This window comes from Nannobrachium achirus, assembly GCF_963921795.1.
Source record: "Nannobrachium achirus genome assembly, chromosome: 5".
Taxonomy (NCBI): Eukaryota; Metazoa; Chordata; class Actinopteri; order Myctophiformes; family Myctophidae; genus Nannobrachium; species Nannobrachium achirus.
In genome coordinates, this window is record NC_137814.1 from 38,374,486 (window position 1) to 38,518,664 (window position 144,179).

The window sequence follows — 144,179 nt, forward strand, 5'->3', positions numbered from 1 at the left end:
CACCATGAGGCCAAATGACACTATTATTTTTTATTTAATCCTTGAAATCATTATGAACCTCCTCTCCAAGTGTTGAAACTGTAGGCCCTATGGTTTGCGAGAGAAAATTAATTGAATGTGAGTTTTTGCCATTCCCATTATAAGTCAATGGGGAGAAATTAATGCACTAATAAATTAATATCAATTAAACTATAGAACCTTTCTCTTAGCAACTTAATAGCACACCATTCCCGAGTAAGCCGGTCGATTTGACATATGGCGCGAGTGTGTGTTGCAAAAACTGTGGGAGGAGTAGCGTGCCAAACTTTGGGGAATCGTATGGACAGACATAAATAAATAAATAAATATGAGCGAGAACAATAAGTGTCCCATGCTATGCATAGGCACACTTAACTAGAATTGACATGGTCAATTTTGACAAGTGTGCCTGCAGTGCAGCTCGCTAAATGCGCGACCTTGTGCGGCGGTTGGGACCGTGAGACCGTCCGCCGAGTCGTCTGCGTTTCCTTGTGAGAGGGTCGGTCCCCGTGAAAAACGCGCTTTGGCACGAAACGGTTATGTTTCGCGCGTTTGTGACGCCCCCTAGGGGTCGCAGTGGAAATGCTTTTGGGGATTCGTTGAGTATGCCACCCCTGACCTGTGGTTGAAATTCAGTGTTGACTGGACCTATTGTTTGTGATTTATGGCTATCGTTAGCGAAACGGGCCCCTCCCGCTAACTTTGGAAGCGCGTTACGAACGTATGGTATGGACTATCGAAATATCCTTTGACTATGTTTATCGCGTGGCTTCATAGATCATGTGTACCGGTTTTTAAGACATTTGAAGAAAATATGTAGGAAAAGGAGCAAAAAGTGTGTTTTGGAGAAAATCCAAGATGGCGGAAAATCTATCCCTACGCAAATGGGCGGGGCGTATATCGAGAGATGCGTCTTGACCCAAGGAATCCAGGGAAAAAAGAATTTTAATTTTCCGACCTACGGTTCAACAGTTACAGGCCAAAACGTAAACTGGGCTGTTATAGCGCCACCATGAGGCCAAGTGACACTATTATTTTTTATTTAATCCTTGAAATCATTATGAACCTCCTCTCCAAGTCTTGAAACTGTAGCCTCTATGGTTTGCGAGAGGAAAATAATTGAATGTGAGTTTTTGCCATTCCCATTATAAGTCAATGGGGAAAATTAATTCACTAATAAATTCATATCAATTAAACTATAGAACCTTTCTCTTAGCAAGTTACTAGCACACGATTCCCGAGTAAGCCGGTCGATTTGACATATGGCGCGAGTGTGTGGTGCAAAAACTGTGGGAGGAGTAGCGTGCCAAACTTTGGGAAAGTGTGCTTGTAGATTCAACACTAGAATTGACAGAGTCAATTTTGACAAGTGTGCCTGCAGCGCGCTACTACCATACAGTACAGTACAGAAGACACAGTACACTACAATACAGTATGGTACAGCACACTACAGTACGGTAAGGTACAGTACACTACAGCACAGTAAGCTACAGCACAGACAGTACAGAAGATACAGTACACTACAATACAGTAAGGTACAGTACACTACAGCAGAGTAAGGTACAGTACAGTACAGTACAGTACAGTACAGTACAGTACAGTACAGTACAGAAGAGAGAGTACAATACAGTACGGTACGGTACAGTACAATACAGTGCAGTAAAGTACAGCACAGCTCAATCGCAATGCCTGTGTCTGAAACGCGTTCTGCCACGAAACGGTTACGTTTCGCGCGTTTGTGACGCCCCCTAGGGGTCGAAGTGGAAATGCTTTTGGGGATTCGTTGAGTATGCCACCCCCGACCTGTGGTTGAAATTCGGTGGTGACTCGACTTATTGTTTGTGATTTATGGCTATCGTTTGTGAAACGGGCCCCTCCCGCTAACTTTGGAAGCGCGTTACGAACAAACGGTATGGACTATCGAAATATCCTTTGACTATGTTTATCGCGTGGCTTCATAGATCATGTGTACCGGTTTTTAAGACATTTGAAGAAAATATGTAGGAAAAGGAGCAAAAAGTGTGTTTTGGACAAAATTCAAGATGGCGGAAAATCTATCCATACGCAAATGGGCGTGGCCTATATGGGGAGATGCGTCATGACCCAAGGAATCCAGGGAAAAAATAATTTTCATTTTCCGACCTACGGTTCAAGAGTTACGGGGCAAAACGTAAAGTTGGCCGTTATAGCGCCACCATGAGGCCGAGTGATGTCATTATTTTTTGATTAATTCTTACAATCATTATGAACCTCCTCTCCAAGTCTTGAAACTGTAGCCCCTATGGTTTGCGAGAGAAAAATAATTGAATGCGATTCCCATTATAAGTCAATGGGGAAAATTAATTCACTAATAAATTTATATCAATTAAACTATAGAACCTTTCTCTTAGCAACTTGATAGCACACCATTCCCGAGTAAGCCAGTCGATTTGACATATGGCGCGAGTGTGTGGTGCAAAAACTGTGGGAGGAGTAGCGTGCCAAACTTTGGGGAAAAGTATGGACAGACTTAAGTAAGTAAATATGAGCGATAACAATAAGTCTGCCCATGCTATGCATAGGCACACTTAACTAGAATTGACAGAGTCAATTTTGACAAGTGTGCCTGCAGCGCGCTGAATGCGCGACCTTGTGCGGCGGTTCGGACCGTGAGACCGTCCGCCGAGTCGCCTGCGTTTCGTTGTGAGAGGGTCGGTCCCCGTGAAAAACGCGTTTTGGCACGAAACGGTTACGTTTCGCGCGTTTGTGACGCCCCCTAGGGGTCGAAGTGGAAATGCTTTTGGGGATTCGTTGAGTATGCCACCCTCGACCTGTGGTTGAAATTCAGTGTTGACTCGACCTATTGTTTGTGATTTATGGCTATCGTTTGCGAAACGGGCCCCTCCCGCTAACCTTGGAAGCGCGTTACGAACGAACGGTACGGACTATCAAAATATCCTTTGACTATGTTTATCGCGTGGCTGCATAGATCATGTGTACCGGTTTTTAAGACATTTGAAGAAAATTTGTAGCAAAAGGAGTAAAAAGTGTGTTTAGGAGAAAATTCAAGATGGCGGAAAATCTTCCCATGTGCAAATTGGCGTATCCTATATGGAGAGATGCGTCGTGACCCAAGGAATCCAGGGAAAAAAGAATTGTAATTCTGTGACCTACGGTTCAAGAGTTACGAGGCAAGCGGTCCGTTATAGCGCCACCATGTGGCCAAGTGGAAATGCTTTTTGGGATTCGTTGAGGATGCCACCCCCGAACTGTGGTTGAAATTCAGTGTTGAATGGACCTTTTGTTTGTGATTTATGGCTATTGTTTGCAAAACGGGCCCCTCCCGCTAACTTTGGAAGCACGTTACGAATGAACGGTATAGACTATCGAAATATCCTTTGACTATGTTTATCGCGTGGCTTCATAGATCACGTGTACCGGTTTTTAAGACATTTGAAGAAAATATGTAGGAAAAGGAGCAAAAAGTGTGTTTCGGAGAAAATTCAAGATGGCGGAAAATCTATCCTGGCGCAAATGGGCGTGGCCTATATGGGGAGATGCGTCTTGGCCCAAGGAATCCGGGGAAAAAATAAGTTTAATTTTCCGACCTACGGTTCAACAGTTACAGGCCAAAACGTACACTGGGCTGTTATAGCGCCACCATGAGGCCAAATGACGCTATTATTTTTAATTTATTCCTTGTAATCATTATGAACCTCCTCTCTGAGTCTTGAAACTGTAGCCCCTATGGTTTGCGAGAGAAAAATTATTGAATGCGATTCCCATTATAAGTCAATGGGGACAGGTAAGGGTTAATTAATTTCTTAATAAATTCATATCAATTAAACTATAGAACCTTTCTCTTAGCAAGTTACTAGCACACCATTCCCGCGTAAGCCGGTCGATTTGACATATGGCGCAAGTGTGTGGTGCAAAAACTGTGGGAGGAGTAGCGTGCCAAACTTTGGGGAAATACATGTGTGTGTCCATGTCTGGCTTAAGTATGAGTGATAACAATAAGTCTGCCCATGCTATGCATAGGCACACTTAACTAGAATTGACGGAGTCAATTTTGACAAGTGTGCCTGCAATGCACGACCTTGTGTAGCGGTTTGGACGGTGAGACCATCCGCCAAGTTGTCTGTGTTTCGTTGTGAGAGGGTCCGTCCCCGTGAAAAACGTGTTCCGGCACGAAACGGTTACGTTTTACGCGTTTGTGACGCCCCCTAGGGGTCGAAGTGGAAATGCTTTTGGGGATTGGTTGAGTATGCCACCCCCGACCTGTGGCTGAAATTCAGTGTTGACTCGACCTATTGTTTGTGAGTTAGGGCAATTTTTTGCCATACGGGCCCCTCCCGCTAACTTTGGAAGCGCGTTATGAACGAACGGTACGAACTATCGAAATATCCTTTGACTATGTTTATCGCGTGGCTTCATAGATCATGTGTACCGGTTTTTAAGACATTTGAAGAAAATATGTAGGAAAAGGTGCAAAAAGTGTGTTTTGGACAAAATTCAAGATGGCGGAAAATCTATCCTGGCGCAAATGGGCGTGGCCTATATGGGGAGATGCGTCATGACCCAAGGAATCCAGGGAAAAAATAATTTTCATTTTCCGACTTACGGTTCAAGAGTTACGGGGCAAAACGTAAAGTTGGCCGTTATAGCGCCACCATGAGGCCGAGTGATGTCATTATTTTTTGATTAATTCTTACAATCATTATGAACCTCCTCTCCAAGTCTTGAAACTGTAGCCCCTATGGTTTGCGAGAAAAAAATAATTGAATGCGATTCCCATTATAAGCCAATGGGGAAAATTAATTAACTAATAAATTAATATCAATTAAACTATAGAACCTTTCTCTTAGCAACTTGATAGCACACCATTCCCGAGTAAGCCGGTCGATTTGACATATGGCGCGAGTGTGTGGTGCAAAAACTGTGGGAGGAGTAGCGTGCCAAACTTTGGGGAAAAGTATGGACAGACTTAAGTAAGTAAATAAATAAATATGAGCGATAACAATAAGTCTGCCCATGCTATGCATAGGCACACTTAACTAGAATTGACAGAGTCAATTTTGACAAGTGTGCCTGCAGCGCGCTAAATGCGCGACCTCGTGCGGCGGTTCGGACCGTGAGACCGTCCGCCGAGTCGTCCGCGTTTCGTCGTGAGAGGGTCGGTCCCCGTGAAAAACGCGTTCTGGCACGAAACGGTTACGTTTCGCGCGTTTGTGACGCCCCCTAGGGGTCGAAGTGGAAATGCTTTTGGGGAATCGTTGAGTATGCCGCCCGCGACCTGTGGTTGAAATTCAGTGTTGACTCGACCTATTGTTTGTGATTTATGGCTATCGTTTGCGAAACGGGCCCCTCCCGCTAACTTTGGAAGCGCGTTACGAACGAACGGTACGGACTATCGAAATATCCTTTGACTATGTTTATCGCGTGGCTTCATAGATCATGTGTACCGGTTTTTAAGACATTTGAAGAAAATATGTAGGAAAAGGAGCAAAAAGTGTGTTTTGGAGAAAATTTGAAATGGTGAAAAATCTTCCCATGTGCAAATTGGCGTGTCCTATATGGAGAGATGCGTCGTGACCCAAGGAATCCAGGGAAAAAAGAATTTTAATTCTCCGACCTATGGTTCAAGAGTTACGAGGCAAGTGGTCCGTTATAGCGCCACCATGTGGCCAATTGGAAATGCTTTTGGGGATCGTTGAGTATGCCACCCCCGACCTGTGGTTGAAATTCAGTGTTGACTGGACCTTTTGTTTGTGATTTATGGCTATTGTTTGCAAAACGGGCCCCTTTCGCTAACTTTGGAAGCACGTTACGAACAAACGTAATGGACTATCGCAATATCCCTTGAGTATGTTCATTGCATGGGTTCATAGATCATGTGTACCGTTTTTTGTGCAATTTGAAGAAAATATGTCGGAAAAGGAACAAAAAGTGCGTTTTGGAGAAAATTCAAGATGGCGGAAAATCTATCCTGGCGCAAATGGGCGTGGCCTATATCGGGAGATGCGTCTTGACCCAAGGAATCCAGGGAAAAAATAATTTTAATTTTCCGACCTACGGTTCAACAGTTACAGGCCAAAACGTAAAGTGGCCTGTTATAGCGCCACCATGAGGCCGAGTGATGTAATTATTTTTTGATTAATTCTTACAATCATTATGAACCTCCTCTCCAAGTCTTGAAACTGTAGCCCCTATGGTTTGCGAGAGAAAAATAATTGAATGTGAATTTTTGCTTTCTCCCATTATAAGTCAATGGGGACAATTTAATTCACTAATAAATTAATATAAATTAAACTATAGAACCTTTCTCTTAGCAAGTTACTAGCACACCATTCCCGAGTAAGCCGGTCGATTTGACATATGGCGCGAGTGTGTGGCGCAAAAACTGTGGGAGGAGTAGCGTGCCAAACTTTGGGGAAAAGCATGGACATACATACATAAATATGAGCGATTGCAATAAGTTGCCAATGCTATGCATAGGCACACTTAACTAGAATTGACAGAGTCAATTTTGACAAGTGTGCCTGCTGTGCGCGACCTTGTGCAGCGGTTTGGACGGTGAGACAATCCGCCAAGTCGCCCGTGTTTCGTTGTGAGAGGGTCGGTCCCCGTGAAAAACGCGTTCTGGCACGAAACGGTTACGTTTGGGTCGAAGTGGAAATGCTTTTGGGGATTTGTTGAGTATGCCACCCGCGACCTGTGGTTGAAATTCTGTGTTGACTCGACCTATTGTGTGTGATTTAAAATCTCAAAGTCCAGATATGTTCTCTAAGTAATGTGTTTTTGGATTGACTTTAAAGCTATCTTACTCCACTTTTGTACAGTAAAATGTTACAAAGATGTTATCAGAGGTACAGTAGGACGTTCTTAGGGGATTGCCGTTGTAATAGTGAACAGAACTATTATGGTGTTTTTTCAGTTAAATCTCAAAGTCCAAAGATTTTGACTAAGTAACATGTTTTTGTAGTGACTTTAAAGCTATATTACTCCACCTTTGTATAGTCAAATCTTACCAAAATGTTATCATAGGCATAGTAAGACATTCTTATGTGATTCCCATTGGAATAGTGGACAGAACTATTATGTTGTTTTTTCAGTTAAAGCTCAAAGTACAGAGATTTTCTCTAAATAATGTGTTTTTGTAGTGACTTTAAAGCTATATTACTCCACTTTTGTACAGTAAAATCTTACAAAGATGTTATCAGAGGTAGAGTAAGACATTCTTAATGGATTCCCATTGTAATATTGAACAGAACTATTATGGTGTTTTTTGAGTTAAAGCTCAAAGTCCAGAGATTTTGTCTAAGTAATATGTTTACGTTTGGCGCGTTTGTGACGCCCCCTAGGGGTCGAAGTGGAAATGCTTTTGGGGATCCGTTGAGTATGCCACCCCCGACCTGTGGTTGAAATTCGGTGGTGACTCGACCTATTGTTTGTGAGTTAGGGCAATTTTTTGCCAAACGGGCCCCTCCCGCTAACTTTGGAAGCGCGTTACGAACGAACGGTACGAACTATCGAAATATCCTTTGACTATGTATATCGCATGGCTTTAAAGATCATGTGTACCGGTTTTTAAGACATTTGAAGAAAATTTGTAGCAAAAGGAGTAAAAAGTGTGTTTAGGAGAAAATTCAAGATGGCGGAAAATCTTCCCATGTGCAAATTGGCGTATCCTATATGGAGAGATGCGTCGTGACCCAAGGAATCCAGGGAAAAAAGAATTGTAATTCTGTGACCTACGGTTCAAGAGTTACGAGGCAAGCGGTCCGTTATAGCGCCACCATGTGGCCAAGTGGAAATGCTTTTTGGGATTCGTTGAGTATGCCACCCCCGAACTGTGGTTGAAATTCAGTGTTGAATGGACCTTTTGTTTGTGATTTATGGCTATTGTTTGCAAAACGGGCCCCTCCCGCTAACTTTGGAAGCACGTTACGAATGAACGGTATAGACTATCGAAATATCCTTTGACTATGTTTATCGCGTGGCTTCATAGATCACGTGTACCGGTTTTTAAGACATTTGAAGAAAATATGTAGGAAAAGGAGCAAAAAGTGTGTTTCGGAGAAAATTCAAGATGGCGGAAAATCTATCCTGGCGCAAATGGGCGTGGCCTATATGGGGAGATGCGTCTTGGCCCAAGGAATCCGGGGAAAAAATAAGTTTAATTTTCCGACCTACGGTTCAACAGTTACAGGCCAAAACGTACACTGGGCTGTTATAGCGCCACCATGAGGCCAAATGACGCTATTATTTTTTATTTATTCCTTGTAATCATTATGAACCTCCTCTCTGAGTCTTGAAACTGTAGCCCCTATGGTTTGCGAGAGAAAAATTATTGAATGCGATTCCCATTATAAGTCAATGGGGACAGGTAAGGGTTAATTAATTTCTTAATAAATTCATATCAATTAAACTATAGAACCTTTCTCTTAGCAAGTTGATAGCACACGATTCCCGCGTAAGCCGGTCGATTTGACATATGGCGCAAGTGTGTGGTGCAAAAACTGTGGGAGGAGTAGCGTGCCAAACTTTGGGGAAATACATGTGTGTCTCCATGTCTGGCTTAAAGGGGAGCTCCGGTCGTTTTCAAGGGCTTTTGTAACCCCATATTATCATATTCTAACATGGAAACCAAAAGGAATTTTATTTTGGAGGTATATTGCCATTTTTTTGGAAACGCGAAGCTATGACCTCACTTCCTAGGGCGCGTCCTGTAAATACACTACACTACCCACGGTGCTTAGCGCAACTCGCCCAACCCCTTCCTCCCGCTCGAAACAACAGCGCGCCTTGTAGGGGCTTGTTGGTGGAAAGCATCGGTCGTGTATTTGGAAGCAGTTGTTTTTGGAAGTAGTATTAGTTATAGTAGTAGTAGTAATAATAGTTGTAGCCTAGTAGTAGTAGTGGTAGTAGTAGCAGCAGTCATTTTAATAGTAGCAGTAGTAGTTGTTGTTTTTTTGTTGTTGTTGTTTGCAGTAGTTGTTTCGTGTGTGTCCGTGTATGTGTCGGTGAAACGATGCCGCAAACTTGTTTTGTACCTGGGTGTTATCGGGCCAGAAAGAGGCAGAAAGGACCCGTGTCTTATCACCGTCTCCCAAACGTGGATACTAGATGGGACCTTTGCAGACAATGGCTGAGGGCAATCAAACACCCTCGTTACGACGAAAACACAGACCCAGCTATACTCGGAGGTCTGCGAGTGTGTGGTGAACATTTTACCGCAGATGATTTTGGGAGAAATCTGATGGCAGAAATGATGGACCAGGGAAAGACCAGGAAAGCGCGGTCTCTACTGAGGGAGAACGCGGTTCCATCTATATTCCCCCAAGACGAGACTGTTGACATTGAGCCTGAGGTGTCCTCGACTACTGTTCAACCCCTGTCGGCCAAAAGAAGCAGACCAGAGGTATGTTTGGAGTTAAAATGCCGTAAGCAACTTGTGAAACATGTAATTATAGCAAACGCTAGTACGCTAGACACTTGACTAGCTATATTTATGTTGTCACTTTTCTTTAGAACCTGCCATCTGCAGAGGCTTCAGATGAAGTTGCAGTCGTTGAAGGGGTAAGCATCTTTTATTTGGAAGAAGTCAATTATTTAGCCTCGTTGTTTGAGACACGTTTAGTGCTAGGATAGGTTTCTTGATCCCCGAGGGCAAGGTGGGGGGCAGACCTCCATTCAGAAACACCCCACGTAGAAACATTCAGAAATGCCCCCACTGAGGTTGGGTTTAGGTGACACCTCAGTTTAGAATAATGGAAGTCAATCTTATGAATGTATGTGTTGTCATTGTGCTGGGCTGGCCTCTATTGTCATTGCTATGCTAATCTTTAGGCAGCCTGTCATAATTTGCCTTGTGGTGCATAATCATTAAAGCAGTGTAGTGTATTGTGTTGGAGAATGATTAGGCCATGTAGTCCCAACTGTTAAAAATATAAGTACTATTTACAATTTAAAAACATTTCGGAAACACATTATTTACTGCATGCTTGTTTATGGTTGCAGATTATTTGGCACAAGCTCAGACACTTTATTTTGAAGAACCTAACGGGAAGTTGCTTTTCTGTCTGACTGTGAGTGATGTCACAGAAAATGTCACTAGATGTCGCGATTGTGTTACTAGTGACAGAAAAGAGACCCACCACGTTAATATTGTGAACCTTCAAGCCATATTCTGTATACTTTTTCTTTGTTGGTATTTTTCTCCACTTGCAAGAAGTTTCAGTAAACTTTGTTAAAAACGTTTCTTTGGACTCATCATTTATCATTACTTTTAAATATCACTACAATCACAGAGCAGAGCAGAACAGAACATAGCATCAGTGACAGAACACAGTGCTTCTAACACTGTCATGTAAATGCATATACAACACATACTCCATTTGAGAGAGACTGGTGAAATAAGTCATCAGAGTGGAATATTTTATGTGGATTGATTGATTCTTATACCAGGGGTTTTCAAAGTGGGTGACGGGGCACCCTGGGGTGCCGCGAGATCATTTGATAATATTTGGAATTTATTTGGACACTTGAAAAAATATTTTGTATCATTTTAAACTTGAAGTACAAAGTCAGTTCTAACCAAAATGGCTGTTATCTCAACGTTATCCTCGCAACATAATCACTAAGATATCTTAATCACTAAAATATCTTCACTGTCAGGCAGAAACCTCATATCTCCAAAACCTCATATCTCCAAGTTTCAAATGTGTACATCTTTTGGTAAAGCAAAGCCCTGCTTCATCATACAAGACTGTCGCACAAAACTAGTGAAAACAGCCGATCTACCTGTGTGCTTGTAGATCTGCTGTTTTCACTAGTTTTGTACATTTTATAGATGATAAATACAAAACGAACGGTTTTGGACATACAAGGTTTCCACCCAATAACGACGATATGCTATAAATATAAGGTGCTGGGAGTGAAAATTATAATTTAGGGGTGCCTCGGATTAAAACAAATATTTATGGGGTGCCCTGAGACAAAAAAGTTTGGGAACCCCTGTTACACATTCTGTCTTGGATTATCTTGTAGCTTGTAAAATAATAGTGATTACATTCTCCCTCATTTCTGCTGGGATCCTCAGGCGTCCATGGAGAGGGGAGTTCCAAACCCTACTTTGAGACCCACAGCATCAACCATGGCCAAAAGAAGAAAAAAAGAGGTATGGTTAGGGTTCAAATGCCATACTTGGCAACACATGCACCTACATAGAGACAGGCTTCACATAAAGGTGTCCTCTTTCAAGATGTAAGAACATTTGTTGAGACTCACTGCCCTAAGGAGTAGAAGGAACAAGTAACAGACACTGACAAATGGCGATTGCATTACAGAGATGTTATTGTGGTGTTCGTAAATGTTGCAAATTAATTGGCCTACTGAGAGTCTATGATGCTTACAATGAGGATGCTGAGACCTTTTTGTTGTTGTTTAGTTTGTAGCTGGACCCTTGTCATCTACGCCACACACTGCAAGCCCACTTGGGCTACGTCGTCTGCGTTCATCAGTAAGTATTCACCATGGTTACGAATGAAACATCTTGAAAGTGTGAGAACTACTGATTTAGAAGGCATTTGTGGAATACTATGCACTGAATGCTGCGCTGTGTGCTTGTATATGGACAAGTCTTTGAATATTTTGACCCAATTCTATGAATGTCTTCTAAATCAGTGGTTCTCAAACTTTTTGATGTCAAGGACCCCCAAAATTTGTATTTTGTGTTTGGCCGCTGATCCCCATCTCAAAATGTTGTTCCAGGGACCCCCAGAAGCAGAGATTTGAGTTACAGAAGTTTGCTTTGAAAAATATATATACAAAGATTGACAAATATTTTCAGAACAACAAATAGCAGATCTACAAGTGGTCAGCAGTGCTGTGAGCTTGTATATTTGCTATTTTTCAATAGCTAAAGTATAAAATAATTCCAGGTCTTAATGACAGACATTATCAACTGCCAATGTTGGTGTGGTCAGCATGTTAGTTTATTTCTCCATTTTCATTTAAAATTAGGCTCTCATGGACACAAGTAGCAGCAGTTGGGAAGTATTTGACCCCAAGGATTCAGACTATTGTCCCGAGGATGATTCATCCACCACCACCACCCCAGCTTCATCCCAGGAGAAGCGTGTGAAGGATGATGATGAGGAGGAGGAGGATCCTACTCGTCATCGTTGGAAGGAGCCTAAGGTCATCGTGTATGAGTCCAGTATCCTAGAACTCTTCAGGAAGTGTCAGTGCTGTGGAAAGCCCATAAACGAAACACACGTGTTCTATGTCGGGGCACAGATGAAGGTTAGGTGGGACTGCCTTGAAGGACACTCTGGTACCTGGTCTTCATCTCCTGAAGTCAGAGGGATGCCTGAGGTGAACTTGCTTAGTGCTGCCTCTGTGCTGTTCACGGGGAGCACCATCACAGAGTTGCAGGATTGGTCCGCATTAATGAACTTGAGGATGATCAAACACACCACCTTCTATGACATGCAGAAGTCATACCTGGGTCCTGTCGTTGAGAGTGTGTACTCAAAACAGAGGGAGCACATCCTGATCAGACTCTGCATTGAAGAGGCGGAAAAGAAGGAGAGGGGAGAACCGTATACGCCAGTCCACCTGTCTGGGGATGGAAGGTGTGTATGAAGAATGTAAAAGAAACAGCAGAAGAAGAAGTAGTAGTAGTAGTAGTATATACATTGAAATCGGTATTAATCATTTGTTGTGGATTTATTGCATTGATTGAAATGCTTAGTTTAATATATACCTGTATATATTTTTATTTTTTACTTCCATCAACTCAGATGTGACTCACCAGGGTTTTCAGCAAAATACTGCCATTACACCATGATGCTGGATGCCACTGGGGAGATAGTGCAGACTAACCTAGTGCAGGTAATTTGGGTTGTGTTATTGCATAACATTGTGGCATAACGGCTGGTTACTCTATGTATCTTTTACTACCCTTCATCCCTCTAACCTCTTGTAGGTCACAGAAGCATCAAGTTCATCTGCCATGGAAGCAGAAGGCTTCAAACGGGCCCTCGACACGCTGCTTGATGTGGGACTACAGGTGGAGGTGGTGGCAACGGACCGCTCACGATCAGTGAGAAAGAAGATGAGGGAAGAGTATCCTGAAATCGATCATCAGTTTGACATTTGGCACACTGTCAAAGGCAAGTGCAAGATGGATTGTGTTCCATAATCTCTAATTTTACATTTTCTATGTTGTCTGCAATGTTTTTTTGTTGTTTTTTTTTACCGGAGGTGACACCCAAATAGTTCATAGATTGTTTTAATATTTAAATGACTATTTCAGGTTTCAATAGCAAGCTGATGGCTAAAGCCAAGAAGAAGGGTCGGGGAGATTTAGCAGACTGGTCAATGTAAGGAAAGACACCTACAACCACACAAATACTCACGTTGAGTAAGTTGAGCGTTACATAAGAGTGTAACTTATTTATTGTATTTCACCAATTAGGTCTCTGAGGAATCATTTGTGGTTCTGTTCTGCTTCCTGCGGAGGCAACACAGAGGTATGTGATCATCATATTTTACATTACTGTCTGCCCTCCTTGTTATGTCTAGCCTATTCATCTGACTGTAAAACCTTTGCTTTGGCCTGTTTAACAAGAGATTTCGTTTTCCTTATCTTTGTTGTTGCCTGATTGTTTACCATATTCTTTATTATCTATTTATTTATTTCAGGAGCTGAAGCGTCGTTGGCTGTCCATCCTGTACCACGTCCGAGACATCCATAGCTGGACTGAGGGAGGTCGGAGGTACAGGTGTTTTCATCTTCCCCTGGACCAAGAGATGAGGAAGAAGAAGAAGTGGCTTTCCAGGGACTCACAGGTACCGTATTATTTAGATAGAATTTAGTCTTTGTATGTTACTGTTGGGGCTATAAAGAAACTACACACAATCTCAATTCATACATCAATGTGATCTCATTTTAAAATATTGAACATGCACTCATGTAACTATAGTGTTGCGTTGCCTTCACTGCTATATATACACTTAGTGTTGACTGACAGTCATTCGATGACCGGAGGGCGTTATGAGCTTGTTATTGAAATAAGTTCCCCATCATCATTTACACGCATTTGATGTCTTATCTTGTGTTTACCTTGCTTACTGTAAATCGCTCTGGATAAAGCGGGTCTGCTAAATGCCTACATTGGAATTGCAGGTATACCAAGATCTGGAGAAGCTGGTCTGTGACAAGCTGCTGTTGGGAGACCTTGAATACTTGGGGCTCTTCAAACACACAGGTAAACTGAAATTGTCATCACGTTTATGGTCCTGCTGGTCCGCAGGGGTCTTCAACGTTTTCAGGCCGGGGACCCCCAAACTAATGGGGAGATGGAGCAGGGACCCCCTACCACCTCGTAGGGTGGGGGGGTCGGGGCTACGACATATTTTTTATTTTAAACATGTACAAGTTACAGCGAACAGGGTGGGCCGTACCACTACCATTTTCTAAACATACTACTTATTAACTGAGAACCAATGTCAATAATATCAACAATCTGTCAATTGCATAGTAATCATGTATTCAAGCTATTCAAAATGGATAGAATCATGATTTATTTTTTAACATAAATGTAAAAAAAAAAAAAAAAAAAACATTTTTTGAAATCTTTTTTTTTTTTTTATAATTTTGTTCTTGTGTTCCTATAGGTGGCCTCGAAATATTTCACAGTAATCTCTTAAAATATCTCCCCAAGCGTTTACACTTTTCATACACTGGTATGAAGGAACGAGGAATGCTGGCAGTTTTGGAGCACAATGAAAACATTGTGAAGCGGAAACAAGCCACAAGTGCCACAGGTTATTAAAATTAATTTACTGGAATGTTTTTTGTTTGTTTTTTGCATGTGACCTGTAAAGATTAATTTCTGCCTGTCCTCTGTAGATAAATTACAGCACTAGCTGTATTTCTAAATGTGAAAGTGCCTGGGGTGCCTAGCAAATATAAGAATTTCACAATGACAAGAAAAAATAATTACATTTCAGGTGAACTCCGCACGAAACAGGAGAACTGCAAGCGGACAGGGAGGTGGGCTGTGAAGAAGCAGTACGTGCCCCACACACACCTCTTCCGAGAGACACTGGTCGATCTCGCCATCAAGCGAAGAAAGGATACGACGGTGCCCTACCAAGTGCCAACGTCTACCCTTGATCGGCCATCTCTACCACCCAACATTGCCAAAACACCCAAGCCCCCAAAGGAGCAGGCAAATCTTGACCACCGGTCCAGATTTCACCAGGACTAGACACCCGGTTTTCAAGACACTGTGTGTCAAATGTATGACTCTGATTTACTATGACACTGCGGCACATTAGAGTCCACCAGGACAGTGGTTCTCAAACATTCAGGGGTTGATACTAAGGTCTCAGAGGCAAGTACAGGTCATGTTCTACTTGCCCATAAAGTAAATCGTCCGTTATAAGATGATAGGTTTTGATTACCACTCAATGTAACACTTATTTCTATAATTTCTGGGTCTGTGCGATACGATGTCATACCTCAATACATCCAAATAAAAATACCTACATAGCTATGATTGAATATGTCTATGGTTACTCACTTGTTATTTTATATTTTTAAGTGCACAAAAATGATAGGTTAACAGTGCTCTTATTTTACATTCCATAGACCAGAGGACAGTGCGTTGGCCACGTTCAGGTGATTACAGATATCTTGTGTTGTGTTTACAGACATTTGCGTCTCATCAAATGACCAATTGCTTGGTTGGGCAACCTGAAAGTGAACTTCACCTGCCCAAACGTTATTTACCTGCCGAGGGTATGTGGGCAAGCATTAGACAAGGACCGCCCCATAGCTCTGAAAGTGTACAAATGGAACCATATGGCATAAATGTTCTTAGCCTCCTGTGAAAACCCCTTTAGAGGGGCAGGAGGGGTTCACGTTTCTCAGGCCAAGCACCCTTTAGCTAGAGATGAAGCAGCACTACACATTGTAGTCTATAAAATTGTGTAGCAGGTGAAATTTTTCCACACTTATCCTTGATAGCGTCATGGACTTGTTTGACCGCATCAGTATTGTATAAATCAATGTGTTTAGTTCTATTGTCCTTTCTCTTTCTTTGTTGGATTCATGGATTCACATTTAACCACTCAAACCCTCAATACTTCCTAGTAAACTTTACCTTTGCCGCTCTGTATTTGGTTTGCTCCCTTTTTCCCTCTGCACCATCGAAAATAGGAAATCTTTGCCAGTTCCAGGCTGTGTGTGGGACCCCTTTCTTTGATCTATCACTGATATCAAAGATCCCCTTTGTGTACATTGATTTGGACCTTTGAGGCGTGCTTTCAGTCGCCTTTTCAATTGTATATTATATGATATGATAAATGGTCCTTGGTTTTACATAAACAGACATAACAAAGCACACACATTGATTCCTAAGCCCACTCTAAAAACTACACAACTCTGACTTATACAAAAATGAACGTCATGAATGCCCTACTATGCTATACTAGTACCATACAAAAGTAGAAGATCCACAAGCTCAAAGGATGTTGCATTTTTAGCTTGTAGATCTTCTACTTTTGATTTTGAATCCTGAAAAGTTGCCATTTCGGACATGAGGTGTCCACCTGATGCTATGAATGAAACCCACTTTTGAAGAATATATCGATAATATAACATTTCAAAGAAAAAGGAGTGAAAGACTTGAAATTACAGCATCGAAACACAGTTACTCTAAATGGTGTTCATTTTTCACTTTCATGTGCCCCCGTAGTACCTCTATGTACCCCTAGGTGTACACGTAACCCCATTTGAGAACAACTGCTGTAGGCAACAATTTATTATTTCACTTTGTTGGGTACAACTGTGTACATCACACTTGGTACAAGTAAATAAAAAGTCCAATGTCTTAAATTAATGTATCTTTATTATCAGCTCACAAATTTGCACACCATCACAGCTCATCAAAAATATCTTCAGCTTCACAAAAGCCCTTGTACACCCCACTAGGTTCCGGGAATCGCTGCCTGACCTGAAGAAGGAAGAAGATTTTCAATTTAGGTATTTAACAGCTCTCAGCTTAAAGCTCTCAAAATGACTTTTTTTCTATTGATTTGTCAGCCCATGGAGACTTGAGTTCAATAATATCTGTTTGTATTAGTTGCATTCCTAAAACGAAATTATGAGTATAGTAAATTTGGTAAATCTATAGTAATCAAAGTATTGTCTTAGGAATGCAACAAAAATAAAATTAATATTATTCAACTCGTGTCTCCATGGGGTGACTAATCAATAGCAAAAATGTCATTTAGGGGGTTAACTATCCTTTCTAGGTTGAGTGGAAAAAGGCAAAATGGTCTGAAGTAATATATGATTGTTTTACCTGGTGAATTATGCAAGCTGGCAGGACAATACGATTCCCTATCCCGAGTTTTGCCCCCTGAAGGATCCACTCCAAAACGTGCCGGTATCCCGCCAGGCGATATTGCCTGCAGTCAGAAGAAAGAAGAAAAGTTGCAGACTGTATACAGTAGTATTGTAGCATGCATGCATGCTGTGTAGTCTCTCTCATACTGTTCTTTCATAAATCCTGATTCATTGTTGGGTGGGTGTGACACGTTGTCATTGATGTGTCTATGGCTTTACTATTCACATGTAATTCAGTGGCGTTCCCATTGTCATTAAAAGTCAGTCATTGTAATTATTTTGCCTGAAGAGAACAATGTGTAATGATGATGGCTCATTGGTCAGTGATTGGTATATATCTTTTACATTCATGTGTAATTCAGTAGTGCAATAAGTGCATAATGAGGGTGGATAATTCAATGTCACTGTGTTGACACTGTAACTAAGGAGTTTTGACCATCATTAGCCTATAGCTGTGGTTCCTCTTTTTAAAAGGTAATCAGAGGAACCATCATACATTGTACACTACAGTGCTGTCCTTCCTTTGCCCAGCTATGTGTGTACATCAGCTATGTGATGTTATACTGAACTACATTTACATGACATTTATTCCTCTATAGAGACATTTTCATATATGGTAAAGGAATGTGTGAAACGAGATAAAACGATGGGGTGGAGGTTAGCACTGAGATGGCCCTGTCTGCATCTCAGTGCACCAGGCGTTAAATTGTACTACTATAATATACTAGAATCAATTCACGTTGCACTTTATAGCTAAATATATCAAATTGAGGGAGAGTTGTGGAAGGCTCGGTCACACACACACACACACACACACACACACACACACACACACACACACACACACACACACACACACACACACACACACACACACACAGAGAGAGAGAGAGAGAAAGAGAGAGTGAGTAAATAAATTGATCGCTTACTTCAAACTCATCGTCCCTCTTGGTCCATTGGGTTTCGGCTGCTTTTTCCAATTCAGCTTGGGTATTCTGAAGTACGTTTGAAGTACACCACTGTCAAGGTGGGGAGAGAAACTAGGGTGCTCCGTCACACACACTGTCTCTGTGTCTGGAAGCTCTTGTAACAAGAACTGGACACGGGGCCATCTTCTGCAACATAGAGATTCCCTTTCTGAAGGCATGGCCTGACAGTGTCCACACTCACACCAGTCCGTGTTGTTGGCTCTGGGTGGTCCCTCTGGCTCCGGTGGGGCTGCAGCTCTGGAAGCGTCTCTCTGTCTCTCTTGTTCTTCTCTTTCCCTCAATTCTTCCTGCGTGTACTCAGGCTCAAACATGTATGGCTGAACAGCCGATTCAGCTAACATGTGTAAAAAGTCCTCCTCCTCGTCAAAATGCTCAAAATCTGACTCTGAAGCCATGTTTTTTACTACTACTACTACTGCTGCTACTGCTATCTTTGTTTTGGTTTGGGGTTCTGCTAGTCTACTACGGTAGCCGTTCCGGGTCAAACCTACTGTAGTTTCTGCAGCTACAACGGCCTCCCACCCTGCTCCCACCACGTACGTCATAGCCAGGCGTTTCATTGGCCGAATCAGTCTATGACGTACGTGGTGGGAAGGCCCCCTACTGTCCACAGAACAGTAATGTAAGGAAATAGACGCGTTTTAGCATGAACGTAGTTGACTAAAAGAACACAGACTTGGTTGAAAACCGGCGAACCACTCCTTTAAGTATGAGTGATAACAATAAGTCTGCCCATGCTATGCATAGGCACACTTAACTAGAATTGACAGAGTCAATTTTGACAAGTGTGCCTGCAGTGCAGCTCGCTAAATGCGCGACCTCGTGCAGCGGTTCGGACCGTGAGACCATCCGCCGAGTCGTCTGCGTTTCATTGTGAGAGGGTCGTTCCCCGTGAAAAACGCGTTTTGGCCCGAAAGGGTTACGTTTAGCGCGCTTGTGACGCCCCCTACGGGTCGAAGTGGAAATGCTTTACGGGATACGTAGAGTATGCCACCCCCGACCTTTAAGTGAAATTCGGTGTTGACCCGACCTTTTGTTTGTTATTTATGGCTATTGTTTGCGAAACGGGCCCCTCCCGCTAACTTTGGAATCGCGTTACGGACGAACGGTAAGGACTATCGAAATATCCCTTGAATAGGTTCATCGGGTGGGTTCATAGATCATGTGTACCGCTTTTTGTGACATTTGAAGAAAATATGTGGGAAAAGGAGCAAAAAGTGTGTTTTGGAGAAAATTCAAAATGGCGGAAAATCTAGCCCTACGCAAATGGGCGGGGCCTATATGGGGAGATGCGTCTTGACCCAAGGAATCCAGGGAAAAAATAATTTTCATTTTCCGATCTACGGTTCAAGAGTTACGAGGCAAGTGGTCCGTTATAGCGCCACCATGTGGCCGAGTGGAAATGCTTTTGGGGATTCGTTGAGTATGCCACCCCTGACCTTTGGTTGAAATTCAGTGTTGACTCGACGTTTTGTTTGTGATTTATGGCTATTGTTTGCGAAACGGGCTCCTCCCACTAACTTTAGAAGCGCGTTACGAACGAACGATATGGACTATCAAAATATCCCTTGAGTATGTTCATTGTAAGGGTTCATAGATCATGTGTACCGCTTTTTGTGCCATTTGAAGAAAATATGTTGTAAAAGGAGCAAAAAGTGTGTTTTGGAGAAAATGCAAGATGGCGGAAAATCTATCCTGGCGCAAATGGGCGTGGCCTATATGGGGAGATGCGTCATGACCCAAGGAATCCAGGGAAAAAAGATTTTTAATTTTCCGACCTATGGTTCAAGAGTTACAGGCCAAAAGGTAAAGTGGGCTGTTATAGCGCCACCATGAGGCCAAAAGACACTATTATTTTTTATTTAATCCTTGACATCATTATGAACCTCCTCTCCAAGTCTTGAAACTGTAGCCCCTATGGTTTGCGAGAGAAAAATAATTGAATGCGATTCCCATTATAAGTCAATGGGGAAAATGAATTCACTAATAAATTCATATCAATTAAACTATAGTACCTTTCTCTTAGCAAGTTGATAGCACACGATTCCCGCGTAAGCCGGTCGATTTGACATATGGCGCGAGTGTGTGGTGCAAAAACTGTGGGAGGAGTAGCGTGCCAAACTTTGGGGAAAAGTATGGACAGACTTAAATATGAGCGATAACAATAAGTCTGCCCATGCTATGCATAGGCACACTTAACTAGAATTGACGGAGTCAATTTTGACAAGTGTGCCTGCAGCGCGCTAAATGCGCGACCTCGTGCGGCGGTTCGGACCGCGAGACCGTCCGCCGAGTCGTCCGCGTTTCGTCGTGAGAGGGTCGGTCCCCTCGAAAAACGCGTTCTGGCACGAAACGGTTTCGTTTGGCGCGTTTGTGACGCCCCCTAGGGGTCGAAGTGGAAATGCTTTTGGGGATCCGTTGAGTATGCCACCCCCGACTTGTGGTTGAAATTCAGTGGTGACTCGACCTATTGTTTGTGAGTTAGGGCAATTTTTTGCCAAACGGGCCCCTCCCGCTAACTTTGGAAGCGCGTTACGAACGAACGGTATGGACTATCAAAATATCCTTTGACTATGTTTATTGCGTGGCTTCATACATCATGTGTACCGGTTTTTAAGACATTTGAAGAAAATATGTAGGAAAAGGAGCAAAAAGTGTGTTTTGGAGAAAATTCAAGATGGCGGAAAATCTATCCCTACGCAAATGGGCGTGGCCTATATGGGGAGATGCGTCTTGACCCAAGGAAGCCAGGGAAAAAATAATTTTCATTTTCCGATCTACGGTTCAAGAGTTACGGGGCAAAACGTAAAGTGAGCCGTTATAGCGCCACCATGAGGATGAGTGGTGTAATTATTTTTCAATTCATTCTTAAAATCATTATGAATCTCCTCTCCGAGGTTTGAAACTGTAGCCCCTATGGTTTGCGAGAGAAAAATACTTGAATGTGACTTTTTGCATTGTCCCATTATAAGTCGATGGGGGAAAATTAATTCACTAATAAATTAATATCAATTAAACTATAGAACCTTTCTCTTAGCAAGTTACTAGCACACCATTCCCGAGTAAGCCGGTCGTTTTGACATATGGCGTGAGTGTGTGGTGCAAAAACTGTGGGAGGAGTAGCGTGCCGAAGTTTAGAGAGTGCGCTTGTAAAGTCAATACTAGAATTGACAGAGTCAATTTTGACAAGTGTGCCTGCAATGCACGACCTTGTGTAGCGGTTTGGACGGTGAGACCATCCGCCAAGTTGTCTGTGTTTCGTTGTGAGAGGGTCCGTCCCCGTGAAAAACGTGTTCCGGCACGAAACGGTTACGTTTTACGCGTTTGTGACGCCCCCTAGGGGTCGAAGTGGAAATGCTTTTGGGGATTGGTTGAGTATGCCACCCCCGACCTGTGGCTGAAATTCAGTGTTGACTCGACCTATTGTTTGTGAGTTAGGGCAATTTTTTGCCATACGGGCCCCTCCCGCTAACTTTGGAAGCGCGTTACGAACGAACGGTACGAACTATCGAAATATCCTTTGACTATGTTTATCGCGTGGCTTCATAGATCATGTGTACCGGTTTTTAAGACATTTGAAGAAAATATGTAGGAAAAGGAGCAAAAAGTGTGTTTTGGACAAAATTCAAGATGGCGGAAAATCTATCCTGGCGCAAATGGGCGTGGCCTATATGGGGAGATGCGTCATGACCCAAGGAATCCAGGGAAAAAATAATTTTCATTTTCCGACTTACGGTTCAAGAGTTACGGGGCAAAACGTAAAGTTGGCCGTTATAGCGCCACCATGAGGCCGAGTGATGTCATTATTTTTTGATTAATTCTTACAATCATTATGAACCTCCTCTCCAAGTCTTGAAACTGTAGCCCCTATGGTTTGCGAGAGAAAAATAATTGAATGTGCAGCAGCAGCAGTTCCTGGTGTGTCAGGTGACTGGGGGGGAGAATTTCTTGGATAGAGCGACATCTATGGACGGGGACCTACAGATAGGTTCTAGAGGCTTCCAGCCTGCCGCACTTCCAGGGGGTGGGAGGGGGCAGCGGCCTTCGGCCGCTGCCTGAGCACGCAAGTCCGGCTTGGTGCCGTCCCCTCACCTCGGCGCCTGACTCTGGCTGGAGCTTTACAAAAAAAAAAAAAAAAAAAGTTGAGCTGACCTGCGCAGCCTGCGTGCGTGCGTGCGTGCGTGCGTGCGTGCGTGCGTTCAGTGCAATGTGAATGCATCTGACTTGGGAAGATAGATAGATACGTAATACACATGATATTTCCACAGGGAAGTCATTCACAAATGAACTAATTATTGATATAGGACTGTCATAGGTATACAGTGTCATTGACAGTACAGTCACTGGTACAAGCTCAACTAAAAGGTGATCCTAGAAAAGACTAAGTCAGGGGGAAACAATTTAAAAAATAAAACAATAAAAACAGCCGATCTACAAGGCTGCATGTGGGCTTGTGGATCAGGGACCCCCAGATGTAAAAAATGAGCACATGTGCTCACACGTCACACTTGTCCCCTGCTCATATCTCCCCAACCGTTGCCCCCATCCATGCCAGATTTTACACACACTCCACTTGCCTAACATACTACAACCTCCAAGGACCCCCGGAGCCCCAGGGACCCCCAGGTCCCTGGGGGACCCCCAGATGTAACACATGACCAAATGTGCAAAAATGACCAAATGAACACCCCAACGGGGCTGCTCACGGCCATTTCCTTGGGACCACCCACTCCTGGTGCTCCAGAACGGATGCAAAAGTGGTGGCGCCCCCAGTGGAGGACCCCCTGCCACTGCAGCACACATAAAATGCCGTAACTCGGCCTAGCAGCGTCCGGGAGAGCCGGGGCCGGTACCTATTCGTCCGCCACGGCAACGCGGACACCCCACCCCTCATTTCTCACATGCCCCTATTCTAGCGCCACCTTCAGGCCGCTTTTTATAACACCTTTTCCGACACTGCTACTTCTCTAAGTAATGTGTTTTTGTAGTGACTTTAAAGCTATATTACTCCACTTTTGTACAGTAAAATGTTACCAAAATGTTATCAGAGGTACAGTAGGACGTTCTTAGGGGATTGCCGTTGTAATAGTGAACAGAACTATTATGGTGTTTTTTCAGTTAAATCTCAAAGTCCAGAGATTTTGACTAAGTCACATGTTTTTGTAGTGACTTTAAAGCTATATTACTCCACCTTCTAAATAATGTGTTTTTGTAGTGACTTTAAAGCTATATTACTCCACTTTTGTACAGTAAAATCTTACAAAGATGTTATCAGAGGTAGAGTAAGACATTCTTAATGGATTCCCATTGTAATATTGAACAGAACTATTATGGTGTTTTTTGAGTTAAAGCTCAAAGTCCAGAGATTTTGTCTAAGTAATATGTTTACGTTTCGCGCGTTTGTGACGCCCCCTAGGGGTCGAAGTGGAAATGCTTTTGGGGATCCGTTGAGTATGCCACCCCCGACCTGTGGTTGAAATTCAGTGTTGACTCGACCTATTGTTTGTGATTTATGGCTATTGTTAGCGAACGGGCCCCTCCCGCTAACTTTGGAAGCGTGTTACGAACGAACGGTACGGATTATCGAGATATCCTTTGACTATGTTTATCGCGTGGCTTCATAGATCACGTGTACCGGTTTTTAAGACATTTGAAGAAAATATGTAGGAAAAGGAGCAAAAAGTGTGTTTCGGAGAAAATTCAAGATGGCGGAAAATCTATCCTGGCGCAAATGGGCGTGGCCTATATGGGGAGATGCGTCTTGGCCCAAGGAATCCGGGGAAAAAATAAGTTTAATTTTCCGACCTACGGTTCAACAGTTACAGGCCAAAACGTACACTGGGCTGTTATAGCGCCACCATGAGGCCAAATGACGCTATTATTTTTTATTTATTCCTTGTAATCATTATGAACCTCCTCTCTGAGTCTTGAAACTGTAGCCCCTATGGTTTGCGAGAGAAAAATTATTGAATGCGATTCCCATTATAAGTCAATGGGGACAGGTAAGGGTTAATTAATTTCTTAATAAATTCATATCAATTAAACTATAGAACCTTTCTCTTAGCAAGTTGATAGCACACGATTCCCGCGTAAGCCGGTCGATTTGACATATGGCGCAAGTGTGTGGTGCAAAAACTGTGGGAGGAGTAGCGTGCCAAACTTTGGGGAAATACATGTGTGTGTCCATGTCTGGCTTAAGTATGAGTGATAACAATAAGTCTGCCCATGCTATGCATAGGCACACTTAACTAGAATTGACAGGGTCAATTTTGACAAGTGTGCCTGCAGTGCAGCTCGCTAAATGCGCGACCTCGTGCGGCGGTTCGGACCTTGAGACCGTCCGCCGAGTCGTCCGCGTTTCGTCGTGTGAGGATCGGTCCCCGTGAAAAACGCGTTCCGGCACGAAACGGTTACGTTTCGCGCGTTTGTGACGCCCCCTAGGGGTCGAAGTGGAAATGCTTTTGGGGATCCGTTGAGTATGCCGCCCCCGACCTGAAGTTGAAATTCAGTGTTGACGCGACCTATTGTTTGTGATTTATGGCTATCGTTTGCGAAACGGGCCCCTCCCGCTAACTTTGGAAGCGCGTTACGAACGAACGGTATGGACTATCGAAATATCCTTTGACTATGTTTATCGCGTGGCTTCATAGATCATGTGTACCCGTTTTTAAGACATTTAAAGAAAATATGTAGGGAAAAGGAGCAAAAAGTGTGTTTTGGAGAAAATTCAAGATGGCGGAAAATCTATCCTGGCGCAAATGGGCCTGGCCTATATTGGGAGATGCGTCTTGACCCAAGGAATCCAGGGGGAAAATAATTTTCAGTTTCCGACCTACGGTTCAACAGTTACAGGCCAAAACGTAAACTGGGCTGTTATAGCGCCACCATGAGGCCAAATGACACTATTATTTTTTATTTAATCCTTGGAATCATTATGAACCTCCTCTCCAAGCCTTGAAACTGTAGCCCCTATGGTTTGTGAGAGAAAAATAATTGAATGTGAGTTTTTGCCATTCCCATTATAAGTCAATGGGGAAAATTAATTCACTAATAAATTCATATCAATTAAACTATAGAACCTTTCTCTTAGCAAGTTACTAGCACACGATTCCCGAGTAAGGTGGTCTTTTTGACATATGGCGCGAGTGTGTGGTGCAAAAGCTGTGGGAGGAGTAGCGTGCCAAACTTTGGGAAAGTGTGCTTGTAGATTCAACACTAGAATTGACAGAGTCAATTTTGACAAGTGTGCCTGCAGCGCGCTAAACGCGTGACCTCGTGCGGCGGTTCGGACGGTGAGACCGTCCGCCGAGTCGTCTGCGTTTCGTTGCGAGAGGGTCGGTCCCCGTGAAAAACGCGTTCTGGCACGAAACGGTTACGTTTCGCGCGTTTGTGACGCCCCCTATGAGTCGAAGTGGAAATGCTTTTGGGGATCTGTTGAGTATGCCACCCGCAACCTGTGGTTGAAATTTAGTGTCGACGCGACCTTTTGTTTGTGAGTTAGGGCAATTTTTTGCCAAACGGGCCCCTCCCGCTAACTTTGGAAGCGCGTTACGAACGAACGGTATGGACTATCAAAATATCCTTTGACTATGTTTATTGCGTGGCTTCATAGATCATGTGTACCGGTTTTTAAGACATTTGAAGAAAATATGTAGGAAAAGGAGCAAAAAGTGTGTTTTGGAGAAAATTCAAGATGGCGGAAAATCTATCCCTACGCAAATGGGCGTGGCCTATATGGGGAGATGCGTCTTGACCCAAGGAAGCCAGGGAAAAAATAATTTTCATTTTCCGATCTACGGTTCAAGAGTTACGGGGCAAAACGTAAAGTGAGCCGTTATAGCGCCACCATGAGGATGAGTGGTGTAATTATTTTTCAATTTATTCTTAAAATCATTATGAATCTCCTCTCCGAGGTTTGAAACTGTAGCCCCTATGGTTTGCGAGAGAAAAATACTTGAATGTGACTTTTTGCATTGTCCCATTATAAGTCAATGGGGAAAAATTAATTCACTAATAAATTAATATAAATTAAACTATAGAACCTTTCTCTTAGCAAGTTACTAGCACACGATTCCCGAGTAAGCCGGTCGTTTTGACATATGGCGCGAGTGTGTGGTGCAAAAACTGTGGGAGGAGTAGCGTGCCGAAGTTTAGAGAGTGCGCTTGTAAAGTCAATACTAGAATTGACAGAGTCAATTTTGACAAGTGTGCCTGCAGCGCGCTGAATGCGCGACCTTGTGCGGCGGTTCGGACCGTGAGACCGTGTGCCGAGTCGCCTGCGTTTCGTTGTGAGAGGGTCGGTCCCCGTGAAAAACGCGTTTTGGCACGAAACGGTTACGTTTCGCGCGTTTGTGACGCCCCCTAGGGGTCGAAGTGGAAATGCTTTTGGGGAATCGTTGAGTATGCCACCCCCGACCTGTGGTTGAAATTCAGTGTTGACTCGACCTATTGTTTGTGATTTATGGCTATTGTTAGCGAACGGGCCCCTCCCGCTAACTTTGGAAGCGTGTTACGAACGAACGGTACGGATTATCGAGATATCCTTTGACTATGTTTATCGCATGGCTTTAAAGATCATGTGTACCGGTTTTTAAGACATTTGAAGAAAATTTGTAGCAAAAGGAGTAAAAAGTGTGTTTAGGAGAAAATTCAAGATGGCGGAAAATCTTCCCATGTGCAAATTGGCGTATCCTATATGGAGAGATGCGTCGTGACCCAAGGAATCCAGGGAAAAAAGAATTGTAATTCTGTGACCTACGGTTCAAGAGTTACGAGGCAAGCGGTCCGTTATAGCGCCACCATGTGGCCAAGTGGAAATGCTTTTTGGGATTCGTTGAGTATGCCACCCCCGAACTGTGGTTGAAATTCAGTGTTGAATGGACCTTTTGTTTGTGATTTATGGCTATTGTTTGCAAAACGGGCCCCTCCCGCTAACTTTGGAAGCACGTTACGAATGAACGGTATAGACTATCGAAATATCCTTTGACTATGTTTATCGCGTGGCTTCATAGATCACGTGTACCGGTTTTTAAGACATTTGAAGAAAATATGTAGGAAAAGGAGCAAAAAGTGTGTTTCGGAGAAAATTCAAGATGGCGGAAAATCTATCCTGGCGCAAATGGGCGTGGCCTATATGGGGAGATGCGTCTTGGCCCAAGGAATCCGGGGGAAAAAAAAGTTTAATTTTCCGACCTACGGTTCAACAGTTACAGGCCAAAACGTACACTGGGCTGTTATAGCGCCACCATGAGGCCAAATGACGCTATTATTTTTTATTTATTCCTTGTAATCATTATGAACCTCCTCTCTGAGTCTTGAAACTGTAGCCCCTATGGTTTGCGAGAGAAAAATTATTGAATGCGATTCCCATTATAAGTCAATGGGGACAGGTAAGGGTTAATTAATTTCTTAATAAATTCATATCGATTAAACTATAGAACCTTTCTCTTAGCAAGTTGATAGCACACGATTCCCGCGTAAGCCGGTCGATTTGACATATGGCGCAAGTGTGTGGTGCAAAAACTGTGGGAGGAGTAGCGTGCCAAACTTTGGGGAAATACATGTGTGTGTCCATGTCTGGCTTAAGTATGAGTGATAACAATAAGTCTGCCCATGCTATGCATAGGCACACTTAACTAGAATTGACAGAGTCAATTTTGACAAGTGTGCCTGCAGCGCGCTACTACCATACAGTACAGTACAGAAGACACAGTACACTACAATACAGTAAGGTACAGCACACTACAGTACGGTAAGGTACAGTACACTACAGCACAGTAAGCTACAGCACAGACAGTACAGAAGATACAGTACACTACAATACAGTAAGGTACAGTACACTACAGCAGAGTAAGGTACAGTACAGTACAGTACAGTACAGTACAGTACAGTACAGTACAGAAGAGAGAGTACAATACAGTACGGTACGGTACAGTACAATACAGTGCAGTAAAGTACAGCACAGCTCAATCGCAATGCCTGTGTCTGAAACGCGTTCTGCCACGAAACGGTTACGTTTGGCGCGTTTGTGACGCCCCCTAGGGGTCAAAGTGGAAATGCTTTTGGGGATTCGTTGAGTATGCCACCCCCGACCTGTGGTTGAAATTCGGTGGTGACTCGACTTATTGTTTGTGTTTTATGGCTATCGTTTGTGAAACGGGCCCCTCCCGCTAACTTTGGAAGCGCGTTACGAACAAACGGTATGGACTATCGAAATATCCTTTGACTATGTTTATCGCGTGGCTTCATAGATCATGTGTACCGGTTTTTAAGACATTTGAAGAAAATATGTAGGAAAAGGAGCAAAAAGTGTGTTTTGGACAAAATTCAAGATGGCGGAAAATCTATCCCTACGCAAATGGGCGTGGCCTATATGGGGAGATGCGTCTTGACCCAAGGAAGCCAGGGAAAAAAAAAATTTCATTTTCCGATCTACGGTTCAAGAGTTACGGGGCAAAACGTAAAGTTGGCCGTTATAGCGCCACCATGAGGCCGAGTGATGTAATTATTTTTTGATGAATTCTTACAATCATTATGAACCTCCTCTCCAAGTCTTGAAACTGTAGCCCCTATGGTTTGCGAGAGAAAAATAATTGAATGCGATTCCCATTATAAGTCAATGGGGAAAATTAATTCACTAATAAATTAATATCAATTAAACTATAGAACCTTTCTCTTAGCAACTTGATAGCACACCATTCCCGAGTAAGCCGGTCGATTTGACATATGGCGCGAGTGTGTGGTGCAAAAACTGTGGGAGGAGTAGCGTGCCAAACTTTGGGGAAAAGTATGGACAGACTTAAGTAAGTAAATATGAGCGATAACAATAAGTCTGCCCATGCTATGCATAGGCACACTTAACTAGAATTGACAGAGTCAATTTTGACAAGTGTGCCTGCAGCGCGCTAAACGCGTGACCTCGTGCGGCGGTTCGGACGGTGAGACCGTCCGCCGAGTCGTCTGCGTTTCGTTGCGAGAGGGTCGGTCCCCGTGAAAAACGCGTTCTGGCACGAAACGGTTACGTTTCGCGCGTTTGTGACGCCCCCTATGAGTCGAAGTGGAAATGCTTTTGGGGATCTGTTGAGTATGCCACCCGCAACCTGTGGTTGAAATTTAGTGTCGACGCGACCTTTTGTTTGTGAGTTAGGGCAATTTTTTGCCAAACGGGCCCCTCCCGCTAACTTTGGAAGCGCGTTACGAACGAACGGTATGGACTATCAAAATATCCTTTGACTATGTTTATTGCGTGGCTTCATAGATCATGTGTACCGGTTTTTAAGACATTTGAAGAAAATATGTAGGAAAAGGAGCAAAAAGTGTGTTTTGGAGAAAATTCAAGATGGCGGAAAATCTATCCCTACGCAAATGGGCGTGGCCTATATGGGGAGATGCGTCTTGACCCAAGGAAGCCAGGGAAAAAATAATTTTCATTTTCCGATCTACGGTTCAAGAGTTACGGGGCAAAACGTAAAGTGAGCCGTTATAGCGCCACCATGAGGATGAGTGGTGTAATTATTTTTCAATTTATTCTTAAAATCATTATGAATCTCCTCTCCGAGGTTTGAAACTGTAGCCCCTATGGTTTGCGAGAGAAAAATACTTGAATGTGACTTTTTGCATTGTCCCATTATAAGTCAATGGGGAAAAATTAATTCACTAATAAATTAATATAAATTAAACTATAGAACCTTTCTCTTAGCAAGTTACTAGCACACGATTCCCGAGTAAGCCGGTCGTTTTGACATATGGCGCGAGTGTGTGGTGCAAAAACTGTGGGAGGAGTAGCGTGCCGAAGTTTAGAGAGTGCGCTTGTAAAGTCAATACTAGAATTGACAGAGTCAATTTTGACAAGTGTGCCTGCAGTGCAGCTCGCTAAATGCGCGACCTCGTGCAGCGGTTCGGACCGTGAGACCATCCGCCGAGTCGTCTGCGTTTCATTGTGAGAGGGTCGTTCCCCGTGAAAAACGCGTTTTGGCCCGAAAGGGTTACGTTTAGCGCGCTTGTGACGCCCCCTACGGGTCGAAGTGGAAATGCTTTACGGGATACGTAGAGTATGCCACCCCCGACCTTTAAGTGAAATTCGGTGTTGACCCGACCTTTTGTTTGTTATTTATGGCTATTGTTTGCGAAACGGGCCCCTCCCGCTAACTTTGGAATCGCGTTACGGACGAACGGTAAGGACTATCGAAATATCCCTTGAATAGGTTCATCGGGTGGGTCCATAGATCATGTGTACCGCTTTTTGTGACATTTGAAGAAAATATGTGGGAAAAGGAGCAAAAAGTGTGTTTTGGAGAAAATTCAAAATGGCGGAAAATCTAGCCCTACGCAAATGGGCGGGGCCTGTATGGGGAGATGCGTCTTGACCCAAGGAATCCAGGGAAAAAATAATTTTCATTTTCCGATCTACGGTTCAAGAGTTACGAGGCAAGTGGTCCGTTATAGCGCCACCATGTGGCCGAGTGGAAATGCTTTTGGGGATTCGTTGAGTATGCCACCCCTGACCTTTGCTTGAAATTCAGTGTTGACTCGACGTTTTGTTTGTGATTTATGGCTATTGTTTGCGAAACGGGCTCCTCCCACTAACTTTAGAAGCGCGTTACGAACGAACGATATGGACTATCAAAATATCCCTTGAGTATGTTCATTGTAAGGGTTCATAGATCATGTGTACCGCTTTTTGTGCCATTTGAAGAAAATATGTTGTAAAAGGAGCAAAAAGTGTGTTTTGGAGAAAATGCAAGATGGCGGAAAATCTATCCTGGCGCAAATGGGCGTGGCCTATATGGGGAGATGCGTCATGACCCAAGGAATCCAGGGAAAAAAGATTTTTAATTTTCCGACCTATGGTTCAAGAGTTACAGGCCAAAAGGTAAAGTGGGCTGTTATAGCGCCACCATGAGGCCAAAAGACACTATTATTTTTTATTTAATCCTTGACATCATTATGAACCTCCTCTCCAAGTCTTGAAACTGTAGCCCCTATGGTTTGCGAGAGAAAAATAATTGAATGCGATTCCCATTATAAGTCAATGGGGAAAATTAATTCACTAATAAATTCATATCAATTAAACTATAGTACCTTTCTCTTAGCAAGTTGATAGCACACGATTCCCGCGTAAGCCGGTCGATTTGACATATGGCGCGAGTGTGTGGTGCAAAAACTGTGGGAGGAGTAGCGTGCCAAACTTTGGGGAAAAGTATGGACAGACTTAAGTAAATATGAGCGATAACAATAAGTCTGCCCATGCTATGCATAGGCACACTTAACTAGAATTGACAGAGTCAATTTTGACAAGTGTGCCTGCAGCGCGCTACTACCATACAGTACAGTACAGAAGACACAGTACACTACAATACAGTAAGGTACAGCACACTACAGTACGGTAAGGTACAGTACACTACAGCACAGTAAGCTACAGCACAGACAGTACAGAAGATACAGTACACTACAATACAGTAAGGTACAGTACACTACAGCAGAGTAAGGTACAGTACAGTACAGTACAGTACAGTACAGTACAGTACAGTACAGAAGAGAGAGTACAATACAGTACGGTACGGTACAGTACAATACAGTGCAGTAAAGTACAGCACAGCTCAATCGCAATGCCTGTGTCTGAAACGCGTTCTGCCACGAAACGGTTACGTTTGGCGCGTTTGTGACGCCCCCTAGGGGTCAAAGTGGAAATGCTTTTGGGGATTCGTTGAGTATGCCACCCCCGACCTGTGGTTGAAATTCGGTGGTGACTCGACTTATTGTTTGTGTTTTATGGCTATCGTTTGTGAAACGGGCCCCTCCCGCTAACTTTGGAAGCGCGTTACGAACAAACGGTATGGACTATCGAAATATCCTTTGACTATGTTTATCGCGTGGCTTCATAGATCATGTGTACCGGTTTTTAAGACATTTGAAGAAAATATGTAGGAAAAGGAGCAAAAAGTGTGTTTTGGACAAAATTCAAGATGGCGGAAAATCTATCCCTACGCAAATGGGCGTGGCCTATATGGGGAGATGCGTCTTGACCCAAGGAAGCCAGGGAAAAAAAAAATTTCATTTTCCGATCTACGGTTCAAGAGTTACGGGGCAAAACGTAAAGTTGGCCGTTATAGCGCCACCATGAGGCCGAGTGATGTAATTATTTTTTGATGAATTCTTACAATCATTATGAACCTCCTCTCCAAGTCTTGAAACTGTAGCCCCTATGGTTTGCGAGAGAAAAATAATTGAATGCGATTCCCATTATAAGTCAATGGGGAAAATTAATTCACTAATAAATTAATATCAATTAAACTATAGAACCTTTCTCTTAGCAACTTGATAGCACACCATTCCCGAGTAAGCCGGTCGATTTGACATATGGCGCGAGTGTGTGGTGCAAAAACTGTGGGAGGAGTAGCGTGCCAAACTTTGGGGAAAAGTATGGACAGACTTAAGTAAGTAAATATGAGCGATAACAATAAGTCTGCCCATGCTATGCATAGGCACACTTAACTAGAATTGACAGAGTCAATTTTGACAAGTGTGCCTGCAATGCACGACCTTGTGTAGCGGTTTGGACGGTGAGACCATCCGCCAAGTTGTCTGTGTTTCGTTGTGAGAGGGTCCGTCCCCGTGAAAAACGCGTTCCGGCACGAAACGGTTACGTTTTACGCGTTTGTGACGCCCCCTAGGGGTCGAAGTGGAAATGCTTTTGGGGATTGGTTGAGTATGCCACCCCCGACCTGTGGTTGAAATTCAGTGTTGACTCGACCTATTGTTTGTGATTTATGGCTATCGTTTGCGAAACGTGCCCCTCCCGCTAACTTTGGAAGCGCGTTACGAACGAACGGTACGGACTATCGAAATATTCTTTTACTATGTTTATCGCGTGGCTTCATAGATCATGTGTACCGGTTTTTAAGACATTTGAAGAAAATATGTAGGAAAAGGAGCAAAAAGTGTGTTTCGGAGAAATTTCAAGATGGCGGAAAATCTATCCTGGCGCAAATGGGCGTGGCCTATATGGGGAGATGCGTCTCGACCCAAGGAATCCGGGGAAAAAATAATTTTAAGTTTCCGACCTACGGTTCAACAGTTACAGGCCAAAACGTACACTGGGCTGTTATAGCGCCACCATGAGGCCAAATGACGCTATTATTTTTTATTTATTCCTTGTAATCATTATGAACCTCCTCTCCGAGTCTTGAAACTGTAGCCCCTATGGTTTGCGAGAGAAAAATTATTGAATGCGATTCCCATTATAAGTCAATGGGGACAGGTAAGGGTTAATTAATTTCTTAATAAATTCATATCAATTAAACTATAGAACCTTTCTCTTAGCAAGTTGATAGCACACGATTCCCGCGTAAGCCGGTCGATTTGACATATGGCGCAAGTGTGTGGTGCAAAAACTGTGGGAGGAGTAGCGTGCCAAACTTTGGGGAAATACATGTGTGTGTCCATGTCTGGCTTAAGTATGAGTGATAACAATAAGTCTGCCCATGCTATGCATAGGCACACTTAACTAGAATTGACAGAGTCAATTTTTACAAGTGTGCCTGCAGCGCGCTAAACGCGCGACCTCGTGCGGCGGTTCGGACCGCGAGACCGTCCGCCGAGTCGTCCGCGTTTCGTCGCGAGAGGTTCGGTCCCCGTGAAAAACGCGTTCTGGCACGAAACGGTTACGTTTCGCGCGTTTGTGACGCCCCCTAGGGGTCGAAGTGGAAATGCTTTTGGGGATCCGTTGAGTATGCCACCCCCGACCTGTGGTTGAAATTCACTGTCGACTCGACCTATTGTTTGTGATTTATGGCTATTGTTAGCGAACGGGCCCCTCCCGCTAACTTTGGAAGCGTGTTACGAACGAACGGTACGGATTATCGAGATATCCTTTGACTATGTTTATTGCATGGCTTTAAAGATCATGTGTACCGGTTTTTAAGACATTTGAAGAAAATTTGTAGCAAAAGGAGTAAAAAGTGTGTTTAGGAGAAAATTCAAGATGGCGGAAAATCTTCCCATGTGCAAATTGGCGTATCCTATATGGAGAGATGCGTCGTGACCCAAGGAATCCAGGGAAAAAAGAATTGTAATTCTGTGACCTACGGTTCAAGAGTTACGAGGCAAGCGGTCCGTTATAGCGCCACCATGTGGCCAAGTGGAAATGCTTTTTGGGATTCGTTGAGTATGCCACCCCCGAACTGTGGTTGAAATTCAGTGTTGAATGGACCTTTTGTTTGTGATTTATGGCTATTGTTTGCAAAACGGGCCCCTCCCGCTAACTTTGGAAGCACGTTACGAATGAACGGTATAGACTATCGAAATATCCTTTGACTATGTTTATCGCGTGGCTTCATAGATCACGTGTACCGGTTTTTAAGACATTTGAAGAAAATATGTAGGAAAAGGAGCAAAAAGTGTGTTTCGGAGAAAATTCAAGATGGCGGAAAATCTATCCTGGCGCAAATGGGCGTGGCCTATATGGGGAGATGCGTCTTGGCCCAAGGAATCCGGGGAAAAAATAAGTTTAATTTTCCGACCTACGGTTCAACAGTTACAGGCCAAAACGTACACTGGGCTGTTATAGCGCCACCATGAGGCCAAATGACGCTATTATTTTTTATTTATTCCTTGTAATCATTATGAACCTCCTCTCTGAGTCTTGAAACTGTAGCCCCTATGGTTTGCGAGAGAAAAATTATTGAATGCGATTCCCATTATAAGTCAATGGGGACAGGTAAGGGTTAATTAATTTCTTAATAAATTCATATCAATTAAACTATAGAACCTTTCTCTTAGCAACTTACTAGCACACGATTCCCGCGTAAGCCGGTCGATTTGACATATGGCGCGAGTGTGTGGTGCAAAAACTGTGGGAGGAGTAGCGTGCCAAACTTTGGGGAAATACATGTGTGTGTGTCTGGCTTAAGTATGAGTGATAACAATAAGTCTGCCCATGCTATGCATAGGCACACTTAACTAGAATTGACAGAGTCAATTTTGACAAGTGTGCCTGCAGTGCAGCTCGCTAAATGCGCGACCTCGTGCAGCAGTTTGGACTGTGAGACCATCCAGCAAGTCGTCTGTGTTTCGTTGTGAGAGGGTCGTTCCCCGTGAAAAATGCGTTTTGGCACGAAACGGTTACGTTTTGCGCGTTTGTGACGCCCCCTACGGGTCGAATTGGGAATGCTTTTGGGGCTTCGTTGAGTAAGCCACCCGCAACCTGTGGTAGAAATTCAGTGTTGACTCAACGTTTTGTTTGTGATTTATGGCTATCGTTTGCAAAACGGGCCCCTCCCGCTAACTTTGGAAGCCCGTTACGAACAAACGGTATGGACTATCAAAATATCCCTTGACTATGTTCATTGCATGGGTTCATAGATCATGTGTACCCATTTTCGTGACATGTGAAGAAAATATGTAGGAAAAGGAGCAAAAAGTGTGTTTTGGAGAAAATTCAAAATGGTGAAAAATCTCGCAGTGTTCGAATTTGCGTGGCCTATATGGAGAGATGCGTCGTGATCCAAGGAATCCAGGGAAAAAATAATTTTAATTCTCCGACCTACGGTTCAAGAGTTACGAGGCAAGTGGTCCGTTATAGCGCCACCATGTGGCCAAGTGAAATGCTTTTGGGGATTCGTTGAGTTTGCCACCCCCGACCTGTGGTTGAAATTCAGTGTTGACTGGACCTTTTGTTTGTGATTTATGGCTATTGTTTGCCAAACAAGCCCATCCCGCTAACTTTAGAAGCGCGTTACGAACGAACGGTACGGACGATCAAAATATCCCTTGAGTATGTTCATTGCATGGCTTCATAGGTCAGGTATACCGCTTTTCGTGACATTTGAAGAAAAAATTTAGGAAAATGAGCAAAAAGTGTGTTTTGGAGAAAATTCAAGATGGCGGAAAATCTATCCTGGCGCAAATGGGCGTGGCCTATATGGCGAGATGCGTCATGACCCAAGGAATCCAGGGAAAAAAGAATTTTAATTTTCCGATCTACGGTTCAAGAGTTACAGGCCAAAACGTAAAGTGGGCTGTTACAGCGCCACCATGAGGCCAAATGACACTATTATTTTTTATTTAATCCTTGAAATCATTATGAACCTCCTCTCCAAGTCTTGAAACTCTAGCCCCTATGGTTTGCGAGAGACAAATAATTGAATTTGAGTTTTTGCCATTCCCATTATAAGTCAATGGGGGGAAATTAATTCACTAATAAATTCATATCAATTAAACTATAGAACCTTTCTCTTAGCAAGTTACTAGCACACGATTCCCGAGTAAGCCGGTCGATTTCACATATGGCGCGAGTGTGTGGCGCGAAAACTGTGGGAGGAGTAGCGTGTCAAACTTTGGGGAAAAGCATGGACATAAGTAAACTAGAATTGACAGAGTCAATTTTGACAAGTGTGCCTGCAGCGCGCTAAATGCGCGACCTCGTGCGGCGGTTCGGACCGTGAGACCGTCCGCCGAGTCGTCCGCGTTTCGTTCTGAGAGGGTCGGTCCCCGTGAAAAACGCGTTCTGGCACGAAACGGTTACGTTTCGCGCGTTTGTGACGCCCCCTAGGGGTCGAAGTGGAAATGCTTTTGGGGAATCGTTGAGTATGCCGCCCGCGACCTGTGGTTGAAATTCAGTGTTGACTCGACCTATTGTTTGTGATTTATGGCTATCGTTTGCGAAACGGGCCCCTCCCGCTAACTTTGGAAGCGCGTTACGAACGAACGGTACGGACTATCGAAATATCCTTTGACTATGTTTATCGCGTGGCTTCATAGATCATGTGTACCGGTTTTTAAGACATTTGAAGAAAATATGTAGGAAAAGGAGCAAAAAGTGTGTTTTGGAGAAAATTTGAAATGGTGAAAAATCTTCCCATGTGCAAATTGGCGTGTCCTATATGGAGAGATGCGTCGTGACCCAAGGAATCCAGGGAAAAAAGAATTTTAATTCTCCGACCTATGGTTCAAGAGTTACGAGGCAAGTGGTCCGTTATAGCGCCACCATGTGGCCAATTGGAAATGCTTTTGGGGATCGTTGAGTATGCCACCCCCGACCTGTGGTTGAAATTCAGTGTTGACTGGACCTTTTGTTTGTGATTTATGGCTATTGTTTGCAAAACGGGCCCCTTTCGCTAACTTTGGAAGCACGTTACGAACAAACGTAATGGACTATCGCAATATCCCTTGAGTATGTTCATTGCATGGGTTCATAGATCATGTGTACCGTTTTTTGTGCAATTTGAAGAAAATATGTCGGAAAAGGAACAAAAAGTGTGTTTTGGAGAAAATTCAAGATGGCGGAAAATCTATCCTGGCGCAAATGGGCGTGGCCTATATCGGGAGATGCGTCTTGACCCAAGGAATCCAGGGAAAAAATAATTTTAATTTTCCGACCTACGGTTCAACCGTTACAGGCCAAAACGTAAAGTGGCCTGTTATAGCGCCACCATGAGGCCGAGTGATGTAATTATTTTTTGATTAATTCTTACAATCATTATGAACCTCCTCTCCAAGTCTTGAAACTGTAGCCCCTATGGTTTGCGAGAGAAAAATAATTGAATGTGAATTTTTGCTTTCTCCCATTATAAGTCAATGGGGACAATTTAATTCACTAATAAATTAATATAAATTAAACTATAGAACCTTTCTCTTAGCAAGTTACTAGCACACCATTCCCGAGTAAGCCGGTCGTTTTGACATATGGCGCGAGTGTGTGGTGCAAAAACTGTGGGAGGAGTAGCGTGCCAAACTTTGGGGAAAAGCATGGACATACATACATAAATATGAGCGATTGCAATAAGTTGCCAATGCTATGCATAGGCACACTTAACTAGAATTGACAGAGTCAATTTTGACAAGTGTGCCTGCAGCTCGCTAAATGCGCGACCTTGTACGGCGGTTCGGACCGTGAGACCGTCCGCCGAGTCGTCCGTGTTTCGTTTTGAGAGGGTCGGTCCCCCTGAAAAACGCGTTCTGGCACGAAACGGTTACCTTTCGCGCGTTTGTGACGCCCCCTATGGGTCGAAGTGGAAATGCTTTTGGGGATTAGTTGAGTATGCCGCCCCCGACCTGTGGTTGAAATTCGGTGGTGACTCGACTTATTGTTTGTGATTTATGGCTATCGTTTGTGAAACGGGCCCCTCCCGCTAACTTTGGAAGCGTGTTACGAACGAACGGTATGGACTATCGAAATATCCTTTGACTATGTTTATCGCGTGGCTTCATAGATCATGTGTACCGGTTTTTAAGACATTTGAAGAAAATATGTAGGAAAAGGAGCAAAAAGTGTGTTTTGGAGAAAATTCAAGATGGCGGAAAATCTACCCATACGCAAATGGGCGTGGCCTATATGCGGAGATGCGTCTTGACCCAAGGAATCCGGGGAAAAAATAATTTAAATTTTCCGACCTACGGTTCATGAGTTACAAGGCAAAACGTAAAGTTGGCCGTTATAGCGCCACCATGAGGCCGAGTGATGTAATTATTTTTTGATTAATTCTTACAATCATTATGAACCTCCTCTCCAAGTCTTGAAACTGTAGCCCCTATGGTTTGCGAGAAAAAAATAATTGAATGCGATTCCCATTATAAGTCAATGGGGGAAATTAATTCACTAATAAATTAATATCAATTAAACTATAGAACCTTTCTCTTAGCAACTTGATAGCACACCATTCCCGAGCAAGCCGATCAATTTGACATATGGCGGGAGTGTGTGGTGCAAAAACTGTGGGAGGAGTAGCGTGCCAAACTTTTGGGGAATTGCATGGACAGACTTAAATAAATAAATATGAGCAAGAACAATAAGTGTCCCCATGCTATGCATAGGCACACTTAACTAGAATTGACAGAGTCAATTTTGACAAGTGTGCCTGCAGCGCGCTAAATGCGCGAGCTCGTGCGGCGGTTCGGACCGTGAGACCGTCTGCCGAGTCGTCCGCGTTTCGTCGTGAGAGGGTCGGTCCCCGTGAAAAACGCGTTCTGGCACGAAACGGTTACGTTTCGCGCGTTTGTGACGCCCCCTAGGGGTCGAAGTGGAAATGCTTTTGGGGATTCGTTGAGTATGCCACCCCCGACCTGTGGTTGAAATTCAGTGTTGACTCGACCTATTGTTTGTGATTTATGGCTATCGTTTGCGAAACGTGCCCCTCCCGCTAAGTTTGGAAGCGCGTTACGAACGAACGGTATGGACTATCGAAATATCCTTTGACTATGTTTATCGCGTGGCTTCATAGATCAAGTGTACCGGTTTTTAAGACATTTGAAGAAAATATGTAGGAAAAGGAGCAAAAAGTGTGTTTTGTAGAAAATTCAAGATGGCGGAAAATCTATCCCTACGCAAATGGGCGTGGCCTATATCGAGAGATGCGTCTTGACCCAAGGAATCCAGGGAAAAAATACTTTTAATTTTCCGATCTACGGTTCAAGAGTTACGGGGCAAAACGTAAAGTGGGCCGTTATAGCGCCACCATGAGGATGAGTGATGTAATTATTTTTTGATTTATTCTTAAAATCATTATGAATCTCCTCTGCAAGGTTTGAAACTGTAGCCCCTATGCTTTGCGAAAGAAAAATACTTGAATGTGAATTTCTGCTTTCTCCCATTATAAGTCAATGGGGACAATTACGTTTTGCGCGTTTGTGACGCCCCCTACGGGTTGAATTGGAAACGCTTTTGGGGATTCCTTGAGTAAGCCACCCGCAGCCTGTGGTTGAAATTCAGTGCTGACTCAACGTTTTGTTTGTGATTTATGGCTATTATTTGCAAAACGGGCCCCTCCCGCTAACTCTGGAAGCCCGTTACGAACGAATGGTATGGACTATAGACATATCCCTTGACTATGTTCATTGCATGGGTTAGTAGATCATGTGTACCCATTTTTGTGACATTTGAAGAAAATATGTAGGAAAAAATGCAAAAAGTGTGTTTTGGAGAAAATTTGAAATGGTGAAAAATCTTCCCATGTGCAAATTGGCGTGTCCTATATGGAGAGATGCGTCGTGACCCAAGGAATCCAGGGAAAAAAGAATTTTAATTATCCGACCTATGGTTCAAGAGTTACGAGGCAAGTGGTCCGTTATAGCGCCACCATGTGGCCAATTGGAAATGCTTTTGGGGATCGTTGAGTATGCCACCCCCGATCTGTGGTTGAAATTCAGTGTTGACTGGACCTTTTGTTTGTGATTTATGGCTATTGTTTGCAAAACGGGCCCCTCCCGCTAACTTTGGAAGCGCGTTACGAACGAATGTAATGGACTATCGCAATATCCCTTGAGTATGTTCATTGCATGGGTTCATAGATCATGTGTACCGTTTTTTGTGCAATTTGAAGAAAATATGTCGGAAAAGGAACAAAAAGTGTGTTTTGGAGAAAATTCAAGATGGCGGAAAATCTATCCAGGCGCAAATGGGCGTGGCCTATATCGGGAGATGCGTCTTGACCCAAGGAATCCAGGGAAAAAAAAATTTCATTTTCCGACCTACGGTTCAACAGTTACAGGCCAAAACGTAAAGTGGGCTGTTATAGCGCCACCATGAGGCCAAATGACACTATTATTTTTTATTTAATCCTTGAAATCATTATGAACCTCCTCTCCAAGTGTTGAAACTGTAGGCCCTATGGTTTGCGAGAGAAAATTAATTGAATGTGAGTTTTTGCCATTCCCATTATAAGTCAATGGGGAGAAATTAATGCACTAATAAATTAATATCAATTAAACTATAGAACCTTTCTCTTAGCAAGTTACTAGCACACGATTCCCGAGTAAGCCGGTCGTTTTGACATATGGCGCGAGTGTGTGTTGCAAAAACTGTGGGAGGAGTAGCGTGCCAAACTTTGGGGAATCGTATGGACAGACATAAATAAATAAATAAATATGAGCGAGAACAATAAGTGTCCCATGCTATGCATAGGCACACTTAACTAGAATTGACAGAGTCAATTTTGACAAGTGTGCCTGCAGCGCGCTAAATGCGCGACCTCGTGCGGCGGTTCGGACCGTGAGACCATCCGCCGAGTCGTCCGCGTTTCGTTGTGAGAGGGTCGGTCCCCTCGAAAAACGCGTTCTGGCACGAAACGGTTTCGTTTGGCGCGTTTGTGACGCCCCCTAGGGGTCGAAGTGGAAATGCTTTTGGGGATCCGTTGAGTATGCCACCCCTGACCTGTGGTTGAAATTCAGTGTCGACTCGACCTATTGTTTGTGATTTATGGCTATCGTTTGCGAAACGTGCCCCTCCCGCTAACTTTGGAAGCGCGTTACGAACAAACGGTACGGACTATCGAAATATCCTTTGACTATGTTTCTCGCATGGCTTCATAGATCACCTGTACCGCTTTTTAAGACATTTGAAGAAAATATGTAGGAAAAGGAGCAAAAAGTGTGTTTTGGACAAAATTCAAGATGGCGGAAAATCTATCCATACGCAAATGGGCGGGGCCTATATGGGGAGATGCGTCATGACCCAAGGAATCCAGGGAAAAAATAATTTTCATTTTCCGACCTACGGTTCAAGAGTTACGGGGCAAAACGTAAAGTTGGCCGTTATAGCGCCACCATGAGGCCGAGTGATGTCATTATTTTTTGATTAATTCTTACAATCATTATGAACCTCCTCTCCAAGTCTTGAAACTGTAGCCCCTATGGTTTGCGAGAGAAAAATAATTGAATGCGATTCCCATTATAAGTCAATGGGGAAAATTAATTCACTAATAAATTAATATCAATTAAACTATAGAACCTTTCTCTTAGCAACTTGATAGCACACCATTCCCGAGTAAGCCGGTCGTTTTGACATATGGCGCGAGTGTGTGGTGCAAAAACTGTGGGAGGAGTAGCGTGCCGAAGTTTAGAGAGTGCGCTTGTAAAGTCAATACTAGAATTGACAGAGTCAATTTTGACAAGTGTGCCTGCAGCGCGCTAAATGCGCGACCCCGTGCGGCGGTTCGGACCGTGCGTGAGACCGTCCGCCGAGTCGTCAAGGTACAGTACACTACAGCACAGTAAGCTACAGCACAGACAGTACAGAAGATACAGTACACTACAATACAGTAAGGTACAGTACACTACAGCAGAGTAAGGTACAGTACAGTACAGTACAGTACAGTACAGTACAGTACAGTACAGAAGACAGAGTACAATACAGTACGGTACGGTACAGTACAATACAGTGCAGTAAAGTACAGCACAGCTCAATCGCAATGCCTGTGTCTGAAACGCGTTCTGCCACGAAACGGTTACGTTTGGCGCGTTTGTGACGCCCCCTAGGGGTCGAAGTGGAAATGCTTTTGGGGATTCGTTGAGTATGCCACCCCCGACCTGTGGTTGAAATTCGGTGGTGACTCGACTTATTGTTTGTGATTTATGGCTATCGTTTGTGAAACGGGCCCCTCCCGCTAACTTTGGAAGCGCGTTACGAACAAACGGTATGGACTATCGAAATATCCTTTGACTATGTTTATCGCGTGGCTTCATAGATCATGTGTACCGGTTTTTAAGACATTTGAAGAAAATATGTAGGAAAAGGAGCAAAAAGTGTGTTTTGGACAAAATTCAAGATGGCGGAAAATCTATCCATACGCAAATGGGCGTGGCCTATATGGGGAGATGCGTCATGACCCAAGGAATCCAGGGAAAAAATAATTTTCATTTTCCGACCTACGGTTCAAGAGTTACGGGGCAAAACGTAAAGTTGGCCGTTATAGCGCCACCATGAGGCCGAGTGATGTCATTATTTTTTGATTAATTCTTACAATCATTATGAACCTCCTCTCCAAGTCTTGAAACTGTAGCCCCTATGGTTTGCGAGAGAAAAATAATTGAATGCGATTCCCATTATAAGTCAATGGGGAAAATTAATTCACTAATAAATTAATATCAATTAAACTATAGAACCTTTCTCTTAGCAACTTGATAGCACACCATTCCCGAGTAAGCCGGTCGATTTGACATATGGCGCGAGTGTGTGGTGCAAAAACTGTGGGAGGAGTAGCGTGCCAAACTTTGGGGAAAAGTATGGACAGACTTAAGTAAGTAAATATGAGCGATAACAATAAGTCTGCCCATGCTATGCATAGGCACACTTAACTAGAATTGACAGAGTCAATTTTGACAAGTGTGCCTGCAGCGCGCTAAACGCGCGACCTTGTGCAGCGGTTTGGACCGTGAGACCGTCCGCCGAGTCGTCCGCGTTTCGTCGTGAGAGGGTCGGTCCCCGTGAAAAACGCGTTCTGGCATGAAACGGTTACGTTTCGCGCGTTTGTGACGCCCCCTAGGGGTCGAAGTGGAAATGCTTTTGGAGATCCGTTGAGTATGCCACCCCCGACCTGTGGTTGAAATTCAGTGTCGACTCGACCTATTGTTTGTGATTTATGGCTATCGTTTGCGAAACGTGCCCCTCCCGCTAACTTTGGAAGCGTGTTACGAACGAACGGTACGGACTATCGGCATATGCTTTGACTATGTTTATTGCGTGGCGTCATAGATCATGTGTACCGGTTTTTAAGACATTTGAAGAAAATATGTAGGAAAAGGAGCAAAAAGTGTGTTTTGGAGAAAATTCAAGATGGCGGAAAATCTACCCATACGCAAATGGGCGTGGCCTATATGGGGAGATGCGTCATGACCCAAGGAATCCAGGGAAAAAATAATTTTCATTTTCCGACCTACGGTTCAAGAGTTACGGGGCAAAACGTAAAGTTGGCCGTTATAGCGCCACCATGAGGCCGAGTGATGTCATTATTTTTTGATTAATTCTTACAATCATTATGAACCTCCTCTCCAAGTCTTGAAACTGTAGCCCCTATGGTTTGCGAGAGAAAAATAATTGAATGCGATTCCCATTATAAGTCAATGGGGAAAATTAATTCACTAATAAATTAATATCAATTAAACTATAGAACCTTTCTCTTAGCAACTTGATAGCACACCATTCCCGAGTAAGCCGGTCGATTTGACATATGGCGCGAGTGTGTGGTGCAAAAACTGTGGGAGGAGTAGCGTGCCAAACTTTGGGGAAAAGTATGGACAGACTTAAGTAAATAAATATGAGCGATAACAATAAGTCTGCCCATGCTATGCATAGGCACACTTAACTAGAATTGACAGAGTCAATTTTGACAAGTGTGCCTGCAATGCGCGACCTTGTGTAGCGGTTTGGACGGTGACACCATCCGCCAAGTCGTCTGTGTTTCGTTGTGAGAGGGTCGGTCCCCGTGATAAATGCGTTCCAGCACGAAACGGTTACGTTTCGTGCGTTTGTGACGCCCCCTAGGGGTCGAAGTGGAAATGCTTTTGGGGATCCGTTGAGTATGCCACCCCCGACCTGTGGTTGAAATTCAGTGTTGACGCGACCTATTGTTTGTGATTTATGGCTATCGTTTGAAAAACGGGCCCCTCCCGCTAACTTTGGAAGCGCGTTATGAACGAACGGTATGGACTATCGAAATATCCTTTGACTATGTTTATCGCGTGGCTTCAGAGATCATGTGTACCCGTTTTTAAGACATTTAAAGAAAATATGTAGGAAAAGGAGCCAAAAGTGTGTTTTGGAGAAAATTCAAGATGGCGGAAAATCTTTCCCTACGCAAATGGGCGTGGCCTATATGAGGAGATGCGTCATGACCCAAGGAATCCAGGGAAAAAAGAATTTTAATTTTCCGATCTACGGTTCAAGAGTTACAGGCCAAAACGTAAAGTGGGCCGTTATAGCGCCACCATGAGGATGAGTGATGTAATTATTTTTCTATTTATTCTTTAAATCATTATGAATCTCCTCTCCGAGGTTTGAAACTGTAGCCCCTATGGTTTGCGAGAGAAAAATACTTGAATGTGACTTTTTGCATTGTCCCATTATAAGTCAATGGGTAAAATTAAGCGTAGTTTTTTGCCAATTACGTCGCCATGGTAACGCGGATCGGAAAGAAAGTTACTAGCACACCATTCCCGGCCGAGCCGCACGTTTTGATGTATATATTGCGCGGGTGGCGTAAATGGTGCGGCACTAGTAGCGTGCCGAAGTTTTGAGAGTGCGGTTGTAAAGTCAACACTAGAATTGACAGAGTCAATTTTGACAAGTGTGCCTGCAGTGCAGCTCGCTGAATGCGCGACCTCGTGCAGCGGTTTGGACTGTGAGACCATCCGCCAAGTTGTCTGTGTTTCGTTGTGAGAGGGTCGTTCCCCGTGAAAAATGCGTTTTGGGACTAAAGGGTTACGTTTCGCGCGCTTGTGATGCCCCCTACGGGTCGAAGTGGAAATGCTTTTGTGGATACGTAGAGTATGCCACCCGCGACCTGTGGTTAAAATTCAGTGTTGACCCGAGGTTTTGTTTGTGATTTATGGCTATCGTTTGCGAAAGGGGCCCCTCCCGCTAAATTTGGAAGCCTGTTTCGAACGAACGGTACGGACTATCGAAATATCCCTTGACCATGTTGATTGCATGGCTTCTTAGATCACGTGTACCGGTTTTTGTGAGATTTGAAGAAAATATGTAGGAAAAGGAGCAAAAAGTGTGTTTTGGAGAAAATTCAAGATGGCGGAAAATCTATCCCTACGCAAATGGGCGTGGCCTATATCGGGAGATGCGTCTGGACCCAAGGAATCCAGGGAAAAAAGAATTTCAATTTTCCGACCTACGGTTCAAGAGTTACGGGGCAAGTGGTCCGTTATAGCGCCACCATGTGGCCAAGTGAAATGCTTTTGGGGATTCGTTGAGTTTGCCACCCCCGACCTGTGGTTGAAATTCAGTGTTGACTGGACCTTTTGTTTGTGATTTATGGCTATTGTTTGCCAAACAAGCCCATCCCGCTAACTTTAGAAGCGCGTTACGAACGAACGGTACGGACGATCAAAATATCCCTTGAGTATGTTCATTGCATGGCTTCATAGGTCAGGTATACCGCTTTTCGTGACATTTGAAGAAAAAATTTAGGAAAATGAGCAAAAAGTGTGTTTTGGAGAAAATTCAAGATGGCGGAAAATCTATCCTGGCGCAAATGGGCGTGGCCTATATGGCGAGATGCGTCATGACCCAAGGAATCCAGGGAAAAAAGAATTTTAATTTTCCGATCTACGGTTCAAGAGTTACAGGCCAAAACGTAAAGTGGGCTGTTACAGCGCCACCATGAGGCCAAATGACACTATTATTTTTTATTTAATCCTTGAAATCATTATGAACCTCCTCTCCAAGTCTTGAAACTCTAGCCCCTATGGTTTGCGAGAGACAAATAATTGAATTTGAGTTTTTTCCATTCCCATTATAAGTCAATGGGGGGATATTAATTCACTAATAAATTAATATCAATTAAACTATAGAACCTTTCTCTTAGCAAGTTACTAGCACACGATTCCCGAGTAAGCCGGTCGATTTCACATATGGCGCGAGTGTGTGGTGCGAAAACTGTGGGAGGAGTAGCGTGTCAAACTTTGGGGAAAACCATGGACATAAATAAATAAATAAATATGAGCGATTGCAATAAGTCTGCCAATGCTATGCATAGGCACACTTAACTAGAATTGACAGAGTCAATTTTGACAAGTGTGCCTGCAGTGCGCGACCTTGTGCAGCGGTTTGGACGGTGAGACAATCCGCCGAGTCGCCCGTGTTTCGTTGTGAGAGGGTCGGTCCCCGTGAAAAACGCGTTCTGGCACGAAGCGGTTACGTTTCGCGCGTTTGTGACGCCCCCTATGGGTCGAAGTGGAAATGCTTTTGGGGAAACGTTGAGTATGCCACCCGCGACCTGTGGTTAAAATTCAGTGTTGACTCGACCTTTTGTTTGTGATTTATGGCTCTCGTTTGCGAAACGGGCCCCTCCCGCTAACTTTGGAAGGCCGTTACGAACGAACGGTATAGACTATCGAAATATCCTTTGACTATGTTTATCGCATGGCTTCATAGATCATGTGTACCGGTTTTTAAGACATTTGAAGAAAATATGTAGGAAAAGGAGCAAAAAGTGTGTTTTGGAGAAAATTCAAGATGGCGGAAAATCTATCCCTACGCAAATGGGCGTGGCCTATATGGGGAGATGCGTCATGACCCAAGGAATCCAGGGAAAAAATAATTTTCATTTTCCGATCTACGGTTCAAGAGTTACGGGGCAAAACGTAACGTGAGCCGTTATAGCGCCACCATGAGGATGAGTGGTGTAGTTATTTTTCGATTTATTCTTAAAATCATTATGAATCTCCTCTCCGAGGTTTGAAACTGTAGCCCCTATGGTTTGCGAGAGAAAAATACTTGAATGTGACTTTTTGCATTGTCCCATTATAAGTCAATGGGGAAAAATTAATTCACTAATAAATTAATATCAATTAAACTATAGAACCTTTCTCTTAGCAAGTTACTAGCACACGATTCCCGAGTAAGCCGGTCGTTTTGACATATGGCGCGAGTGTGTGGTGCAAAAACTGTGGGAGGAGTAGCGTGCCGAAGTTTAGAGAGTGCGCTTGTAAAGTCAATACTAGAATTGACAGAGTCAATTTTGACAAGTGTGCCTGCAGTGCAGCTCCATAAATGCGCGACCTCGTGCGGCGGTTCGGACCGCGAGACCGTCCGGCGAGTCGTCCGCGTTTCGTTGTGAGAGGGTCGGTCCCCGTGAAAAACGCGTTCCGGCACGAAACGGTTACGTTTCGCGCGTTTGTGACGCCCCCTAGGGGTCGAAGTGGAAATGCTTTTGGGGATTCGTTGAGTATGCCACCCCCCACCTGTGGTTGAAATTCAGTGTTGACTCGACTTATCGTTTGTGATTTATGGCTATCGTTTGCGAAACGTGCCCCTCCCGCAAACTTTGGAAGCGCGTTACGAACGAACGGTAGGGACTATCGAAATATCCTTTGACTGTGTTTATCGCGTGGCTTCATAGATCATGTGTACCGGTTTTTAAGACATTTGAAGAAAATATGTAGGAAAAGGAGCAAAAAGTGTGTTTTGGAGAAAATTCAAGATGGCGGAAAATCTATCCCTACGCAAATGGGCGGGGCCTATATCGAGAGATGCGTCTTGACCCAAGGAATCCAGGGAAAAAAGAATTTTAATTTTCCGACCTACGGTTCAACAGTTACAGGCCAAAACGTAAACTGGGCTGTTATAGCGCCACCATGAGGCCAAGTGACACTATTATTTTTTATTTAATCCTTGAAATCATTATGAACCTCCTCTCCAAGTCTTGAAACTGTAGCCTCTATGGTTTGCGAGAGGAAAATAATTGAATGTGAGTTTTTGCCATTCCCATTATAAGTCAATGGGGAAAATTAATTCACTAATAAATTCATATCAATTAAACTATAGAACCTTTCTCTTAGCAAGTTACTAGCACACGATTCCCGAGTAAGCCGGTCGATTTGACATATGGCGCGAGTGTGTGGTGCAAAAACTGTGGGAGGAGTAGCGTGCCAAACTTTGGGAAAGTGTGCTTGTAGATTCAACACTAGAATTGACAGAGTCAATTTTGACAAGTGTGCCTGCAGCGCGCTAAATGCGCGACCTCGTGCGGCGGTTCGGACCGTGAGACCGTCCGCCGAGTCGTCCGCGTTTCGTCGTGAGAGGGTCGGTCCCCGTGAAAAACGCGTTCTGGCACGAAACGGTTACGTTTCGCGCGTTTGTGACGCCCCCTAGGGGTCGAAGTGGAAATGCTTTTGGGGAATCGTTGAGTATGCCGCCCGCGACCTGTGGTTGAAATTCAGTGTTGACTCGACCTATTGTTTTAGATTTATGGCTATCGTTTGCGAAACGGGCCCCTCCCGCTAACTTTGGAAGCGCGTTACGAACGAACGGTACGGACTATCGAAATATCCTTTGACTATGTTTATCGCGTGGCTTCATAGATCATGTGTACCGGTTTTTAAGACATTTGAAGAAAATATGTAGGAAAAGGAGCAAAAAGTGTGTTTTGGAGAAAATTTGAAATGGTGAAAAATCTTCCCATGTGCAAATTGGCGTGTCCTATATGGAGAGATGCGTCGTGACCCAAGGAATCCAGGGAAAAAAGAATTTTAATTCTCCGACCTATGGTTCAAGAGTTACGAGGCAAGTGGTCCGTTATAGCGCCACCATGTGGCCAATTGGAAATGCTTTTGGGGATCGTTGAGTATGCCACCCCCGACCTGTGGTTGAAATTCAGTGTTGACTGGACCTTTTGTTTGTGATTTATGGCTATTGTTTGCAAAACGGGCCCCTCCCGCTAACTTTGGAAGCACGTTACGAACAAACGTAATGGACTATTGCAATATCCCTTGAGTATGTTCATTGCATGGGTTCATAGATCATGTGTACCGTTTTTTGTGCAATTTGAAGAAAATATGTCGGAAAAGGAACAAAAAGTGTGTTTTGGAGAAAATTCAAGATGGCGGAAAATCTATCCTGGCGCAAATGGGCGTGGCCTATATCGGGAGATGCGTCTTGACCCAAGGAATCCAGGGAAAAAATAATTTTAATTTTCCGACCTACGGTTCAACAGTTACAGGCCAAAACGTAAAGTGGCCTGTTATAGCGCCACCATGAGGCCGAGTGATGTAATTATTTTTTGATTAATTCTTACAATCATTATGAACCTCCTCTCCAAGTCTTGAAACTGTAGCCCCTATGGTTTGCGAGAGAAAAATAATTGAATGTGAATTTTTGCTTTCTCCCATTATAAGTCAATGGGGACAATTTAATTCACTAATAAATTAATATAAATTAAACTATAGAACCTTTCTCTTAGCAAGTTACTAGCACACCATTCCCGAGTAAGCCGGTCGATTTGACATATGGCGCGAGTGTGTGGTGCAAAAACTGTGGGAGGAGTAGCGTGCCAAACTTTGGGGAAAAGCATGGACATACATACATACATACATAAATATGAGCGATTGCAATAAGTTGCCAATGCTATGCATAGGCACACTTAACTAGAATTGACAGAGTCAATTTTGACAAGTGTGCCTGCAGCGCGCTAAATGCGCGACCTCGTGCGGCGGTTCGGACCGTGAGACCGTCCGCCGAGTCGCCCGTGTTTCGTTGTGAGAGGGTCGGTCCCCGTGAAAAACGCGTTCTGGCACGAAACGGTTACGTTTGGCGCGTTTGTGACGCCCCCTAGGGGTCGAAGTGGAAATGCTTTTGGGGATTCGTTGAGTATGCCACCCCCGACCTGTGGTTGAAATTCGGTGGTGACTCGACTTATTGTTTGTGATTTATGGCTATCGTTTGTGAAACGGGCCCCTCCCGCTAACTTTGGAAGCGCGTTACGAACAAACGGTATGGACTATCGAAATATCCTTTGACTATGTTTATCGCGTGGCTTCATAGATCATGTGTACCGGTTTTTAAGACATTTGAAGAAAATATGTAGGAAAAGGAGCAAAAAGTGTGTTTTGGACAAAATTCAAGATGGCGGAAAATCTATCCATACGCAAATGGGCGTGGCCTATATGGGGAGATGCGTCATGACCCAAGGAATCCAGGGAAAAAATAATTTTCATTTTCCGACCTACGGTTCAAGAGTTACGGGGCAAAACGTAAAGTTGGCCGTTATAGCGCCACCATGAGGCCGAGTGATGTAATTATTTTTTGATTAATTCTTACAATCATTATGAACCTCCTCTCCAAGTCTTGAAACTGTAGCCCCTATGGTTTGCGAGAGAAAAATAATTGAATGCGATTCCCATTATAAGTCAATGGGGAAAATTAATTCACTAATAAATTAATATAAATTAAACTATAAAACCTTTCTCTTAGCAACTTGATAGCACACCATTCCCGAGTAAGCCGGTCGATTTGACATATGGCGCGAGTGTGTGGTGCGAAAACTGTGGGAGGAGTAGCGTGCCAAACTTTGGGGAAAAGTATGGACAGACTTAAGTAAGTAAATATGAGCGATAACAATAAGTCTGCCCATGCTATGCATAGGCACACTTAACTAGAATTGACAGAGTCAATTTTGACAAGTGTGCCTGCAGCTCGCTAAACGCGCGACCTCGTGCGGCGGTTCGGACCGTGAGACCGTCCGCCGAGTCGTCCGCGTTTCGTCGTGAGAGGGTCGGTCCCCGTGAAAAACGCGTTCTGGCACGAAACGGTTACCTTTTGCGCGTTTGTGACGCCCCCTAGGGGTCGAAGTGGAAATGCTTTTGGTGTTGACTCGACCTATTGTTTGTGATTTATGGCTATCGTTTGCGAAACATGGCCCTCCCGCTAACTTTGGAAGCGTGTTACGAACGAACGGTATGGACTATCAAAATATCCTTTGACTATGTTTATCGCGTGGCTTCATAGATCATGTGTACCGGTTTTTAAGACATTTAAAGAAAATATGTAGGAAAAGGAGCAAAAAGTGTGTTTTGGAGACAATTCAAGATGGCGGAAAATCTATCCTGGTGCAAATGGGCGTGGCCTATATCGGGAGATGTGTCTTGACCCAAGGTATCCAGGGAAAAAATAATTTTAAGTTTCCGACCTACGGTTCAACAGTTACAGGCCAAAACGTAAACTGGGCTGTTATAGCGCCACCATGAGGCCAAATGACACTATTATTTTTTATTTAATCCTTGAAATCATTATGAACCTCCTCTCCGAGTCTTGAAACTGTAGCCCCTATGGTTTGCGAGAGAAAAATAATTGAATGTGAGTTTTTGCGATTCCCATTATAAGTCAATGGGGAAAATTAATTCACTAATAAATTAATATCAATTAAACTATATTATGACGCCCCCTATGGGTCGAAGTGGAAATGCTTTTGGGGATCTGTTGAGTATGCCACCCGCAACCTGTGGTTGAAATTTAGTGTCGACTCAACCTTTTGTTTGTGAGTTAGGGCAATTTTTTGCCAAACGGGCCCCTCCCGCTAACTTTGGAAGCGCGTTACGAACGAACGGTATGGACTATCAAAATATCCTTTGACTATGTTTATCGCGTGGCTTCATAGATCATGTGTACCGGTTTTTTAGACATTTGAAGAAAATATGTAGGAAAAGGAGCAAAAAGTGTGTTTTGGAGAAAATTCAAGATGGCGGAAAATCTACCCATACGCAAATGGGCGTGGCCTATATGGGGAGATGCGTCTTGACCCAAGGAATCCAGGGAAAAAGGAATTTTCATTTTCTGACCTCCGAGTCGTCCGCGTTTCGTTGTGAGAGGGTCGGTCCCTGTGAAAAACGCGTTCTGGCACGAAACGGTTACCTTTTGCGCGTTTGTGACGCCCCCTAGGGGTCGAAGTGGAAATGCTTTTGGGGATCTGTTGATTATGCCACCCCCGACCTGTGGTTGAAATTCAGTGTTGACTCGACCTATTGTTTGTGAGTTAGGGCAATTTTTTGCCAAACGGGCCCCTCTCGCTAACTTTGGAAGCGCGTTACGAACGAACGGTACGAACTATCGAAATATCCTTTGACTATGTTTATCGCGTGGCTTCATAGATCATGTGTACCAGTTTTTAAGACATTTGAAGAAAATATGTAGGAAAAGGAGCAAAAAGTGTGTTTTGGAGAAAATTCAAGAAGGCGGAAAATCTACCCATACGCAAATGGGCGTGGCCTATATCGGGAGATGCGTCTTGACCCAAGGAATCCAGGGAAAAAATAATTTTAATTTTCCGACCTACGGTTCAAGAGTTACGGGGCAAAACGTAAAGTTGGCCGTTATAGCGCCACCATGAGGCCGAGTGATGTAATTATTTTTTGATTAATTCTTACAATCATTATGAACCTCCTCTCCAAGTCTTGAAACTGTAGCCCCTATGGTTTGCGAGAGAAAAATAATTGAATGCGATTCCCATTATAAGTCAATGGGGAAAATTAATTCACTAATAAATTAATATCAATTAAACTATAGTACCTTTCTCTTAGCAAGTTGATAGCACACGATTCCCGCGTAAGCCGGTCGATTTGACATATGGCGCGAGTGTGTGGTGCAAAAACTGTGGGAGGAGTAGCGTGCCAAACTTTTGGGGAATTGCATGGACAGACTTAAATAAATAAATATGAGCGAGAACAATAAGTGTCCCCATGCTATGCATAGGCACACTTAACTAGAATTGACAGAGTCAATTTTGACAAGTGTGCCTGCAGCTCGCTAAATGCGCGACCTTGTGCGGCGGTTCGGACCGTGAGACCGTCCGCCGAGTCGTCCGTGTTTCGTTTTGAGAGGGTCGGTCCCCCTGAAAAACGCGTTCTGGCACGAAACGGTTACGTTTCACGCGTTTGTGACGCCCCCTATGGGTCGAAGTGGAAATGCTTTTGGGGATTCGTTGAGTATGCCACCCCCGACCTGTGGTTGAAATTCGGTGAAGACTCGACTTATTGTTTGTGATTTATGGCTATCGTTTGTGAAACGGGCCCCTCCCGCTAACTTTGGAAGCGTGTTACGAACAAACGGTATGGACTATCAAAATATCCTTTGACTATGTTTATCGCGTGGCTTCATAGATCATGTGTACCGGTTTTTAAGACATTTGAAGAAAATATGTAGGAAAAGGAGCAAAAAGTGTGTTTTGGAGAAAATTCAAGATGGCGGAAAATCTACCCATACGCAAATGGGCGTGGCCTATATGGGGAGATGCGTCTTGACCCAAGGAATCCAGGGAAAAAATAATTTTAATATTCCGACCTACGGTTCAAGAGTTACGGGGCAAAACGTAAAGTTGGCCGTTATAGCGCCACCATGAGGCCGAGTGATGTAATTATTTTTTGATTAATTCTTACAATCATTATGAACCTCCTCTCCAAGTCTTGAAACTGTAGCCCCTATGGTTTGCGAGAGAAAAATAATTGTATGCGATTCCCATTATAAGTCAATGGGGAAAATTAATTCACTAATAAATTAATATCAATTAAACTATAGAACCTTTCTCTTAGCAACTTGATAGCACACCATTCCCGAGTAACCCGGTCGGTTTGACATATGGCGCGAGTGTGTGGTGCAAAAACTGTGGGAGGAGTAGCGTGCCAAACTTTTGGGGAATTGCATGGACAGACTTAAATAAATAAATATGAGCGAGAACAATAAGTGTCCCCATGCTATGCATAGGCACACTTAACTAGAATTGACAGAGTCAATTTTGACAAGTGTGCCTGCAGCGCGCTAAATGCGCGACCTTGTGTGGCGGTTTGGACCGTGAGACCGTCCGCCGAGTCGTCTGCGTTTCGTTGCGAGAGGGTCGGTCCCCGTGAAAAACGCGTTCTGGCACGAAACGGTTACGTTTCGCGCGTTTGTGACGCCCCCTAGGGGTCGAAGTGGAAATGCTTTTGGGGATCCGTTGAGTATGCCACCCCCGACCTTTGGTTGAAATTCGGTGTTGACTCGACCTATTGTTTGTGATTTATGGCTATTGTTTGCGAAACGTGCCCCTCCCGCTAAGTTTGGAAGCGCATTACGAACGAACGGTATGGACTATCGAAATATCCTTTGACTATGTTTATCGCGTGGCTTCATAGATCAAGTGTACCGGTTTTTAAGACATTTGAAGAAAATATGTAGGAAAAGGAGCAAAAAGTGTGTTTTGGAGAAAATTCAAGATGGCGGAAAATCTATCCCTACGCAAATGGGCGGGGCCTATATCGAGAGATGCGTCTTGACCCAAGGAATCCAGGGAAAAAAGAATTTTAATTTTCCGACCTACGGTTCAACAGTTACAGGCCAAAACGTAAACTGGGCTGTTATAGCGCCACCATGAGGCCAAGTGACACTATTATTTTTTATTTAATCCTTGAAATCATTATGAACCTCCTCTCCAAGTCTTGAAACTGTAGCCTCTATGGTTTGCGAGAGGAAAATAATTGAATGTGACTTTTTGCATTGTCCCATTATAAGTCAATGGGGAAAATTAAGCATAGTTTTTTGCCAATTACGTCGCCATGGTAACGCGGATCGGAAAGATAGTTACTAGCACACCATTCCCGGCCGAGCCGCACGTTTTGATGTATATATTGCGCGGGTGGCGTAAATGGTGCGGCACTAGTAGCGTGCCGAAGTTTAGAGAGTGCGCTTGTAAATGTCAACTAGAATTGACAGAGTCAATTTTGACAAGTGTGCCTGCAGCGCGCTAAATGCGCGACCTCGTGCGGCGGTTCGGACCGTGAGACCGTCTGCCAAGTCGTCTGCGTTTCGTCGTGAGAGGGTCGGTCCCCGTGAAAAACGCGTTCCGGCACGAAACGGTAACGTTTCGCGCGTTTGTGACGCCCCCTAGGGGTCGAAGTGGAAATGCTTTTGGGGATCCGTTGAGTATGCCACCCCTGACCTGTGGTTGAAATTCAGTGTTGACTCGACCTATTGTTTGTGATTTATGGCTATTATTTGCAAAACGGGCCCCTCCCGCTAACTCTGGAAGCCCGTTACGAACGAATGGTATGGACTATAGACATATCCCTTGACTATGTTCATTGCATGGGTTGGTAGATCATGTGTACCCATTTTTGTGACATTTGAAGAAAATATGTAGGAAAAAATGCAAAAAGTGTGTTTTGGAGAAAATTTGAAATGGTGAAAAATCTTCCCATGTGCAAATTGGCGTGTCCTATATGGAGAGATGCGTCGTGACCCAAGGAATCCAGGGAAAAAAGAATTTTAATTCTCCGACCTACGGTTCAAGAGTTACGAGGCAAGTGGTCCGTTATAGCGCCACCATGTGGCCAAGTGAAATGCTTTTGGGGATTCGTTGAGTTTGCCACCCCCAACCTGTGGTTGAAATTCAGTGTTGACTGGACCTTTTGTTTGTGATTTATGGCTATTGTTTGCCAAACAAGCCCATCCCGCTAACTTTAGAAGCGTGTTACGAACGAACGGTACGGACGATCAAAATATCCCTTGAGTATGTTCATTGCATGGCTTCATAGGTCAGGTATACCGCTTTTCGTGACATTTGAAGAAAAAATTTAGGAAAATGAGCAAAAAGTGTGTTTTGGAGAAAATTCAAGATGGCGGAAAATCTATCCTGGCGCAAATGGGCGTGGCCTATATGGCGAGATGCGTCATGACCCAAGGAATCCAGGGAAAAAAGAATTTTAATTTTCCGATCTACGGTTCAAGAGTTACAGGCCAAAACGTAAAGTGGGCTGTTACAGCGCCACCATGAGGCCAAATGACACTATTATTTTTTATTTAATCCTTGAAATCATTATGAACCTCCTCTCCAAGTCTTGAAACTCTAGCCCCTATGGTTTGCGAGAGACAAATAATTGAATTTGAGTTTTTGCCATTCCCATTATAAGTCAATGGGGGGAAATTAATTCACTAATAAATTAATATCAATTAAACTATAGAACCTTTCTCTTAGCAAGTTACTAGCACACGATTCCCGAGTAAGCCGGTCAATTTCACATATGGCGCGAGTGTGTGGTGCGAAAACTGTGGGAGGAGTAGCGTGTCAAACTTTGAGGAAAACCATGGACATAAGTAAATAAATATGAGCGATTGCAATAAGTCTGCCAATGCTATGCATAGGCACACTTAACTAGAATTGACAGAGTCAATTTTGACAAGTGTGCCTGCAGTGCAGTTCGCTAAATGCGCGACCTCGTGCAGCGGTTCGGACCGTGAGACCATCCGCCGAGTCGTCTGGGTTTCGTTGTGAGAGGGTCGTTCCCCGTGAAAAACGCGTTTTGGCCCAAGAGGGTTACGTTTCGCGCGCTTGTGACGCCCCCTACGGGTTTAAGTGGAAATGCTTTACGGGATACGTAGAGTATGCCACCCCCGACCTTTAAGTGAAATTCGGTGTTGACCCGACCTTTTGTTTGTTAGTTATGGCTATTGTTTGCGAAACGGGCCCCTCCCGCTAACTTTGGAAGCGCGTTACGAACGAACGGTAAGAACTATCGAAATATCCTTTGACTATGTTTATCGCTTGGCTTCATAGATCATGTGTACCGGTTTTTAAGACATTTGAAGAAAATATGTAGGAAAAGGAGCAAAAAGTGTGTTTTGGAGAAAATTCAAGATGGCGGAAAATCTACCCATACGCAAATGGGCGTGGCCTATATCGGGAGATGCGTCTTGACCCAAGGAATCCAGGGAAAAAATAATTTTAATTTTCCGACCTACGGTTCAAGAGTTACAGGGCAAAACGTAAAGTTGGCCGTTATAGCGCCACCATGAGGCCGAGTGATGTAATTATTTTTTGATTAATTCTTACAATCATTATGAACCTCCTCTCCAAGTCTTGAAACTGTGGCCCCTATGGTTTGCGAGAGAAAAATAATTGAATGCGATTCCCATTATAAGTCAATGGGGGAAATTAATTCACTAATAAATTAATATCAATTAAACTATAGAACCTTTCTCTTAGCAACTTGATAGCACACCATTCCCGAGCAAGCCGATCAATTTGACATATGGCGGGAGTGTGTGGTGCCAAAACTGTGGGAGGAGTAGCGTGCCAAACTTTGGGGAAAAGTATGGACAGAAAGACTTAAATATATAAATAAATATGAGCGATAACAATAAGTCTGCCCATGCTATGCATAGGCACACTTAACTAGAATTGACAGAGTCAATTTTGACAAGTGTGCCTGCAGCGCGCTAAATGCGCGACCCCGTGCGGCGGTTCGGTCTGTGAGACCGTCCGCCGAGTCGTCCGCGTTTCGTTGTGAGAGTGTCGGTCCCCGTGAAAAACGCGTTCTGGCACGAAACGGTTACCTTTTGCGCGTTTGTGACGCCCCCTAGGGGTCGAAGTGGAAATGCTTTTGGGGATCTGTTGATTATGCCACCCCCGACCTGTGGTTGAAATTCAGTGTTGACTCGACCTATTGTTTGTGAGTTAGGGCAATTTTTTGCCAAACGGGCCCCTCCCGCTAACTTTGGAAGCGCGTTACGAACGAACGGTTCATTACTATATCAGAACCGCCAACCAACACATTAATATTATCCACTCACTCACACCATCGCCTCACACAACAGGTAAAAAAGCATGGTCCATTAATTAGGCTAGACACTGTACCAATTGAAACTTGAAAGGCATAGGCTACAGATTACATAACTGCACGGACCATCAGAAAAAGTCACTGACGTGGGCAGAACTGCTGCTGTTGAGCCGACTATAGTCCAAATGTTTTATACTTCCACCACGGACAATTCCACAACTGACAAACAACTGTCTGCTTAGGGGCCAGGGCCTAGACTTGCTATTTCTGTATACATAGACGGATACATAATATAAAGATTGGAATCTTGGGGTATACATAGACAGATACATAATAATATCTGGAATTTCCATAACACTTTTACAGTTCACTACAGTAAGGCACAGAACGGTACCATAAAAGTACAGTACACTACCATACAGTACAGTACAGAAGACACAGTACACTACAATACAGTAACGTACAGCACACTACAGTACGGTAAGGTACAGTACACTACAGCACAGTAAGCTACAGCACAGACAGTACAGAAGATACAGTACACTACAATACGGTAAGGTACAGTACACTACAGCAAAGTAAGGTACAGTACAGTACAGTACAGTACAGAAGACAGAGTACAATACAGTACGGTACGGTACAGTACAATACAGTGCAGTAAAGTACAGCACAGCTCAATCGCAATGCCTGTGTCTGAAACGCGTTCTGCCACGAAACGGTTACGTTTGGCGCGTTTGTGACGCCCCCTAGGGGTCGAAGTGGAAATGCTTTTGGGGATTCGTTGAGTATGCCACCCCCGACCTGTGGTTGAAATTCCGTGGTGACTCGACTTATTGTTTGTGATTTATGGTTATCGTTTGTGAAACGGGCCCCTCCCGCTAACTTTGGAAGCGCGTTACGAACAAACGGTATTGACAATCAAAATATCCTTTGACTATGTTTATCGCCTGGCTTCATAGATCATGTGTACCGGTTTTTAAGACATTTGAAGAAAATATGTAGGAAAAGGAGCAAAAAGTGTGTTTTGGAGAAAATTCAAGATGGCGGAAAATCTACCCATACGCAAATGGGCGTGGCCTATATCGGGAGATCCGTCTTGACCCAAGGAATCCAGGGAAAAAATAATTTTAATTTTCCGACCTACGGTTCAAGAGTTACGGGGCAAAACATAAAGTTGGCCGTTATAGCGCCACCATGAGGCCGAGTGATGTAATTATTTTTTGATTAATTCTTACAATCATTATGAACCTCCTCTCCAAGTCTTGAAACTGTAGCCCCTATGGTTTGCGAGAGAAAAATAATTGAATGCGATTCCCATTATAAGTCAATGGGGAAAATTAATTCACTAATAAATTAATATCAATTAAACTATAGTACCTTTCTCTTAGCAAGTTGATAGCACACGATTCCCGCGTACGCCGGTCGATTTGACATATGGCGCGAGTGTGTGGTGCAAAAACTGTGGGAGGAGTAGCGTGCCAAACTTTTGGGGAATTGCATGGACAGACTTAAATAAATATGAGCGAGAACAATAAGTGTCCCCATGCTATGCATAGGCACACTTAACTAGAATTGACAGAGTCAATTTTGACAAGTGTGCCTGCAGTGCAGCTCGCTAAATGCGCGACCTCGTGCAGCGGTTCGGACCGTGAGACCATCCGCCGAGTCGTCTGCGTTTCATTGTGAGAGGGTCGTTCCCCGTGAAAAACGCGTTTTGGCCCGAAAGGGTTACGTTTAGCGCGCTTGTGACGCCCCCTACGGGTCGAAGTGGAAATGCTTTACGGGATACGTAGAGTATGCCACCCCCGACCTTTAAGTGAAATTCGGTGTTGACCCGACCTTTTGTTTGTTATTTATGGCTATTGTTTGCGAAACGGGCCCCTCCCGCTAACTTTGGAATCGCGTTACGGACGAACGGTAAGGACTATCGAAATATCCCTTGAATAGGTTCATCGGGTGGGTTCATAGATCATGTGTACCGCTTTTTGTGACATTTGAAGAAAATATGTGGGAAAAGGAGCAAAAAGTGTGTTTTGGAGAAAATTCAAAATGGCGGAAAATCTAGCCCTACGCAAATGGGCGGGGCCTATATGGGGAGATGCGTCTTGACCCAAGGAATCCAGGGAAAAAATAATTTTCATTTTCCGATCTACGGTTCAAGAGTTACGAGGCAAGTGGTCCGTTATAGCGCCACCATGTGGCCGAGTGGAAATGCTTTTGGGGATTCGTTGAGTATGCCACCCCTGACCTTTGGTTGAAATTCAGTGTTGACTCGACGTTTTGTTTGTGATTTATGGCTATTGTTTGCGAAACGGGCTCCTCCCACTAACTTTAGAAGCGCGTTACGAACGAACGATATGGACTATCAAAATATCCCTTGAGTATGTTCATTGTAAGGGTTCATAGATCATGTGTACCGCTTTTTGTGCCATTTGAAGAAAATATGTTGTAAAAGGAGCAAAAAGTGTGTTTTGGAGAAAATGCAAGATGGCGGAAAATCTATCCTGGCGCAAATGGGCGTGGCCTATATGGGGAGATGCGTCATGACCCAAGGAATCCAGGGAAAAAAGATTTTTAATTTTCCGACCTATGGTTCAAGAGTTACAGGCCAAAAGGTAAAGTGGGCTGTTATAGCGCCACCATGAGGCCAAAAGACACTATTATTTTTTATTTAATCCTTGACATCATTATGAACCTCCTCTCCAAGTCTTGAAACTGTAGCCCCTATGGTTTGCGAGAGAAAAATAATTGAATGCGATTCCCATTATAAGTCAATGGGGAAAATTAATTCACTAATAAATTCATATCAATTAAACTATAGTACCTTTCTCTTAGCAAGTTGATAGCACACGATTCCCGCGTAAGCCGGTCGATTTGACATATGGCGCGAGTGTGTGGTGCAAAAACTGTGGGAGGAGTAGCGTGCCAAACTTTGGGGAAAAGTATGGACAGACTTAAGTAAATATGAGCGATAACAATAAGTCTGCCCATGCTATGCATAGGCACACTTAATAAATATGAGCGAGAACAATAAGTGTCCCCATGCAAAAGTGGTGGCGCCCCCAGTGGAGGACCCCCTGCCACTGCAGCGCACATAAAATGCTGTAACTCAACCTAGCAGCGTCCGGGAGAGCAGGGGCCAATTTTGTACAGTAAAATGTTACAAAGATGTTATCAGAGGTACAGTAGGACGTTCTGAGGGGATTGTCGTTGTAATAGTGAACAGAACTATTATGGTGTTTTTTCAGTTAAATCTCAAAGTCCAGAGATTTTGACTAAGTCCCATGTTTTTGTAGTGACTTTAAAACTATATTACTCCACCTTCTAAATAATGTGTTTTTGTTGTGACTTTAAAGCTATATTACTCCACTTTTGTACAGTAAAATCTTACAAAGATGTTATCAGAGGTAGAGTAAGACATTCTTAATGGATTCCCATTGTAATATTGAACAGAACTATTATGGTGTTTTTTGAGTTAAAGCTCAAAGTCCAGAGATTTTGTCTAAGTAATATGTTTACGTTTCGCATGTTTGTGACGCCCCCTAGGGGTCGAAGTGGAAATGCTTTTGGGGATCTGTTGAGTATGCCACCCGCAACCTGTGGTTGAAATTTAGTGTCGACTCAACCTTTTGTTTGTGAGTTAGGGCAATTTTTTGCCAAACGGGCCCCTCCCGCTAACTTTGGAAGCGCGTTACGAACGAACGGTATGGACTATCAAAATATCCTTTGACTATGTTTATCGCGTGGCTTCATAGATCATGTGTACCGGTTTTTGAGACATTTGAAGAAAATATGTAGGAAAAGGAGCAAAAAGTGTGTTTTGGAGAAAATTCAAGATGGCGGAAAATCTACCCATACGCAAATGGGCGTGGCCTATATCGGGAGATCCGTCTTGACCCAAGGAATCCAGGGAAAAAATAATTTTAATTTTCCGACCTACGGTTCAAGAGTTACGGGGCAAAACATAAAGTTGGCCGTTATAGCGCCACCATGAGGCCGAGTGATGTAATTATTTTTTGATTAATTCTTACAATCATTATGAACCTCCTCTCCAAGTCTTGAAACTGTAGCCCCTATGGTTTGCGAGAGAAAAATAATTGAATGCGATTCCCATTATAAGTCAATGGGGAAAATTAATTCACTAATAAATTAATATCAATTAAACTATAGTACCTTTCTCTTAGCAAGTTGATAGCACACGATTCCCGCGTAAGCCGGTCGATTTGACATATGGCGCGAGTGTGTGGTGCAAAAACTGTGGGAGGAGTAGCGTGCCAAACTTTTGGGGAATTGCATGGACAGACTTAAATAAATATGAGCGAGAACAATAAGTGTCCCCATGCTATGCATAGGCACACTTAATAAATATGAGCGATTGCAATAAGTCTGCCAATGCTATGCATAGGCACACTTAACTAGAATTGACGGAGTCAATTTTGACAAGTGTGCCTGCAGCGCGCTAAATGCGCGACCTTGTGCGGCGGTTCGGACTGTGAGACCGTCTGCCGAGTCGTCCGTGTGTCGTTGTGAGAGGGTCGGTCCCCTCGAAAAACGCGTTCTGGCACGAAACGGTTACGTTTCGCGCGTTTGTGACGCCCCCTAGGGGTCGAAGTGGAAATGCTTTTGGGGATTCGTTGAGTATGCCACCCCCGACCTGTGGTTGAAATTCAGTGTTGACTCGACCTATTGTTTGTGATTTATGGCTATCGTTTGCGAAACTTGCCCCTCCCGCTAACTTTGGAAGCACGTTACGAACGAACGGTACGAACTATCGAAATATCCTTTGACTATGTTTATCGCGTGGCTTCATAGATCATGTGTACCGGTTTTTAAGACATTTGAAGAAAATATGTAGGAAAAGGAGCAAAAAGTGTGTTTTGGACAAAATTCAAGATGGCGGAAAATCTATCCATACGCAAATGGGCGTGGCCTATATGGAGAGATGCGTCTTGACCCAAGGAATCCAGGGAAAAAATAATTTTCATTTTCCGATCTACGGTTCAAGAGTTACGGGGCAAAACGTAAAGTGAGCCGTTATAGCGCCACCATGAGGATGAATGGTGTAATTATTTTTCGATTTATTCTTAAAATCATTATGAATCTGCTCTACGAGGTTTGAAACTGTAGGCCCTATGGTTTGCGATAGAAAAATACTTGAATGTGACTTTTTTCATTGTCCCATTATAAGTCAATGGGGAAAAATTAATTCACTAATAAATTAATATAAATTAAACTATAGAACCTTTCTCTTAGCAAGTTACTAGCACACGATTCCAGAGTAAGCCGGTCGTTTTGACATATGGCGCGAGTGTGTGGTGCAAAAACTGTGGGAGGAGTAGCGTGCCGAAGTTTAGAGAGTGCGCTTGTAAAGTCAATACTAGAATTGACAGAGTCAATTTTGACAAGTGTGCCTGCAATGCACGACCTTGTGTAGCGGTTTGGACGGTGAGACCATCCGCCAAGTTGTCTGTGTTTCGTTGTGAGAGGGTCCGTCCCCGTGAAAAACGCGTTCCGGCACGAAACGGTTACGTTTTACGCGTTTGTGACGCCCCCTAGGGGTCGAAGTGGAAATGCTTTTGGGGATTGGTTGAGTATGCCACCCCCGACCTGTGGTTGAAATTCAGTGTTGACTCGACCTATTGTTTGTGATTTATGGCTATCGTTTGCGAAACGTGCCCCTCCCGCTAACTTTGGAAGCGCGTTACGAACGAACGGTACGGACTATCGAAATATTCTTTGACTATGTTTATCGCGTGGCTTCATAGATCATGTGTACCGGTTTTTAAGACATTTGAAGAAAATATGTAGGAAAAGGAGCAAAAAGTGTGTTTCGGAGAAATTTCAAGATGGCGGAAAATCTATCCTGGCGCAAATGGGCGTGGCCTATATGGGGAGATGCGTCTCGACCCAAGGAATCCGGGGAAAAAATAATTTTAAGTTTCCGACCTACGGTTCAACAGTTACAGGCCAAAACGTACACTGGGCTGTTATAGCGCCACCATGAGGCCAAATGACGCTATTATTTTTTTTTTATTCCTTGTAATCATTATGAACCTCCTCTCCGAGTCTTGAAACTGTAGCCCCTATGGTTTGCGAGAGAAAAATACTTGAATGTGACTTTTTGCATTGTCCCATTATAAGTCGATGGGGAAAAATTAATTCACTAATAAATTAATATCAATTAAACTATAGAACCTTTCTCTTAGCAAGTTACTAGCACACCATTCCCGAGTAACCCGGTCGGTTTGACATATGGCGCGAGTGTGTGGCGCAAAAACTGTGGTCTGTGAAACGTGTCAAACTTTGGGGAAAAGCATGGACATACATACATAAATATGAGCGATTGCAATAAGTTGCCAATGCTATGCATAGGCACACTTAACTAGAATTGACGGAGTCAATTTTGACAAGTGTGCCTGCAGTGCAGCTCGCTAAATGCGCGACCTCGTGCAGCGGTTCGGACCGTGAGACCATCCGCCGAGTCGTCTGCGTTTCATTGTGAGAGGGTCGTTCCCCGTGAAAAACGCGTTTTGGCCCGAAAGGGTTACGTTTCGCGCGCTTGTGACGCCCCCTACGGGTCGAAGTGGAAATGCTTTACGGGATACGTAGAGTTTGCCACCCCCGACCTTTAAGTGAAATTCGGTGTTGACCCGACCTTTTGTTTGTTATTTATGGCTATTGTTTGCGAAACGGGCCCCTCCCGCTAACTTTGGAATCGCGTTACGGACGAACGGTAAGGACTATCGAAATATCCCTTGAATAGGTTCATCGGGTGGGTTCATAGATCATGTGTACCGCTTTTTGTGACATTTGAAGAAAATATGTGGGAAAAGGAGCAAAAAGTGTGTTTTGGAGAAAATTCAAAATGGCGGAAAATCTAGCCCTACGCAAATGGGCGGGGCCTATATGGGGAGATGCGTCTTGACCCAAGGAATCCAGGGAAAAAATAATTTTCATTTTCCGATCTACGGTTCAAGAGTTACGAGGCAAGTGGTCCGTTATAGCGCCACCATGTGGCCGAGTGGAAATGCTTTTGGGGATTCGTTGAGTATGCCACCCCTGACCTTTGGTTGAAATTCAGTGTTGACTCGACGTTTTGTTTGTGATTTATGGCTATTGTTTGCGAAACGGGCTCCTCCCACTAACTTTAGAAGCGCGTTACGAACGAACGATATGGACTATCAAAATATCCCTTGAGTATGTTCATTGTAAGGGTTCATAGATCATGTGTACCGCTTTTTGTGCCATTTGAAGAAAATATGTTGTAAAAGGAGCAAAAAGTGTGTTTTGGAGAAAATGCAAGATGGCGGAAAATCTATCCTGGCGCAAATGGGCGTGGCCTATATGGGGAGATGCGTCATGACCCAAGGAATCCAGGGAAAAAAGATTTTAAATTTTCCGACCTATGGTTCAAGAGTTACAGGCCAAAAGGTAAAGTGGGCTGTTATAGCGCCACCATGAGGCCAAAAGACACTATTATTTTTTATTTAATCCTTGACATCATTATGAACCTCCTCTCCAAGTCTTGAAACTGTAGCCCCTATGGTTTGCGAGAGAAAAACAATTGAATGCGATTCCCATTATAAGTCAATGGGGAAAATTAATTCACTAATAAATTCATATCAATTAAACTATAGAACCTTTCTCTTAGCAACTTGATAGCACACCATTCCCGAGTAAGCCGGTCGATTTGACATATGGCGCGAGTGTGTGGTGGAAAAACTGTGGGAGGAGTAGCGTGCCAAACTTTGGGGAAAAGTATGGACAGACTTAAATATGAGCGATAACAATAAGTCTGCCCATGCTATGCATAGGCACACTTAACTAGAATTGACAGAGTCAATTTTTACAAGTGTGCCTGCAGCTCGCTAAATGCGCGACCTTGTGTAGCGGTTTGGACTGTGAGACCATCCACCAAGTCGTCTGCGTTTCGTTTTGAGAGGGTCGGTCCCCCTGAAAAACGCCTTCTGGCACGAAACGGTTACGTTTTGCGTGTTTGCGACGCCCCCCTACGGGTCGAAGTGGAAATGCTTTTGGGGATTCGTTGAATATGCCAGCCACGACCTGTGGTTGAAATTCAGTGTTGACTGGACCTTTTGTTTGTGATTTATGGCTATTGTTTGCAAAACGGGCCCCTCCCGCTAACTTTGGAAGCACGTTACGAACAAACGTAATGGACTATCGCAATATCCCTTGAGTATGTTCATTGCATGGGTTCATAGATCATGTGTACCGTTTTTTGTGCAATTTGAAGAAAATATGTCGGAAAAGGAACAAAAAGTGTGTTTTGGAGAAAATTCAAGATGGCGGAAAATCTATCCTGGCGCAAATGGGCGTGGCCTATATCGGGAGATGCGTCTTGACCCAAGGAATCCAGGGAAAAAATAATTTTAATTTTCCGACCTACGGTTCAACAGTTACAGGCCAAAACGTAAAGTGGCCTGTTATAGCGCCACCATGAGGCCAAACGACACTATTATTTTTTATTTAATCCTTGAAATCATTATGAACCTCCTCTCCAAGTCTTGAAACTGTAGCCCCTATGGTTTGCGAGAGAAAAATAATTGAATGTGCAGCAGCAGCAGTTCCTGGTGTGTCAGGTGACTCACTGACGGAGAATTTCTTGGATAGAGCGACATCTATGGACGGGGACCTACAGATAGGTTCTAGAGGCTTGCAGCCTACCGCACTTCCAGGGGGTGAGAGGGGGCAGCGGCCTTCGGCCGCTGCCTGAGCACGCAAGTCCGGCTTGGTGCCGTCCCGCCACCTCGGCGCCTGACTCTGGCTGGAGCTTTACAAAAAAAACAAACAAAAAAAAAGCCAGCTGCTGAGCTGACCTGCGCAGCGTGCGTGCGTGCGTGCGTTCGTTCGTTCAGTGCAATGTGAATGCATGTGACTTAGGAAGATAGATAGATAGATACGTAATAAACATGATTTGGTACAAGCTCAACTAAAAGGAGATCCTAGTAATGTTTTTGGCTTATTTCCACAGGGAAGTCATTCACGAATGAACTAATTATTGATATATGACTGTCATAGGTATACAGTGTCATTGACAGTACAGTCACTGGTACAAGCTCAACTAAAAGGTGATCCTAGAAAAGACTAAGTCAGGGGGAAACAATTTAAAAAATAAAACAATAAAAACAGCCGATCTACAAGGCTGCATGTGGGCTTGTGGATCAGATGATGAATACATTTTAATACTAACAATACTTTTACTCTTTGGCATTTTTACTTATACTCTTTGGTATTTTGAGTACATTTACTCAAATATACTTTTACTTCACAATGATTACTTTTGATACTTTAACAATACTTTTACTCTTTGGTATTTTTGAGTACTTTTACTCAAATATGTTTTACTTCATAATGAGTACTTTTATATTCTTAATGAGTACATTTACTTTTAATACTTCATTGATACTTTGTGCCCTTGAGAGGGTCGTTCCCCCTGAAAAACGCGTTCTGGCACGTAACGGTTACGTTTCGCGCGTTTGTGACGCCCCCTATGAGTCAAAGTGGAAATGCTTTTGGGGATCTGTTGAGTATGCCACCCGCAACCTGTGGTTGAGATTTAGTGTCGACGCGACCTTTTGTTTGTGAGTTAGGGCAATTTTTTGCCAAACGGGCCCCTCCCGCTAACTTTGGAAGCGCGTTACAAACGAACGGTATGGACTATCAAAATATCCTTTGACTATGTTTATTGCGTGGCTTCATAGATCATGTGTACCGGTTTTTAAGACATTTGAAGAAAATATGTAGGAAAAGGAGCAAAAAGTGTGTTTTGGAGAAAATTCAAGATGGCGGAAAATCTATCCCTACGCAAATGGGCGTGGCCTATATGGGGAGATGCGTCTTGACCCAAGGAAGCCAGGGAAAAAATAATTTTCATTTTCCGATCTACGGTTCAAGAGTTACGGGGCAAAACGTAAAGTGAGCCGTTATAGCGCCACCATGAGGATGAGTGGTGTAATTATTTTTTAATTTATTCTTAAAATCATTATGAATCTCCTCTCCGAGGTTTGAAACTGTAGCCCCTATGGTTTGCGAGAGAAAAATACTTGAATGTGACTTTTTGCATTGTCCCATTATAAGTCAAAGGGGAAAAAATAATTCACTAATAAATTAATATCAATTAAACTATAGAACCTTTCTCTTAGCAAGTTACTAGCACACCATTCCCGAGTAAGCCGGTCGTTTTGACATATGGCGCGAGTGTGTGGTGCAAAAACTGTGGGAGGAGTAGCGTGCCGAAGTTTAGAGAGTGCGCTTGTAAAGTCAATACTAGAATTGACAGAGTCAATTTTGACAAGTGTGCCTGCTGTGCGCGACCTTGTGCAGCGGTTTGGACGGTGAGACAATCCGCCAAGTCGCCCGTGTTTCGTTGTGAGAGGGTCGGTCCCCGTGAAAAACGCGTTCTGGCACGAAACGGTTACGTTTGGGTCGAAGTGGAAATGCTTTTGGGGATTTGTTGAGTATGCCACCCGCGACCTGTGGTTGAAATTCTGTGTTGACTCGACCTATTGTGTGTGATTTAAAATCTCAAAGTCCAGATATGTTCTCTAAGTAATGTGTTTTTGGATTGACTTTAAAGCTATCTTACTCCACTTTTGTACAGTAAAATGTTACAAAGATGTTATCAGAGGTACAGTAGGACGTTCTTAGGGGATTGCCGTTGTAATAGTGAACAGAACTATTATGGTGTTTTTTCAGTTAAATCTCAAAGTCCAAAGATTTTGACTAAGTAACATGTTTTTGTAGTGACTTTAAAGCTATATTACTCCACCTTTGTATAGTCAAATCTTACCAAAATGTTATCATAGGCATAGTAAGACATTCTTATGGGATTCCCATTGGAATAGTGGACAGAACTATTATGTTGTTTTTTCAGTTAAAGCTCAAAGTACAGAGATTTTCTCTAAATAATGTGTTTTTGTAGTGACTTTAAAGCTATATTACTCCACTTTTGTACAGTAAAATCTTACAAAGATGTTATCAGAGGTAGAGTAAGACATTCTTAATGGATTCCCATTGTAATATTGAACAGAACTATTATGGTGTTTTTTGAGTTAAAGCTCAAAGTCCAGAGATTTTGTCTAAGTAATATGTTTACGTTTGGCGCGTTTGTGACGCCCCCTAGGGGTCGAAGTGGAAATGCTTTTGGGGATCCGTTGAGTATGCCACCCCCGACCTGTGGTTGAAATTCGGTGGTGACTCGACCTATTGTTTGTGAGTTAGGGCAATTTTTTGCCAAACGGGCCCCTCCCGCTAACTTTGGAAGCGCGTTACCAACGAACGGTACGAACTATCGAAATATCCTTTGACTATGTATATCGCATGGCTTCATAGATCATGTGTACCGGTTTTTAAGACATTTGAAGAAAATATGTAGGAAAAGGAGCAAAAAGTGTGTTTTGGAGAAAATTCAAAATGGCGGAAAATCTACCCATACGCAAATGGGCGGGGCCTGTATGGGGAGATGCGTCCTGACCCAAGGAATCCAGGGAAAAAATAATTTTAATTTTCCGAGCTACGGTTCAACAGTTACAGGCCAAAACGTAAACTGGGCTGTTATAGCGCCACCATGAGGCCAAATGACGCTATTATTTTTTATTTAATCCTTGAAATCATTATGAACCTCCACTCCAAGTCTTGAAACTGTAGCCCCTATGGTTTGCGAGAGAAAAATAATTGAATGTGCAGCAGCAGCAGTTCCTGGTGTGTCAGGTGACTGGGGGGGAGAATTTCTTGGATAGAGCGACATCTATGGACGGGGACCTACAGATAGGTTCTAGAGGCTTCCAGCCTGCCGCACTTCCAGGGGGTGGGAGGGGGCAGCGGCCTTCGGCCGCTGCCTGAGCACGCAAGTCCGGCTTGGTGCCGTCCCCTCACCTCGGCGCCTGACTCTGGCTGGAGCTTTACAAAAAAAAAAAAAAAAAAAAAGTTGAGCTGACCTGCAGCCTGCGTGCGTGCGTGCGTGCGTGCGTGCGTTCAGTGCAATGTGAATGCATCTGACTTGGGAAGATAGATAGATACGTAATACACATGATATTTCCACAGGGAAGTCATTCACAAATGAACTAATTATTGATATAGGACTGTCATAGGTATACAGTGTCATTGACAGTACAGTCACTGGTACAAGCTCAACTAAAAGGTGATCCTAGAAAAGACTAAGTCAGGGGGAAACAATTTAAAAAATAAAACAATAAAAACAGCCGATCTACAAGGCTGCATGTGGGCTTGTGGATCAGGGACCCCCAGATGTAAAAAATGAGCACATGTGCTCACACGTCACACTTGTCCCCTGCTCATATCTCCCCAACCGTTGCCCCCATCCATGCCAGATTTTACACACACTCCACTTGCCTAACATACTACAACCTCCAAGGACCCCCGGAGCCCCAGGGACCCCCAGGTCCCTGGGGGACCCCCAGATGTAACACATGACCAAATGTGCAAAAATGACCAAATGAACACCCCAACGGGGCTGCTCACGGCCATTTCCTTGGGACCACCCACTCCTGGTGCTCCAGAACGGATGCAAAAGTGGTGGCGCCCCCAGTGGAGGACCCCCTGCCACTGCAGCACACATAAAATGCCGTAACTCGGCCTAGCAGCGTCCGGGAGAGCCGGGGCCGGTACCTATTCGTCCGCCACGGCAACGCGGACACCCCACCCCTCATTTCTCACATGCCCCTATTCTAGCGCCACCTTCAGGCCGCTTTTTATAACACCTTTTCCGACACTGCTACTTCTCTAAGTAATGTGTTTTTGTAGTGACTTTAAAGCTATATTACTCCACTTTTGTACAGTAAAATGTTACCAAAATGTTATCAGAGGTACAGTAGGACGTTCTTAGGGGATTGCCGTTGTAATAGTGAACAGAACTATTATGGTGTTTTTTCAGTTAAATCTCAAAGTCCAGAGATTTTGACTAAGTCACATGTTTTTGTAGTGACTTTAAAGCTATATTACTCCACCTTCTAAATAATGTGTTTTTGTAGTGACTTTAAAGCTATATTACTCCACTTTTGTACAGTAAAATCTTACAAAGATGTTATCAGAGGTAGAGTAAGACATTCTTAATGGATTCCCATTGTAATATTGAACAGAACTATTATGGTGTTTTTTGAGTTAAAGCTCAAAGTCCAGAGATTTTGTCTAAGTAATATGTTTACGTTTCGCGCGTTTGTGACGCCCCCTAGGGGTCGAAGTGGAAATGCTTTTGGGGAAACGTTGAGTATGCCACCCGCGACCCGTGGTTAAAATTCAGTGTTGACTCGACCTTTTGTTTGTGATTTATGGCTCTCGTTTGCAAAACGGGCCCCTCCCGCTAACTTTGGAAGGCCGTTACGAACGAATGGTAAGGACTATCGAACTATCCTTTGACTATGTTTATCGCGTGGCTTCATAGATCACGTGTACCGGTTTTTAAGACATTTGAAGAAAATATGTAGGAAAAGGAGCAAAAAGTGTGTTTCGGAGAAAATTCAAGATGGCGGAAAATCTATCCTGGCGCAAATGGGCGTGGCCTATATGGGGAGATGCGTCTTGGCCCAAGGAATCCGGGGAAAAAATAAGTTTAATTTTCCGACCTACGGTTCAACAGTTACAGGCCAAAACGTACACTGGGCTGTTATAGCGCCACCATGAGGCCAAATGACGCTATTATTTTTTATTTATTCCTTGTAATCATTATGAACCTCCTCTCTGAGTCTTGAAACTGTAGCCCCTATGGTTTGCGAGAGAAAAATTATTGAATGCGATTCCCATTATAAGTCAATGGGGACAGGTAAGGGTTAATTAATTTCTTAATAAATTCATATCAATTAAACTATAGAACCTTTCTCTTAGCAAGTTGATAGCACACGATTCCCGCGTAAGCCGGTCGATTTGACATATGGCGCAAGTGTGTGGTGCAAAAACTGTGGGAGGAGTAGCGTGCCAAACTTTGGGGAAATACATGTGTGTGTCCATGTCTGGCTTAAGTATGAGTGATAACAATAAGTCTGCCCATGCTATGCATAGGCACACTTAACTAGAATTGACAGAGTCAATTTTTACAAGTGTGCCTGCAGCGCGCTAAATGCGCGACCTCGTGCGGCGGTTCGGACCGTGAGACCGTCCGCGTTTCGTTGTGAGAGGGTCGGTCCCTGTGAAAAACGCGTTCTGGCACGAAACGGTTACCTTTCGCGCGTTTGTGACGCCCCCTAGGGGTCGAAGTGGAAATGCTTTTGGGGATTCCTTGAGTATGCCACCCCCGACCTGTGGTTGAAATTCAGTGTTGCCGCGACCTATTGTTTGTGATTTATGGCTGTTGTTTGCGAAACGTGCCCCTCCCGCTAACTTTGGAAGCACGTTACGAATGAACGGTATAGACTATCGAAATATCCTTTGACTATGTTTATCGCGTGGCTTCATAGATCACGTGTACCGGTTTTTAAGACATTTGAAGAAAATATGTAGGAAAAGGAGCAAAAAGTGTGTTTCGGAGAAAATTCAAGATGGCGGAAAATCTATCCTGGCGCAAATGGGCGTGGCCTATATGGGGAGATGCGTCTTGGCCCAAGGAATCCGGGGAAAAAATAAGTTTAATTTTCCGACCTACGGTTCAACAGTTACAGGCCAAAACGTACACTGGGCTGTTATAGCGCCACCATGAGGCCAAATGACGCTATTATTTTTTATTTATTCCTTGTAATCATTATGAACCTCCTCTCTGAGTCTTGAAACTGTAGCCCCTATGGTTTGCGAGAGAAAAATTATTGAATGCGATTCCCATTATAAGTCAATGGGGACAGGTAAGGGTTAATTCATTTCTTAATAAATTCATATCAATTAAACTATAGAACCTTTCTCTTAGCAAGTTGATAGCACACGATTCCCGCGTAAGCCGGTCGATTTGACATATGGCGCAAGTGTGTGGTGCAAAAACTGTGGGAGGAGTAGCGTGCCAAACTTTGGGGAAATACATGTGTGTCTCCATGTCTGGCTTAAGTATGAGTGATAACAATAAGTCTGCCCATGCTATGCATAGGCACACTTAACTAGAATTGACAGAGTCAATTTTGACAAGTGTGCCTGCAGCGCGCTGAATGCGCGACCTCGTGCGGCGGTTCGGACCGTGAGACTGTCCGCCGAGTCGCCTGCGTTTCGTTGTGAGAGGGTCGGTCCCCGTGAAAAACGCGTTCTGGCACGAAACGGTTACATTTCGCGCGTTTGTGACGCCCCCTAGGGGTCGAAGTGGAAATGCTTTTGGGGATCCGTTGAGTATGCCACCCCCGACCTGTGGTTGAAATTCAGTGTTGACTCGACCTGTTGTTTGTGATTTATGGCTATCGTTAGCGAAACGTGCCCCTCCCGCTAACTTTGGAAGCGCGTTACGAACGAACGGTATGGACTATCGAAATATCCTTTGACTATGTTTATCGCGTGGCTTCATAGATCACGTGTACCGGTTTTTGTGACATTTGACAAAAATATGTAGGAAAAGGAGCAAAAAGTGTGTTTTGGAGAAAATTCAAGATGGCGGAAAATCTATCCTGGCGCAAATGGGCGTGGCCTATATGGGGAGATGCGTCATGACCCAAGGAATCCAGGGAAAAAATAATTTTCATTTTCCGACCTACGGTTCAAGAGTTACGGGGCAAAACGTAAAGTTGGCCGTTATAGCGCCACCATGAGGCCGAGTGATGTCATTATTTTTTGATTAATTCTTACAATCATTATGAACCTCCTCTCCAAGTCTTGAAACTGTAGCCCCTATGGTTTGCGAGAGAAAAATAATTGAATGCGATTCCCATTATAAGTCAATGGGGAAAATTAATTCACTAATAAATTAATATCAATTAAACTATAGAACCTTTCTCTTAGCAACTTGATAGCACACCATTCCCGAGTAAGCCGGTCGATTTGACATATGGCGCGAGTGTGTGGTGCAAAAACTGTGGGAGGAGTAGCGTGCCAAACTTTGGGGAAAAGTATGGACAGACTTAAGTAAGTAAATAAATAAATATGAGCGATAACAATAAGTCTGCCCATGCTATGCATAGGCACACTTAACTAGAATTGACAGGGTCAATTTTGACAAGTGTGCCTGCAGCGCGCTAAATGCGCGACCTTGTGTGGCGGTTCGGACCGTGAGACCGTCCGCCGAGTCGTCTGCGTTGCGTTGTGAGAGGGTCGGTCCCCGTGAAAAACGCGTTCTGGCACGAAACGGTTACGTTTTGCGCGTTTGTGACGCCCCCTAGGGGTCGAAGTGGAAATGCTTTTGGGGATTCGTTGAGTATGCCACCCCCGACCTGTGGTTGAAATTCAGTGTTGACTCGACCTATTGTTTGTGATTTATGGCTATCGTTTGCGAAACGGGCCCCTCCCGCTAACTTTGGAAGCGCGTTACGAACGAACGGTACGGACTATCGAAATATCCTTTGACTATGTTTATCGCATGGCTTCATAGATCATGTGTACCGGTTTTTAAGACATTTGAAGAAAATATGTAGGAAAAGGAGCAAAAAGTGTGTTTTGGAGAAAATTCAAGATGGCGGAAAATCTATCCTGGCGCAAATGGGCGTGGCCTATATGGGGAGATGCGTCTTGGCCCAAGGAATCCGGGGAAAAAATAAGTTTAATTTTCCGACCTACGGTTCAACAGTTACAGGCCAAAACGTACACTGGGCTGTTATAGCGCCACCATGAGGCCAAATGACGCTATTATTTTTTATTTATTCCTTGTAATCATTATGAACCTCCTCTCTGAGTCTTGAAACTGTAGCCCCTATGGTTTGCGAGAGAAAAATTGTTGAATGCGATTCCCATTATAAGTCAATGGGGACAGGTAAGGGTTAATTAATTTCTTAATAAATTCATATCAATTAAACTATAGAACCTTTCTCTTAGCAAGTTGATAGCACACGATTCCCGCGTAAGCCGGTCGATTTGACATATGGCGCAAGTGTGTGGTGCAAAAACTGTGGGAGGAGTAGCGTGCCAAACTTTGGGGAAATACATGTGTGTGTCCATGTCTGGCTTAAGTATGAGTGATAACAATAAGTCTGCCCATGCTATGCATAGGCACACTTAACTAGAATTGACAGAGTCAATTTTGACAAGTGTGCCTGCAGTGCAGCTCCATAAATGCGCGACCTCGTGCGGCGGTTTGGACCGCGAGACCGTCCGCCGAGTCGCCCGCGTTTCGTTGTGAGAGGGTTGGTCCCCGTGAAAAACGCGTTCCGGCACGAAACGGTTACGTTTCGCGCGTTTGTGACGCCCCCTAGGGGTCGAAGTGGAAATGCTTTTGGGGATTCGTTGAGTATGCCACCCCCCACCTGTGGTTGAAATTCAGTGTTGACTCGACTTATCGTTTGTGATTTATGGCTATCGTTTGCGAAACGTGCCCCTCCCGCTAACTTTGGAAGCGCGTTACGAACGAACGGTAGGGACTATCGAAATATCCTTTGACTGTGTTTATCGCGTGGCTTCATAGATCATGTGTACCGGTTTTTAAGACATTTGAAGAAAATATGTAGGAAAAGGAGTAAAAAGTGTGTTTAGGAGAAAATTCAAGATGGCGGAAAATCTTCCCATGTGCAAATTGGCGTATCCTATATGGAGAGATGCGTCGTGACCCAAGGAATCCAGGGGAAAAAGAATTGTAATTCTGTGACCTACGGTTCAAGAGTTACGAGGCAAGCGGTCCGTTATAGCGCCACCATGTGGCCAAGTGGAAATGCTTTTTGGGATTCGTTGAGTATGCCACCCCCGAACTGTGGTTGAAATTCAGTGTTGAATGGACCTTTTGTTTGTGATTTATGGCTATTGTTTGCAAAACGGGCCCCTCCCGCTAACTTTGGAAGCACGTTACGAATGAACGGTATAGACTATCGAAATATCCTTTGACTATGTTTATCGCGTGGCTTCATAGATCACGTGTACCGGTTTTTAAGACATTTGAAGAAAATATGTAGGAAAAGGAGCAAAAAGTGTGTTTCGGAGAAAATTCAAGATGGCGGAAAATCTATCCTGGCGCAAATGGGCGTGGCCTATATGGGGAGATGCGTCTTGGCCCAAGGAATCCGGGGAAAAAATAAGTTTAATTTTCCGACCTACGGTTCAACAGTTACAGGCCAAAACGTACACTGGGCTGTTATAGCGCCACCATGAGGCCAAATGACGCTATTATTTTTTATTTATTCCTTGTAATCATTATGAACCTCCTCTCTGAGTCTTGAAACTGTAGCCCCTATGGTTTGCGAGAGAAAAATTATTGAATGCGATTCCCATTATAAGTCAATGGGGACAGGTAAGGGTTAATTAATTTCTTAATAAATTCATATCAATTAAACTATAGAACCTTTCTCTTAGCAAGTTGATAGCACACGATTCCCGCGTAAGCCGGTCGATTTGACATATGGCGCAAGTGTGTGGTGCAAAAACTGTGGGAGGAGTAGCGTGCCAAACTTTGGGGAAATACATGTGTGTGTCCATGTCTGGCTTAAGTATGAGTGATAACAATAAGTCTGCCCATGCTATGCATAGGCACACTTAACTAGAATTGACAGAGTCAATTTTGACAAGTGTGCCTGCAGCGCGCTACTACCATACAGTACAGTACAGAAGACACAGTACACTACAATACAGTAAGGTACAGCACACTACAGTACGGTAAGGTACAGTACACTACAGCACAGTAAGCTACAGCACAGACAGTACAGAAGATACAGTACACTACAATACAGTAAGGTACAGTACACTACAGCAGAGTAAGGTACAGTACAGTACAGTACAGTACAGTACAGTACAGTACAGAAGAGAGAGTACAATACAGTACGGTACGGTACAGTACAATACAGTGCAGTAAAGTACAGCACAGCTCAATCGCAATGCCTGTGTCTGAAACGCGTTCTGCCACGAAACGGTTACGTTTGGCGCGTTTGTGACGCCCCCTAGGGGTCAAAGTGGAAATGCTTTTGGGGATTCGTTGAGTATGCCACCCCCGACCTGTGGTTGAAATTCGGTGGTGACTCGACTTATTGTTTGTGATTTATGGCTATCGTTTGTGAAACGGGCCCCTCCCGCTAACTTTGGAAGCGCGTTACGAACAAACGGTATGGACTATCGAAATATCCTTTGACTATGTTTATCGCGTGGCTTCATAGATCATGTGTACCGGTTTTTAAGACATTTGAAGAAAATATGTAGGAAAAGGAGCAAAAAGTGTGTTTTGGACAAAATTCAAGATGGCGGAAAATCTATCCCTACGCAAATGGGCGTGGCCTATATGGGGAGATGCGTCTTGACCCAAGGAAGCCAGGGAAAAAATAATTTTCATTTTCCGATCTACGGTTCAAGAGTTACGGGGCAAAACGTAAAGTTGGCCGTTATAGCGCCACCATGAGGCCGAGTGATGTAATTATTTTTTGATTAATTCTTACAATCATTATGAACCTCCTCTCCAAGTCTTGAAACTGTAGCCCCTATGGTTTGCGAGAGAAAAATAATTGAATGCGATTCCCATTATAAGTCAATGGGGAAAATTAATTCACTAATAAATTAATATCAATTAAACTATAGAACCTTTCTCTTAGCAACTTGATAGCACACCATTCCCGAGTAAGCCGGTCGATTTGACATATGGCGCGAGTGTGTGGTGCAAAAACTGTGGGAGGAGTAGCGTGCCAAACTTTGGGGAAAAGTATGGACAGACTTAAGTAAGTAAATATGAGCGATAACAATAAGTCTGCCCATGCTATGCATAGGCACACTTAATAAGTAAATAAATATGAGCGATTGCAATAAGTCTGCCAATGCTATGCATAGGCACACTTAACTAGAATTGACAGAGTCAATTTTGACAAGTGTGCCTGCAGCGCGCTAAACGTGCGACCTTGTGCGGCGGTTTGGACCGTGAGACCGTCCGCCGAGTCGTCCGCGTTTCGTCGTGAGAGGGTCGGTCCCCTCGAAAAACGCGTTCTGGCATGAAACGGTTTCGTTTCGCGCGTTTGTCACGCCCCCTAGGGGTCGAAGTGGAAATGCTTTTGGGGATCCGTTGAGTATGCCACCCCCGACCTGTGGTTGAAATTCAGTGTCGACTCGACCTATTGTTTGTGATTTATGGCTATCGTTTGCGAAACGTGCCCCTCCCGCTAAGTTTGGAAGCGTGTTACGAACGAACGGTACGGACTATCGACATATGCTTTGACTATGTTTATTGCGTGGCGTCATAGATCATGTGTACCGGTTTTTGAGACATTTGAAGAAAATTTGTAGGAAAAGGAGCAAAAAGTGTGTTTTGGAGAAAATTCAAGATGGCGGAAAATCTACCCATACGCAAATGGGCGGGGCCTATATGGGGAGATGCGTCATGACCCAAGGAATCCAGGGAAAAAAGAATTTTCATTTTCCGACCTACGGTTCAACAGTTACAGGCCAAAACGTAAACTGGGCTGTTATAGCGCCACCATGTGGCCAAATGACACTATTATTTTTCATTTTAATCCTTGAAATCATTTTGAACCTCCTCTCCAAGTCTTGAAACTGTAGCCCCTATGGTTTGCGAGAGAAAAATAATTGAATGTGAGTTTTTGCGATTCCCATTATAAGTCAATGGGGAAGCGTTACGTTTTGCGCGTTTGTGACGTTTGTGACGCCCCCTAGGGGTCGAAGTGGAAATGCTTTTGGGGATTCGTTGAGTATGCCACCCCCGACCTCTGGTTGAAATTCGGTGTTGACTCGACCTATTGTTTGTGATTTATGGCTGTTGTTTGTGAAACGTGCCCCTCCCGCTAACTTTGGAAGCGCGTTACGAACTAACGGTACGGACTATCGAAATATCCTTTGACTATGTGTCTCGCATGGCTTCAAAGATCATGTGTACCGGTTTTTAAGACATTTGAAGAAAGTATGTAGGAAAAGGAGCAAAAAGTGTGTTTTGGAGAAAATCCAAGATGGCGGAAAATCTACCCATACGCAAATGGGCGGGGCCTATATGGAGAGATGCGTCATGACCCAAGGAATCCAGGGAAAAAATAATTTTAATTTTCCGAGCTACGGTTCAACAGTTACAGGCCAAAACGTAAACTGGGCTGTTATAGCGCCACCATGAGGCCAAATGACGCTATTATTTTTTATTTAATCCTTGAAATCATTATGAACCTCCTCTCCAAGTCTTGAAACTGTAGCCCCTATGGTTTGCGAGAGAAAATTATTGAATGCGATTCCCATTCTAAGTCAATGGGGAAAATTAATTCACTAATAAATTAGTATCAATTAAACTATCGAACCTTTCTCTTAGCAACTTACTAGCACACCATTCCCGCGTAAGCCGGTCGATTTGACATATGGCGCGAGTGTGTGGTGCAAAAACTGTGGGAGGAGTAGCGTGCCAAACTTTGGGGAAAAGTATGGACAGAAAGAAAGACCTAAATAAATATGAGCGAGAACAATAAGTGTCCCATGCTATGCATAGGCACACTTAACTAGAATTGACAGAGTCAATTTTGACAAGTGTGCCTGCAGCGCGCTAAATGCGCGACCTCGTGCGGCGGTTCGGACCGCGAGACCGTCCGCCGAGTCGTCCGCGTTTCGTCGTGAGAGGGTCGGTCCCCTCGAAAAACGCGTTCTGGCACGAAACGGTTTCGTTTGGCGCGTTTGTGACGCCCCCTAGGGGTCGAAGTGGAAATGCTTTTGGGGATCCGTTGAGTATGCCACCCCCGACCTGTGGTTGAAATTCAGTGGTGACTCGACCTATTGTTTGTGAGTTAGGGCAATTTTTTGCCAAACGGGCCCCTCCCGCTAACTTTGGAAGCGCGTTACGAACGAACGGTATGGACTATCAAAATATCCTTTGACTATGTTTATTGCGTGGCTTCATAGATCATGTGTACCGGTTTTTAAGACATTTGAAGAAAATATGTAGGAAAAGGAGCAAAAAGTGTGTTTTGGAGAAAATTCAAGATGGCGGAAAATCTATCCCTACGCAAATGGGCGTGGCCTATATGGGGAGATGCGTCTTGACCCAAGGAAGCCAGGGAAAAAATAATTTTCATTTTCCGATCTACGGTTCAAGAGTTACGGGGCAAAACGTAAAGTGAGCCGTTATAGCGCCACCATGAGGATGAGTGGTGTAATTATTTTTCAATTTATTCTTAAAATCATTATGAATCTCCTCTCCGAGGTTTGAAACTGTAGCCCCTATGGTTTGCGAGAGAAAAATACTTGAATGTGACTTTTTGCATTGTCCCATTATAAGTCGATGGGGAAAAATTAATTCACTAATAAATTAATATCAATTAAACTATAGAACCTTTCTCTTAGCAAGTTACTAGCACACCATTCCCGAGTAAGCCGGTCGTTTTGACATATGGCGCGAGTGTGTGGTGCAAAAACTGTGGGAGGAGTAGCGTGCCGAAGTTTAGAGAGTGCGCTTGTAAAGTCAATACTAGAATTGACAGAGTCAATTTTGACAAGTGTGCCTGCAGTGCGCGACCTTGTGCAGCGGTTTGGACGGTGAGACAATCCGCCAAGCCCGTGTTCCGTTGTGAGAGGGTCGGTCCCCGTGAAAAACGCGTTCTGGCACGAAACGGTTACGTTTCGCGCGTTTGTGACGCCCCCTATGGGTCGAAGTGGAAATGCTTTTGGGGAAACGTTGAGTATGCCACCCGCGACCCGTGGTTAAAATTCAGTGTTGACTTGACCTTTTGTTTGTGATTTATGGCTATTGTTAGCGAACGGGCCCCTCCCGCTAACTTTGGAAGCGTGTTACGAACGAACGGTACGGATTATCGAGATATCCTTTGACTATGTTTATCGCATGGCTTTAAAGATCATGTGTACCGGTTTTTAAGACATTTGAAGAAAATTTGTAGCAAAAGGAGTAAAAAGTGTGTTTAGGAGAAAATTCAAGATGGCGGAAAATCTTCCCATGTGCAAATTGGCGTATCCTATATGGAGAGATGCGTCGTGACCCAAGGAATCCAGGGAAAAAATAATTTTAATTCTCCGACCTACGGTTCAAGAGTTACGAGGCAAGTGGTCCGTTATAGCGCCACCATGTGGCCAAGTGAAATGCTTTTGGGGATTCGTTGAGTTTGCCACCCCCGACCTGTGGTTGAAATTCAGTGTTGACTGGACCTTTTGTTTGTGATTTATGGCTATTGTTTGCCAAACAAGCCCATCCCGCTAACTTTAGAAGCGCGTTACGAACGAACGGTACGGACGATCAAAATATCCCTTGAGTATGTTCATTGCATGGCTTCATAGGTCAGGTATACCGCTTTTCGTGACATTTGAAGAAAAAATTTAGGAAAATGAGCAAAAAGTGTGTTTTGGAGAAAATTCAAAATGGCGGAAAATCTATCCTGGCGCAAATGGGCGTGGCCTATATGGCGAGATGCGTCATGACCCAAGGAATCCAGGGAAAAAAGAATTTTAATTTTCCGATCTACGGTTCAAGAGTTACAGGCCAAAACGTAAAGTGGGCTGTTACAGCGCCACCATGAGGCCAAATGACACTATTATTTTTTATTTAATCCTTGAAATCATTATGAACCTCCTCTCCAAGTCTTGAAACTCTAGCCCCTATGGTTTGCGAGAGACAAATAATTGAATTTGAGTTTTTGCCATTCCCATTATAAGTCAATGGGGGGAAATTAATTCACTAATAAATTAATATCAATTAAACTATAGAACCTTTCTCTTAGCAAGTTACTAGCACACGATTCCCGAGTAAGCCGGTCGATTTCACATATGGCGCGAGTGTGTGGTGCGAAAACTGTGGGAGGAGTAGCGTGTCAAACTTTGGGGAAAAGCATGGACATAAGTAAATAAATATGAGCGATTGCAATAAGTCTGCCAATGCTATGCATAGGCACACTTAACTAGAATTGACATGGTCAATTTTGACAAGTGTGCCTGCAATGCACGACCTTGTGTAGCGGTTTGGACGGTGAGACCATCCGGCAAGTTGTCTGGGTTTGGTTGTGAGAGGGTCGGTCCCCGTGAAAAACGCGTTCCGGCACGAAACGGTTACGTTTCGCGCGTTTGTGACGCCCCCTAGGGGTCGAAGTGGAAATGCTTTTGGGGATCCGTTGAGTATGCCACCCCCGATCTGTGGTTGAAATTCGGTGTTGACTCGACCTATTGTTTGTGATTTATGGCTATTGTTTGCGAAACGTGCCCCTCCCGCTAAGTTTGGAAGCGCATTACGAACGAACGGTATGGACTATCGAAATATCCTTTGACTATGTTTATCGCGTGGCTTCATAGATCAAGTGTACCGGTTTTTAAGACATTTGAAGAAAATATGTAGGAAAAGGAGCAAAAAGTGTGTTTTGGAGAAAATTCAAGATGGCGGAAAATCTATCCCTACGCAAATGGGCGTGGCCTATATCGAGAGATGCGTCTTGACCCAAGGAATCCAGGGAAAAAATAATTTTAATTTTCCGATCTACGGTTCAAGAGTTACGGGGCAAAACGTAAAGTGGGCCGTTATAGCGCCACCATGAGGATGAGTGATGTAATTATTTTTTGATTTATTCTTAAAATCATTATGAATCTCCTCTGCAAGGTTTAAAACTGTAGCCCCTATGCTTTGCGCAAGAAAAATACTTGAATGTGAATTTCTGCTTTCTCCCATTATAAGTCAATGGGGACAATTACGTTTTGCGCGTTTGTGACGCCCCCTACGGGTCGAATTGGAAACGCTTTTGGGGATTCCTTGAGTAAGCCACCCGCAGCCTGTGGTTGAAATTCATTGCTGACTCAACGTTTTGTTTGTGATTTATGGCTATTATTTGCAAAACGGGCCCCTCCCGCTAACTCTGGAAGCCCGTTACGAACGAATGGTATGGACTATAGACATATCCCTTGACTATGTTCATTGCATGGGTTAGTAGATCATGTGTACCCATTTTTGTGACATTTGAAGAAAATATGTAGGAAAAAATGCAAAAAGTGTGTTTTGGAGAAAATTTGAAATGGTGAAAAATCTTCCCATGTGCAAATTGGCGTGTCCTATATGGAGAGATGCGTCGTGACCCAAGGAATCCAGGGAAAAAAGAATTTTAATTCTCCGACCTATGGTTCAAGAGTTACGAGGCAAGTGGTCCGTTATAGCGCCACCATGTGGCCAATTGGAAATGCTTTTGGGGATCGTTGAGTATGCCACCCCCGACCTGTGGTTGAAATTCAGTGTTGACTGGACCTTTTGTTTGTGATTTATGGCTATTGTTTGCAAAACGGGCCCCTCCCGCTAACTTTGGAAGCGCGTTACGAACGAACGTAATGGACTATCGCAATATCCCTTGAGTATGTTCATTGCATGGGTTCATAGATCATGTGTACCGTTTTTTGTGCAATTTGAAGAAAATATGTAGGAAAAGGAGCAAAAAGTGTGTTTTGGAGAAAATTCAAGATGGCGGAAAATCTATCCTGGCGCAAATGGGCGTGGCCTATATGGGGAGATGCGTCTTGACCCAAGGAATCCAGGGAAAAAAGAATTTTAATTTTCCGACCTACGGTTCAACAGTTACAGGCCAAAAGGTAAAGTGGGCTGTTATAGCGCCACCATGAGGCCAAACGACACTATTATTTTTTATTTAATCCTTGAAATCATTATGAACCTCCTCTCCAAGTCTTGAAACTGTAGCCCCTATGGTTTGCGAGCGAAAAATAATTGAATGTGAGTTTTGGCAATTCCCATTATAAGTCAATGGGGGAAATTAATTCACTAATAAATTCATATCAATTAAACTATAGAACCTTTCTCTTAGCAAGTTACTAGCACACCATTCCCGAGTAAGCCGGTCGATTTGACATATGGCGCGAGTGTGTGGTGCGAAAACTGTGGGAGGAGTAGCGTGCCAAACTTTGGGGAAAAGCATGGACATACATACATACATACATAAATATGAGCGATTGCAATAAGTTGCCAATGCTATGCATAGGCACACTTAACTAGAATTGACAGAGTCAATTTTGACAAGTGTGCCTGCAGCGCGCTGAATGCGCGACCTTGTGCGGCGGTTCGGACCGTGAGACCGTCCGCCGAGTCGCCTGCGTTTCGTTGTGAGAGGGTCGGTCCCCGTGAAAAACGCGTTTTGGCACGAAACGGTTACGTTTCGCGCGTTTGTGACGCCCCCTAGGGGTCGAAGTGGAAATGCTTTTGGGGATTCGTTGAGTATGCCACCTCCGACCTGTGGTTGAAATTCAGTGTTGACTCGACCTATTGTTTGTGATTTATGGCTATCGTTTGCGAAACGGGCCCCTCCCGCTAACTTTGGAAGCGCGTTACGAACGAACGGTACGGACTATCGAAATATCCTTTGACTATGTTTATCGCGTGGCTGCATAGATCATGTGTACCGGTTTTTAAGACATTTGAAGAAAATATGTGGGAAAAGGAGCAAAAAGTGTGTTTTGGAGAAAATTCAAGATGGCGGAAAATCTACCCATACGCAAATGGGCGTGGCCTATATGGGGAGATGCGTCTTGACCCAAGGAATCCAGGGAAAAAACAATTTTCATTTTCCGATCTACGGTTCAAGAGTTACGGGGCAAAACGTAAAGTGAGCCGTTATAGCGCCACCATGAGGATGAGTGGTGTAATTATTTTTCGATTTATTCTTAAAATCATTATGAATCTCCTCTCCGAGGTTTGAAACTGTAGCCCCTATGGTTTGCGAGAGAAAAATACTTGAATGTGACTTTTTGCATTGTCCCATTATAAGTCAATGGGGAAAAATTAATTCACTAATAAATTAATATCAATTAAACTATAGAACCTTTCTCTTAGCAAGTTACTAGCACACGATTCCCGAGTAAGCCGGTCGTTTTGACATATGGCGCGAGTGTGTGGTGCAAAAACTGTGGGAGGAGTAGCGTGCCGAAGTTTAGAGAGTGCGGTTGTAAAGTCAATACTAGAATTGACAGAGTCAATTTTGACAAGTGTGCCTGCAGTGCAGCTCGCTGAATGCGCGACCTCGTGCAGCGGTTTGGACTGTGAGACCATCCGCCAAGTTGTCTGTGTTTCGTTGTGAGAGGGTCGTTCCCCGTGAAAAACGCGCTTTGGCACGAAACGGTTATGTTTTGCGCGTTTGTGACGCCCCCTATGGGTCGAATTGGAAATGCTTTTGGGGATTCGTTGAGTAAGCCACCCGCAACCTGTGGTAGAAATTCAGTGTTGACTCGACGTTTTGTTTGTGATTTATGGCTATTGTTTGCAAAACGGGCCCCTCCCGCTAAATTTGGAAGCCCGTTATGAACAAACGGTATGGACTATCGAAATATCCCTTGACTATGTTCATTGCATGGGTTCATAGATCATGTGTACCCATTTTCGTGACATTTGAAGAAAATATGTAGGAAAAGGAGCAAAAAGTGTGTTTTGGAGAAAAGTCAAAATGGTGAAAAATCTGGCAGTGTTCAAATTCGCGTGGCCTATATGGAGAGATGCGTCGTGACCCAAGGAATCCAGGGAAAAAATAATTTAAATTCTCTGACCTACGGTTCAAGAGTTACGAGGCAAGTGGTCCGTTATAGCGCCACCATGTGGCCAAGTGAAATGCTTTTGGGGATTCGTTGAGTTTGCCACCCCCGACCTGTGGTTGAAATTCAGTGTTGACTGGACCTTTTGTTTGTGATTTATGGCTATTGTTTGCCAAACGGGCCCCTCCCGCTAACTTTAGAAGCGCGTTACAAGCGAACGGTATGGACAATCAAAATATCCCTTGAGTATGTTCATTGCATGGCTTCATAGATCAGGTGTACCGCTTTTTGTGGCATTTGAAGAAAATATGTAGGAAAATGTGCAAAAAGTGTGTTTTGGAGAAAATTCAAGATGGCGGAAAATCTATCCTGGCGCAAATAGGCGTGGCCTATATGGGGAGATGCGTCATGACCCAAGGAATCCAGGGAAAAAAGAATTTTAATTTTCCGATCTACGGTTCAAGAGTTACAGGCCAAAACGTAAAGTGGGCTGTTACAGCGCCACCATGAGGCCAAATGACACTATTATTTTTTATTTAATCCTTGAAATCATTATGAACCTCCTCTCCAAGTCTTGAAACTCTAGCCCCTATGGTTTGCGAGAGACAAATAATTGAATTTGAGTTTTTGCCATTCCCATTATAAGTCAATGGGGGGAAATTAATTCACTAATAAATTAATATCAATTAAACTATAGAACCTTTCTCTTAGCAAGTTACTAGCACACGATTCCCGAGTAAGCCGGTCGATTTCACATATGGCGCGAGTGTGTGGTGCGAAAACTGTGGGAGGAGTAGCGTGTCAAACTTTGGGGAAAAGCATGGACATAAATAAATAAATATGAGCGATTGCAATAAGTCTGCCAATGCTATGCATAGGCACACTTAACTAGAATTGACAGAGTCAATTTTTACAAGTGTGCCTGCAGCGCGCTAAATGCGCGACCTTGTGTAGCGGTTTGGACCGTGAGACCGTCCGCCGAGTTGTCTGCGTTGCGTTGTGAGAGGGTCGGTCCCCGTGAAAAACGCGTTCTGGCACGAAACGGTTACGTTTCGCGCGTTTGTGACGCCCCCTAGGGGTCGAAGTGGAAATGCTTTTGGGGATTTGTTGAGTATGCCACCCGCAACCTGTGGTTAAAAATCTGTGTTGACTCGACCTTTTGTTTGTGATTTATGGCTATCGTTTGCGAAACGGGCCCCTCCCGCTAACTTTGGAAGCGCGTTACGAACGAACGGTATGGACTATCGAAATATCCTTTGACTATGTTTATCGCATGGCTTCATAGATCATGTGTACCGGTTTTTAAGACATTTGAAGAAAATATGTAGGAAAAGGAGCAAAAAGTGTGTTTAGGAGAAAATTCAAGATGGCGGAAAATCTTCCCATGTGCAAATTGGCGTATCCTATATGGAGAGATGCGTCGTGACCCAAGGAATCCAGGGAAAAAAGAATTGTAATTCTGTGACCTACGGTTCAAGAGTTACGAGGCAAGCGGTCCGTTATAGCGCCACCATGTGGCCAAGTGGAAATGCTTTTTGGGATTCGTTGAGTATGCCACCCCCGAACTGTGGTTGAAATTCAGTGTTGAATGGACCTTTTGTTTGTGATTTATGGCTATTGTTTGCAAAACGGGCCCCTCCCGCTAACTTTGGAAGCACGTTACGAATGAACGGTATAGACTATCGAAATATCCTTTGACTATGTTTATCGCGTGGCTTCATAGATCACGTGTACCGGTTTTTAAGACATTTGAAGAAAATATGTAGGAAAAGGAGCAAAAAGTGTGTTTCGGAGAAAATTCAAGATGGCGGAAAATCTATCCTGGCGCAAATGGGCGTGGCCTATATGGGGAGATGCGTCTTGGCCCAAGGAATCCGGGGAAAAAATAAGTTTAATTTTCCGACCTACGGTTCAACAGTTACAGGCCAAAACGTACACTGGGCTGTTATAGCGCCACCATGAGGCCAAATGACGCTATTATTTTTTATTTATTCCTTGTAATCATTATGAACCTCCTCTCTGAGTCTTGAAACTGTAGCCCCTATGGTTTGCGAGAGAAAAATTATTGAATGCGATTCCCATTATAAGTCAATGGGGACAGGTAAGGGTTAATTAATTTCTTAATAAATTCATATCAATTAAACTATAGAACCTTTCTCTTAGCAAGTTGATAGCACACGATTCCCGCGTAAGCCGGTCGATTTGACATATGGCGCAAGTGTGTGGTGCAAAAACTGTGGGAGGAGTAGCGTGCCAAACTTTGGGGAAATACATGTGTGTGTCCATGTCTGGCTTAAGTATGAGTGATAACAATAAGTCTGCCCATGCTATGCATAGGCACACTTAACTAGAATTGACAGAGTCAATTTTGACAAGTGTGCCTGCAGCTCGCTAAATGCGCGACCTCGTGCGGCGGTTTGGACCGCGAGACCGTCCGCCGAGTCGTCTGCGTTTCGTCGTGAGAGGGTCGGTCCCCGTGAAAAACGCGTTCTGGCACGAAACGGTTACGTTTCGCGCGTTTGTGACGCCCCCTAGGGGTCGAAGTGGAAATGCTTTTGGGGATCCGTTGAGTATGCCACCCCCGACCTGTGGTTGAAATTCAGTGTCGACTCGACCTATTGTTTGTGATTTATGGCTATCGTTTGCAAAACGTGCCCCTCCCGCTAACTTTGGAAGCGCGTTACGAACGAACGGTACGGACTATCGACATATCCTTTGACTATGTTTATCGCATGGCTTCATAGATCATGTGTACCGGTTTTTAAGACATTTGAAGAAAATATGTAGGAAAAAATGCAAAAAGTGTGTTTTGGAGAAAATTCGAAATGGTGAAAAATCTTCCCATGTGCAAATTGGCGTGTCCTATATGGAGAGATGCGTCGTGACCCAAGGAATCCAGGGAAAAAAGAATTTTAATTCTCCGACCTATGGTTCAAGAGTTATGAGGCAAGTGGTCCGTTATAGCGCCACCATGTGGCCAATTGGAAATGCTTTTGGGGATCATTGAGTATGCCACCCCCGACCTGTGGTTGAAATTCAGTGTTGACTGGACCTTTTGTTTGTGATTTATGGCTATTGTTTGCAAAACGGGCCCCTTCGCTAACTTTGGAAGCGCGTTACGAACGAACGTAATGGACTATCGCAATATCCCTTGAGTATGTTCATTGCATGGGTTCATAGATCATGTGTACCGTTTTTTGTGCAATTTGAAGAAAATATGTCGGAAAAGGAACAAAAAGTGTGTTTTGGAGAAAATTCAAGATGGCGGAAAATCTATCCTGGCGCAAATGGGCGTGGCCTATATCGGGAGATGCGTCTTGACCCAAGGAATCGAGGGAAAAAATAATTTAAATTTTCTGACCTACGGTTCAACAGTTACAGGCCAAAACGTAAAGTGGGCTGTTATAGCGCCACCATGAGGCCAAATGACACTATTATTTTTTATTCAATCCTTGAAATCATTATGAACCTCCTCTCCAAGTGTTGAAACTGTAGGCCCTATGGTTTGCGAGAGAAAATTAATTGAATGTGAGTTTTTGCCATTCCCATTATAAGTCAATGGGGAGAAATTAATGCACTAATAAATTAATATCAATTAAACTATAGAACCTTTCTCTTAGCAACTTACTAGCACACGATTCCCGCGTAAGCCGGTCGATTTGACATATGGCGCGAGTGTGTGGCGCAAAAACTGTGGTCTGTGAAACGTGTCAAACTTTGGGGAAAAGCATGGACATACATACATACATACATAAATATGAGCGATTGCAATAAGTTGCCCATGCTATGCATAGGCACACTTAACTAGAATTGACAGAGTCAATTTTGACAAGTGTGCCTGCAGCTCGCTAAATGCGCGACCTTGTGCGAAGGTTCGGACTGTGAGACCGTCCGCCGAGTCGTCTGCGTTTCGTCGTGAGAGGGTCGGTCCCCGTGAAAAACGCGTTCTGGCACGAAACGGTTACGTTTCGCGCGTTTGTGACGCCCCCTAGGGGTCGAAGTGGAAATGCTTTTGGGGATCCGTTGAGTATGCCACCCCCGACCTGTGGTTGAAATTCAGTGTCAACTCGACCTATTGTTTGTGATTTATGGCTATCGTTTGCGAAACGTGCCACTCCCGCTAACTTTGGAAGCGCGTTACGAACGAACGGTACGGACTATCGACATATCCTTTGACTATGTTCATCGCGTGGCTTCATAGATCATGTGTACCGGTTTTTGAGACATTTGAAGAAAATATGTAGGAAAAGGAGCAAAAAGTGTGTTTTGGAGAAAATTCAAGATGGCGGAAAATCTACCCATACGCAAATGGGCGTGGCCTATATCGGGAGATGCGTCTGGACCCAAGGAATCCAGGGAAAAACTAATTTTAATATTCCGACCTACGGTTCAAGAGTTACGGGGCAAAACGTAAAGTTGGCCGTTATAGCGCCACCATGAGGCCGAGTGATGTCATTATTTTTTGATTAATTCTTACAATCATTATGAACCTCCTCTCCAAGTCTTGAAACTGTAGCCCCTATGGTTTGCGAGAGAAAAATAATTGAATGCGATTCCCATTATAAGTCAATGGGGAAAATTAATTCACTAATAAATTAATATCAATTAAACTATAGAACCTTTCTCTTAGCAACTTGATAGCACACCATTCCCGAGTAAGCCGGTCGATTTGACATATGGCGCGAGTGTGTGGTGCAAAAACTGTGGGAGGAGTAGCGTGCCAAACTTTGGGGAAAAGTATGGACAGACTTAAGTAAGTAAATATGAGCGATAACAATAAGTCTGCCCATGCTATGCATAGGCACACTTAACTAGACACTGTACCAATTGAAACTTGAAAGGCATAGGCTACAGATTACATAACTGCACGGACCATCAGAAAAAGTCACTGACGCAGTACACTACCATCCAGTTCATTACTATATCAGAACCGCCAACCAACACATTAATATTATCCACTCACTCACACCATCGCCTCACACAACAGGTAAAAAAGCATGGTCCATTAATTAGGCTAGACACTGTACCAATTGAAACTTGAAAGGCATAGGCTACAGATTACATAACTGCACGGACCATCAGAAAAAGTCACTGACGTGGGCAGAACTGCTGCTGTTGAGCCGACTATAGTCCAAATGTTTTATACTTCCACCACAGACAATTCCACAACTGACAAACAACTGTCTGCTTAGGGGCCAGGGCCTAGACTTGCTAATTCTGTAAACATAGACGGATACATAATATAAAGATTGGAATCTTGGGGTATACATAGACAGATACATAATAATATCTGGAATTTCCATAACACTTTTACAGTTCACTACAGTAAGGCACAGAACGGTACCATAAAAGTACAGTACACTACCATACAGTACAGTACAGAAGACACAGTACACTACAATACAGTAAGGTACAGCACACTACAGTACGGTAAGGTACAGTACACTACAGCACAGTAAGCTACAGCACAGACAGTACAGAAGATACAGTACACTACAATACAGTAAGGTACAGTACACTACAGCAGAGTAAGGTACAGTACAGTACAGTACAGTACAGTACAGTACAGTACAGAAGACAGAGTACAATACAGTACGGTACGGTACAGTACAGTACAATACAGTGCAGTAAAGTACAGCAGAGCTCAATCGCATTGCCTGTGTCTGAAACGCGTTCTGCGACGAAACGGTTACGTTTGGCGCGTTTGTGACGCCCCCTAGGGGTCGAAGTGGAAATGCTTTTGGGGATTCGTTGAGTATGCCACCCCCGACCTGTGGTTGAAATTCGGTGGTGACTCGACTTATTGTTTGTGATTTATGGCTATCGTTTGTGAAACGGGCCCCTCCCGCTAACTTTGGAAGCGCGTTACGAACAAACGCTATGGACTATCAAAATATCCTTTGACTATGTTTATCGCGTGGCTTCATAGATCATGTGTACCGGTTTTTAAGACATTTGAAGAAAATATGTAGGAAAAGGAGCAAAAAGTGTGTTTTGGACAAAATTCAAGATGGCGGAAAATCTATCCATACGCAAATGGGCGTGGCCTATATGGGGAGATGCGTCATGACCCAAGGAATCCAGGGAAAAAATAATTTTCATTTTCCGACCTACGGTTCAAGAGTTACGGGGCAAAACGTAAAGTTGGCCGTTATAGCGCCACCATGAGGCCGAGTGATGTAATTATTTTTTGATTAATTCTTACAATCATTATGAACCTCCTCTCCAAGTCTTGAAACTGTAGCCCCTATGGTTTGCGAGAGAAAAATAATTGAATGCGATTCCCATTATAAGTCAATGGGGAAAATTAATTCACTAATAAATTAATATCAATTAAACTATAGAACCTTTCTCTTAGCAACTTACTAGCACACCATTCCCGAGTAAGCCGGTCGATTTGACATATGGCGCGAGTGTGTGGTGCGAAAACTGTGGGAGGAGTAGCGTGCCAAACTTTGGGGAAAAGTATGGACAGACTTAAGTAAATAAATATGAGCGATAACAATAAGTCTGCCCATGCTATGCATAGGCACACTTAACTAGAATTGACAGAGTCAATTTTGACAAGTGTGCCTGCAGTGCGCGACCTTGTGCAGCGGTTTGGACGGTGAGAATATCCGCCGAGTCGCCCGTGTTTCGTTGTGAGAGGGTCGGTCCCCGTGAAAAACGCGTTCTGGCACGAAACGGTTACGTTTCGCGCGTTTTTGACGCCCCCTAGGGGTCGAAGTGGAAATGCTTTTGGGGATTCGTTGAGTATGCCACCCCCGACATTTGGTTGAAATTCGGTGTTGACTCGACCTATCGTTTGTGATTTATGGCTATCGTTTGCGAAACGTGCCCCTCCCGCTAAGTTTAGAAGCGCGTTACGAACGAACGGTATGGACTATCAAAATATCCCTTGACTATGTTCATTGCATGGGTTCATAGATCATGTGTACCCATTTTCGTGACATTTGAAGAAAATATGTAGGAAAAGGAGCAAAAAGTGTGTTTTGGAGAAAATTCAAAATGGTGAAAAATCTCGCAGTGTTCGAATTTGCGTGGCCTATATGGAGAGATGCGTCGTGATCCAAGGAATCCAGGGAAAAAATAATTTTAATTCTCCGACCTACGGTTCAAGAGTTACGAGGCAAGTGGTCCGTTATAGCGCCACCATGTGGCCAAGTGAAATGCTTTTGGGGATTCGTTGAGTTTGCCACCCCCGACCTGTGGTTGAAATTCAGTGTTGACTGGACCTTTTGTTTGTGATTTATGGCTATTGTTTGCCAAACAAGCCCATCCCGCTAACTTTAGAAGCGCGTTACGAACGAACGGTACGGACGATCAAAATATCCCTTGAGTATGTTCATTGCATGGCTTCATAGGTCAGGTATACCGCTTTTCGTGACATTTGAAGAAAAAATTTAGGAAAATGAGCAAAAAGTGTGTTTTGGAGAAAATTCAAGATGGCGGAAAATCTATCCTGGCGCAAATGGGCGTGGCCTATATGGCGAGATGCGTCATGACCCAAGGAATCCAGGGAAAAAAGAATTTTAATTTTCCGATCTACGGTTCAAGAGTTACAGGCCAAAACGTAAAGTGGGCTGTTACAGCGCCACCATGAGGCCAAATGACACTATTATTTTTTATTTAATCCTTGAAATCATTATGAACCTCCTCTCCAAGTCTTGAAACTCTAGCCCCTATGGTTTGCGAGAGACAAATAATTGAATTTGAGTTTTTGCCATTCCCATTATAAGTCAATGGGGGGAAATTAATTCACTAATAAATTAATATCAATTAAACTATAGAACCTTTCTCTTAGCAAGTTACTAGCACACGATTCCCGAGTAAGCCGGTCGATTTCACATATGGCGCGAGTGTGTGGTGCGAAAACTGTGGGAGGAGTAGCGTGTCAAACTTTGAGGAAAACCATGGACATAAGTAAACTAGAATTGACAGAGTCAATTTTGACAAGTGTGCCTGCAGCGCGCTGAATGCGCGACCTTGTGCGGCGGTTCGGACCGTGAGACCGTCCGCCGAGTCGCCTGCGTTTCATTGTGAGAGGGTCGGTCCCCGTGAAAAACGCGTTTTGGCACGAAACGGTTACGTTTTGCGCGTTTGTGACGCCCCCTAGGGGTCGAAGTGGAAATGCTTTTGGGGATTCGTTGAGTATGCCACCCCCGACCTGTGGTTGAAATTCAGTGTTGACTCGACCTATTGTTTGTGATTTATGGCTATCGTTTGCGATACGGGCCCCTCCCGCTAACTTTGGAAGCGCGTTACGAACGAACGGTACGGACTATCAAAATATCCTTTGACTATGTTTATCGCGTGGCTGCATAGATCATGTGTACCGGTTTTTAAGACATTTGAAGAAAATATGTGGGAAAAGGAGCAAAAAGTGTGTTTTGGAGAAAATTCAAGATGGCGGAAAATCTACCCATACGCAAATGGGCGTGGCCTATATGGGGAGATGCGTCTTGACCCAAGGAATCCAGGGAAAAAACAATTTTCATTTTCCGATCTACGGTTCAAGAGTTACGGGGCAAAACGTAAAGTGAGCCGTTATAGCGCCACCATGAGGATGAGTGGTGTAATTATTTTTTGATTTATTCTTAAAATCATTATGAATCTCCTCTCCGAGGTTTGAAACTGTAGCCCCTATGGTTTGCGAGAGAAAAATACTTGAATGTGACTTTTTGCATTGTCCCATTATAAGTGAATGGGGAAAAATTAATTCACTAATAAATTAATATCAATTAAACTATAGAACCTTTCTCTTAGCAAGTTACTAGCACACCATTCCCGAGTAAGCCGGTCGATTTGACATATGGCGCGAGTGTGTGGTGCGAAAACTGTGGGAGGAGTAGCGTGCCAAACTTTGGGGAAAAGCATGGACATACATACACTAGAATTGACAGAGTCAATTTTGACAAGTGTGCCTGCAGCGCGCTAAATGCGCGACCCCGTGCGGCGGTTCGGACCGCGAGACCGTCCGCCGAGTCGTCCGCGTTTCGTCGTGAGAGGGTCGGTCCCCGTGAAAAACGCGTTCTGGCACGAAACGGTTACCTTTTGCGCGTTTGTGACGCCCCCTAGGGGTCGAAGTGGAAATGCTTTTGGGGATCTGTTGAGTATGCCACCCCCGACCTGTGGTTGAAATTCAGTGTTGACTCGACCTATTGTTTGTGAGTTAGGGCAATTTTTTGCCAAACGGGCCCTTCCCGCTAACTTTGGAAGCGCGTTACGAACGAACGGTACGAACTATCGAAATATCCTTTGACTATGTTTATCGCGTGGCTTCATAGATCATGTGTACCGGTTTTTAAGACATTTGAAGAAAATATGTAGGAAAAGGAGCAAAAAGTGTGTTTTGGAGAAAATTCAAGATGGCGGAAAATCTATCCCTACGCAAATGGGCAGGGCCTATATGGGGAGATGCGTCTTGACCCAAGGAATCCAGGGAAAAAATAATTTTCATTTTCCGATCTACGGTTCAAGAGTTACAGGCCAAAACGTAAAGTGTGCTGTTATAGCGCCACCATGAGGCCAAATGACACTATTATTTTTTATTTATTCCTTGAAATCATTATGAACCTCCTCTCCAAGTCTTGAAACTGTAGCCCCTATGGTTTGCGAGAGGAAAATAATTGAATGTGCAGCAGCAGCAGTTCCTGGTGTGTCAGGTGACTGGGGGGGAGAATTTCTTGGATAGAGCGACATCTATGGACGGGGACCTACAGATAGGTTCTAGAGGCTTCCAGCCTGCCGCACTTCCAGGGGGTGGGAGGGGGCAGCGGCCTTCGGCCGCTGCCTGAGCACGCAAGTCCGGCTTGGTGCCGTCCCCTCACCTCGGCGCCTGACTCTGGCTGGAGCTTTACAAAAAAAAAAAAAAAAAAAAGTTGAGCTGACCTGCGCAGCCTGCGTGCGTGCGTGCGTGCGTGCGTGCGTTCAGTGCAATGTGAATGCATCTGACTTGGGAAGATAGATAGATACGTAATACACATGATATTTCCACAGGGAAGTCATTCACAAATGAACTAATTATTGATATAGGACTGTCATAGGTATACAGTGTCATTGACAGTACAGTCACTGGTACAAGCTCAACTAAAAGGTGATCCTAGAAAAGACTAAGTCAGGGGGAAACAATTTAAAAAATAAAACAATAAAAACAGCCGATCTACAAGGCTGCATGTGGGCTTGTGGATCAGGGACCCCCAGATGTAAAAAATGAGCACATGTGCTCACACGTCACACTTGTCCCCTGCTCATATCTCCCCAACCGTTGCCCCCATCCATGCCAGATTTTACACACACTCCACTTGCCTAACATACTACAACCTCCAAGGACCCCCGGAGCCCCAGGGACCCCCAGGTCCCTGGGGGACCCCCAGATGTAACACATGACCAAATGTGCAAAAATGACCAAATGAACACCCCAACGGGGCTGCTCACGGCCATTTCCTTGGGACCACCCACTCCTGGTGCTCCAGAACGGATGCAAAAGTGGTGGCGCCCCCAGTGGAGGACCCCCTGCCACTGCAGCACACATAAAATGCCGTAACTCGGCCTAGCAGCGTCCGGGAGAGCCGGGGCCGGTACCTATTCGTCCGCCACGGCAACGCGGACACCCCACCCCTCATTTCTCACATGCCCCTATTCTAGCGCCACCTTCAGGCCGCTTTTTATAACACCTTTTCCGACACTGCTACTTCTCTAAGTAATGTGTTTTTGTAGTGACTTTAAAGCTATATTACTCCACTTTTGTACAGTAAAATGTTACCAAAATGTTATCAGAGGTACAGTAGGACGTTCTTAGGGGATTGCCGTTGTAATAGTGAACAGAACTATTATGGTGTTTTTTCAGTTAAATCTCAAAGTCCAGAGATTTTGACTAAGTCACATGTTTTTGTAGTGACTTTAAAGCTATATTACTCCACCTTCTAAATAATGTGTTTTTGTAGTGACTTTAAAGCTATATTACTCCACTTTTGTACAGTAAAATCTTACAAAGATGTTATCAGAGGTAGAGTAAGACATTCTTAATGGATTCCCATTGTAATATTGAACAGAACTATTATGGTGTTTTTTGAGTTAAAGCTCAAAGTCCAGAGATTTTGTCTAAGTAATATGTTTACGTTTCGCGCGTTTGTGACGCCCCCTAGGGGTCGAAGTGGAAATGCTTTTGGGGAAACGTTGAGTATGCCACCCGCGACCCGTGGTTAAAATTCAGTGTTGACTCGACCTTTTGTTTGTGATTTATGGCTCTCGTTTGCGAAACGGGCCCCTCCCGCTAACTTTGGAAGGCCGTTACGAACGAATGGTAAGGACTATCGAACTATCCTTTGACTATGTTTATCGCATGGCTTCATAGATCACGTGTACCGGTTTTTAAGACATTTGAAGAAAATATGTAGGAAAAGGAGCAAAAAGTGTGTTTTGGAGAAAATTCAAGATGGCGGAAAATCTATCCTGGCGCAAATGGGCGTGGCCTATATCGGGAGATGCGTCTTGACCCAAGGAATCCAGGGAAAAAATAATTTTAATTTTCCAACCTACGGTTCAACAGTTACAGGCCAAAACGTAAACTGGGCTGTTATAGCGCCACCATGAGGCCAAATGACACTATTATTTTTTATTTAATCCTTGAAATCATTATGAACCTCCTCTCCAAGTCTTGAAACTGTAGCCCCTATGGTTTGCGTTAGAAAAATAATTGAATGTGAGTTTTTGCGATTCCCATTATAAGTCAATGGGGAAAGGAAAGGGTTAATTAATTCACTAATAAATTAATATCAATTAAACTATAGAACCTTTCTCTTAGCAAGTTACTAGCACACGATTCCCGAGTAAGCCGGTCGATTTGACATATGGCGCGAGTGTGTGGTGCAAAAACTGTGGGAGGAGTAGCGTGCCAAACTTAAACGCGTTCTGGCACGAAACGGTTACCTTTTGCGCGTTTGTGACGCCCCCTAGGGGTCGAAGTGGAAATGCTTTTGGGGATCTGTTGAGTATGCCACCCGCGACCTGTGGTTGAAATTTAGTGTCGACTCGACCTTTTGTTTGTGAGTTAGGGCAATTTTTTGCCAAACGGGCCCCTCCCGCTAACTTTGGAAGCGCGTTACGAACGAACGGTATTGACTATCGAAATATCCTTTGACTATGTTTATCGCGTGGCTTCATAGATCATGTGTACCGGTTTTTAAGACATTTGAAGAAAATATGTAGGAAAAGGAGCAAAAAGTGTGTTTTGGAGAAAATTCAAGATGGCGGAAAATCTATCCTGGCGCAAATGGGCGTGGCCTATATGGGGAGATGCGTCTTGACCCAAGGAATCCAGGGAAAAAAGAATTTTCATTTTCCGACCTACGGTTCAACAGTTACAGGCCAAAACGTAAAGTGGGCTGTTATAGCGCCACCATGAGGCCAAACGACACTATTATTTTTTATTTAATCCTTGAAATCATTATGAACCTCCTCTCCAAGTCTTGAAACTGTAGCCCCTATGGTTTGCGAGCGAAAAATAATTGAATGTGAGTTTTGGCAATTCCCATTATAAGTCAATGGGGGAAATTAATTCACTAATAAATTCATATCAATTAAACTATAGAACCTTTCTCTTAGCAAGTTACTAGCACACCATTCCCGAGTAAGCCGGTCGATTTGACATATGGCGCGAGTGTGTGGTGCAAAAACTGTGGGAGGAGTAGCGTGCCAAACTTTGGGGAAAAGTATGGACAGACTTAAGTAAGTAAATATGAGCGATAACAATAAGTCTGCCCATGCTATGCATAGGCACACTTAATAAATATGAGCGATTGCAATAAGTCTGCCAATGCTATGCATAGGCACACTTAACTAGAATTGACAGAGTCAATTTTGACAAGTGTGCCTGCAGCTCGCTAAATGCGCGACCTCGTGCGGCGGTTCGGACCGTGGGACCGTCCGCCGAGTCGCCTGCGTTTCGTCGTGAGAGGGTCGGTCCCCGTGGAAAACGCGTTTTGGCACGAAACGGTTACGTTTCGCGCGTTTGTGACGCCCCCTATGGGTCGAAGTGGAAATGCTTTTGGGGATCGGTTGAGTATGCCACCCGCAACCTGTGGTTGAAATTTAGTGTCGACTCGACCTTTTGTTTGTGAGTTAGGGCAATTTTTTGCCAAATGGGCCCCTCCCGCTAACTTTGGAAGCGCGTTACGAACGAACGGTATGGACTATCAAAATATCCTTTGACTATGTTTATCGCGTGGCTTTATAGATCATGTGTACCGGTTTTTAAGACATTTGAAGAAAATATGTAGGAAAAGGAGCAAAAAGTGTGTTTTGGACAAAATTCAAGATGGCGGAAAATCTATCCATACGCAAATGGGCGTGGCCTATATGGGGAGATGCGTCATGACCCAAGGAATCCAGGGAAAAAATAATTTTCATTTTCCGACCTACGGTTCAAGAGTTACGGGGCAAAACGTAAAGTTGGCCGTTATAGCGCCACCATGAGGCCGAGTGATGTAATTATTTTTTGATTAATTCTTACAATCATTATGAACCTCCTCTCCAAGTCTTGAAACTGTAGCCCCTATGGTTTGCGAGAGAAAAATAATTGAATGCGATTCCCATTATAAGTCAATGGGGAAAATTAATTCACTAATAAATTAATATCAATTAAACTATAGTACCTTTCTCTTAGCAAGTTGATAGCACACGATTCCCGCGTAAGCCGGTCGATTTGACATATGGCGCGAGTGTGTGGTGCAAAAACTGTGGGAGGAGTAGCGTGCCAAACTTTTGGGGAATTGCATGGACAGACTTAAATAAATATGAGCGAGAACAATAAGTGTCCCCATGCTATGCATAGGCACACTTAACTAGAATTGACGGAGTCAATTTTGACAAGTGTGCCTGCAGCTCGCTAAATGCGCGACCTCGTGCGGCGGTTTGGACCGTGGGACCGTCCGCCGAGTCGCCTGCGTTTCGTCGTGAGAGGGTCGGTCCCCGTGGAAAACGCGTTTTGGCACGAAACGGTTACGTTTCGCGCGTTTGTGACGCCCCCTATGGGTCGAAGTGGAAATGCTTTTGGGGATCGGTTGAGTATGCCACCCGCAACCTGTGGTTGAAATTTAGTGTCGACTCGACCTTTTGTTTGTGAGTTAGGGCAATTTTTTGCCAAATGGGCCCCTCCCGCTAACTTTGGAAGCGCGTTACGAACGAACGGTATGGACTATCAAAATATCCTTTGACTATGTTTATCGCGTGGCTTTATAGATCATGTGTACCGGTTTTTAAGACATTTGAAGAAAATATGTAGGAAAAGGAGCAAAAAGTGTGTTTTGGACAAAATTCAAGATGGCGGAAAATCTATCCATACGCAAATGGGCGTGGCCTATATGGGGAGATGCGTCATGACCCAAGGAATCCAGGGAAAAAATAATTTTCATTTTCCGACCTACGGTTCAAGAGTTACGGGGCAAAACGTAAAGTTGGCCGTTATAGCGCCACCATGAGGCCGAGTGATGTCATTATTTTTTGATTAATTCTTACAATCATTATGAACCTCCTCTCCAAGTCTTGAAACTGTAGCCCCTATGGTTTGCGAGAGAAAAATAATTGAATGCGATTCCCATTATAAGTCAATGGGGAAAATTAATTCACTAATAAATTAATATCAATTAAACTATAAAACCTTTCTCTTAGCAACTTGATAGCACACCATTCCCGAGTAAGCCGGTCGATTTGACATATGGCGCGAGTGTGTGGTGCAAAAACTGTGGGAGGAGTAGCGTGCCAAACTTTTGGGGAATTGCATGGACAGACTTAAATAAATATGAGCGAGAACAATAAGTGTCCCCATGCTATGCATAGGCACACTTAACTAGAATTGACAGAGTCAATTTTGACAAGTGTGCCTGCAGCGCGCTAAATGCGCGACCCCGTGCGGCGGTTCGGACCGTGAGACCGTCCGCCGAGTCGTCCGCGTTTCGTCGCGAGAGGGTCGGTCCCCGTGAAAAACGCGTTCTGGCACGAAACGGTTACCTTTTGCGCGTTTGTGACGCCCCCTAGGGGTCGAAGTGGAAATGCTTTTGGGGATTCGTTGAGTATGCCACCCCCGACCTGTGGTTGAAATTCGGTGGTGACTCGACTTATTGTTTGTGATTTATGGCTATCGTTTGTGAAACGGGCCCCTCCCGCTAACTTTGGAAGCGCGTTACGAACAAACGGTATGGACTATCGAAATATCCTTTGACTATGTTTATCGCGTGGCTTCATAGATCATGTGTACCGGTTTTTAAGACATTTGAAGAAAATATGTAGGAAAAGGAGCAAAAAGTGTGTTTTGGACAAAATTCAAGATGGCGGAAAATCTATCCATACGCAAATGGGCGTGGCCTATATGGGGAGATGCGTCATGACCCAAGGAATCCAGGGAAAAAATAATTTTCATTTTCCGACCTACGGTTCAAGAGTTACGGGGCAAAACGTAAAGTTGGCCGTTATAGCGCCACCATGAGGCCGAGTGATGTCATTATTTTTTGATTAATTCTTACAATCATTATGAACCTCCTCTCCAAGTCTTGAAACTGTAGCCCCTATGGTTTGCGAGAGAAAAATAATTGAATGCGATTCCCATTATAAGTCAATGGGGAAAATTAATTCACTAATAAATTAATATCAATTAAACTATAGAACCTTTCTCTTAGCAACTTGATAGCACACCATTCCCGAGTAAGCCGGTCGATTTGACATATGGCGCGAGTGTGTGGTGCAAAAACTGTGGGAGGAGTAGCGTGCCAAACTTTGGGGAAAAGTATGGACAGACTTAAGTAAGTAAACTAGAATTGACAGAGTCAATTTTGACAAGTGTGCCTGCAGCTCGCTAAACGCGCGACCTCGTGCGGGCGTGGACTCTAGACTTGAGCAGCCCGAAGGGCCGCAAACTTCTAGTATATCAGAACCGCCAACAAACACATTAATGTTATCCACTCTCTCACACCATCGCCTCACACAACAGGTAAAAAAGCATGGTCCATTAATTAGGCTAGACACTGTACCAATTGAAACTTGAAAGGCATAGCCTACAGATTACATAACTGCACAAACCATTAGAAAAAGTCACTGACGTGGGCGGAACTGCTGCTGTTGAGCCAAATATAGTCCAAATGTTTTATACTTCCACCACAAACAGTTCCACAACTGACAAACAACTGTCTGCTTATGGGCCAGGGCCTAGACTTGCTCTTTCTGGATACATAGACAAATACATAATATAAAGATTGGAAACTTTGAATAATAATAATAATACGGGTAAAAATAATAATATCTGGAATTTACATAACACTTTTACAGTTCACTACAGTAAGGCACAGAACAGTACCATAAAGTACAGTACACTACCATCCAGTTCATTACTATATCAGAATTGCCAACAAACACATTAATATTATCCACTCACTCACACCATCACCTCACACAACAGGTAAAAAAGCATGGTCGATTAATTAGGCTAGACACTGTACCAATTGAAACTTGAAAGGCATAGGCTACAGATTATATAACTGCACGGACCATCAGAAAAAGTCACTGACGTGGGCGGAACTGCTGCTGTTGAGCCGAATATAGTCCAAATGTTTTATACTTCCATCACAGACGGTTCCACAACTGACAAACAACTGTCTGCTTAGGGGCCAGGGCCTAGACTTGCTATTTCTGGATACATAGACGGATACATAATATAAAGATTGGAATCTTGGAATAATAATAATAATAAGGGTAAAAATAATAATATCTGGAATTTACATAACAATTTTACAGTTCACTACAGTAAGGCACAGAACAGTACCATAAAGTACAGTACACTACCATCCAGTTCATTACAGAAGATACAGTACACTACGGTACAGTAAGGTACAGCACAATACAGTACAATAAGGTACAGTACACTACAGCACAGTAAGGTACAGCACAGAACAGTACAGAAGATACAGTACACTACAGCACAGTAAGGTACAGTACAGTACAGTACAGTACAGTACAGTACAGTACAGTACAGTACAGTACAGAAGATACAGTACAATACAGTATGGTACGGTACAGTACAATACAGTGCAGGTACGGTACAGTACAATACAGTGCAGTAAAGTACAGCACAGTAAGGTAAAGTACAGTACAGTGCAGTAAGGTACAGCACAGTAAGCTACAGTAAGGTATAGCACAGTACAATAACATACAGTACAGTACAGTACAGTAAGGTACAGTACAGCACACTAAGGTACAGTACAGTATTACAGTTCACTACAGTAAGGCACAGAACAGTACCATAAAGTACAGTACACTACCATCCAGTTCATTACAGAAGATACAGTACACTACGGTACAGTAAGGTACAGCACAATACAGTACAATAAGGTACAGTACACTACGGCACAGTAAGGTACAGCACAGAACCGTACAGAAGATACAGTACACTACAATACAGTAAGGTACTGTACACTACAGCACAGTAAGGTACGGTACGGTACGGTACAGTACAGTACAGTACAGAAGATACAGTACAATACAGTAAGATACGGTACAGTGCAATACAGTGCAGGTACGGTACAGTACAATACAGTGCAGTAAAGTACAGCACAGTAAGGTAAAGTACAGCACAGTGCAGTAAGGTACAGCACAGTAAGGTATAGCACAGTACAATAACATACAGTACAGTACAGTAAAGTACAGTACAGCACACTAAGGTACAGTACAGTACAGTACACTACAGTAAGGAAGCAAGCGGTTCAAACTGTGAGACTATCCTCCGAGTCGTCTGCGTTTCGTTGTGAGAGGGTCGGTCCCCGTGAAAAACGCGTTCTGGCACGAAGCGGTTACGTTTCGTGCGTTTGTGACGCCCCCTAGGGGTCGAAGTGGAAATGCTTTTGGGCATTCGTTGAGTATGCCACCCCCGACCTGTGGTTGAAATTCAGTGTTGACTCGACCTATTGTTTGTGATTTATGGCTTTTGTTTGCGAAACGGGCCCCTCCCGCTAACTTTGGAAGCGCGTTACGAACGAACGGTATAGACTATCGAAATATCCTTTGACTATGTTTATCGCGTGGCTTCATAGATCACGTGTACCGGTTTTTAAGACATTTGAAGAAAATATGTAGGAAAAGGAGCAAAAAGTGTGTTTCGGAGAAAATTCAAGATGGCGGAAAATCTATCCTGGCGCAAATGGGCGTGGCCTATATGGGGAGATGCGTCTTGGCCCAAGGAATCCGGGGAAAAAATAAGTTTAATTTTCCGACCTACGGTTCAACAGTTACAGGCCAAAACGTACACTGGGCTGTTATAGCGCCACCATGAGGCCAAATGACGCTATTATTTTTTATTTATTCCTTGTAATCATTATGAACCTCCTCTCCGAGTCTTGAAACTGTAGCCCCTATGGTTTGCGAGAGAAAAATAATTGAATGCGATTCCCATTATAAGTCAATGGGGACAGGTAAGGGTTAATTAATTCACTAATAAATTCATATCAATTAAACTATAGAACCTTTCTCTTAGCAAGTTGATAGCACACGATTCCCGCGTAAGCCGGTCGATTTGACATATGGCGCGAGTGTGTGGTGCAAAAACTGTGGGAGGAGTAGCGTGCCAAACTTTGGGGAAATCCATGTGTGTGTGGGTGTCTGGCTTAAGTATGAGTGATAACAATAAGTCTGCCCATGCTATGCATAGGCACACTTAATAAATAAATAAATATGAGCGATAACAATAAGTCTGCCCATGCTATGCATAGGCACACTTAATAAATATGAGCGATAACAATAAGTCTGCCCATGCTATGCATAGGCACACTTAACTAGAATTGACAGAGTCAATTTTTACAAGTGTGCCTGCAGCTCGCTAAATGCACGACCTCGTGCAGCGGTTTGGACCGTGAGACCATCCGCCAAGTGGTCTGTGTTTCTTTTTGAGAGGGTCGGTCCCCGTGAAAAACGCGTTCTGGCATGAAGCAATTACGTTTCGTGCGGTTGTGACGCCCCCTAGGGGTCGAAGTGGAAATGCTTTTGGGGAATCGTTGAGTATGCCACCCCCGACCTGTGGTTGAAATTCAGTGTTGACTCGACCTATTGTTTGTGATTTATGGCTATTGTTAGCGAACGGGCCCCTCCCGCTAACTTTGGAAGCGTGTTACGAACGAACAGTACGGATTATCAAGATATCCTTTGACTATGTTTATCGCATGGCTTTAAAGATCATGTGTACCGGTTTTTAAGACATTTGAAGAAAATTTGTAGCAAAAGGAATAAAAAGTGTGTTTAGGAGAAAATTCAAGATGGCGGAAAATCTTCCCATGTGCAAATTGGCGTATCCTATATGGAGAGATGCGTCGTGACCCAAGGAATCCAGGGAAAAAAGAATTGTAATTCTGTGACCTACGGTTCAAGAGTTACGAGGCAAGCGGTCCGTTATAGCGCCACCATGTGGCCAAGTGGAAATGCTTTTTGGGATTCGTTGAGTATGCCACCCCCGAACTGTGGTTGAAATTCAGTGTTGAATGGACCTTTTGTTTGTGATTTATGGCTATTGTTTGCAAAACGGGCCCCTCCCGCTAACTTTGGAAGCACGTTACGAATGAACGGTATAGACTATCGAAATATCCTTTGACTATGTTTATCGCGTGGCTTCATAGATCACGTGTACCGGTTTTTAAGACATTTGAAGAAAATATGTAGGAAAAGGAGCAAAAAGTGTGTTTCGGAGAAAATTCAAGATGGCGGAAAATCTATCCTGGCGCAAATGGGCGTGGCCTATATGGGGAGATGCGTCTTGGCCCAAGGAATCCGGGGAAAAAATAAGTTTAATTTTCCGACCTACGGTTCAACAGTTACAGGCCAAAACGTACACTGGGCTGTTATAGCGCCACCATGAGGCCAAATGACGCTATTATTTTTTATTTATTCCTTGTAATCATTATGAACCTCCTCTCTGAGTCTTGAAACTGTAGCCCCTATGGTTTGCGAGAGAAAAATTATTGAATGCGATTCCCATTATAAGTCAATGGGGACAGGTAAGGGTTAATTAATTTCTTAATAAATTCATATCAATTAAACTATAGAACCTTTCTCTTAGCAAGTTGATAGCACACGATTCCCGCGTAAGCCGGTCGATTTGACATATGGCGCGAGTGTGTGGTGCAAAAACTGTGGGAGGAGTAGCGTGCCAAACTTTGGGGAAATACATGTGTGTGTGTCTCCATGTCTGGCTTAAGTATGAGTGATAACAATAAGTCTGCCCATGCTATGCATAGGCACACTTAATGAGCGATAACAATAAGTCTGCCCATGCTATGCATAGGCACACTTAATAAATAATGAAGATAACATACGTGTGCTCGCCTTCCAGGCGAGCCCACAATAAACTAGAAATACTGTTCCTTCGAAACAGTGTGGGCTCGCTTCCAACCCAACAAATAGGATACTGTACTGTACAGTACCTTACAGTATTGTACTGTACCTTACTGTACTGTACTGTACTGTACTGTAACTTACTGTACTTTACTGTACTCTACTGTACTGTACCTTACTGTACTTTACTGTACTCTACTGTAACTTACTGTACTTTACCATACTCTACTGTACTGTACCTTACTGTACTTTACTGTACTCTAATGTACCTTACTGTACTGTACCTTACTGTACTGTACTTTACTGTACACTACTGTACTGTACTGTACTGTACCTTACAGTACTGTACTTTACTGTACTCTGCTGTACCTTACTGTACTTTACTGTACTCTACTGTAACTTACTGTACCTTACTGTACTGTACTTTACTCTACTCTACTGTACTGTACCTTACTGTACTTTACTGTACTGTACCTTACTGTACTGTACTTTACTGTACCTTACTGTACTATACTGTACTGTACTCTACTGTGCCGTACTGTACCTTACTGTACTGTACTCTACTGTACCTTACTATACTGTACTTTACTGTACTCTACTGTACCTTACTGTACTCTACTGTACTTTACTGTACTCTACTGTACCTTACTGTACTGTATTGTACTTTACTGTACCTTACTGTACTGTACTGTACTGTACTCTACTGTACCTTTCTGTACTGTACCTTTCTGTACCTTACTGTACTTTACTGTACTCTACTGAACCTTACAGTACTTTTACTGTACTCTACTGAACCTTACTGTACTGTACATATTCTATGTGTTCTAGATCTACATTTTTGATTCTGTGTTTGGGAACCAGCAACTGTCAAATGGACTCCAACTGTAGTGGAGTATATTGAGTGCATATACTGTAGGCTAACAATCCCAGATCACATCTGTCCTCCACTATGTCTATAACCAAGGCGTTCTTCTATGTGGCCACTCCAGACTGAGGAGTGGAGCATGGCTTTTATTGTGTTTGTGGATCTGACTTGGAAATGCATTGGTTTTGATATCTCCCTGACAACCAACAACAACCACTAATATGGCTGACTGTCCCTGCGGGCTCTAGGATATATGGCTATGGGATTTACATCCCATCGCCCGGACTTGATTCTTGATCACAGCTGTGTAATCAGTAGAGTGGAGAGGGACATTTATTTATAGTTTTAACTATAACTATAGTTTTATACATCACACAGCTTAGACATTTGGATCAAATCAGAGAGCAGACCTGTGTGAACGCATTGATATAAATAGCATATCTGAAGTGTGAATATTACAGCCACAGCGACTTAATATAAACATGGGTCCCTTTCCTCTGTCTCACTCTGTCTCCACTCATTAAACCCATTGGAAATGCATTGGGTGCTTAAAGTTAAACATTTTTATTTTTTTATAATTATTCTACAAAACATTTCAAAACGAAAAATACAAGCACACGTGTCCTCAGTAAGATGAACACATAAAAATTTGAATGGTGTTGAAAGGTGTAAGCGTGTAGGAGATGAATCGCGCCAAAGTTTTGAGGATACTGACTAGTATAGAAACAAACAAATAAATAATGAAGATAACATACGTGTGCTCGCCTTCCAGGCGAGCCCACAATAATGAAGATAACATACGTGTGCTCGCCTTCCAGGCGAGCCCACAATTACTGGTTTACTTTTATGGGCTATGGCGAGTATTGTAGTGGTCATTTGTCAACAACAATAAAACTCCAGAGGCGCCCGCTGGCTACAGGTCCAGGCCCATACCACATAGGCTCTGACGCCTGACATCATGTTGCAGGTTTGAGTTCCGATCCCAACGACCTTTGCTGCGTGTCACTCCCCATCTCTCCCCATTTCCTGTTAGTCTACTGTCCTATCAATAAAGGCATACATGCCCAAAAACTATTCTAAAACAATAAAACAAAAAACACAGAGGCGTGTGCACTTGTGGCCATATATGGTGTTAAATAAATTAATTAAAGTGAAATAAGTATGGATCTATAAATCCATAATTAAAATAAGACAAAGAGACCAAAGGACGTATATCTTAGATTGCTGTATTTGAGAGGAGTCAGACAGAGGAGACAGACAGTGAGCATACCATCCTAGTGGCAGCTTGATAATTCTCTCTCTCCTCCAAGATGGAGGAGAACAGTATATAAAGAGTACAGTTTATGACAGTAGAAGTCGTGGGACTCATTGATTGGTTCCCAGATCATAACAAGGAAGACAATGAGTGGTAATTTTCCACTAGTGGCATACAGTATATCATGGTTTTGTAGTCAGGGCAACCAAAGTTATTATGACCTGTAATCAGTTTGCCTGAACTTAGAGTATCCGACCAAAATGTGGTCTCTTATACTGTAAGTTCAGTTCATAATATATATATTATATGGTCATATGAGCCTCATACACAAATCATGAATTATGTATCATAATTCTTATCTTATCAATCTACCCTTTTAATTTTTGTATGAGGTTCATATGACCTCCACATTAAACATTTTTATCAGGGTAATAATAATAATAATATGAAGACTTTAATAATATTTAGAAATTCAAATTTTCAAAAGGGAACTGTAATAAATCCTTAAAGTTAAAGAAACTTGACACAATATTTCATCGTTTGTACAGATGAATGAAGACAGAATTAAAATGTAATAAACAAATAAAGAATAAAGAATGAAAACAAATAAAATATGAATTAAAAAGTCCATTAAGTCCAGTGATCGGATGACGATGATGACGGTGGGGCATGGAGAGACGGCGGTGAGGACATGCAGAAGCTGTGGGTTCTTCTGGGTCGTCTTCTTTCAGGTGTTTCCTACGGAGCAGAGAACCTTTGGCCAGTTTATTTGTTCACGACAACTTAATTCTTCAGGTAGTGTTTGTACTACATGGCATAACTTCAACAGTGCAACAGAAACTCACCGACCAGGCACAATTGACTCGTGCCGATGCGGTGGATTGGCATGCACTGTCCTGGCCTGTCCAGGTGGTGGTTCGTCTGCACCCCGCCTCAGTCGTGGTTGTTTTCCGGGGACCCGATTCTCCTTCCCCACACTCTGCATTCCTCTCCATCTCCGTCAGCCCATAAAACAGAAATATTTCAAATTAAGTTTCAAATAAATCTTAAATCAATGAAAAACCAAATTAAATTAATCAAAAACAAATCAAAATTAAATCAAAATGAATCCTTAAACACTCCCCCGTTTTGGCACATCAATATAGATGTGACATAGAAGTTAAATAAAATAATTTAAATTATTTAAATCAATGAAAAGGGCACTATACAGTACCAGTCGGGAATGGGGAGAGTTGCTAGACACTGTGTCTAGTACCAGTAATACGCCTTAAGGGCGAGAAGCGACCTTGTGTCCTTCCCAACAATGGGGTCCAAAGGTTGTTATGGTAACCAGGGAACAGGAAGTTCGAAAACAAGAGATTTATGGGTAATGAAGTTTTTCTTAAATGTATTCATAACAGACAGGATGGAACATCAACAAAATACTTTAGACAGAAAACAATTTAATGTTGACGAAAAATAAGAGAGGAGGTCAAAACACTCTCACATGTTCCCAAAACAGATATCAGTCACAAAAACAATCTGACCTTGGCAGGCAGGTGTTATTCTAGCAGACAGTCAAACACACGCACACAAGTGCACGCACGCACGCACGCACACTCATATACCGGGTCAGAGACACAGAGTTGGGGGGGGGTTGTCAAGATGAGGGAGGGGGGGGCGGCGCCGGCATGCACACCCTCACACTCTCTCAGAACACCACGCACACGCACTTCCCCAAAACTCGTGCACGCCCTCACACATACAGTGCGGCAAACTCATTCTCATAGAAATTATTCTTAGATACACCCAGAATCCTCCGGGAGGTTTTAAAACTTAACGTTACAATAGTTTAAATTAATTTAGGCATCAAAATTTGAGTTAGTTATTCTTAATCTTAAATCTTAACTTTAATTTCTCAAAGATATTTTAAAACTTCTTAAAAGTACTTAATATTACAGAAAACAGAACTGGTCCATAAAAATAGTCTTAAAGATAAAGATATTGTTTCTCAATTTCCAATGGCCTGGCGCCAAGCCATGAAAGTGAGAGACCCAAATAAACACAGTATTATCGGTACAGTGAACATAACAGTAACAAACTGACAAATACTGACCCTTCATAGGGTCCAGACTGACAAACAATAACAAGCTATAACCACAACTGACTAGAAGTACACGTTAATTCAGGCTGACTAGAAGTACAAACAAGCTATAACCACAACTGACTAGAAGTACTTGTTGAATTCAGGCTGACTAGAAGTTCTTGCCCTAGGTTATAAACCTCGCCCTAGGCTAAAGCAAACAAATAATGACCATTCATCCAGACAAAACAAATAATGACAAAACAACAAGTTGAACAACACTTGTGGAAGACGACGACAAAAACTGTACCGAAAAAAAGTTAAAGTCTGAAAATATTTGTCTCTTCCTCATGGCAATGAGAGGGAGAGAAACCAAACAGATAAATAGATAAAAATAGAATAGGGATTGTGCACACCTCCCTGAAACTTTGTAAGATGAAACAAAGAGTTTTACGACCATTCTGTCTAGATAAGGATTCATTTACAACGCGTGTCAAACCAAAACATTATTAGGAGCTATCGGACTCCTCCAACGGAGAGAGAACATAATTCACAAATCATATCAATTATCATTACATTAACATTGTTAATTCAAAATTCAAAGACACGACACGTTAGGGGGTTAAGTAAATATGTACTTATCTTAATCATCTTAGGAATTTGCCAGGCGTGGAGATCCCAAAGCACCGCACACGTCGAGCATCGGTGGAGATATCCAACCCTTCGTCACACGGTCCGGTGCTGATGGATGTCCACGCGGGTCCACATTAATCCAAAACTCAGATAACACTGTTGTCCAATAAAAACCTTTGTCTGAAAATACAGCAATGTAGAGATTCCAGGTTCTTTTAAAGCGTGTCGGAGCGTTTTGGCCAGCCCTGGTGAGAGAAGGACCGTACAGTACCGGTCCTCAAGTCCCCCCCTGGCTGGTCAAACGCACCGCAGCTTTTCCAGTCGAGAAGGACCATTATTGTTAAATAAATTAATTAAAGTTAAATAAGTATGGATATATATAAATCCATAATTAAAATAAGACAAAGAGACCAAAGGACTATATCTTAGATTGCTGTATTTTAAGAGAGCAGACAAGGAAGATAGACAGTGAGCTACCATAGCGGCAGCTTGATAATTCTCTCTCTCTTCCAAGATGGAGGAGAACAGTATATAAAGAGTACAGTTTATGACAGTAGAAGTCGTGGGACTCATTGATTGGTTCCCAGATCATAACAAGGAAGACAATGAGTGGTAATTTTCCACTAGTGGCATACAGTATATCATGGTTTTGTAGTCAGGGCAACCAAAGTTATTATGACCTGTAATCAGTTTGCCTGAACTTAGAGTATCCGACCAAAATGTGGTCTCTTATACTGTAAGTTCAGTTCATAATATATATATCATATGGTCATATGAGCCTCATACACAAATCATGAATTATGTATCATAATTCTTATCTTATCATATGGCCTACTTGTGTGCCAGCAGAGCGTGCAAGTATAGAGGGTATGCGCGTGACATCATCTCACAACCTAATCAGAATGGGGTAGTGTGTATGTCTGTATGTCTGTATGTCTTGCATCTGCAACTCCACGTTCAGCAGTTGTTCAATTGTCTAAAAAACATAATACAAAAATCAACAACGCATGTTCCTTGCTGACCATCAATTTTTTTTTTTTTTTTTTCTTTTTAAATATGAGCGCCCGTTAGGGCGCGATTTCTAGATATGAGCGGCCGCACAGCGGCCGCGAATTTCTAGTCATCATAACAGGAAGTTATGCGGGAACACCTGAGTATCAAAAAAATACTTTCTGGCCTTGACAGCCCATACATCCAAAAAGTCCTATCTGATGCATTAAACAATGTTAAACTCACTTTGACACTAAATGTACCACTCGATTTGCCATTCACTTTAAGCATGTGCATACCCTCTATACTGTGATCGGTGATGGGTGCTGTCTGTATGTATCTATGTGGGTGGGTGGGCATTTATCATTTATATCAGGACGCACTTGTTGGTGGTGACCGAGAACGCTGCTCCCTCATTGGCTAAAGGCCCTGCCTTTGTACTGTCGGCCGGAAACTGGCGGCCAGAAACAGACAGCACTAAAAGTAGTACTTTGTGCGCTTTGCTGGCGCAAGTAATAATACAGCCAAATAGAAAATATGCTAAGTACATCAGAGCCAGGCAAAGGCTCCCTTGGAGATATTCCAAACGGGAAGCTATAGATAGGGTTGCCACCTTTCAGAAATTGAAATAAGGAACACCTCTTCCGGGCACGCGGTGCGTGCGTTCCGTGCGCGTGGCACAGCCGCCGGCCGGCGAAAAAATGCAGTCTCAAACCCATGAAATGCATAGAATAGTTATAACTATAACACACAACATGGTATAACCTATATTGTTTTGCAGTTTGAAGTGGCCAATTGTTTCTAAAATATGAATAAGTTAATTTTGTATGAAATAAAGCAATGTATGAATGATTTGAACCTGGCTCTTGTATTGGGTCACTTGGTGGTCAGTAAAGAGAAGGTAGTCAAGAAACCATTAAGTCATATGTTTAAAGTTTAAAGTGCTTTATTAGCAACGAAGATTGAACATTTTTTACTTTAGGCTGAATAGGCTTCACTAGCCTGAACCTGAGCATAGCCTAGTTTAAAGTGCTTTATTAGCAATGAACATTGAACATTTTTACTTTAGGCTGAATAGGCTTCACTAGCCTAAACCTGAGCATAGCCTATTTTATGAACATTGAACATTTTTACTTTAGGCTGAATAGGCTTCACTAGCCTAAACCTGAGCATAGCCTATTTTATAAAGTGTCTACTGTCTACAATCTACTGTCTTGACACTCGAACCAAAATTGTTCTATAGATCATAATCTACAAATTGGAAGTGAAAAATAAACTTTAACACAAATTTAAAATGAAAACCAAAAATGACATGTACATGGAACCCCACTATAGGCAGAGCGTAGAGCGCACCACAGCCTCAGCGACTGCGAGTCGCCTCACAGGCGGTCCTTCGTGCCTCTCCCTCCTTTTGCTGTCTTTTCCTGTGTTTTATTTCATTCATTATTGTTAAATTCTGTGTTGAGGTTTGTGTGACAGACCTTTATGGGGCATTTGGTTAAATACGGAACAAACTGCGTTCCGTATTGGTTCAATACGGAACGCATCTTTTAATTGTCCAATACGGAACGATTCCGTATCGGCATAATTACAGGAGGCTATCAGGCTACCAACATTAGCTGCCATACACAAATGCCGATAAATAACCAAATCACACACAGCACAGCATTTAACCATGTGAGGGCAGCCTCAGCAGCCTCACATTGAGACAGCCTACTGTATGTGTGAGGGCAGCCTCAGCAGCCTCACATTGAGACAGCCTACTGTAATGTTCTGGGGGAAGGAGAATGGACATGATTGGCTGGCCAGAGAATGGGACCAGCTGCTCCACATTCGGCAGCAATGATGGGGACAACGGGGCTGTGCCACTCTCTCTGCACTGGGGGGGGAGACAGGGGTTATTTGTAGTGGTTATTTGCAGTTTTGTCTTTATTCCCCCCCTCTTGTTTATAGTGGTTCGACCCGTCCCTATATATGTTCCCCTCACCTAACATTCTGGTTAGATCAGTTATTGTTTAGTTGAGCATTTTGTTTAGTTCCTTAAGTTTGATCTCCTTTGTTTTGGGCCCACCTATTGTTTGACATTCCTTTTTGTTATTCCTTATTTGAAACTAAAAAAAATAAAGAAAAAAAAGAACATTATTTTAAACCAACACCAAGGGTTTCCTGTGTCTCTCCTTCCGACCAACTCGGTCCCTAACAAACCACTTGAACCCTAGTGTCCTTATGCTGGAGTGAACATTTGGCAAAAAACATGTGAAGTGAGCGGTGCTCATTTCGCACTAAACTGTATACTGATATCCTGTGACGTCATGTCATCATGTGTAGTTATAACACGGGATGTCCAGAGCCTGCCTAGGCTGGTGTGATGGGGATTCATATTCAACAGGCACTGAGATCCCGGATTGGCCATCCCAAATGCTTTGCGTATTGGCCAAGCTTCGCTTAATGTTTGTGCTACTTTACCTATATAATTGGTTGCGCAATATAACTCCATTCTTTTACAGAGTAGGACTCCATGAAGCTATTTGGTGTATGAGATGTTGCGCTGGACTGTGCGTCTAAAAGGAGGACAGAAGAGGAACTATCATGCTGCTGTGGCAGTGGGGCACAAGCTGTACTCCATTAGATGGTATGGGCAGACGTACATGTACGATATGGGTCACATTGATGTTCACATCTTCAACACAGTGAATCTACGCTGGATTAAGTTGCCACCAGTGACAGAACAATGTCTCAAGGAAGTTACCTCCATGCACTATGGCCACACAGCTGTGCTAATAGACGACATCATCTATATCTGGGGGGGAGCGTTACTTACACGTGTAGGTGAAACTGCTGAACCTACATACAGCAATGTGCTTTATGCATTTGATGTCGACACCCACGAATGGTTCAAGCCTAGGATTTCAGGGACTGTTCCAGAGGCGAGGTGCGGCCACTCGGCCTGTGTCTTGGGGAAGATCATGTATATCTTTGGAGGATTCAAGCTGCAGTCTGGATACACCAATAGCATCCACACGTTGAACACTACCACAATGGTCTGGTCTTTAATTCCCACCAGAGGCATTCCGGCACCTGCTTCATCGTGTCACTCTGCCATCATCATTGGGTCAAAAATGTTTGTATTTGGGGGTCAAGCGGAACAGTTCGAAGGCAACAGTAACAGTAACAACAGAATCCGAGTGTTTGACACAGAGACCAACTGCTGGCTGAGCATGCCTTCTGCAGAACTTCTTCCAGACGGACGGGCATGTCATTCAGCCTTTGCCTACAATGGAGAACTGTATATATTTGGTGGCCTTAACTTTCGTCAGAACTTTACTTTCAAAGACATGTGGAAATTCAATTTGGAGTCCTTCTCCTGGAAGAAGATTGAGCCCAAGGGTTTGCCTCTGTCTCCATTATGTGTGCTGGCTAGGCTGTGCTGTTGCATGGTTGGAGATCGTATCATCCTCTTTGAAGGATACAGATACAAGCCCAATCAAGGGGATTGTGATGATCAAGATGAACATGATGCCAGTGTCTCTGATCTGTACATCTTAGACTTAAGTCCTAGTCTGAAGACATTATGCAAGATAGCAATTATTCAGTATGAGCTGGAGCCGGCAGCACTCCCACGTGACATCAAGTGGGAACTCGAAGCCATGACTACCGATAGCAAGAGAAAAGGGAATGGATGACAACGGCAGAGAACAGCTTCCAGGAAAATGGAACAGAACAAAGGGGAAGACTAAAAGATTGCCACCCTTATTAAGGCTCCCTTTATTCAGATGGCAAAGAAAGCAGAGCACAGGAATGTGCTCAGTGATGTCCACCGGAAACTGAGCAGAATAGAGAACTCTACTACCAAGTGAACTGTTCCAGGGCAGGGCTGCAGAGGAGATCTCTAAGAATAGAAACGTCTCTGCCCAGTTGATCTCCACTAGGAATTAATGTAGAAACAGAAATGCTTTGGGCACAGGAACTGACAGTTATGGAAGAAGACATAGGAAAATGACTGCAAAGGTGGAGACCTTTGTGTTTTTTTAATATTTTTTTTATGGCTGAAAATTGTTTTTTACGTATTTTTTCTAAAGTGAGATGTAGGTAGTATGAAATGATTGCCAGTTATTTTCCAGAGACTTCAGTGGTGCCTTGAAGAGATTAACTCTCAAGCTCTTGCGCTCTGACACCCCTGGACCTGCCATTAGGGTTTGTACAGTTACCCATAAGCAGTGAGTAGGAGTAATATTACACATGTTGCTCCTCTTCATCATACCCAAACCTAAAACAGTTTCATGACAAGCCGCTGGTACATACAATGAGCTTCACTTGGACTTGGATGCTGTTGCATCATTCCAGTGTGGACATTTACAGTAGAGCATATTGCTCTGTGTATGCAATGCGTCTGGACTGAATTGGCCTACAAGTTTGTCCCTGTGACGCTTGTGCTGCTTTGCCATTATAAGTGGCTGCATGTTGAATGGAACAAACAAATAGTACAAGATGTGTGTGAAAGTGGCGGTGCAAAGCATCCCGACTTGCATGGCCCCCAAGTAGGCCTAGTTATAGTTTATTGCTGTTTGCTTGCTTTATTATATCCCTTCTCCCCATTAAAATGTGCCGTTTCATACACACCCCAAAACATTCTCATCACATGCCCTAGACCAGGGGTGTGCAACTTTGATGCTGGAGAGGGCCACTATATTTTCACACATACTCCAAGCTCAAAACGCGTCGCACTGCGGCGCGCTTTGAGCTTGTAGATCAGCTATTTATGCAATTTTTGAAGCAGTGAAAGACGCTTCCAAGGAGTGGCTTTGTGTGTTGGATGATTAAAAATGTCCAATGAGACCATACTTTGAGGATTGGTCAAGCTTCACATGACAATTCGGCCCTCCAGATAAAATCATTCATTCATTAAGAATTGGAAGAATGTATAGATCACAGAGTTCATAGCTCTAGAACACATAGAATAAAAGTTCACCGCTTCACAGTATTTTCTGTTTATTAAAGATCTGGTGAGTCTTTAGAACTGGTGTAAACATTCTGGAGAACACATTCCGTAATGTTTTGTTGTGAATGAAGTCTTGAAATAATGTTTCTGATCATTTGTACACAAAAAATATTTCCTGGGATTTAAATAATCTGTTAGAAAACAAACAAACAAGTTGTTTGTTGATCATCAGCCCGGTTCACTTTGAACAGTTTTCCATTCCATTCATCACAGCCCAAAGTATACAGTTTCTTGTTTGAATTAATGTAGATGTACTTGTTACCATAGCTACAGAACCAGGATAAAAAGGAAGGGGAGACCATTACGCTTTGCTGTGAGTTATCACAATCTGATGTCACAGTTCAGTGGAAAAAAGTTTAAACAAAATATGTGTGATGACTACACGTGTGTCACAAACATCCATCAGCCTGTCCATCAAAAAGTCATAGTGTGTGTAGACTGTGCCTGCAGTCAAGAGGGCGCCTGTCAGTTGTGCGGACAGCCCAAAACAAAGGACTATGGACTAAAGACATTTAGACTAAAACTGTGTTTATAAAAAGACAAAAACTAAATCAGATTTAGCTGAAAAAACTGGATTACGGATATTATTGATATGTTTTACTTTTTTAAATTGAAAAAAGATTGATCTACTTCACTGAAAGGAATATTTCTGATCTGAATTTCCTGAAATGGAAATTGGACGTTAATCACAGGTATCTTTTATTATGATTTACCTGGGGGCCCCTTGACTCAAGCCATAAAAACCACACATGAACTAAAACTTCAGATCCAAAGGTTGGGGTCAGACAAGTTCACAGATACATGTCAGGGTTGCGTGCCCCGGGCGCTTTTCCCGGGCCTGATTGTGGGATACTTGTCTGGCTTCAGAGACAACTTTGAACGTGTCAACATGACACGTTTGTTATGTTTACTAGTCCTAATCGCAGCTGGTGTGGCTTCTCAGCTTTCATCATAGAGCGGTAGCAGTGAGCTCTAACAGAGATCTCATTTGTGACCCTGTTTTTACATGACACTTAGACAGACAAACATACAAACATTTACAGTGGCATGGCAGGGGTGGCATGGCAGGGGCATTACTAGCTCTGGTCCATAGCGTTAGTGGAGTTCTCTAACACTATGGAACAGAGCTAGGGCATTCATTACTAGTTACGTCATATACAACTGGAACTTAGTAGTCGACCTTGTAGTTCTGCTATTTCTATATAGATGCATACCTTTGAAAACTTCAAATAGCACATTGTGCATAACAAGTACCGTACTTTCTACTTTTGGTACCAGTACATTTTGATGCCAATACCTTTGTACTTTTACTCTAGGAGGCATAATGTTTTAATCCTGGTATTGGCATAATGTTTTAATCCTGGTATTGGCATGTCAACATACTTTTTTTTTAGATTAGTTTTTGGGGGAGAGATGGGGAGTGACACGCAGCAAAGGTCTTTCGGATCGGGAATCAAACCGGCGACACCACCAGGCATCCATGCCTAAAGTATGTGGCAATGCCTAGTATGCGCCTGGATCAGTAGGCTGACAAATATTTTGTCATATTTTGATTGGCAGGACATTGTTATAAGGATTAGACCCAGAGCAATAATCCACCTATCTCCCGACTCCCTCCCCAGTCAGAGATCAGAGTTTTAATGAATGTAGAATTATCTGCAAGATGTAATTAGCTAACTTCTCTCTCTCACACTTCTTCCAGTGTGCCGGTGATCACCCTTCCCTGTGCCAATGTTGGCACCCGTGCCTAAGGTTACCTATACCCCTGCTCTCACAGAGGCCAAGACAATGAACCTGCGGAGACAGAAGGATTCTGCCTAATCTATGGTTTGTTTAGTGTAGGTCGCGGCAAGTCTCTCCGCAAGTCTCCGACCAATAGCATGTGTTCTCCTCCCCCCACCCCCCTCTGCTCAGCACAGAGAACGCTGCTGCGTCATGACGTCAACACATTTGGTGCGACGTTCTCTGCACTCTGATTGGTTAGGGTTAGGGAAATTCTACACATCCTCCAACAGTGATCATAACGCGATCGCCCAGGCTTCTTTTTCTTCCTATCGCCAAAAGAAGTCTGGGTTTCCGAGGCTATGGCTGATAGAGCTTGTAAATCTGCTATTTTAGTTTTGTGTGACACTCGTGCACCAGTTACTATGAAAACGTAACTTGAAAACCAAACTTTGCACACACACTGTTGGCAAACCACAACCTCCGCCCCTGATTTCTCACATGCCCCTCTTCTAGCGCCACCATGAGGTTGCTTTTTGCAGACAACATTAATGGACACTGCAACTACAGATGTTGCCTAAGAATGATGCACAGCGGACTTACAGGCCAATTTGTGTATTCATGTGACCTGGCAGTCGCTTATCTCCCAATTAGGGAGTCTTACTGGTATATAGTATATCAGCCTGTAATTACATACAACACTAGTAGCTATAGTTACCAGACTTCTTGTGCTGGAGTTGACAGCCAAGTTTACAACATTCTGTGCTATCTACTGAAAAGAATATATATCTATTTCGTCCCGCAAGGGAAATGAAGCATTTTCACACAAATCGACATTGCTACCCTCTCCTGGAGTGGAATCGGGGACAACCAGGGGCTCTGGTTCCCGGCGGGCTCCCTAACCATTCAGCTATGCCGCCCCATGTATGTGCACACCATTTCAGTTTAGAATTACAATTCAATTAGGCCTATTTAGCAGACACTCTTATCCAGAGAGACTTACAAGGTAATTACATACTGTAGATTGCAGAGAGACAGTGTCTCAGAAAACTAGGATCCCAGGTAAAACAAGAACCTAACATCAGTCAACAATATGTTTATTTTGTGCAACACCACAACAAGTCAACTAGGGCAGGCCTGATGCTTTAGTAATGAATATTTACATTACATTAGAACCTCAACTATAACTTACACCCAAACAGCAAGAATCAGAATCTGGTTTACTTCATGAATAATAGGGTTGTAACAGTTAAGTAAATTGTACAGAGGACAAATGTAACATATTTGTATATGATTTAAAAAATACAGTATATGTACAGTATATCAATGTATCGGTAAAACACTATATTATATACTTTGCCGTGTTCTACTATTTAACTATATTTGTTTTTAAACTGTTCATCTATGCCTTCCCCAAAATGTGATCATTAAATAATAGATTAGATTTATTCACATAACAAATACCCACTGAGCACGCCGTCTAAAAGTGGTCTAGACGACTAATAGACTAGACGACGGTGTCAACTCTACCACAGGGAACTACCACAGGGAACTCCACCTATCACAACAAAAATGGGTGATGACTGCACCAGTGCCACAACTGTAGAATGTGTATGCAGTCAGGATGGCGCCTGCAGTCAACGGAGCATAGCATGCCGCCGTAGCAAAAATAGATCTCTTCTTTAGCTTCTTGGCACTGCCGTAGAGCTTGCTTGATTCAACGTTGAGATTCTCAACTTTTTTCTCCAAATCTGAGGGAAATATCCAAACATAGAGGGCAAGTCTTAGATATGATATGCTATGAACAATAACAAATAATAGCTACTGTGGTTTATTTTAATGCTAAGGGAAGTACTATTGAGACTGGGTCATTTTATGTTAAAGGGGAAGACCACCCATTTTGAATATTGAACTATGTCATTAATATACCATAGAGCAGTGTTTCTCAATCTTTTTTGGCTCGAGTACCCCCTTTCCCTGATTTCTGAATCCAAGTACCCCCTTTACCCGACAACAACATTTTGCTTATACAACTTTAATTAAAATATAAATAAATAGTGGTATATGATGTTATTTCAATGTGTGATGTCATCAAGTTGTAATTTGCAATGCAAACCCCCAAATCAATCCTCCAGTTCTAGGCAACACAGAAGAGGGGGAACTTTTTTTTAATTTCCACACAACTCCTCTAAGGTATATTAATGACATAGTTCAATATTGAAAATGGGTGGTCTTCACCTTTAAGGTGCATAGAACAAAAAGGTAACATGTTGAAGAATCAAACTGTTCTGCACAGGACTGCAACTTTGCAAACTGTAATGCAACTGAAATCTGTCATAGACCTCAATCAAGTGTCCTACTTTTGGGAAGTTTTCAAAACAAAAACATACATTGATTGATTGACACTGCAGAAGTTGAAGCCACCTCTTCTTATTTTTAGTTAACATGTCACACCCATCATGCAGTGACAAGTGTCAGTGTACAGTGTACCGGTAATTCAGGGGTGCCATGGATGAAATGGTTATTCCAGGGATTTAACTAAACAGATGTTTTTGTGACCCGTGCACATTAAAAGGTAAAATTGGAGACATTAGTCACTTTTTAACCCTGGCAGCAACCAGGCTAAAATTATGGTTATGATTATTATTTTGGGGGTCCTGGCCTGAAAAGGCTGAGAACAACTGACTTACCATCCAGTTTCGCCCCACGGTCATGGACCAGAAGGAGGTTGTCCACCATGACATTACTGGCTTCCAGCAGGTCTTTTTGCATAAAGCCCATATTCTTCCACACCCTGTCGTTTTTGTACTGCAGCATGGTCTTCTGGATGCATTTATCTACAAACACAAGGTGTGACGTAGCTCAAAGTAAAACAATAAATCTATAGTGACACAGATGCGTTCCAGGGGCCCCATTTCCGTTCACGCTAAACCCTAAATCCCTATACTTCTTTGCCTTTTATTACTATTTTGAAAAACATTGTTTAATGGTTCAAATAGCTGATCTACAAGCCCACAACGTGTCGATGTAGATCGGCTAATTGAAGTATTTTAAAATGTTTTTCTAAATAGTAATAAAAGGCAAAGAGGTTTAGGGTTTAGCCTGCCGTAAATAGGGCCCCAGGTCTCAATGGGTTTGGACAGTATATCTTACCAAACTCCAACTCTGGATGTAGCAATTCCTGCTCATACATTCCATACTTATGGAACTCCCTTTTAACATCCTGGAGGTAGGCCTGGACCATGTCATCATAAAGTGTTGCTTCCGTCAGGGTCAGGAAGCACACACCGTTTTCGATCAAATAACTGAAAACAAACAACACTGGTGTTTAATAGCAGCGTGAGTGTCTATTTTCAATCGATGTCACATGATGCAAACAAAGCCTAATTAAATAGCCTACCATATGGGAATCATATGCATTTCATACGGAAGAATGTGCAGGTGCAGTGCATATTTTAACTGGGGACCCCCCCACCCTGACAAGCACTAAGAGTTGAGGCATTACATTTTGTTTGTATAGTCTCTCAAGAACAGCCAAACTGAGCTTGAGTTAAAACTGAGCTCAAGTGAGTCCTTGATGATGGCTAGCCAGATTGCATTTTGTATACGATGGTTCTATTGTCACAACACCAATGTGAGCATGTAGCTCGGCTATTTTTTTTCTATACGACTATTAGACCACTTTTAGACTGTGTGCTCAGTGGGTACAGATACATGACAATGAAAATGAAAATACAGACTGCAATAAAATAACGAATGACTTCAACTGACCATCGAATGACCATCAACTTACAAAAAATAAAAACAAACAAAAATGAGCACACATACCATTAACATCCACAGAGTCCCAATCAGCAGCTTAATTAATGCTCCATCATAGGACGGTGTCAAGACTCTGTATAGACTCTACCACAGGGGTCTCCACCTATCACAACAAAAATGTGTGATGAGTGCATCAGTGCCACAAGTGTAGACTGTGTATGCAGTCAGGATGGCGCCTGCAGTCAACGTAGCAAAGCATGCCGCCGTAGCAAAAATAGACCTCTTGTTTAGCTTCTTGGCACTGCCGTAGAGCTTGTTTGCTTCAACGTTGAGAATGTCAACTTTTATATCCAAATCTGAGGGAAATATCCAAACATAGAGGGCAAGTCTTAGATATGATATGCTATGAACAATAACAAATAATAGCTACTGTGGTTTATTTTAATGCTAAGGGAAGTACTATTGAGACTGGGTCATTTTATGTTAAAGGGGAAGACCACCCATTTTGAATATTGAACTATGTCATTAATATACCTTAGAGCAGTGTTTCTCAATCTTTTTTGGCTCGAGTACCCCCTTTCCCTGATTTCTGAATCCAAGTACCCCCTTTACCCGACAACAACATTTTGCTTATACAACTTTAATTAAAATATAAATAAATAGTGGTATATGATGTTATTTCAATGTGTGATGTCATCAAGTTGTAATTTGCAATGCAAACCCCCAAATCAATCCTCCAGTTCTAGGCAACACAGAAGAGGGGGAACTTTTTTTTAATTTCCACACAACTCCTCTAAGGTATATTAATGACATAGTTCAATATTGAAAATGGGTGGTCTTCACCTTTAAGGTGCATAGAACAAAAAGGTAACATGTTGAAGAATCAAACTGTTCTGCACAGGACTGCAACTTTGCAAACTGTAATGCAACTGAAATCTGTCATAGACCTCAATCAAGTGTCCTACTTTTGGGAAGTTTTCAAAACAAAAACATACATTGATTGATTGACACTGCAGAAGTTGAAGCCACCTCTTCTTATTTTTAGTTAACATGTCACACCCATCATGCAGTGACAAGTGTCAGTGTACAGTGTACCGGTAATTCAGGGGTGCCATGGATGAAATGGTTATTCCAGGGATTTAACTAAACAGATTTTTTTGTGACCCGTGCACATTAAAAGGTAAAATTGGAGACATTAGTCACTTTTTAACCCTGGCAGCAACCAGGCTAAAATTATGGTTATGATTATTATTTTGGGGGTCCTGGCCTGAAAAGGCTGAGAACAACTGACTTACCATCCAGTTTCACCCCACGGTTTGCGACCCCAACGAGGTTGTCCGTCATGCTAATCTGGGTGTGCAGCAGGTTTTTTTGGATAAGGCCAAGCTTCTTCCCCACCCTGTCTTTCTTGTACTCCATCATGGTCTTCTGGATGAATTTATCTACAAACACAAGGTGTGACGTAGCTCAAAGTAAAACAATAAATCTATAGTGACACAGATGCGTTCCAGGGGCCGTATTTCCGTTCACGCTAAACCCTAAATCCCTATACTTCTTTGCCTTTTATTACTATTTTGAAAAACATTGTTTAATGGTTCAAATAGCTGATCTACAAGCCCACAACGTGTCGATGTAGATCGGCTAATTGAAGTATTTTAAAATGTTTTTCTAAATAGTAATAAAAGGCAAAGAGGTTTAGGGTTTAGCCTGCCGTAAATAGGGCCCCAGGTCTCAATGGGTTTGGACAGTATATCTTACCAAACTCCAACACTGGATTTGGCAGTTCCTGCAATTTCATTCCATACAGGTTGTGGAACTCCCTTTGAACATCATCCAGGTATCCAAAGGCCATCTCCTCAGGAAGTGTTTCTTCCGTTAGAGTCAGGTAGCACACACCGTTTTCTATCAAATAACTGAAAACAGTGCGAATCAGCCAGACAGGGTGGGTGAAAACACTCTTCTCCACGGCAAAAGTGCCGTGGAGTCCCAATCAGCAGCTTAATTAATGCTCCATCATAGGACGGTGTCACTTTAGAAAATCAGTTCTTAGTGGAAAGCAACACCGTAGCGTAGACTTTACAGCTGGCAGAGTCAGGCAGACTGGTACTGTAAATTGGCTGTACCGAGTATAATGATGGTGAACGATCAAGAATGAAATCATGGAAATATTCGTAATACTACACTTGATATGGTAGGTATCCTCCCTCTGCCCATGCTCACAGCCTGGACCAACACACAATCCAGCTTCTTCTAGGAGTCTGTCACAATAGAAGACATCTGGTGGCATCCCCAGATGGTATCCAACTCGTTTATTCCTGCTAGTGGGATGTTTTGTATATTATAACTTTACTGTATGTCTTGTAAATGTCTTGATGAATTGAATACATAGGACCACCATGGAAACAAGCCCTCATGGCTTTTTGTGTTATGCTTTTAGCATCATTGTATGATTGTACCACTGTACTATTTGCAAACTGTTAATAAAGTACTGTATTCTATAAATGAATTACATGTTCCATCTTGAAAGGTGTATAGACTCTACCACAGGGGTGTGCAACTTTGATGCTGGAGAGGGCCAAAAATAAAAAATAAAAATGTGTGATGAGTGCACCAGTGTCACAAGCATCCATCAGCCTGTCCATCAAATAGTCATAGCAAGTGTAGACTGTGCATGCAGTCAAGATGGCGCCTGCAGTCAACTTAATTGCCGTTGTAGCATAAGTAGACCTCTTGGTTAGCTTCTGGGCTCTGCTGCAGTATGTCTTTGCTTCAGCGCTGAGATTGCTGGTTTTTGTTCCCAAATCTGAGGGAAATATACAAGCATAGAGGGCAAGTCTTAGATATGATATGCTATGAACAATAACAAATAATAGCTACTGTGGTTTATTTTAATGCTAAGGGAAGTACTATTGAGACTGGGTCATTTTATGTTAAGGTGCATAGAACAAAAAGGTAACATGTTGAAGAATCAAACTGTTCCGCACAGGACTGCAACTTTGCAAACTGTAATGCAACTGAAATAGATCATAATAGGTCATAGACCTCAATCAAGTGTCCTACTTTTGGGAATCTTTCAAAACAAAAACCCACCCATCATGCAGTGACAAGTGTCAGTGTACAATGTACCGGTAATTCAGGGGTGCCATGGATGAAATGGTTATTCCAGGGATTTAACTAAACAGATTTTTTTGTGACCCATGCACATTAAAAGGTAAAATTGGAGACATTAGTCACTTTTCAACCCTGGCAGCAACCAGGCTAAAATTATGGTTATGATTATTATTTTGGGGGTCCTGGCCTGAAAAGGCTGAGAACCACTGACTTACCATCCAGATTCGCCCCACGTTTCGTAACCTCAATGATGTTGTCCACCATGATATTCTGGGTGTCCAGCAGGGTTTTCTTGGCGAAGCCAAGGGTCTTCCTCAACCTGTCTTTCTTGTACTCCCTCATTGTCTTCTGGATGAATTTATCTACAAACACAAGGTGTGACGTAGCTCAAAGTAAAACAATAAATCTATAGTGACACAGATGCGTTCCAGGGGCCCTATTTTCGTTCACGCTAAACCCTAAATCCCTATACTTCTTTGCCTTTTATTACTATTTTGAAAAACATTGTTTAATGGTTCAAATAGCTGATCTACAAGCCCACGACGTGTCGATGTAGATCGGCTAATTGAATTATTTTAAAATGTTTTTCTAAATAGTAATAAAAGGCAAAGAGGTTTAGGGTTTAGCCTGCCGTAAATAGTGCCCCAGTCTCAATGGGTTTGGACAGTATATCTTACCAAACTCCAACACTGGATTTGGCAGTTCCTGCAATTTCATTCCATACAGGTTGTGGAACTCCCTTTGAACATCATCCAGGTATCCAAAGGCCATCTCCTCAGGAAGTGTTTCTTCCGTTAGAGTCAGGTAGCACACACCGTTTTCTATCAAATAACTGAAAACAAACAACACTGGTGTTTAATAGCAGCGTGAGTGTCTATTTTCAATCGATGTCACATGATGCAAACAAAGTCTAATTAAATAGCTTACCATGTGGGAATCATATGCATTTCATACAGAAGAATGTGCAGGTGCAGTGCATATTTTAACTGGGGACCCCCCACCCTGACAAGCACTAAGAGTTGAGGCATTACATTTTGTTTGTATAGTCTCTCAAGAACAGCCAAACTGAGCTTGAGTTAAAACTGTGTCAAGACTCTGTATAGACTCTACCACAGGGGTCTCCACCTATCACAACAAAAATGTGTGATCAGTGCCACAAGTGTAGACTGTGTATGCAGTAGGGATGTGAAAAAAAATCGGAAATCGACGCGTCGATCGACTCACGCTCACCGCGACTCAAAAAGTACGAGTCGAAAAGTCGAAGAATATATATATTTTTTTATTTTTCAAAAGTTTTTCCCCCAAAAAAGGTTTTAATCGTTCAAAAACGTTATAAGCGTTAATGTTTTCCATATGTGAGAGGACCGTGTGTGTGTGTGTGTGTGTGTGTGTGTGTGTGTGTGTGTGTGTGTGTGTGTCTGTCTGTGTCGGAGACGAGTGCATGCCGCCTGCATGTGTTGTGCATTCGCATGCATGCGGCGCTAGTCAGGTCCGCGGACTACTGGTTGAGAAACACTGCTGGACCGTGCTGATGTGCGCGTCATAGCAGTGCGCGCTGACTTGCCTGACTGTATCTCTATGGACTGGATGCTTTTGTTTACCTCCTGCCTCTGCATGCACGCTTGACACGAAAGCTCGCTTGTTAATGGCAGCGTCGCCGTTGTGTGCGATGATCACAAACCACACTACTCGTCGTTAACGTTAATGCGACACACCGGGGATATATGAGAGCGAGCGGTCAGCGCTCCCGCACGTTCCATGGACTTATTGTCACTCCGCTTCTAGTCTCTAGAGAACAGACTCCATGCTAACAAGGAAGAGCAATTATGTATTATATCATTATTATTAGGGCTTTGATGCAAGTTCTGATGGGTGCAGCATACGTTGTGTTGTTTAAAGTAATGCGCCGTTGTGCTGCTCTCCTCTCAGCTGCTGCTTAGCGAAAAAAAAAAGTGAAAAAAGTCGATCGACGCGTCGATTTTCGGCCGCGACGCGTCGATTCGTCAATAATGCGTCGATTAACATCCCTAGTATGCAGTCAGGATGGCGCCTGCAGTCAACGTAGCATAGCATGCCGCCGTAGCAAAAATAGACCTCTTGTTTAGCTTCTTGGCACTGCCGTAGAGCTTGTTTGCTTCAACGTTGAGAATGTCAACTTTTATTTCCAAATCTGAGGGAAATATCCAAACAGAGGGCAAGTCTTAGATATGATATGCTATGAACAATAACAAATAATAGCTACTGTGGTTTATTTTAATGCTAAGGGAAGTACTATTGAGACTGGGTCATTTTATGTTAAGGTGCATAGAACAAACAGGTAACTCAAGTCAACCATGCAAGAAAGAAACACAAAACATGGTGAAAATACTCAAAGAAAACTTACAGGCATATGATTCTCAAAGCTCCTGGAGAAAAAATGCTGTCTGCCAAGCTATGTCCAAACTGCCTCCCAAACAAACTTTGTGTGCTCACACTGCCCACTGATTACACCATCAGGTGTGTAATAATGAACATACTAATTAAAACAGGTGAGTAGCTTGCTGGCCTAATACAGAAAAATAAAACTTCAAAATAAAAGCATAATGCCAACATCTGACAAAATAAAAGCACACCACTAGGTGGAGACATAGGTAACAGGAGACGGGCATCTCACAAACAAAGCCTAATTAAATAGCCTACCATATGGGAATCATATGCATTTCATACGGAAGAATGTGCAGGTGCAGTGCATATTTTAACTGGGGACCCCCCACCCTGACAAGCACTAAGAGTTGAGGGATTACATTTTGTTTGTATAGTCTCTCAAGAACAGCCAAACTGAGCTTGAGTTGAGCTTGAGTTAAAACTGAGCTCAAGTGAAAAGGATCAACCTTTTCCTTGATGATGGCCAGATTGCATTTTGTATAACATGGTTCTATTGTGAAAATACCAGATCTACATGCTCACAACACCAATGTGAGCATGTAGCTCGGCTATTTTCACAATTTCTGCCTCTAACATTTGACAATTGGTGTGGGGATTCAACCAGAGATGACATGCAAAATTAAATGCATTCCTGCAGCTGTGTACGGTCCCTCACACTAAAGACGCAGAGAGAGAGAGAGAGACGCAAACATGGACAATCTGATAGCTGTAAGCGAAATGGCTCTTCAACGGCGGCGAATCAGCCAGATGGGGTGGGTGAAAACACTCTCCTCCACGCAAAAGTGCCAGGCGAAAGGACCAAATGCGTTTAGGCGAATGAGTTTTAGGCGAATGTGCCTGACACCCACTTCGACACATTGCTGGAGCTAGAATCGTACCTGGGACCTCTAGAGTCCTAGGCAGGCTCACTAACCATCCAGCTATGGCCGCTTGGTAGTTATGTTAGTTAATGTTTTGCTACTTACTGAAAGGCCATGTGTGCACTAGCCGCCTGCTTGCAGCAGCTGGGACCCTGCTTGTTGAGTTTATCGATCAGCTGTTTCGCCTGAGTCTGGTACTCCTGCAGGTCTGTCTGACTGGACCGACATGGAGGTGGAATAAGGGACACCGTCAGTCTGACTGGACCGACATGGAGGGGGAATAAGGGACACCGTAGTCTGATTGGACCGACATGGAGGTGGAATAAGGGACACCGTTAGTCTGATTGGACCGGCATGGAGGGGGAATAAGGGACACCGTAGTCTGATTGGACCGGCATGGAGCGGGAATAAGGCAGTGGTTCTCAACCTTTTCAGGCCGCAACCCCCAAAATAATCATACTTTAACTGGGGACCCCCAAAATATCATAAACACAGAGAGGTCGTCGTGCCTGACACTGTAGGCTACTGACTGAACAAAGCTGTCTGAAGCTAATCACCTACTAAAAGCACCTGTCTGTAGCTGATTACCACTCAAACACCTGTCTGCAGTCCATTACCGTGTCAGGCCACTAGGTGTCGCTGACAGGCTTTCTGGCACAAGGGTCTTCCTGAACCTGTCTTCTTTGATTGATTGATTGATTGATTGATTGAAGAATTTATTAGAAGTTTGCAATAGAAAAAAGTACAGTTTCATGACAGTACACATCACTGGTACAAGGTCAACTAAAAGGAGATCCATGCCCATCCACACGCCCACCACAGGCGAGGAGGCGGGTCATGCCGGAAATGACAGGCCCAGGCAGGCCCGGGCGCTTCAATATCCGGGGGCCGAGGCCGTTAGCGGGCACACAGGGCCGCGCCGGCGTGCCCCAGGCACTTTTCCCAGGCTGGGGGTTGGCCAATGATCCTGTGGGTCAGAGGTTCAAATTCCGCCTCCTCCTGTCCACATGTCAAAGTATCCTTTGGCAAGCCACTGAACCCCACATTGCCTCCAATGAGTTTGTCAGTGCAAGCTTGCCACCATTAATGTGGAAAGTGAGGACGCTGGTGTCGAATGTTCACCGGTTCACTTCCCAAATGGACCATTGTAAAATACTTGAATTCACAACTTGCTTGGAAAAAAATGCAGTCTATTATTATCAGCAATTATTGTAAATGAACTGTTTTAGCTACTTTAACAGAGATAGAATTGTCACAGATTGGTTATTTTCTAAAATTGGTGGCAATGTTACCCACTATAAATGATTCACAGCATGCTGCTTTCTTTACGTGGTGAATCTTTAGGGGACTATAGCACATTAAAATGTAAGGAAGTACCGATTACATCAGCAGTATCTTTAATCCCATTTCTGCATTTTTTTTAAATTTATTATGGCTTTGTGATCCACTGATTTCAGTATGACTTAGAATATGATGTTACATCAGACAGTCCTGAAGGCAACTATGGATGAAGTCGCTTTCTCTCTTGCTCATCTGAACCATCTTGCTCACTTCTAGCAGTCTTTGGACAACAGCAATAAGGTGAGGGCTGAGTCTGGCTCTCAAAGGTCGCAGGTCGGAAGGTGTCCGAAGGCACTGGTGGAGATGCTTAATGGTCAAATGAGCCCTAATCCTCCCAGCCAAGACAAACAGCTCTTCTTTAGTTACGGAAGATCCTGGAGCAGGTATGCTTCCTTTACATTCCACCTGATATTAGAAAGGACTTGGGTTTATTTCTCATATTACAGGAGGTCTTGGTATTAAAATCAACTCACATTTTGACAAAGGTAAAAACAAAACAAAACAAAAAATATTTATATACATCATCATTTAGCTTATGTACATATTAAATTGAAGCACTGCACCAACGTGATACCTCTACTGTATATGTGGGTGAGAAAGGATATCCAATGGTACCTGCACACAACAGGCACCAACTCTGAACTTGGCCTGTTGGCTGCATGCAAGAAAGGAGATGAACACTTGCTGTGGTCCCAGAACCCGGACCCCGATGCATTTGTTCAGAGACAGGATGACGGGCCGCAGGGGGGTGGGAGTTGCGCTCAGGATGTTCCAGCTCCAATGCTGAATTCTGGCACCAAGCCCATCCAAACACTGACCACCTGAACTATCCAAGCTCAGCCTGCAACACAAATACACATTCTGAAGTTAAACAACAAGATGTGCATGCAATCTTCCCCAATCAATGTATGACCGGTCAAGATATATAATATTTCATAAATAAACCTAGTATTTTGGGTGGATATAAAATCTTGTCTTCCGATTTTTTAGCTGGTGCCAATTTTACAGAGAATATCTGTCTTTTTCCATGACCTTTTTGAAAATTGCCCCTGACAAATATTACAATAAAAAGTGTAACACTAAATCCTTTTCAAAAGTAAAATTTTAAACAAAAATACGTTTCAAATTAATATAAAGTAATAACAAAATACTAAACTATAATAACAATAAAGGCCTGTCCATACTCTCTCAGAAACCAAACTTTTTGTCGGAAAGGTCCGGTTTGAATACTAAATGATGTAACTCGCGACTTCTGAAAAGTATTACACAGAATTAGAGTTCGGAAATCTGCACGTCAGAAAGTTGGAACTCTCCGAAGAAAAGTTCGGTTTCTGAGAGACTATGGACAGACCTTAACAATACAGTGTATTGGATATAAAATCAGGGCACCTTTCATTATGTATTATTTGCTTTTAAATAAAGTACATCATTCTGTTGGGCTCTATTACAGTACCAGATGGAACCATGGCTGTAGTAACATGTTGCTCTGCCATCAGACAGGAACACAGCCCTTATCTGTTGCTCTGGGCTGTCCTCATACACAATGCAGACCCTCCCTTTCCCTTCAGTCACCACCATAATCACAGCCAGTAGGCCAGAAGGGTAGCTGTTACCATGGTAAGAAGATAAGGAAGGATATATATTATATATTCATGTAGGAAAATATTTTTTTACTTCAGTTGTGACCCATTAATATTGGTCCGACTGTTTGGGAAACTGTGTTATAGACCTTCGTCAGGCAAACATGTTAGATTAAGAAAATGATGGATAATGACATATATTGAATGAATCACAAGTTGCTAAAAACATCACAGTCTCTCCAGCTCTTTCATAAATAGAGGTGGGTGGCCAAATTTCAGCCAATCGGGAGAGATCAGCTTCAATTATATTGTGTTCCAGTTGCAATTTTGTCTGCTCATTTCTTTGTGTCTGCTTATCCTTTATCCTGTGTGAGTTATCTTTCCAGATTGGATAAAATTGGTATCCCGACCTGAAAATGCATTTCTGATTTCTAAAAAGCTGGAGGAATAGGGAGCCCAAAACAAACAATGATTGCTATCAGAATATATAGCTATTTAACACTTAACAAAACATCACACCCATGTGAAGTGAGTGGTGCTATAGCCTCCTGTGCTCTCATGCCATAAGAATATACACAGTAGAGATATTTACAGTTTAGAGAGGAATATTGAACTATGTATTAATATACCTTAGAGGAGGTGTGTGGAAAGTGATGATGTCATCCTTGTGTACTTTACAATACAAACCCCCAAATCAATCCTCCAGTTCTAGGCAACACAGAAGGGGGGAACTTTTTTAATTTCCACACAACTCCTTAATTAAGCAGAGAAACATGGAAACAAGAACTGTTTGTGTGTGTATTCAACTAAAATGACATTTTAGGTATCAGTTGGTAGTATCAGCTGGTATCAGTTTAGTTGTCCACGCCCCCGGCAACTTTATCATCAATTTTAACATAAATGGGACCATATTGCACAAAACGCATATCATGGTGATTGAAAGGCAGTTTTTTACTAGCGACAGGAACCATAAAGTATTTATGACGATATCTAACGTATATTAATGACATAGTTCAATATTGAAAATGGGTGTTCTTCCCCTTTAAGACAGCTGTGTGCAGGACTCATTATTCAGTGGGATACAGCATATTTGTCATTTTAGTAGAATACACACACAAACAGTTCTTGTTTCCATGTTTCTCTGCTTAATTAATGGTCTCTAAATGCCAAACACGTGAACACACACAACTATGTTCTTTCATCCTCTGAAAGGATACAAGACCTGAGCAGAGCCATCAGGGAACACTGTAAGAAACTTCAACCCATGATTATAATACTTCTGAAGACATTCTGCTCCACCACCCTGCATGTACATAAACACACAAGCAACAGATAAAAGCCACAATCTGTGTTTAGATTTGTTGTTTTAATATGTGGGACTTAATCATAAATGAATGTTACAGTAAGATTGATATGCTCATTTATTTGCATAAATCTAATCTCAGAGTGAACCACAGGATGGCACTATACATTCTTATGAGTCATAATAATTACGTACATTTCTACTTTGTTAATGTATAATAGTGTAATGGGTTATGGATGTAACCATGTATGTACCTGATGGTAAGATATGCCAAACTGCTTGTGGTCACAACAACACATCATCATCTCTGCCTCTTGTTTTTTTATTTCATGGCTCTTGTCAGTCTTGGGAGGAGTCAGAGTCCAACGGCCGTTTCCTGGAGCGCAGGTAGAGAGCTGGTAGCTGAGAGTCTTTGACCCTGTGATGTCTAAGTGGCAACACAAAATATATGGTCTCGTCCGTCTCTTATCTGAACCATTAGACTGTAAAAAACATGGATGGTGCAAAGCCATTGCTTTCTATGCTGCGAAAATGACACTTGTATGGGTGTCGCCATCATTGTTTTAATGGTACCCAAGGAATCATAAGGAATGCTATTGCCTGCCAACGGTCACGTGGAACGGCAGGGATACATGGGAGAATGTGGTGTTGAGCCTCACGAAATAAAGCACACGAAGAAGAACACAGCCGGCTGGTATCAGTTTAGTTGTCCCCGCAACTTTATCATCAATTTTAACATAAATGGGACCATATTGCACAAAACGCATATCATGGTAATTGAAAGGCAGTTTTTTACTAGCGACAGGAACCATAAATAGTCCAGTAAAAATAAGGCTGAGGTTGGACAAAAATGTATTATTTAGTTTTTCAACTGATTCTGACAGGAAATTAGGTCTACTAGCCAGGATAAAAAAAATCAAACCTCGGTTCGAAGTGGAGCGGTGAATCTGAGCGTGCGTGCGTGTGTGTGCGTGTGCGTGCGTGTGTGTGTGTCTGTGTGAGTGAGTGGTGAGTGTGCCTGGCCTGCACAAAACAGCGCCCCTCCTTTAACTAGTGTGTTGTGTGTGGCCACTCAAGGTATTGCCAGGCTACGGACACGGCCAGCCAGCCAGCCACCCAGCCACCCAGCCACCCACCCACGGACATACCCACGGACATACCTGTCTATTGGGAGCGCTTTCACCGCTCCAAAAATCTACCATGATCTGCTCACTGCAAATACCCACAGTGGCCAAATCAAGTTGGGCTCCCATCAACTTTCTATACAGGAGGAAAATACCCAGAAGAAAATTTGCTTTAAGTAGGATGTGAGGGGTCTAACTAGGGGTTTGACATGATGCTGAATCCATTGCAAGCATTTGTTTTGCACAAAAACATTCATTGGCCCCATAAAACGCCCACAAAACTGTGGAAAAGTGATGACTCATCACTTTTCATCACTAAACCATCATTTTCTGGGGCCATTGTTAGCCCAAGGAATGTTTTTTGTGCAAAACAAATGCTTAAAATGGATTCAGCATCATGTCAAACCCCTAGTTAGACCCCTCACATCCTACTTAAAGCAGATTTTCTTTCTGGGTATTTTCCTCCTGTATAGAAAGTCGATGGGAGCCCAACTTGATTTGGCCACTGTGGGTATTTGCAGTGAGCAGAAATTGGTAGATTTTTTATCCTGGCTAGTAGACCTAATTTCCTGTCAGAATCAGTTGAAAAACTAAATAATAAAATGTTGTCCAACCTGAGTGTATTTTTTCCCTAGATTTACTAGACTAAAAGTATTTATGACGATGTTTATCAAGGTTAGAAAATCAAAAGGGGAAATGACTGGGGTCCAATAGAGAAATATTCTTTTTGGTACCTCGCGGGGGTAATAGCGCAAAAAACAGCGTAACTAGCAGCCAATCATGGGATCAATCCAGGCAACAACACGCCTGATCTGAACAGTGACACATCAATATACAGTGTAATTATGGTAGATGTTTTCACTTTTATAGAACACATGGTCACACAAAGTTACAAGGTTTAGGTTTTTGCAACTGTATGTTAAATAACAAAAAAAACATGTTTACATTTAATTTAAGTTATGTCCCTTGATGATAGCTACTCACATGTTTCTACAAAAGGCGGGTGGGCTGTATTATCCCTGTAGAGTCTGTCTTGCTCTTGTTTTCTAAGCAAAAATGAAAGATTCTCAACAGAAGGATTAGAGAACTGATGAACCTACTTTGTGGGAGCCCATCGAACTGGGAACCTTCCAGTTCCCAAGCAGACGCTTTACATCCTAAGCCTCTGCCACTATTCTTTTGTTAACAAACACATACTGCATTTATATAATTCCTACAAAATTATGAACAATCAATTATGGTACATTTGAGGTTGGATTAATAAACAAATAAATCCATTCCTTTATGTCTATACCTGCACTCCATAATCTCCCTTTTTTTGCAGAGCAGTTCCTCCTGTTCTGTGGGTGTCTGGGTGTCCTGTTGAATTGGAATATCAGTTCTCAGGTCAGATTTCTCCTGGGCCAGATGCATCTGATGAACAAGCAGCTCACACAGCTGCTGATGTTGGGGACAGCAGAACTGTGTGGGTTTCTACAGTAATACAGGGAGATAGAAAAAACATTGACATGCATATAGACAAACATACCGTACATCATGTGGTTTTCAAACATATTGTGCCAAAAGCACACCAATGGGAACAAATGGAATATCTAACTGTCACAGTGTGTCACAATGCCACACATTGTGAGTTCGTAGATCTGCTAGTCATATTTCACTTTACCTCAGGCTCCTCCACCCACATTAGGTCCAATGAAGGCCTTGCCTTCTCTCCACAGAACTCACATATTATCACAGAAGACATAGAAGTCATATTCTGTGGCTGGAAAACACAGTGCTCAGCATATAGAGTGAAACTGAACTCACAAGAAATAATTCAAATTCATGCTTTTACTGAATAAGGATTTAAAATAGGAAGGAGAACTCTATGTGCATACCATAGGATTAATGGTCCTTCCATCTAGAAAATGGTTGTCAGACTCTCGGTTGTATCTCAGAACTCCTGCCATCCCGGAATGATGAGTAGCTACACCTGTTAGTCTGTAAACATTCCTCTCATACTCACACCCTCTTTTCATAGACAGAGAGAACCATGAAAATAATAAATACACATTGTACGTTAAGTAAATTAATAGAGCTTCTGGGAGGAGGAAGACAATATTTGTTACTCATGTAATGGGTGTTATCTGGTCATTCCAATACAGAGAACATGTCACAGAGATCCAAAAGTTCTGGCAACATCTCATTGTGGTCTATATAAAATGTATATCTCTATACAGATAGGCCCTATTACTGCACTGGCCTTAAAATGTTAAATAACGTTTATGTTATCAATTAAACTAATGGACATGAGTAAAACCTGCCAAAGAGAATTGGAATGTGCACTGTGAGTCACAGCTTGAGAAACAAAAGAAAGGGAAAGAAAGGACAGGATACTGACACACAGATGGAGATCCAAATCCCAAGAGAAACCACTAAACCAAAGTCATAATTCCACTTATTTCATTAGACACATATCACTCAACAATGAGCCTAATAATTCCTGGCTGACCCTTTACTAGCCTACTGACTTTATTCATCAAATTACTAGACACCAACATAAAATTAGGTCTTGTATGCACTCACCTTGGTGCTGTTCAAACGCACCAAACCAACTTGTTGCTGTTGTCAGTGTAACCTTGGAGATTACATTGAATAGCCTACCTACACTCAAGAGTTGGCAAGCTGATTCGCCATAGACAATAAAATGAATGAATGAATGAATGAATGAATACATAACTAGACTACATAAATACATACATAAATACATAAATACATAAAGAAAGAAAGAAAGAAAGAAAGAAAGAAAGAAAGAAAGAATACAGAAAGAAAGAAAGACAGACAGACAGACAGACAGACAGACAGACAGACAAATAGAAACAATAATAATAATAAATGCACAGCCGTAAATCTTTAGGCCTACATTTAAATCTCCCCTGAAACATCATTTATTATCACAGTACAGCATGGTGGGCTACCATTGGTCGGTCTATCAACCCGAGCACACGTTTTCCTCAAAATATGTATCATACAAATCAAGAGGAGAGAAAGTCATCGTCATTCATCACCACAGGGATACATGTGGCAGGTGAGGATAATTACCCTTCATTAACTTTACCCGGGTTGATTGGTCAGCTGCACCACCGAGCAAACAGTCAAATGCATCATTTATGCAGCTCAACATGTCCATGGAAGAACTAACTAACGCTGGTGCTAACATCAGAATGATGGGTAAAGGTGGAAGGAAATGTAGGCCTACTATGTGCATGGCTGCTGTCTTTATTCTGTTAAATTGTCTAACACCAACGGCCCATTGCAATAAATTAGCGAGGGGCAGAAGTGTGAGGAAAGGTGCCTCTGCTGAGGAAACGATAAGCGGTGCAGGCGTCGTCCAAGAAGGGGATATTTTGCTTGGACCTCCTCCACATTTTGGAGGTACTAGGAATGGGTATGCGAGACCAAGATCTACACATTCTGCTGAGGAAATGATAAGCGGTGCAGGCGTCGTCCAAGAAGGGGATATTTTGCTTGGACCACCTCCACATGTTGGAGGTACTAGGAATGGGTATGCAGCTAATGCAGGCGTCGTCCAAGAAGGGGATATTTTGCTTGGACCACCTCCACATTTTGGAGGTAGTGGGAGTGGGTATGCGAGACCAAGATCTCAACAATTTAATTATAGTCCTCCTGTGGGCTATGGAAGTGGCTTAAAAGCAGATCCTCCAGGTAAGAATTCTTTGTTTGTCTATTTTCATTATTTACATGCTGCGCCCCTTTTTAATCACCACTTTTTAATCTACATTTATTTAACAAGTGATATGCCAAATGAAATGCATAGGTTATGAACTAATTTACTGCCTATGACTAGTTTGACGAGTTATATGGCTGTGTCCACTCTGCCTATGACTAGTATGACGAGTTTGAAAAAACAAAAAAAAACAAAAAAGAAACTTTTTTTTTTTTGAAAATTTTGTACCCCATCAAATCTAGTAAGCATGATTTCAATCGCGATTTTGCATGTTCAACCCCCATACAACCCCATCTTTCAAACAGGGCGGCCATTTTTGCTTACATAACATGTAAAACATAATGGCTATTATCTCAAGAATGCCTGAACGGATTTCCAATCGGACTTTTTTGTTTGAAAGCTGTGAACAAACTGCACAAACATGGTGCATCATCTGTGCATGGGCGTGCATGATCCGTGCACTATAAATTACATTGAAGTCAATGGAGGCTTCTGGCGGGGAACCCTGATGGGAGCTGTTTCAAAATGGCAGTAAATGTTAAAGGGATATTCCACTTTCAAAAAACTTTTGGTCATCTTATCTAATCAGGCTTTTATGAACACCCTGGAGCCCTGGACTGTTTTTAATTTGCTTGATTCAATATTTAGATATTTGATGTAAATGTTATCCGGCCCTCCAGGCCCAGGGCCTCTCCCCACACACACCCATTGTAACTTCAAACTCAATTTTAACCATAGTAGATTCATTAAAAACACCTTTATTCTTTCTGGTGACTCATACTACCCTCCTAATACGTGAGCAGGCCGTGTTTTTTTCAATAACTTTTTTCATTTATTTTTAATTTTGTATTGTATTTAATCTTTTTCATTTTCCCAAAGATTTATTAAGAATAAATGAAAAAAGTTATTGAAAAAACATGGCCTGCTCACGTATTAGGAGGGTAGTATGAGTCACCTGAAAAAAAGAAATAATGGGTGTTTTTAATGAATCTATGGTTAAAATGGAGTTTGAAGTTACAATGGGTGTGTATGGAGGAGGAGGACTGATAACATTTTACATCAAATATCTAAATATTGAATCAAACAAATTAAAAACTGTTCAGGGTGTTCATAAAAGCCTGATTAGATGATAAAATGACCAAAAGTTTTTTTGAAAGTGAAATATCCCTTTAACGTTTTAAATTACATTTAAGGTCTAATATTTCTGCAAGTTTCAAAACCTGTGATATCCAGTCACGTTGGGGGTAAATCTATGTCTGACTGAAGATGTAGGCTACCATGCATGTTCAAATCATGTAGACTTTACATTATTTCCAACCATTTTCCAATTTCTTTTACATTTAGGAAAAAGAAATGTGAAGCTGGTCATAGCAATCTCCTTGTGGGGGCAGTAGGCTATAGAGGCTATGTTATGCTTTCATGAAGGCTCTATAACTCTATTCTGATATTAATTTCCTTGAGGTTTTATTGAGTAATGAAGGTCTCTCCAGTTCTTAATAAATACAAGAAATATACATTTCAGTCACTAATTGAATCAGACGAGAGAACCCTTCAGTTTAAAATGTAGTGCTCCAAATGTGTCTGCTCATCATCTGCTTGTTTCATCATGTCCCATTTCACCTGTTTATCCTGTATTCTGTAAGGGTTTTCTCCTGAGGATGAAATTGGTTTACAGACCTAAAATGTATTCAGACCCCTCACCCTGGGCACGATATGCACTGTGTGTTGCATAAACGCAAGTGGCGGAAGTGCTGTGATTAAGAGAAGTTACGGGTCTGTTTACATCCCTCAACGAAACAAATTTGAATAGATCCATGTTTTTGTTAGGATAATGTTTATTGCAAGCACAACCGACGAGGGAGGAGAAGTAGCACATTTTTCCCCAGCAGGAAATATGTTTGCAGGAACACCGCACTGTGAAAAAAACAACATCCGGGAGAATTCACACTGTGGAAGCCCCACCTTTTTCTATGCACTCTCTGCCTCTTATCGTGACCAGGCTTTTCTCTTCGCAGATGAGTAATGCCTCATTCACACTATGAAAAGCCAAGCTTTAAAAAGCTTTAAAAAGCCAGCTTTAAAAATTTCCAAGCTGGAGAAAAAGCTTGGAATTTTTTAAAGCTGGTTTGCAACTTTGCATAGAGAATACATTGAATTACCAAGCAAACCATTAGCTTGGCTTTTCGTAGTGTGAATGAGGCATAAGCCTGGCTACGTGATGTTAGTTGTGGGCTCGCCTATAAGGCGAGCACACTTTAGATATTGTCATTATTTACTAGGCAGGCAGTCAGTGCAAGTATCAAAAAACTTCGGTTCCTTTCTACTCCTACATACTTAGTGAGAAAATGAAAATAAAAACATCAATGTGTTCAGCTTACAGTGGCGAAGTGTGCTATTATTTTATACAGCAATCGGCCAAATGGTGGCGCTGTAGGAAGCCTTCGAAAGTGCGAACTTTGAACAGGTATAGCTCATGCTGTGTTTGAGTTACAGCCATGAAACCTGTATACACTTATGCGTCTCCTCATGCCGAACAACTTTTACCCTCTAACTTTTGACCTCTGACCTTGAGGTCTCCCACAATTCGGAATTATATGAAAAACAGTAAAAATCTATCTCCTCCTGGGATTTTCGCGTCAAGTGCACAAAACTTTTTTCACATGAACTTTGGACCAATACGGTCAAACTAATCTCGGCGGATTTCTTTTAAAGTGAAATATAATTTTTTAATAGTTCAATCAATATTGCGGTTTTATGCAAATTATTCTTCGGCCTCTAAATCATACATGCAAAGTTACACGTTCATGGCATTTGGCAAAGATGTGGAGGGTTAGTCAAAGTATCACTGAAACCAATTTTATTCCAATCGGCCAAAGGGGGGCGCTATACGAAGCGTCTGAAAATTCAAACTTCAAACGGGCATAAGTCATGACTCGTTTCGTTTGAAGACATGCAACTTGTTACACACGTGCTTTGACTCAAGCGGAAGACATCTGTGTCGTTGTTAAGTAAGCTCCGCCCTTCAATTTTCCGCCATTTTGAGCAGTTTGTAAAACGCGTAAACCCACTTTTATTCTGGAATTTTCGCGTCACGTGCACAAAACTTTTTTTACGTGAACTTTGGACCGATATCTAAAGATCTGTCAGATCGGATTTCTTTAACATTGAAACATGCTTTTTTAAATAATTCAAACAATATTGCATTTTTATGCAAATTATTCTTCTGCCTCTAAAACATACATGCAAAGTCACATTTTCATGACAAAATAGTGTAGAGGGTTAGTTCAAATATCACTGAAACCAATCTTACCCCAAATGGCCAAAGGGGGGCGCTATATAATTTTGAGCAGTTTGTAAAACGCTTAAACCCGTTTTTATTCTAGGATTTTTTTTGCAATTTGCATGAAACATTCTACACGCAATCTAAGGACCTTTGTCTAACATGCCTATGAAGTGCACACAAAAAAATTATAAAATAATAATAATAAATATAGCTGCAAGCAGCGATAAAGTGTCCAAAGCCAAAAACACCTCAAATCATGAACACAGCCTGGGATGTGCGTGAAATCTTGCAAGCACATTCCCAATAGGTCAAGGAACAGATACCAACCTTCTCACATTGGCCTGTTATAGCGCCACCAGCGGGTCAACTTTTGCACAACACATTTTTGGAACAAAATGGACAAACTTTGATGTCAGTAACGTCAAAGAGAGCACTGCCTGCGATCTTGACATTTTGTGCTTTTATAGCCATTGTTTTCTGGCTTGAAGCGAGCCCACAATTGTTTCGAAGGAACAATATTTTTCTAGTTGTGGGCTCGCCTGTAAGGCGAGCACACTTTAGATGTTGTCATTATTGTGGGCTCGCCAGTACCTGGCGAGCACACTTTAGATATTGTCATTATTTATTTATTTATTTATTTGTTTATCTAGTAAGTAGACGGGATTTTCGGTTCCTTTCTACTCCTACATACTTAGTGAGAAAATGAAAATAAAAACATCAATGTGTTCAGCTTACAGTGGCGACGTGTGCTATTACTTTATACAGCAATCGGCCAAATGGTGGCGCTGTAGGAAGCCTTCGAAAGTGCGATCTTTGAACAGGTATAGCTCATGCTGTGTTATACATACAGCCATGAAACCTGTATACACTTATGCGTCTCCTCATGCCGAACAACTTTTACCCTCTAACTTTTGACCTCTGACCTTTAGGTCTCCCACAATTCGGAATTATATGAAAAACAGTAAAAATCTATCTCCTCCTGGGATTTTCGCGTCAAGTGCACAAAACTTTTTTCACATGAACTTTGAACCTATATCTACACAGGCTATGTGGTGAGAAGTTTGTACGTTAAATAATGATTTTTTAATAATTCAATAAATATTGCGGTTTTATGCAAATTATTCTTCTGCCTCTAAATCATGCATGCAAAGTTACACGTTCATGGCATTTGGCAAAGATGTGGAGGGTTAGTCAAAGTATCACTGAAACCAATTTTATTCCAATCGGCCAAAGGGGGGCGCTATACGAAGCGTTTGAAAATTCAAACTTCAAACGGGCATAAGTCATGACTCGTTTCGTTTGAAGACATGCAACTTGTTACACGCGTGCTTTGACTCAAGCGGAAGACATCTGTGTCGTTGTTAAGTAAGCTCCGCCCTTCGATTTTCCGCCACTTTGAGCAGTTTGTAAAACGCGTAAACCCGCTTTTATTCTGGAATTTTCGCGTCACGTGCACAAAACATTTTTTTACATGAACTTTGGACCGATATCTAAAGATCTGTCAGATCGGATTTCTTTAACATTGAAACATGCTTTTTTAAATATTTCAAACAATATTGCATTTTTATGCAAATTATTCTTCTGCCTCTAAAACATACAAGCAAAGTCACATTTTCATGACAAAATAGTGTAGAGGGTTAGTTCAAATATCACTGAAACCAATCTTACCCCAAATGGCCAAAGGGGGGCGCTATATAATTTTGAGCAGTTTGTAAAACGCTTAAACCCGTTTTTATTCTAGGATTTTTTTGGCAATTTGCATGAAACATTCTACACGCAATCTAAGGACCTTTATCTAACATGCCTATGAAGTGCACACAAACAAATTATAAAATAATAATAATAAATATAGCTGCAAGCAGCGATAAAGTGTCCAAAGCCAAAAACACCTCAAATCATGAACACAGCCTGGGATGTGCGTGAAATCTTGCAAGCACATTCCCAATAGGTCAAGGAACAGATACCAACCTTCTCACATTGGCCTGTTATAGCGCCACCAGCGGGTCAACTTTTGCACAACACATTTTTGGAACAAAATGGACCAATCTTTGACGTCAGTAACGTCAAAGAGAGCACTGCCTGCGATCTTGACATTTTGTGCTTTTATAGCCATTGTTTTCCGGCTTGAAGCGAGCCCACAATTGTTTCGAAGGAACAATATTTTTCTAGTTTCTATACTATGCTATACTATATCAAGTTCTCCTCAAAACTTCGGTTCCTTTCTACTCCTACATACTTAGTGAGAAAATGAAAATAAAAACATCAATGTGTTCAGTTTACAGTGGCGAAGTGTGCTATTATTTTTTATAGCAATCGGCCAAATGGTGGCGCTGTAGGAAGCCTTCGAAAGTGCGATCTTTGAACAGGTATAGCTCATGCTGTGTTATACATACAGCCATGAAACCTGTATACACTTATGCGTCTCCTCATGCCGAACAACTTTTACCCTCTAACTTTTGACCTCTGACCTTTAGGTCTCCCACAATTCGGAATTATATGAAAAACAGTAAAAATCTATCTCCTCCTGGGATTTTCGCGTCAAGTGCACAAAACTTTTTTCACATGAACTTTGGACCAATACCTATACAGTCTATGTGGTGAGAAGTTTGTACGTTAAACCATTAATTTTTAATAATTCAATTCATATTGCGGTTTTATGCAAATTATTATTCTGCCTCTAAATCAAACATGCAAAGTGTTACTTTCATGGCATTTGGCAAACATGTAGAGGGTTAGTCCAAATATCACTGAAACCAATCTTATTCCAATTGGCCAAAGGGGGGCGCTATATAAAGCGTTTGAAAATTCAAACTTCAAACGGGCATAAGTCTTGACTCGTTTCGTTTGAAGACATGCAACTTGTTACACGCATGCTTTGACTCGAGCGGAAGACATTTGTGTCGTTGTTAAGTAAGCTCCGCCCTTAGATTTTCCGCCAATTTGAGCAGTTTGTAAAACGCGTAAACCCACTTTTATTCTGAAATTTTCGCGTCACGTGCACAATGTTTTTCTTACGTGAACTTTGGACCGATATCTAAAGATCTGTCAGATCGGATTTCTTTAAAATTGA

General features: G+C 42.9%; 1 long non-coding RNA gene across 1 annotated transcript; it reads right to left on the reverse strand.

The window, feature by feature from the left end:
- Positions 1 to 16,921: 16,921 nt before the first annotated feature.
- LOC308284701 lies at positions 16,922 to 18,838 on the reverse strand. Its single transcript, XR_013962038.1, has 3 exons — positions 18,355 to 18,838; positions 17,382 to 17,487; positions 16,922 to 17,030 (listed from the first exon to the last, which is right to left on the reverse strand). It is a non-coding gene; the product is annotated as an uncharacterized lncRNA (long non-coding RNA).
- Positions 18,839 to 144,179: the final 125,341 nt, after the last annotated feature.